A 140878-nucleotide genomic window follows, 5' to 3' on the forward strand; every position below is an offset into this window, starting at 1 on the left:
AATGTTGTTAACTTTATTCAAAAAGCTTTAAATAATTACCTAGTATTTGCCTGGCATTACAGAGATGATAAAGATGAAAAAACTTGGGTCCTCTCCTTGTAAACTTGTAGGAAAGTCAAAACAAACCTGTCATAGAAAACTTTAATTTATTTAACAAGCATATTGAATATCTTCAAAGTACCAGGCATTGTGCTTGATCAGAAATACAATGAAGAGTAAAGTATGTCAGCGAGGAACTGAATCTGGTAGAAGATACAGATATGCAAATATGTGGCTATTATAGATAAAAGTAAGATTAATAGATAAAAGTAAGCATTATGGGAATGTTTAAGAGGGTGATTAGAGAAATCATTTTGTAGGAAGTGATGTCTGAGTGGTATTGAAAGGGAAAGAGGGTAAGAAAGGGCATTCTAAGTAGAGGTGATCAACATGGACAGAGATGGTGGAGATAAGGTAGAGGGTTCTGTGTGTAAGGAACTGTAGATAGTTCAATATGGCTGGAGCAAAGGATATTATTAGCAAAAGAGCTAGGAGAATAAGGCTGGATTGCTAGGTAGGGACCAGTACATGAAGGATCCGTGTATGTCAGCTAAGGAATTTGAATTTAATATTCTGTCTGAAGATTCTGGGCAAATCAGATTGCATTTTAGAGAGATGGCTCTGGTGGTAGTTTGGAGAATTGAAGGGAGGAAGACTGGGGACATCTGTTGCAGTAATATTCATGAGCAACAATGAGTACCTGAAATAAGGCAGTGGAATGGAGGGAAGAATAAACTTTGAGAGCCACCAAGAGATAACATTGTCAGAATGATGAATAAGTGTGAGATTTAAGAGAGGAAGACTAGCCAAAGATGACACCTGAGTTTCTGTTTTGGGTAGTTGAGCGTATGGTAACCATTTATTGTAATTAGGAGTTCAGGAGGAATTGTTTTTCGTTTTTATTGTGGTTTTAAGGAAGGGGAGTTAAAACTAACAGAGGAGTTAGAGATAACGCATTCAGTTTTAGATACTTATATTCAGGTACCCATGGGACATCCAAAGTGGTCAACCACTTGGATAAATGAGTGTAAAACTCAGAAAAGTCTGGTTGGAGAGGATGACTTGAGTCATTAGTATCTGAAAAGTAGTTGGAATCATGGGTCACTGAAGGAGACAAAGCAGAGGATTGAGAACATGGAATCCAGAGGAGCCCCAGCATTTAAGGAATTAGTCAAGATGAGGAGAAAGTGGAACCTTGGAGGCCAAAGGTAGAGAGTTTCCGAGGAAGAAGTCATCAGTGTCTCTTGTGTTAGAGTTAAAAATCAGAGTTGAAATTGTCTGATGGATTTAGCAATAAGGAGTTGAACTGGTAACCTTGGTGAGAACTGAGTCAAGTGGAATGGTAGCATATAAACCAGATTATAGTGGGTTAAGGGTGAAAGTAGAGACAGTTAATGCTATGTACTTTGTAAGGTGTTTGAAGAAAAAGATGAGGACAACTAGAGAAGATGGTTGAGGAGGGAGTATTTTAAAATTGAAAATAAATGCCACGAGAGATGTGAATAAATTGCAAATACTAGCATGAAAAGAAAATTTAGTCCCAGTTGGAAGGTTAGGGGGTGCTGTGATTCCTGGAAGAGTTTTTTGTAATGCTGGACTTCAAATGATGTGTAGGGTGGATTTCTGTGAGGTGATTTCAGGAGAGGTTGAGGGAGGATATATATTCTAGATAAAGGAAACAGGGACCACAGAGGGCTGAAGGTGGAAGAATGCTGATAGACTTATTTGGGGAACAGCAAGTAGTCCAATTTAGCCGAATCCTCAGGTTTGTAAACAAAGTGGTGAGGGGAAAATGAGAATTGAGTTTGGTAATGGAGGAACTGAATTTGGTGCTGTGGAGTTTGATTCTAGGCCTTAAAGTACTGGGAGCTACTAGTGCTTTTTGATAGATGTAGTTATCCAATCTGAGAAGCTGTGCTTTAGAAAAGCAGTGTGGATGAGGGATTGGAGGAGGGGAAAGAACTCTTTTGTCCTTGAGTAGCCTCTATAGCTATCTTAGCTGAGAAACTGGAGCAAAATCACTCCCATTGTGCTGATGAATTGCTGCTGGGGGTGGGGAGTGGGGGTTCCCCTCCTTTGTGTTAGTTCAAACAGCCGCTTCCTAGCACCCCCTTTTCCTCACAGTTAAAGAGAACTCGGGGTTTCATTGCTCTTTATTGCTCTTTGCTGCATGGAATAAACTGTCCTTATTCTCTCTAGATACTTAAAGAAGCAATTGTTTACTATGAATATAAATTCAGTGGAATGTGGTGGTGAGACTATATTTGAAGACAATCTTTTAGTTTTCAGGTGAAATACTGTCTCACTAAGAAGGGCTGCTGCCATAATATGCAGTAGTCAGCAAGTGCTGAAAGTACTGCAGAATGAAAAACAGGCAAGGATTTACACTAACGAAGTCAATTCTGTTGTCTAAGCATTTCCTTGGACTCTATCCTGTATCTTAAAGTAAAAAGCTGCTTGTAGTTTAGTATGTTCTGTTAAATTTTGAATGTTGAAGAGTTTTAATTCTAAGTTCCTGGCATGAGATACACAGGTAATAATGGCCCTGTTATTTTACTTGTAAAATACAACATAGTTGGTTATATTCTTAAAAAGTGTGGATTAACAGAAATTGTTATATGTTTAACAAAAGAGTATATATTTAAATAAGTGGCTAATTTGGTGGCCAAATTAAGGTAAGGTACACAGGAAAGCTATTTTTAATGCATTATTGAGTGAAATTTTCCAAGCTACTTCCTTTAGTAAAATGGCTTGCTTTTCTTATGTACTTCAAGATGAAATTGTTTTAACTAATTTATTCTTTTTTTTTTTTTTTTTTTTTTTAAGATTTTATTTATTTATTTGACAGACATAGAGACAGCCAGCGAGAGAGGGAACACAAGCAGGGGGAGTGGGAGAGGAAGAAGCAGGCTCACAGCAGAGGAGCCTGATGTGGGGCTCGATCCCATAACACTACGATCACGCCCTGAGCCGAAGGCAGACGCTTAACCGCTGTGCCACCCAGGCGCCCCTAACTAATTTATTCTGTTAACTTCATTTTCATTTCAATATCCCTTCATTTGAAATTATTTTATAACCCTCCTTTCTCTCTTCAAGTTTTGTCTTCTCTTTCCTTTTCCTACCTACGCTGTGCTTTTTACTTATTCCACTTATTCCCCTAAGTTTTTTCAGTGAAACCTAATCTTTTAAAATTGGATAGACTGCTTCAGCAAGTCTAAAATAAGTAGATGATATAAAACTGATTTGACTCTAGAGTACATTAGGCCAATATACTCTTTAATTTTCCTTCCCAAATAGACTTTGCTTATGCTAATATGGTTAATTTATGTTTCCAGTACAGTTTTGCAATTGGAGTAGTTAACTTCTCCTGATAGGCTGTGAGAAGAGAATCTTGGATTCAGAATGTTTAAGGATTTATGGAGAATGAGCTACTTCGGACTAATGGGAGTTGACTGTAGGGTAGTGGTTTCTAGGCTGTTCCTCTGCCCAGCAGCATTAGAACCAATCAGTAATTTATTAGAAATGCAAATTACAACCCTAGCCCAAACCTACTTAATTAAAAGCTGGGAGTGGGGCCCAGCAGGCGTTTAAAAAGTCCTTCAGGTGATTCCTATGCATGGGGGGGTTTTAGAACCATTACTGTAGGATATTATAATAAAAGAGATCTCTTTTTTGATTTCTAGCGCATTGGTGTTTAAACAGTAATTGACTTAGGACTTTTTTTGCTCAATTGGTGTGGCAGAGAAAATAAATGCTTTTTATATTCTCAAGTGCAGATTTTGTACTCAGAGTGATGGGTACTCATTAAGTAAGTAATTATAGCATATAGGAACTTTTATCTTTAAATGTGATTTTCTTTCAGGAGGCAAAACCTTCAACTGAGGACTTGGGGGATAAGAAAGAAGGAGAATACATTAAACTCAAAGTCATTGGACAGGTGAGTTTCATTGTTTTTCTCCTTAACTCTCTAAAGTGTGAGTAATTTCTGGCACTGGAAAAATGATTTAAATAAGGCAAATTATTTAAAAATGGCATTTGGGGGGCATCTGGGTGGCTTAGCCAGTTAAGCGTCTGACTTCAGCTCTGGTCAGGATCTTGGGGTCTTGGGATCAGGCCAGCGTTGGGCTCTCCCTCAGTGGGGAGTCTGCTTGTCCCTCTTCCTCTGCACACCCCCCCATGCACACGCACTCTCTTTCTCTCTCTCAAATAAATAAATAAGATCTTTAAAATCAAATAAAAATGGCATTTTCATTGACTATATGTGCATCTGTTGTTGGAGGTAGAAGAGGCTGATACTGTTTTATTGATCTGCTGGGCAGATTTAGATTATCTTAATTTCTCCAAGTAAAAACTTTTTTTTTTTTTTTTTGGTTAGCATCTTCAGTGGCAAATACAGTAAACACTATTGAGTGATAAAACTAGGGCCGGGGCGCCTGGGTGGCTCAGTCGTTAAGCGTCTGCCTTTGGCTCAGGGCGTGATCCCGGTCTTATGGGATCAAGCCCCACATCAGGCTCCTCCGCCATGAGCCTGCTTCTTCCTCTCCCACTCCCCCTGCTTGTGCTCCCTCTCTCGCTGGCTGTCTCTCTCTCTGTCAAATAAATAAAAACTCTTAAAAAAAAATTAAAAAAAAAAAAGACTAGTCAGTTGTTTAAGTTGGGTCTAAACTCTAAAAAAAAAAACAAAAACAAAAAACTAGGGCCAACCTTAAACCAAAGGGCTCTCAGCCCTTTTCCTCACCCCTTTCTCTTTCCTGGTGCCTCTTTTCCTCAGACTGTATCTTTATTGACCTTTTTTGAGATATACTGATAATAAGGTTAGTTGAAAATTGTTGGAGGAATGAATCTTCATATAGTAGTCCCTTCTTATCTGTGGGCATATGTTCCAAGACCCCCACTGGATACTTGAAACTGTGGTTAGTACCAAATCCCTATATATATACTGTGTTTTTTTCCTATACATATGTGTCTCTGGTAAAGTTTAATTTGTAAATTAGGCTCAGTAATACATTAGCAATAATAGCTAATAATAAAATAGAACAATTATAATTGTATACTGTAATAGAAGTCATGTGAATGTGATCTCTCTCTCTCAGAATGCCTTACTGTACTGTACTCATCCTTGTGATAATGAGAGATGATAAAATGCATACGTGATAAGGGGAAGTAAGTGAAGTAGGCATTGTGATGTAGCATTAGGCTACTACTGACCTACTATGTTTGTATTCTTTGTTCATATCCTTTTCCCATTTTCTGTGATTATCTTATTTTGAAAATTCTATTTATTATTATTTTTTTATTATTAACATATAATGTATTATTTGTTTCATGGGTACAGGTCTGTTATTCGTCAGTCTTACACAATACACAGAGCTCACACCACAACACATACCCTCCCGTATTTATTTATTTTTTAAGATTTTTTTTTTTTTTTTAGAGATTTTATTTATCTATTTTGACAGAGAGAGAGAGCACAGCAGGGGGAGCAGCAGAGGGAGAGGAAGAAGCAGGCTCTCTGCTGAGCAGGGAGCTCTGTGCAGGGCTCAGTCCCAGGACCCTGGGATCGTGACCTGAGCTGAAGGCAGACCCTTAACCGACTGAGCCACCCAGGCACCCCTATGATTTTATTTATTTATTTGAGAGAGAGAGAGCACGCCTGTGCATGCACACAGAGGGGGAGGGAGAGGGAGACGCAGGCTGAGTAGGGAGCCCCATGTGAGGCTTAGTCCTAGGACTCCAGGGTCATGACCTGAGCCAAAGGCAGATGCTTAACCGACTAAGATACCCAGGTGCCCTTATTTTGAAAAATTTAAATTAATGTCCAATTCACATATCATAAAAATCACCATTTTGTTTATTAAAGAGTTCATTTATTTGTTTTTTTTTAAAGATTTCATTATTAAGAGAGAGATCGTGGCAGGGTGGGGGGAACAGAGGGAGAGGGACAAACAGAATCTGCACTGACACTGATGCAGAGCTCGATCCCAGGACCCTGAGATCATCACCTGAGCTGAAATCAAGAGTGGGACGCTCTACCGACTGAGCCAGCCAGGCACCCCAAAAATCACCATTTTAAAGTGTATGATTCAGTGACTTTTGTATGTTCATAAGAATATGCTATGCAACCATTACCACTGTTTAGTTCCAGAACATTTTCGTCGTCCCAAAAAGACATGGTATACTCATTAGCAGTACTCCCTATCCTCCTCTCCCCCACCAGCCTCTAGCAACCATTAATTTGGTTTCTGTGTTTGTGGATTTGCTTATTCTGGACATTTCATATATATGAATCATGATATATGGCCTTTTGTGTCTGGTTTCTTTAATTTAGCATATTTTCAGAATTCATCCAAGTTGCAGCATGAATCAGTATTTTATTTTTTTTATGGCTGAATAATATTTCATTGTATGGATATACCATAGTTATCCATTTATCAGTTAATGGACATTTGGGTCGTTTCCTCAGTTTGGTTATTATGAATAATGTTGCTCTGAACATTCACATATAAGTTCTTGTGTGGACATATGTGTTCGATTCTCTTAGGTATGGTGTGAAATTGTTGGATCTAATTGTTGGATCTCTAGGTGTGGAATCGTTGGATCTAATATAGTAGACTTTAACTTTTTGAGGAACTACAAGATGGTCTTAAGTAGTGGCTTTACAGTTTTGCATTCCCAGCAGTAGTGTGTGAAGATTTAGTTTCTCTGTGTTCTGGTCAATAGCTGTTATCTTTTTTTATTATAGTCATCCTGGTGTGTGTGAGGCGGTATCTCATTGTGCTTATGTATGTATGTATGTAATCTCTACACCCAACATGGGACTTGAACTCATGACCCTGAGATCAAGAGTCACACGCTATTCCAAAAAAGATGTCAAACATCTTTTTATGTTCTTACTGGACATTTGTACAACTTCTTTGAAGAAATGTCTATTCAAATCTTTTGTCCATTTTTGAATTGGATTATTCTTTTTATTTTATTTATTTATTTATTTATTTATTTATTTATTTTATAGATTTTATTTATTTTTTTGACAGAGAGAAACAGCAAGAGGGGGAACACAAGCAAGGGAGTGAGAGAGGGAGAAGCAGGCTTCCTGCCGAGCAGGGAGCCGGATGCGGGGCTCAATCCCAGGACCCTGGGATCATGACCTGAGCCAAAGGCAGACGCTTAACGGCTGAGCCACCCAGGCGCCCTAATTCTTTTTATTTTTCAGTTATAATAATTCTTTATATATTAGAACCTTGTAGATGGTTTGCAAATATTTTCCCCCATCTTTGGGTTGTCTTCACTTTCTTGGGTATCCTTTGCAGCACACAGTTTTTAATTTTGATGAATTTATTGTTTCTTTTCTTGCTGTGATTTTGGGGTCATATGTAAGAAAGTGTTTCCTAATCCCAGGTCACAAAGATTTATACCTATAGATTTTTCTAAATTTTTTTATGGTTTTAGTTTTCACATTAAGTTTATTTTTTTATTTTTTTTGTTTTTTTAAAGATTTTATTTATTTATTTGACAGAGAGACAGCCAGTGAGAGAGGGAACACAAGCAGAGGGAGTGGGAGAGGAAGAAGCAGGCTCATGGCGGAGGAGCCTGATGTGGGGCTTGATCCCATAACGCCGGGATCACGCCCTGAGCCGAAGGCAGATGCTTAACCGCTGTGCCACCCAGGCGCCCCTCACATTAAGTTTTTGATGATTTTGAGTACTTTTTGTGTGGGTTTGAGGTAACTTTTCTTTTACATGTGGCTATCCATTTGTCCTAGACTATTGGTTGAAAGTCTGTCCTTTTCCATTGAGTTGGTTGGCATCCTTGTAAAAATCAGTTGACTGTAGATATAGGTGGCTTTATTTCTGGGCTGTCAGTTCTATTCTATTGATCTATATGTCCTGTGCTGTGAGTTACCTTTTTCAGAATTACGGATTTGTAGGAATTCTTTATATTTTTCTTTTTCTTTCTTTCTTTTCTTTTTTTTTTTAAGATTTTATTTTATGAGAGAGCACAAGCAGAGGGAGAGGGAGAGGGAGAAGCAGGCTCCCCACTGAGCAGGGAGCGGGGGCGGGGGCGGGGGGCCGGCTCAGTCCCAGGATCCCAGGATCATAACCCAAACCAAAGGCAGACACTTAACCACCTGAGCCACCCAGGTGCCCCTTGATTTTTCTTGTCTATCTGTTGTGAATATTTTCTTTAGTGTCTCTTAACTGTGGGGTGACATTTTCAATTATCAGTGTCCTTTTTTGCTGTGTCTTCTAGGCTAAAATCTTGGTTTAGAATACAGATTTCCCATTGTCTAGGTTAGGGAAAAAATTCTTAGAGAAAATAGTAAAAAAAATTTTTTTAATGCTAGTTCCTTAATTCATCTGGAAATGATTTTAGTGTATGGCGTGTAGTATGCTATAGAAATTTTGTCTGTGAAATTATCCATAGGAAGACGATTTGTTTTTCTTTATAGTCACAAACAAGAATTGTAAGCATGCAACCTCCACTAATATGCACTTGTGAATGTGATATGTAATCAAAAGGATTGGCTTTGAAATTTTACCAGTATTCTTTTCTGATGGTTGCCTGATTGTTTGACAGTCTGGGTAGAAGAAAAGAATCTGTGGTCCCATAAATCAGTTTGGCTCACTCAGGTTTTTATTCATTTTACTCATGTGAAAGAAACTAGACTCTGTGGGGTTACTTTTTTGCAGATAGGAGTTTCTTATCTGTTATTTTATGGTATATGCCTCTCTTGTAGGTTTGACCACCTTCAGCAATACTTCACTTGTGGGGGGTACTTTTGTTTGAGTTGCTTTTGGGTGTTCATGATAGTTCAACTTTATTTTGAAAATAGAATAGATATGCAGTTATGGAGGAATGCATTCTTTGACATACATGCTTTTATTTTTACTGCTAATTTTAACATCCAAGACAGATTGTTTTATTAAATTTTGAAATGGACATAAAGTAACTTTGAGGATGATTAGAGTGTTTGGATAAACCTTGGTAGGAATGTTAAAAAATATTTTGGTGGGGAGGCATAAGAGACAGGGTTTATGTTTCTATTTGTAGTATATGTGTAATTAGATAATTTGTTTCAAGCAAAGCAAATAGTTTACACAAAGGGATAATTATTTTTCTTTTATCTCCTTAGGATAGCAGTGAGATTCACTTCAAAGTGAAAATGACAACACATCTCAAGAAACTCAAAGAATCATACTGTCAAAGACAGGTTTGTATGTTATGGTATAAAATGCAGTGCTTTATATGTCATTAATTTTTCTTGTAAGGAAGGTTATGAAAAGAAAAATGATCTTTTATTATTTTCACCATTAGCAGATCAAGGAGAATACTCCTTATACCTTGTCTAATTGCCTTTTTCCCATTGTGGCCCCTTTCAAAATTTGAATTCATAAGGTATGCAGAAGTGTTTTGAAAAGTAACTCAGAGTTGTAAAGATAGCTATATGAATGTTTCTGTCTTAATGGCTTACCAAAGTATAGAACAGTAAAGGCAAGTAATTTTTGGTGATCACTGTGAAGTTTCCTCGTTTTTAATCATGACTGGTTAGCCATATGTTAAATTTAAGTACTAGTATTGTTAGTTTATTATCTTTATATATAGTACTATAGATTACTGCTAATTGCATCCTGTATTTTCAACATCAAAGAATTTTCTTTTTTTAAAAAAATAAGGAAGGCTTGTTAATGTATTAATACAAATCCTCAGATTCTGGCCTTCAAGAGCTCGATTTATTATTAGATCAATAACTAATACCTTTAACCTACCTGGATTCAAATTCAGTCTCTACCACTGTCTAACTGTGGGATCTTAGACAAGTTATGTGCCTTGTTTCTCCATTAGTAGAATAGGAACATTACAGTACCTACCTCATGCAGATGACCTACATAAAGTCTAAACATGATGCTTAAAAATGCTCAACAAATGTTAATCATTATTAATAAAATAGAAAATGGAATTAGTATATATAGGAGACAGTCAAGATTTTAATAATTGGATCATATTACATAATATTAATAATTGAATCATATACATAATATTAACTTAGGTAATACAGATTTTATTTTTAGAAGTTTGCTTTTTATAGTTTAAATATGTAACCGACATAAAAAATCACTTCTGCCAGAAGGAAAGAGATCACTTAGGTGTTAGGATAAGTAAAACAAACATTTCTGTCTCTGTTTTTGATGTTAGTTGTTAAACTCAGTAAAATCTGATTAATTGGGGCTCAGTTCACATTTTAATAATATTGCTGGGCGCTAAAATGGAGATGTTCACAGGGAAGGAACATATATTAAGTGCACTCTGCTAGATATTTAGAGGCATTGTCATTTAATCCTCACAACAACTAGTCTTTTCACCCCATCTATAGATGATAGAGTTGATTGTTGAGGAAAAACAATGCAAACTTCCCTATGCTGAGGTGAATAAATAAACTTTGATCCGAGATTGAAGGTGCTAGGTTTGGGGAGACAATTAAAAATACCAATTTAGAATCATTTCCAACTTTCTTATTTATAGTTCAGAGTATACATTCTTTAGAAAAAGAGTTTATACTTAGTTCACAGAGGCTTGATAATCTTTTTCTTATATTTACTGATACACAAGAAATAGGAAACTTAATTTATCTGAAATATGTAACACCCAAGAGAGAGACAGAAAAGTATATAAAATAAATATTTACTGAATCATTCTTATATTTTGATGTTTTAGACCTGTTTCTATAGAAACTTTTTTGACCCCAACACAAGATATTTTTTAAAAGATCCTATAATTAAAATCAAAGAATATTTTGCTTTTGTCAGTCATGCTTATTGTATTATTTTATAGAAGCCTAGAATTTAAAATCAAATGAAGGGTAAGTTTGCATGGTCTCATATATTTATGTATTAATACTTACTGGAAGATAGTTTAATTTTCCTAATACTTTTGGACTAAATGATTTTTGATTCATACTTATTAGTGAAGCAGTTTCTTTTTAAATGAGTCATTTTTTCCTTTTTAGCTATTTTTGTTGAGTAACTTATGAGAAAAACATTTTAATGCCTTTTTTGATACTTAACAGTGTTACCTATGTCATCACAGGTTACTGTAGCTCACCTGGCTAGTTGCTGTGCTTTACCAAATTTCTGTGATTTAATCAGTTTAAAACTAATTTTGCTTGTGTGGTTGGAAACTAGTGAGGGTGCACATCCAATTTCTGATTTTATCTTTTATTTTAGCTTGCAGATTTTAGAGGAAACTGGGTAGAATAGTGGTTAAGAGCATAAGCTTGGGAACAGATTGGGCCTTAAATTGCTATCTAGCTTAAATGCCCTCTCCATGCCTTAGATTCCTTAGCTGTGAAATGAAAATAAGGTGATAATTCCTACCTTCCAGGGTTGTTGTGGTGAACAGTATGATTAATGTGAAACACTTGGTATAGGGAGGGCCTACCAAATAGGTTGTACTCACTATGGTAATTAGGATAGATATGTCTAACTTTATGTTCCATGTCTGTTGAAGCTATCGTGTTTGCTTTTTGTGCTCAAAGTTCCTACTATCTGTTTTAAGATTTGTGTGTATATGTTTTTTTGTTTTGTTTTGTTTTGTTTTTATCTTTTTAGGGAGTTCCAATGAATTCACTCAGGTTTCTCTTTGAAGGTCAGAGAATTGCTGATAATCACACTCCAAAAGAAGTGAGTATAATTTCTTCTCTGAGTGAAGAAAAATGTTAAATCCTGCATTGCATGATTTGGTTCACTGGTATTAGACTACCCTTTTCTTGAATATTCTCTGACTTAAGTGGTATATTGTTTGTCATAGAGAAAAATAGTCTTTTTGGTTGAATGTCTATATATTGCCTTAAAAAGTGCCAATAAAAAGAGAGGTGGCGGGGCTCCTGGCTGGCTTAGTTGGTGGAGCATGCAACTGTTCATCTCAGGGTTGTGCATTTGAGCCCCACGTTGGGTGTAGAGATTACTTAAAAATAAAAATTTTTTTTTAAAGATTTTATTTATTTGTCCAAGAGAGAGAGCGAGAACACGCAAAGCAGGGGGAGCGGCAGGCAGAGCGAGAGGGAGAAGCAGGCTCCCACTGAGCAGGAAGCCCAATGCGGGACTTGATCCCAGGACCCTGGGATCATGATCTGAGCGGAAGGCAGACACTTAACCGACTGTGCCACCCAGGCATCCCTAAAAATAAAATCTTTGAAAAGGAAAAGAAAAGAAAAGAAAAGAGGTGGAAACTGGGAATTGAGTACTGCAATTGTCATAAGGCACATATATTTTTTTTTAAAGAGGAACAAGTATTCCTCAAATTTGGCAGATTTGTGGTGCACTTTCATGGTGATGGTGACCTTTTATGGTTCAGTTTTGACGTTTGACCCATTTTGAGAATGTAATATAGAAGTTTAGTGTATATTAATATATTTGGCTCTGTCATCTTGTTTTATGTTTTTTAATGGTTCTGTGCCTCTAATTGTTTCATTGTATGGACTCTTTGTTTATATATCCCCCCTCCCTTGAGAGGTATCTGAAAGTAATAAAGTGTGGGGGAGAGAGTGTATGTGTGCGTGCTTTTATATTTATACAGATATTCCCCTCCAAATACAAAATAACATATCTGATATTTCTGATAGTGGGAACGATGTATTTTTATTAATTTTTTATTTTGAAAAGATTTCAGACTTAGAGTTTTTATAAGACTAGTATAATATTCTCCCGTATAACCTTTTCATTAGATTTACCAGTTATTAATATTATGATGCATTTGCTTTATCACTTTCTCTCTATATACATACTATTGGTGGGTCATTTGAGCTTAATTTGCAGATACAATGACCTTTTACCCCTAAATATTTTTGTTATCTCCTAAGTGCCACAGTTAAATGATCAAATATAGGAGTTTTGACATTGCTATAGTATTCTTATCAAATACGCAGTCGATATAGTCAGATTTTGGGGTGCCTGGGTGGCTCAGTCATTAAGCGTCTGCCTTCGGCTCAGGTCATGATCCTGGGGTCCTGGAATCTAGCCCCACACCGGGCTCCCTGGTCAGTGGGAAGCCTGCTTCTCCCTCTCCCACTCCCTCTGCTTGTGTTCCCTCTCTCGCTGTGCCTCTTTCTGTCAAATAAATAAAATCTTTAAAAAAAAAAAAAAAAGAAAAGAAAAAGAAATAGTCAGATTTTGCCATTTATCCCAGTAAGGTCCTTTATAGCTTTTTAAAAAAAACTTGACCTAGGACCCCATCTAGGATTAGTGTCTTCTAGCTAGTTGTTATCCCTCTTTAGCTTCCTTCTATGTGAACAGTTACTCAGTCTTCATTTTAAATCACATTGACATTTTTAAAGAGCTCAGGCTATGTTTCAGAATGTCCTTCAGTTTGGGTTTGTCTCATGTTTCCTCGTGATTAGGTTTAGTTTTGCATTTTTGGTAAGAGTAGCACAGAGTGCAGCTGTGTATTCCTAAGTGCACACACCAGGAGGGACATGATGTCTATTTGTCCTGTTACGGGTAACATTAACTTTGGTCAATTTTAGTTAAGGTGGTAACTGCCAGATTTATTTGTTGTCAAGTTATTTTCCTTTTTAATTAATAAGTAATTTGTGGGGAGATGCTTTGAAACTGTATGACTGTTCTTTAGAGATTGGCCAGTGGAGGCCCCTTCAAGTTGGTGTCTGTGTTTTTTTTTTTGACACGTCTCCATCTCTTTTCAAGTTTTCATTTTGAAATAATTTTCATCTTACAGAAAACTTATAAGAATAGTACTAAAAATTGTACTTTCACCTAGTTTGGCCTGTTTTTAACGTTTTGCTGCCTTTACTTAGTTATTTCCTGCTGCCCATATGTATGTGTGTTTATTACTGGAACCACTTGGGAGTAGATTGCCTACACCAGTGCCATTTACTACTTAAATGTTTCAGTGTGTATTTCTTAACAACAAGTATATTGTTTTACATAACCACGGTACTCTTAAATTCAGGACACTTAACACTGTTAGAATACTTTACAACCTAATTTTATCATTTGTCCCAATTATGTCTCCTATAACAAATTTTCCCCTCCATCACATGATCCAGTTCAGTATCAAGATATTTTATTTAGGTGTCTCTGTAATCATCTTTAATTTGGAACGGTTCCTCAGCCTTTCTTTGTCTTTCATTACGTTTACATTATTAAAGGATACAAACCAGTTATTTTCTACAAAGTCCCTCAATTTGGGCTGGTCTGTTTCCTCATGATTAGATTCAGGTTTTACATTTTGGGCTGGAATACCACATAAATGGTGGTGTGTCTTTCTTAGGGTGTAATATCTGGAATACATGATGTCAGTCCTTTATTATCAGTAAACAGTGATAATATTTATTTTTATCACTCAGTTTAACTGTTTTCTTTTTTTACAGTGTAGTTGTTATTTTTCCTGTTGTAGTTTCTGGGGACCTACTTGGAAACTATGTGATTACCTCTTTGTCATTAAACTTTTCCCTGGTTTAGTATCCACCTGCTTTCTTGAGAACTTTTTTTTTCTTTTTAAGATTTCATTTTTTAAGTTATCTCTACACCTAATGTAGGGCTTGAGCTCAGAATCCTGAGATTGAGTCTCATGCTCCACTGACTGAGACAGCTAGGTGCCCCTGGAGTACTTTCTTAATGTCTGGCACAATAAGATGTTTCAAACTCATCTTGTATTTTCCCTTTCCTAATTTGATATAATCTCTACAATATAGTAGATACTGACCACATTTTAGTGACACATTCCTCCCTGTCATTAAAATTATCTTTTCAGAAGCATAGTGGGGCAGAGGGAGACTTTAGGTATTTAGGGAGTAACCTCCTTGTACTGTTTGTTCATTCATCTCTACAAAGGTATTTCTTGAAGCTGATTGCCTCACATTTTCCATAGTTGGAGGATATGCACTGCCTTCCTGACTTAAAGGTTTCTTGTAATGTTTGGCATTTTATTCCTTGCAGTATTTACCAGGCTATAATATGTGCAATTAAAATTAAGTTTTGGGGTACCTGGCTGTCTCATCAGTGAAACATGTGACTCTTAATCTTGGAGTTGTGAGTTTGAGCCTCACATTGGGTGTAGATATTACTTAAAATCTTTAAATAAATAAAGTTTTGGGGCGCCTGGGTGGCGCAGTCGTTGAGCGTCTGCCTTTGGCTCAGGGCGTGATCCCAGCGTTATGGGATTGAGTCCCACGTCAGGCTCCTCCTCTGGGAGCCTGCTTCCTCTCCCACTCCCCCTGCTTGTGTTCCCTCTCTCGCTCGCTGTCTCTCTCTGTCAAATAAATAAATAAAATCTTAAAAATAAATAAATAAATAAATAAATAAATAAAGTTTTAATAGCATCTTTAATAATTATTTTAATATTCATATATATACCACAACCAAATCTCCATAACACTAGAACCAGCCTGATCACTTAAAAAGTCCTAAATCCATGTCTTTTATTTATTTATTTTTAAAGATTTATTTATTAGCATGAACATGGGGGCCGAGGGGCAAAAGGGGAGGGAAAGAGAGAGAGAATTTCAAACAGATTCCACCTGAGCGCGGAGCCCGATGCGGGGCTCTATCTTGCAACCCTAAGATCATGACCAGAGTAGAAACCAAGCATTGGATGCTCAACCCACTGTGCCACCTGGGCACCCTGTGTCTGCTTTATTTTTAAATTTCTTAATTTTTTTCACATTTTGTAATTCACCAAAAATGTCATCTGTAACTTTTCTCATTAAAGATTACTGATATTAGACTTTCCTTTCATTTTTCATTTGCATTTGTGATCCACTGTAATTTAGTGGAATATGCTAGTTTTTGTTTTCAGTCTGCCTGTTGCAGTGCTTCTGAACCCTAACTGCACACCAGAATCAACAGATTGATGTTCCTTTACCCTCACTGAGGGTAATACCTGGGTTTCTGTGTGACACCATGCCCGCTTATGTACTATTTACTCTTTTAAATAAAGAATACTCATAGTTAAAAATAAAAGTAATAAAAACCAAACTACCAAAGTATATAAAATGGAAAGTAAATATACTCTGAATATCTCTGCATTCCCATTTCTCAGAGGCAGCCATTGTAAATAATGTCTTTAAGAAAAAATTCCAGAATATTTCAGTGCATATAGAGCACATTAAAAAAAAAAAAAAACCACCACACAATTAATTGCCTCTAAAAGGTATTTTGAAGGACCCCTTTTTCTATTTAAGAATTGAGAAGGGCTAGGCTGACCATGACAAATCTAGCTTATAAAACTGAAATTATTGAATGTATAGATAATGTTTCTACATTCAGAGTGGTCACTGTCAAAATAATAGTTATATGCCAGGAAGAATTATAGATGACAAAGCAAACCAATTCGAAATGAATCCTTAGGCAGTAGTTTTCTAACTAAAATCACATATATTTCAGAGTAAGATCAGGTTTTTTGAAATAAAGAGATTCTATCAAGTAATCATATCTAGATGTAAAATGGTTTAGAAAATATGTCATCAAACTATTGCTTCTTTGAAGTATTAAAAAAAAACCACACGGGGCGCCTGAGTAGCGCAGTCGTTAAGCGTCTGCCTTCGGCTCAGGGCGTGATCCCGGCGTTCTGGGATCGAGTCCCACATCGGGCTCCTCTGCTGGGAGCCTGCTTCTTCCTCTCCCACTCCCCCTGCTTGTGTTCCCTCTCTCGCTGGCTGTCTCTCTCTGTCAACTAAATAAATAAAATCTTAAAACACACACACACACACACACACACACACACACACACACTTTAGGGGCACCTGGGTGGCTCAGTGGGTTAATCATCTGACTCTTAATTTCAGCTCAGGTCATGATCTTAGGGTGGTGAGATTGAGCCCTACATCAGGCTCTGCGCTGAGCCTGCTTAAGATTCTCTGTCTTCTTCTCCCTCTACACCCCCACCCCCTGGCTCATGCACACTCTCTCTCTAAGAAGTAAGTAAAAAACACACTTTATGTGCTGAGTAAACTGGGAGGTGAAATTGCACAGCAGTGTCAAATGAATTCACAGAATCAGGAGGAAAGACATACCTCTATCTATGTTCTTTAGATTAAAGGAAACCTGGATTCTTAACCTTAGAACAGGGTAACTATGGATCACTTTTGTATCTTTTTGTACTTTAAAACAATGGCCACATAATTGCAGTCAATTAAAAAATAGTGCTTTTATATTCTAACATTTTTTTTAATCCTCTTACAGCTGGGAATGGAGGAAGAAGATGTGATTGAAGTTTATCAGGAACAAACAGGGGGTCATTCAACGATTTAGATATTCTTTTTATTTTTTTTTCTTTACCCTCAATCCTTTTTTATTTTTAAAAATAGTTCTTTTGTAATGTGGTGTTCAAAACGGAATTGAAAACTGGCACCCCATCTCTTTAAAACATCTGGTAATTTGAATTCTAGTGCCCATTATTCATTATCACTTGTTTTCATTGTGCTGATTTTTGGTGATCAAACCTCAGCCCCCTTCATATTGCCCTCTCCTTTTTAAAAATTACATGTGTGTACAGAGAGGCCACCTTTTCCAGGACTGTGCATTTTCAGGCTTATGATAAATAAGATCGACCAATGCGAGTGTTCATGATGACTTTCCAATTGGCCCTGAAGTTCTAGCATGTGATTGCTTCACTCCTGGACTATGACTTTCAGTGGGAGATGGAAGTTTTTCAGAGAACTGAACTGTGGAAAAATGACCTTTCCTTAACTTGAAGCTACTTTTAAAATTTGAGGGTCTGGACCAAAAGAAGAGAAATACCAGGCTGGAGTTGAGATGACAGAGTTGGTGAGAGTAATGACTAACTCCAAAGATGGCTTCACTGAAGAGAAAGCATTTTAAGATAAAAGAGAAGTCTTGTCAGAAGATCCCAGAAAAGTTCTAATTTTCATTAGCAGTTAATAAAGTTATTCATGCAGAAGTGTATTCAACAGAACACTGCTCTTTTTGATTTTATTTGTACTTTTTGGCCTGGGATATGGGTTTTAAATGGACATTGTCTGTACCAGCTTCATTAAAATAAACAAAATATTTGTAAAAACCGTACTAATGTTTATTTTATTTTTAATTGTATAGAAAGAAAAAAAATGCCTATAACAAAGTTTTCTTGCATAATACTGGAAATTATTGTTTGTACATGGTACAAATAAATTTTTCAGTACTGTATAGTGATGATCACGACTTTGAAGCACTGAAAGCTACTGAAGTGCCTTTGAATTAAGGATTTAATTAAGGCCACGCTACGTTCTTAAATACTCGTGTTCTGTTTTGTTTTGTTTTTTTTTTAAACTGGATATTCCTGTATGGTTTGTATCTATGATATAGTTACCCAATCATGTTGAATAAATGGGCATGCCAAAAATTCTTAATTGATTTATATCAATAATTTTAACTTTTTCCTTTAACAATTTACAAAATGGTCTCTGCTTAGTTGAGGTTTGGTATACTTTGTTTATATTTTCCTTTTATTTCTTTATATCTTAAATATTTAAACCTTGTGTAAAATTAAAGTACCAAATTAGTTCCTATTAGAGGGCTTAACCTTTTAACTCTAACAAATCACAGAATTTAGTATATGTATGTATACACATAATCCAATTTCATGTTATTCCAGGTAGAATGTTATCGGAGTACTTTAGAAGAGCAAATAAAACCTATCTCTAATTTTATAAACCGTTATAGCTTAAATACCCTACTCAAGTCACCTGTTGAAAAATAATTGGCTTGCCTTATAAATTCCTATGTCTGACCTTAACTGAAAAATTATTTGTATTGTACATGTATAGTTTAGGTAAATTAGAGCCTTTAGACTGTCACCTGGCTTTTATTAAATAGCAACTAGCAATGGGGTCCATTTCTGGAAAATCCTAATTGTGTATTTCTGTCAGGCCTGAGTAACAAACTTGACAGGCTATTTGAGCTATTCAAAATGCGTGAGTATGTAGTTTGGTATCTTAATTTTGTTTGCATCTCGTCTGAAAGTTCTTAGCATTTAGATGGTGGAGCTTAGCTACTGGGGAGATCATCTTATTTTTTAGTTTATTGAATTCTTCTAAATACATTGCATTCTGCTATGGTTAACTTACTAAAATGTGCTTATCTGGTGTAGTAGTGCTGGTAAAATAGACTTTCACAGCAACGATTTTATAGGACATCAGATTTGGAAAGGGACCTTGAATAACATTTAGTGTAGCCGCTCCACTTGGTGCTTGACTGCGATATCCTAAACTTGTAAAAGGAGGGAGAAAATAAAGTCGGTAATGGTAATTTCCCCCACAAGGATGTTTTCCTTGAGTGCTCTTTCTTCTGTATTATTTGACATGCTCCTTTCTCATCTGCTTAAGCATTACTGAATGACTTGAATGAATGAATGAATGTGCAACTAGGACGGACAATTTGGAGAAAAAGTTTGTGACATACTTAAAATCACGATGACTGATATCCAGTATTTTGGCCATTTTATTTCTGTTTCACATAAAGCAAGGAGTTGAAAATAAGCATCAGATCTAAGCAAGTCCAATAACAGCAATACAGAATCAAAATTAAGCTTGACTTGTGGATTGTAGGAGTACAGTTCCTGTAGAGAGCAAAAACTTCACAAGCATTGGTGAGAAATCTGAGGGAATCATCTGCAAATACTAAGTTTTTCAGGTGTCGACAGTGAAGTATAGAGTACGGCCAAAGGAAATTTGTGGGAAAATTCATGTTCAGATACTGCTTGCTTTAACATCCTTTTATATATCTTGCTTGTAAAGATCTTTCATCCCTTTTAGTGATCATTCTAGGATAGATACTTACTAGATACTTGTTGATATTTATTTATAAAAAATATTTTACTTATTTACTTGACAGAGAGCGCTCAAGCGGGCAGAGCAGCAGGCAGAGGGAGAGGGAGAAGCAGGTTCCCCGCTGAGCAGAGAGCCCAACTTGGGGCTCGATCCCAGGACCTCAGGATGGGGACCCGAGCCGAAGGCAGACGCCCAACCAACTGAGCCACCCGGGTGCCTCAGATACTTGTTGATATTTAAAAAGATGTTAAAGAAAAATTATCTAATCAAGACTATACCTTAATAGTGTCAGTATGATTTTAAAAAGGGGAAGTTATGGGGGGCGCCTCGGTGGCGCAGTGGGTTGAGTGCCAGACTCTTGGTTTCGGCTCAGGTCTCAATCTCAGTTGTGAGATCAAGCCCTACATTGGGCTCTGCTCAGTGCGGAGTCTGCTTGAGACTTCCTCTCCCTCTGCTCCTCCCCACCATGCACTTCCTCGCCTGCTGTCTCTAAATAAATGAATAAGTTTTTTAAAAATGGGGAAATTATGTGAGTGGTTGGATCTTAAAGGCACAAGAACAAACCCTCAAGATTTGTTAATTACCAGGGGCCTAGAACAGTGCTGTCCAGTGGGACTTACTGTGAAGATGGAAATGTTTTGCCTCTGCATTGTCTTAATAAGATAGCCAGTAGCTACATGTGGCTATTGAGCACTTGAAATGTGGCTAGTGTGACTGGAGAATTGAACGTTTTAACTTATATTTAAATGGTTACATGTGGCTACTTATTGGCCGGTGCAGCTCTAGAATCTATTTTGAGGAAGTGAGAATACCCTCAACAAAACGGCTCATTTTGCTCAAATGAACATTTATCAAGTGATCATCTTGTTTTAAACGGATATGACATCTTAGATTCTTAGGGTGAAATGGATGTGGTTTTGCCTTATAAAGAGATAAAGTTCTCAATATATGAACCAACTCCTTAGCTTATTCAGAATTACTTGCATTATGGAATTTCCATTTATCTACCACTCTTTCAGACAGTGTGAAATGAAATACTTAGACCATCTTAAGATGGTGTTAGTCTTACTAACTGAAATTCAACTGAATTTACTGAAATTCAAACAAATGAAATTATTGGCCAGTTTTAGTCACCAAAGCTTCTGGATTTATGTGGTTCTAGAGAACATAAAGGATTTAGGTGAGTGAAAAGTTTAAGTGTGTGTGGTAGGCATCTCCAAAGGCAAGAGAGAAACAAAAGATAAAATGAACTTGTGGGACTTCATCAAGATAAAAAGCTGCACAGCCAAGGAAACAGTCAAAAAAACTAAGAGGCAGCCCACGGAATGGGAGAATATATTTGCAAATGATGCTACTGATAAAAGACTGGTATCCAAGATCTACAAAGAACTTCTCAAACTCAATATGTGAGAAACAAATCACAAAATGGGCAGAAGATATGAACAGACACTTTTCCAATGATGACATACAAATGGCTAACAGACACATGAAAAAATGTTCAAAATCATTAGCCGTCAGGGAAATTCAAAACCACACTAAGATACCACCTTACGCCAGTCAGAATGGCAAAAATTGACAAGGCAAGAAACAATTGCTGGAGAGGATGTGGAGAAAGGGGATCCCTCCTACATTGCTGGTGGGAATGCAAGTTGGTACAGCCACTCTGGAAAACAGTGTGGAGGTCCCTTAAAAAGTTAAAAATTGAGCTACCCTATGACCCAGCCATTGCACTACTGGGTGTTTACCCCAAAGATACAGACATAGTGAAGAGAAGGGCCAATATGCACCCTAATGTTCATAGCAGCATTGTCCACAATAGCTAAATCGTGGAAAGAACCAAGATGTCCTTCAACAGATGACTGGATTAAGAAGTTGTGGTCCATATATACAATGGAATATTACTCAGCTATCAGAAAGAACGAGTTCTCAACATTTGCTGCAACATGGACGGCACTAGAGGAGATAATGCTAAGTGAAATAAGTCAAGCAGAGAAAATTATATGATTTCTCTCATCTATGGAACATAAGAACTAGGAAGATCGGTAGGGGAAGAAAGGGATAAAGAAAGGGGGGGTAATCAGAAGGGGGAATGAAGCATGAGAGACTATGGACTATGAGAAACAAACTGAGGGCCTCAGAGGGGAGGGGTGGGGGAATGGGATAGGCTGGTGATGGGTAGTAAGGAGGGCACGTATTGCATGGTGCACTGGGTGTTATACGCAACTAATGAATCATCGAACTTTACATCAGAAACCAGGGTTGTACTGTATGGTGACTAACATAATATAATAAAAAATCATAAAAAAAAAAAGTGTGTGTGGTAGGGAGGAGTGGTGGGAATAGAGGTCCTAGAGTGAAGTGAGGTGTGAGTTGAGGTGAACCAGATGAAATGAGACATCATTATAGAAGTTTCTCTTTTTCTGTCACCACCTCCCAACTTTTCAGTTTTCTTCTACCCTTAAGGTCTGGGTATTTGTAGGAACTGGAAGTAAGAGTAGACCCACGATCTGGAAATGTTCTGTGTCCACTGCAGGGCACTGGCTTCCTTATAGAGTTCTTGATGGAAATTAAGATGTTTCTCCACAGCAGCTTTTTGCCTAAGGAGACAACCCACCCAGAATCTCAATATGATTAAGCATCTTAGAAATTGCCCTTATAAGCTAGTAGAAGAACTTTGGATTTGAGCAATCATTAGTTAAACTTGGGGCGACTGATCTTGCATTTTAGTGGAAGATCATACTCTATTCGTTTAGTAACTTGTAACTAATGGGTAACATGAGTTTTGGAGTTTCATGAGCCTTCTACTGGAAAAGTAAAAGGAAAGGCAAAGCTAGCAGTTCTTAAACTCGTATTGCTGGAAAGGACTCCCTTGTTTTAGAGATGAGGAAACAGGTCAGAGAAAGAAATTCAAAGTACCTGGGCCAATGTCACACAGTGAAGATGAAATAAAGCCAGTTGGCATTAAGTTCTAACCCTTGGCGCAGTGAGGCTCTACGTCTTACACACCGCTTTAGTTACTTGGTTTTCTGCTTTCAGCTACTTGGACTAGCTTTACAAAACTGTTCAGCTTGCTTTTGGTCTCAATACTTACAAACCCAGTCCTGTCGCTATGATACATGGAATACATAATTTTGAATTTGAATCAAGACTTCTCTAATGATCTGTTTTTTAATTCACATAACAGCTGGGGGGAAAAACAATAGTCGAGTAAAGTCCAGGAGTGGAACATACCAAGGTTAGGTGAAAAACCTTGAAATAGAATTGTTCTGGCTGCCTTCTCTTTCTTGTCCCCTAAAGAGTACTTATTAGCTTAGATTCACCTTAAGTTGTAGAACATACATGTCAGGGGGGGTAAACTGCCTATAGTCAAGATTGGACTCACACGGTTTTCTGTGTTGTGCCTTTATACCCTTGAATTTTGATGGTTCTATAGAGGGATGTCTATTTGTTGCTTTCACTGAGGAGTGGAAATTCATGAGAAAGCAACTGTAGAGGGCCTAGCTTTTAGAGAGTCCACTGAAACCACACTGCTCAAGAAATTCCATTATCAGAAAGATGAAACGAACATTACTATTGTAAAAGAATAGAGGGGGTAGGTATTCTTTATGCCTTAGTTCACCTACCTCTTACTGCCTTTTTTTTATTCTTCCAACATGCCAGTTTCTTTCCTTCCTTTGAACCTTTGCACTCACTGTTTACCTGCTGGAATATTTTTCTCCCAGATGTTTATGTGGCTAATTCCTTGTCATTCAGGTTTCACCTTCTAGAGCACTTTCTCTAAGACGTTTTGCCCTGGCCGACCCATCTAAACTAAGCATCCTGCAATCCTATCACATGTTTAAAACTTTTTCTGTCTAGCATCTATTGCCAGCTAAAAAAAACCTGTTTATTTGTCTCCCTACCCCCAGCCCTAGAATGTAAATGCTAAGGGAGAAGAGACATCTGTTCTGCTTACTCCCAAATTCCCAGTGTCCAGAAGAGTGTTCGGCATGTAAGAGGTAACTAAAAAATGCTGAGAAGGGCAGTGGTTCAGAATCAAGCAGTCTTAGATGTGGTCCTGGCACGGCCCCTAACTCACTCTTCAGCCTTGAGTCCTCTTTGGGACTCAATTTTCTCATCTGTAAAACAGAGGGCTGAGAGAGATGAAATCTAAACTCCCTTCCAGGTTCAATACAAATTCTGTAAGCCCTGAAGAAATTCTGTGACATCGACAGCAAAGGAATCTCTGTTTTTTAATTCTTCCAAACTACGCTCTGGAAAGTGGGAGAACTTCACTTGTCCTAAGGCAGTGTGAGTTTGGTACTAGCGCCAGGGACTCAAGCCCTTGAAACAACCCCCCTGGGGCAACTGTTCCCAAATATTCCCTACCTGGCTTCTTCCTGTGCTTGTGTCATGGCTTCCTCCAGAGCCAGCCTTGCTGCCTCCTCTTCCCTTTGCCTTCTCGCCTCCGCTTCCAGCCGAGCCTTCTCTTCGGCTTCTTGTTTCCTCCGCTGGTACTCTAGCCGTTCTTCTTCAGCCATTTCCAGCAGGCGCTTTTCTTCCTCTGCTAACTGCATTTCCAATTCCTTCTGCCTTTGCTTCTCAGCCTCTGCAGAATAGAAAAGGCGGGTAGGCTCAGGAGGGGTCTCATTACTGGAGAAAGTTCTCCAATCCAACTCCCAAGTCTGATTCCCAGAGACTCCGCATGGGATACTGTGCAGCTTACCTGCCAGCAGGCTGCCAGCTCCTCTGTGGGGATCATGTTGGGGTCAATTTACAAATTTAATAAGAGTCCTTTATCAAGCACCTACTATGTGCAATGCACTGTGCAATTAGTACAAAACCTTAGTGGAGAATTTTCCAGAGCCTGGGGTGCCCATGGGTGGTATGCATGTAGTTGGGGAGAGGCATCCCATCAGGGTCTGGAGAAATTTTGTGCTTACTCAGCTGAACTGAGCAGCCTACAGAGTGGCATCTGCTGACATCTGCTGAGCCTCAAAAGTGAAAGGCTGCCCTGAAGCTATCCAGACCTTTGTTTCCGTCTGCCCGGAAGAGAAGCAAGGAGCAGGGCTCTGTCTCCACTGTAGGCAGCTCCGGAGCAACGCTAAAAGGGCAACGGGAGGGCAGGATCCCAGATCAGGAGGTGACTGAATTGGGAGTGGGGCCCAAGAGTCATTTCCACAAGTGAGTCTTATTTTGATCTTCTCTCTAAACTCACTGTAGTCACACATATTAATCATTTGGGGGAAAAAAAGAGCTTATACATTTAGAGTGCTTCACACACCAAGGCTTAGGATAGGAATAACTCTGGGGAGATTCAAATGAACACCCACAGTGGGATAAAAATACTTCTGCCCCAGATAGGAGATGCAGATTGCTCCAGAAGCTCTCCTCACCAGCCCTCTCGGCTTCCTCCTGCTGCTTTTTTCTCTGCAGTTCTCGAAGTTTCCTCCGGAACTCCTCCTGCTGCTGCCGGACTCTCTCCTGGGCCACTTGCAACCGAAGCTGCTGCTTCCTCTCCTCTTCCTCCTGCCGCTGCCGTTCCTCCTCGAGTCTCTGTTTCCTCAGGCTGAGAAAAACCCCACAGGATGGTCGGGGAAGTGGCAGCAAACACTGGGGCATCCTGTGAGACGAGCTAACAGGCAGTGCCCCCACTGGAGGCTTTGCAGCTACAGGCCACAGGGGGCATCCCACTCAGAGGGCGCTTGGGTGTCCAAGGGAAGGCTGAGCAAAGAGCAGATGCAAGAACACAACTGGCCTGGAGCTAGAAGCCTCAAGTTTCACCACACAGCTCTGTGCTCTGGGGCGGGGACATCAAGTTCCCAGAGCTTCAATTTCCATTCTTACAAGATGAATTTTAAAACTCTGTTCTCACAGGGTTGTGGTAAAGATTAAATGAATTGAGTCAAGGCCTATGAAAGAATCGAGAACAATGCGGACAGGCCTAGGGGCTCAACAAACGTTTGCTGGGCTGCATCACAAAGCCCTTCCAAGAAGATCCCATGAACCTCTATCTGGAGGAACCCTCACGGTCAGGACGCTACACCTTATCTTTGGACAGAGGACAGAGAAACACGAGATGTGCTGTTTTACTACCAGGCATGAGCCTCAGAACAAACTCTGTCCCTAGTGGAGGTCAACCCTGGCCTTTTCCTGCTGCCTCCCGACTTGGTCACAGCCTCGGGCTGCTCTACCCACCGTTTCTCCTCCTCGCGGCTTCGCTGCTCCAGTTCCAGCTCCTCCTTCATCTTCTCCGCCCTCTCCAGCTGCTCCTCCAGGAGCCGCCTCTGCTCCTCCTGCTCCCGTCTCTTCCTCTCCACCTCCACACGTCTCATCTCAGCCCTCTCTGCTCGCAGCCTGTCCCGGGAAGCTCCCTCTCGCTCCCTCTTGGCGTGGAGGGCCTAAGGAACCAGAATGTTGTTAGTGAAGGGCAGAGCCTGTCTCAGGGGTGAGCCCTCCTCCACGGCCCTGTGTCGCCTCTCATCAGAGTCGGGGTCATTGAGTGGCTTCCACACTGACGGCAGCCTCTGGCTCGGGCTCTGGGGTCTGACTGGCCTGGGTCCAAGTCTCTTACTTGCTTCAGGATTTGGAGGTTACAACTTAATTTCCCTGATATTGTCTTCCTCTTGGGGCCGTCACTGGGATTAATTGAAATAGTGAAAGAGCCAAAGTAATGTCTGGTACATATACCGTATGTCTGGAGTTTTCAGCCCTAGCTGCACTTTACAATCCTGTAAGGAGCTTTTAAAAATTACTTGAGGCCAAGGCCCCACCCGGACCAATTACAGAAGAATAGCTAGGTGGGAGGCCTTGGTCATTTCAAAAAGCTTCTCAGGGGATCCTAGGGAAGCCAGGGCTGGGAAGTACAGGTTCTAGAAAAAGGCTATCTTACCAGGGGTGGTCTTAGATAGAAATGTGTTAGACTCACATTTCATCCCATGCAAACCCACTTTTTCAACGAAAGGTTCTCTCAGCTTCTGTGAAGGATGTTTTGGCTTTCTTTTTCTCCCTAACAGCCCCTCCACTGTCAGAAATATGCCCACGAGGGAAACTGAATGCAGTTCTTCCATTGGAGCTCTGTGTGTCCAACTTGGGGTGAAACTTCCTGGCTTTTTAGCCTTCGCGGAACAGCACGGTACTATGCGTTGACAACACATCTAAGAAATTCTGATTCTCTAGCAGGCTCAGGAAAGTTCTGCCCACAGGTTAAAATTTTCATCTGCGGTGTAGAGCAGAATTCCATACTCTAGGCAGCTGGGAAGATTGGGAACCAGAAAGGAAAAATCTTTCTGAAATCTTTTTTGGTAGACCATGAACAATAAAATAAAGAAAAACATAATAATTTAAAACTGACAAGAATCCTAATTTTAGAGTTAAAGGATCTGGATGTAAGTCTTGGCTCTACTGCTTGATGGTTATGTAACTTCTGGCAACTGGGACACGAAGCTCCAAGCCTCAGTTTCTAGGTCTGTGAAATGGGGATAATCACATCTGGCTGTACCAGTCACAAATGTGCCTGTAAAGACTAAGTGAGATTCAGCAGAGTTGTACCATATGTGCATGTAATTTGCGTGGGGTTAACCATAGCAGTTTAGCTGTGAGTATAATTGTAGTGTTTAAAGATATTCTTTTTTCTCCCCTACAACAAAACCTATAAATGCAGTTCAGGACCTTCATCCCAGTGGAAAAAAATTGTGATTTATTCCAACAGCAGAGGGAAAATTGGTTGTGTTGGTCTGAGAGATGTATCTGTATGGGTTTTTTTTTTTTTTTTTTTTTTTTTGATTCATTGCAGCAATTTTCAAGGGTAATTTTCCTTACACTCATTCAATTTTTCTCTTAAATACTTGTCGTTAGAATCAAGGTTCTTGGGACAAAATTACTTTTACATGCCGCAGCATCTTGTACAGATAGATATGTGTGTATAAGCTGCCTGTGGCCCAGTTGTGGGCCACAGAAAAACAGATTTTAGGAAAGGAGGAATTTCCATAGCCTTTTCAAGGCAAACAAAACATGAGCTCCCAGCCAAGTCAAGGATAGGTACTTGGCTCTGATGGCGGAAATCCCCCTTTCCTTGACACTGTTAGTTTGGGAGCCTCACAGAATGCATCATTTCAGAGGGGCTTTGCCACTCTGTGTCTTTGATCAGCTCTGGCTTCTTACAGGGTCAGAGGGTATGAGAGCAGAACAAGTAAAACCATGATGTGGTAGCACTGTTTCAGTAACTGCAATAAGATTCAGGGCAGTTTTTCCCACCTCTGCAATTGCAGCAGTGAGAACAGAAATCTCTCTGGCCAAGGTGAGAATACTGGACCTTACTTTGGAAGGGTCCTCATAACTTCTTTCTTCTTTAGATTCCATGTTTCCAGTGATGGGTATAGTCTGGGCGGGTGATGACCTTCTATCTGTGGACACTTGGCTCTCCTGAGCACCATACTTGTGGGAAAGCCAAGAGTCCTCTACAAGAGATTCTGCAGGAGAGAAACCTCTATCTGAAGTGTCTTCTGTTTTCTTAGAGTTAATGACATCAGACCCACTGAGCTCTGCTATTTCCAGATCCCTTTCCTTCTGTGTCCTTTTCCTTTTGGCTCTCGGTTTTCTTTCTTTGGGAATTAGCTCTGATTTCTTTTCAATCTTTGATTCCTTTGACTTTCCTGGAGAAGAACAATGGGAGACAGAGTTGTAGCTAAGTAAACGTGATCTCTACATCCTTTTCAGTAGCTTTGAAACCTCAGTGGGCAAAGGAATCACCCGGGGTGTAGATTCCTGAGCTCCACTCCTAGAATCTGATTCTGTAGGAATCGGCATTTTAATGACCACTCCAAGTGTTTCGAGAAGGGTCGTCCACAGACCACCCTTTGAGAAACTGCCTTATCCTATTTGGATCAACTGTAATTCAATAGTTTTGCACTAAAAAAGTTCTGTTTCACCCTGACCTATGGTAGAAGCAAGACTCTCCAGAGGGGAAAACTACAGACACAGATGGAAAGTCAAGCCTCAAGAGTCTGGCTTGAGTTTGCGGCTTTGTAACCTGGCAAAGTTTGAGCCTTCCATACTTTAAGAACTCTTCCTCAATTCACCTCTAGGGACCACAAATATTTCCTTTCCCCAGTCCTGCCAGTGCAACCCAAGTCATGGGATACAACAATGTAAGGTCAGCAAGACTTTAAAAAGCAAATCTTAAAAATAGATTTGGCCCAGGAGACGATCCAATGTCATACTTTCTGACGGCCTTTGATTTGTCTGGAGGGTCTTCTAAATCATGTAGCCAGGAAAGAATGGGTGTTAAGTTTTAAGCTAAAGAAACCTTCAGAAGCATGGGATTCTAAATTCCTCGGAAGGTGCAGTACAGGGAACCAAGAAGAAAAACGGCAGCTGGGGTAGTCATTCAGAGCTTGTTTCATCCTTCCTCTTCCCAAATGCTTGCACTACCCAATTCTCAAATTATGGTACAGTTCCTAGTTCTTAGAGGCCATGGTAAGAATATGTGCTTGGAACCAAATGGCATGGTCAGACCCTGGGTCCACCATTCCCTGTTCAATCTGTTTGGTCTTATGCAAGCCACCCTATCTGTCTCAAGCCTCAACCACTATACAATATAATAATAATGCTTACTTTATGGAGATGTTTTGGGGATTTTATGATGTCATATATGCAGGACTCTTAATTCAGTGGGTATTCAGTAAATAGGTGCTGTTATTATTATTTCCCCTCTTGATCACAGGTGTCTAGGCAACCCTGGGTTCCTCTCTCCTCTATGTCCTAAGATACTGACATGAAGTAGGCTGCAACAGCGTCTTAGCCAGAGATAGTCAAAAAGATTCCAAACAGGGGTGCCTGGGTGGCTCAGCTGTTAAGCATCTGCGTTTAGCTCAGGGCTCCCTGCTCGGCGGGAAGCCTGCTTCTCCCTCTCACACTCCTCTTGCTTGTGTTCCCTCTCTCGCTGTCTCTCTCTGTCAAATAAATAAATAAAATCTTAAGAAAAAAAAAAAAAAGACTCCAAACAGGTTGTTTGTTCCATTGGATTCATGCTGATTCTCTGTGACACCTCCCAGTCCCCATTAGGTGTCTTTTCCTGGGTCGTTTGTCAGGAGCACACTCCCTTACCAACAGCGGCCTCTGCTTCCCTGTGGACCTTTTCTTCTCTCCTCCCCTTGGATGCCTTGGACTTATCTGTCTTGGTTCTTTTCTTTCTCTTGGCTTTGCCAATCAACTCTATCTCCTAAAGGTGAAAAATTAAGGAAAAGGACCATGTGTAGGAAACAAGAAAAAAAAAAACATCAAAGGAAGATTATGTTGAACAAAACAGAATGGCTTAGAATGGAATTTGTAGGGGTTTCACATGAAGCAGAAGAGGGAGTCTTAGAATGGAGCTGGTGCGGAGATCCTCAGGTTCAGCCTTTCCTTTAAAACTGCTAGGTCTAATGCCGTAGGAGGAAAGAGGAACAGAATACACTTGATGAGTGTCCCCTTTTCTGATGCTAAATCATGATCAACAGAGTTGGATCAAAGTGAAGCGATTTTCAACCTTGATAGATCGCTATTGCTACAATTAATGTTTAGTTTAAATCAAAGCCAGCTTTATTCACTGTTGCATCATTTGCTAACTTTCCAGAAGTTTCTCAAGCAGATGACCACAACCATGTCAGTCTTCACCTTTCCCCATGGGCTGGGACAACAATGGAGACTCCTCTGAAGGGAGGATGGCAGAGTGGGGCCATGGCTCCCACTCAGTACCTGCAATATTTTGACATAATAAGAAATATATATATGGTCTTCATCCCTGGTCTCTGGCACAGAACTCCTAAAACCATTGTAATATCTGGAGCATTAATGTGAAAAAAGTGGCTTTTGGTTTTCATTAACACAACCCCTTTCAACCGCACCAGAGATTGTGTTAATGAGGTGATTTTAGAAAGCACCTAAGGAGGGGTGCTGGTTACCAGGGGAGCCAACCATGTGATCAGAGGGTTGGAACTTTCAGCCCAACACCCCCAACCTCAGAGGAGGGAGAAAAGGCTAGAAGTTGAGTTAATAATCATTTGCCAGTGCTTTAATCAATGCTTTTATCCATCAATGCCTATGTAATGAAGCCTCCATAAAAACCTGAACCAAAAGAGTCTGGACTGCTTCTGGATTGGTGAACACAACAACATGCTGGGAGGGTGGCATACCCTCAACTCCATGCAGACAGAAGCGCCCGCATTTGGGACCTTTCTGGACCTTGCCCTACGTATCTCTTCATCTGACTGTACACTTGTACCCTTTAACATATCTTTTGTAAGGGGTGCCTTGCTCGCTCAGTTGGTGGAATGTGCAACTCTTGATCTTGGGGTTGTAAGTTCGAAGCCCACGTTGGGTGTAGAGATTACTTAACAATAAAATCTTTGAGGCGCCTGGGTGGCTCAGTCAGTTAAGCATCTGTCTTTGGCTTGGGTCATTGTCTCGGGGGTCCTGGGATTGAGTCCCGCACTGCATTGGGCTCCCTGCTCAGCGGGCAGTCTGCTTCTCCCTCTCCCTCTGCCTCTTACCCCTGCTATGGTCTCTCTCACTCTTTCTCTCTCAAATAAATAAATAAAATCTTAAAAAAACACGAAAACCAAAAAACAATAAAATCTTTAAAAACATCCTTTGTAATAAATCAGTTATAGTGAGGAAATAACTTTCTGAGATTTGTGAGCCATTCTAGCAAATTATCAAAGCTGAGGAAGGGGTTGTGGGAACGCTCTATTTATAGGGGACAACCTGGGACTTGTGACTGGTGTACTGAGCCCTGAACCTGTGGGGTCTGTGCTAACTCCAGGCTGTGTCAGAATTGAACTACAGGACACCCAGTTGGTGTCCTTTGAGCTGGAGATTGATTGATGTGGGAAAAGACTCCACACATCTGGCATCAGAAGTGGTGTGTAGGAAAACTGAAGTTTCCTTTTAGTACCTTTGTAGGAATTAGAAATGGGCAGTCCATCCTTCAGAGGGATGCCCCGCACTGAGGGTGGGGGTGGGCAGGGCATGGTGAGTGAACCACAGACTGGATTTCAGCTCTCACTTGCCCCTTTGCAGTCCCCTTGTATATAGAGCAGACAACCTACACAACTGCACATGGCAGTCTGACGGGAGCAAGCTTTTGGACCAAGCTCCCAGATGGTTACACTTACACTGATGTTGGCTAGAGCCTGCTGGGTGAACAGTCTTGGTTCAGTCCTCCCTTCTGTCGCTCTTGGAAGAAGAGATACATCTATAGGACCCAATCTCTCTGGGGACTCGTGTCTTGGGAGTCTCCTGTGCAGAAGGCGTACATCATAATCTCTGCCCCTTTTTAGAAAGAGCAAAACAACAGGATCAAATTAAATAAAAAACTCTGGTGGACAAGGAAGAGGAAAAGTGAACAAACATTGAGCCCCCGATTCTGCGGTGCTATGATGGGCATTTTACACACTTGGTCAACCCTCTTTTTCTCAACACACTCCTGAATAAGGGAGAATAGAAAGTTGAGTCTTCCCTTTTGGGGCTCTTTCCAGCTAAATCCTCAATTTAGAGAGCAGAAGGAATCGTTTGCCTCTCTGGGGTTGCATATTTATGCCTTCAGTTGAATGACATAAGGTTATCTAACTGAAATTCTTCTATCAAAGGCTTAGCTGAAAAATAAATGACCTTTAAGAAAGACTGTTTTAGGAACATGAACTATCTATCCATTCTTTTATGCCCTTTGAATTCTATTCTTGATCAAATCTAGTCACCAAAAGGTCATGTGCTGTGTTTGTGTGACCCCTTGTAGAATTGCTGTCACTGGCTATCTGCCTTGAGGATAACGGACTTATGTTCTCTGGGTAAAAGGGTCCCTAAGAAACAGCCATGAGGGTGTCAGTAACAGCAGCAGCTACTGTGTGCCAGGCCTGGTTCTGGGCATTTTATTTTTTAGTTAAATCGGTATTATATTCACTGTGCTGTGCTAGTACAGGGCCTTACTATAGAAACTTGAGAAATATTTGTTGAATGAGGTAAATGGAATTTCCTGTAAATATGAGTCTTTAAATCATTCAATGTCACTCTATAAAAACCCACAGAAGACTTACCCTTTAGAATTTAATGCTAGGAAAACATTTATTTCCCCCGAGGAACAGGTACACTGCAAATGAGAACCACAAGCCTGATTGTGTTGCTCCTTTTTTTTTGTTTGTTTGTTTTTTTGCGTTCACACTCAGGAATCTCTATTCAAATCTGAAAGTCTGACTTTAGTCACAAAGACTATAATGACTTTTGTGGAATGTTGCTGTTCCTTTTTCTTTTCCTCTGGCTTAACATTTTTTTTTCTTTTTGGTTTCTCACCTTTTTCTTGGTGATGGGGTTGTTGTAAGTCATTTAATCCACTGTGGACAAAGCTGAAGTGTAACAGTCAAAAAGTGGAACTTTTCAGATAGCTGCCTCTGTACCAGACAGTGCCTCTCTCCCTTCGTTCCTAGGGAGCACAAAACCTCTTAGACCCAGGAGGGAATCCTTAGACCATGAGGCAGGTGAGAGCAGGTTCTCAAGTCACTGATGCTCACGGGAGGTCACAAGAGGCTATAGTTCCAGCTGCCACCGCCACATGGGCTTGTCAAGTGACTGGGGCTACTGGCCGAGCCTTGGTCAATGAGCCTGTAGCAAGCACATAGTGAGCAGATGGGAAGCACTTACTACATGTTAGCAATTTGTGTTAGTATTGTTATTATTTATTTTACCCAGAGCTGAGTGAATGCTGAGAGGAGAGCCCAAGGTTGAATCGACAGACTTTACCTTTGTAGGCATGTCTGTAGATCTCAGCTATATAGACAAATGGGGAAAGCTGTTTCCACACTGTTAAACATCATTCTTCACCTACCCAGCCAAAGAATATGGCTGAAGTTGGAAACATATCACAATATAATCCTCCCCAAGAATCTGTGTCTTAGACATAATTCCAGCTGTTAGAGTATACAGTTAGCCTGAGAATCTTCATGCTTAGAAAAGACAGAAATTAAATGAATTAGGGGTGCCTGGGTGGCACAGCGGTTAAGCGTCTGCCTTCGGCTCAGGGCGTGATCCCGGCGTTGTGGGATCGAGCCCCACATCAGGCTCTTCCGCTATGAGCCTGCTTCTTCCTCTCCCACTCCCCCTGCTTGTGTTCCCTCTCTCACTGGCTGTCTCTATCTCTGTCAAATAAATAAATAAAATCTTTAAAAAAAAAAAAGAAATTAAATGAACTAAAAACAAAGAAAATGGGGGGCACTTGGCTAGCTCAGTCAGTAGAGAATTTAATTCTTGATCCCGGGATCGTGAGTTCAAGGCCCAGGCTGGGTGTGGAGATGACTTTAAACAAACAAACAAACAAACAAACAAACAAAGATGAAATAAAAGTGGAGCAGCCCATGTCATTACAACTTCAAACACTTACATCTTTTGGACACTATCTGACTCAGGGGTTTGGATGTGGTCAGCCAGGGAAGCGCTAAGAGGGTCAACGGTCATACTCCTCAGCTCCTGGTCTGTAAAGACAAAGAGCATCCTTAACAGCAAAGGGCAATAGATAACAGACAACAATCCCAGACATGGGGAGACACGTACTTGGTTAGTAGTCAAAGACATGCAAATTAGCACAATGAAGTTTGTTATACCTAGAAAATTTGCAAATGCTGCACAAACCAGTGCCAGCACATAGCAAGTGACATTAAAATTAGTAGACTCTTTGGGAAAGTGATAGGACGGTATGTACCAAGAACCAGAAAAATGTTCTAGTCTTTGTTCAGGAATCTGACTCCTCGGTATTTATCATGAGGCAATAATTCAAAAGAACAAAGTTCTTTTTTTTATACAGAGTTGTTATAACTTTGTTATTAATAATGAAAAATTAGAAACAGCTCAACAATGGGAGATTGGGGAAACAATTCATGATGCATTAATTTGACATTTAAAATTATGGTTAAAAAGATAATAAGCAATATGGAAAATATGATATAAAGAAGTAAAAATGTAAACTACAGAGCAGTGTGTTAGAACTCTATAAAATACAAGTGTAAATAAATAAGGGCTTTAAGAGAAAACAGAATAAGAAAATAATGTTAGATTAGGAGGTGTATGTGTGTTTAGATTTCTTCTTAAAACCCCAGTGTGGTTATAACATTGAAAATGAAATTGATTAGAAAAAACCCAAACAGGGATGCATGGGTGGCTCAGTGGGGAGTCTGTGTGTGTGTCTCTCTCTCTCTCTCTGCCCCTCCCCATACTTGTGCACTCTCACTCTCTGTCTCAAATAAACAAACAAACAAACAAAAAACAATCCAAGAAAAAGTAGAAGGGAAGTTGACTGCATCAAAATCTTTACAGGAAAAATAAATAGTATTTTTTAACACTTTAAAAAACTGACCTAATGGTAAAATTTAAATAAGTATAATTTATCATATGCCAATTATCCCTCAATAAAGAAAAAATATTAATACAAATAAAGTACCTAAAACAGTGTTGGCACTTGGTAAAAATAAACAAGAACCAAAAAAATCTCACCCATGATCACTCTACTCACATACAATTAATGCAAGTATTTTGGTGTATGTACTTTCATGCATATATAATATATACTCATTTTAATAGAATTAAAAATAATGTATATACAATTTTAATTTACTTTTGTTATTAGAGTTTCCCTTATAATTAAATATTCCTAAAAATGATTTTAATAACAGTATAGCATTTCATTGTACAAATGTACCATAACTGACTTTACCAAACACGTAACTTTTAAAATTCAGGTTGTTTCAAATTTTTTATAATTATTAAGAACTTTGCATAACATATCCTTGAAAGGAATGTTTTTGATTATTAAAAGACATACTCTTTGTTCATATCTGTGATTATTAAAGGATATACAATCTTTAAGTCACAGTGTTTACTGCCAAATTGTTCCCCAGAAAATTTGTACCAATTTATACTGAGAAAATGGCCATTTACTTCCTTCATTGATCACATGCTTATTAGGTTATTTACTACATGCTGGGAATTGTGTTAGGTGCTGGGAATACAGTGAGGAGTAGGACGGAAACACCTAGTCTCAGGGAGCTTAAATCTTATTGGGGAAGTTGGATATTAACACAAAATAAAACAAAAACCAAAAAACAAAAAACTTTTTAAAAGGAAGACTGTAATATTCAGTCCCTCTTTCTCTTTGAGCAGTAGGTTCTTCTGTGAATTAATTTATCTGTCCTCAATTTTGTTTACTTGTAGGTATTATAACTTTAAAGAAAGATTGGAAAGGAAAAATTCACGTGTCATCCTACCAACACCATCCCCTTAATACTACGGTTAGTCCGTTTTTCAGCATTCGAAGTTGTCTGTGACGCCTCCACTCCTTCCGAGCCCAGAGCGTCTTTGTCACTTGGTTTTTTTCTGCCATTCCCAAACTTTAAGGGTGACACATCACTTTTGTCTCACACATCAACCTCCCGATCTAGCAGTGGGGACGAAATTGTTTATGTATGGGATTGTTGGGGAAACTGGGAAGGGTGATTGTGGTGGTACCTTGGAATTTATTTTGTCTAGGATTATATATAATATTAACAGGGAGCTGGAGCTAATTTGAGTATCTTCACGATAAGGGGAACACTGGGGTGGTGGGGGATTTCATTCCCTAGCAAGCCTGGTTCAGTAAACGCTGTCTCACTGAAGACATTCACAGCTCCTCAAAGCGCTTTTGAACTTTGGGACAGGGCACGACAGGACCAGCAGAGGGCGCATTTGTATTGCCCAAAACCCGAGGTTCCACGTTGGTGTAATTTCACCACATTGATTACAGCTGAAGCCCTGTCAGGTCTGGTAGGTGGACCCTAGAAAAGAGTTTTTCCCCCCTACTCTAGAATAATAACCTGATATTTAGGAAGTACTGGAATAAACTAAGGCAGTACTTTGTTTTTTGTTTTTTGTTTTTTTTTTTTATTAATAATGATTTTTTATTATATTATGTTAGTCACCATACAGTACATCCCCGGTTTTCGATGTAAGGCTCGATGATTCATTAGTTGTGTATAACACCCAGTGCACCATGCAATATGTGCCCTCCTTACTACCCATCACCGGTCTATCCCATTCCCCCACCCCCCTCCCCTCTGTAGCCCTCAGTTTGTTTCTCATAGTCCATAGTCTCTCATGTTTCATTCCCCCTTCTGATTACCCCCCCTTAGGGTTAAGAAATTTCTAAATCTGGGAAGAGATCTGGATTTCTAAGTTCATAAAGCGAATAGGTAAACCACACCCAAAATTTTAATCCAAAATAATCCTTTCCAAGATGCATTATAACCAAATTATCTAAATCAAAGACAAAGAATTTTAAAAGCAGCAAGAGAAAAATAATTCCTCACATATAAAGGAACCCCTATGAGTCAATGAGCAGATTTCTCAGCAGAAACCTTGCAGGCCAGAAAAGAGTGGGATGATACTTTCATTCCCACCAACAATGTAGGAGGGATCCCCTTTCTCCACATCCTCTCCAACAATTGTTGTTTCTTGCCTTGTCTATTTTTGCCATTCTAACTGGCGTAAGGTGGTATCTCAGTGTGGTTTTGATTTGAATTTCCTTGATGGCTAATGATTTTGAACATTTTTTCATGTGTCTGTTAGCCATTTGTATGTCTTCATTGGAAAAGTGTCTGTTCATATCTTCTGCCCATTTTTTGATTTGTTTATTTGTTTCTCGTGTATTGAGTTTGAGAAGTTCTTTGTAGATCTTGGATACCAGTCCTTTATCTGTAGTGTCATTTGCAAATATCTTCTCCCATTCCGTGGGCTGCCTCTTAGTTTTTCTGACTGTTTCCTTGGATTGGATGAAACTTTTAATCTTGATGAAGTCCCATAAATTCATTTTATCTTTTGTTTTTCTTGCCTTTGGGGATGTGTCATGAAAAAGGTTGCTTTGGCCGATGTCGTAGAGGTTGCTGCCTATGTTCTCCTCTAGAATTTTGATGGATTTAAGGCAGTACTTTGATAGCATACAACTTCGAACTGCTTTAAAAAAAAATCTGTAAAATATTTCAAGAATGCAGAGTATAGAAAATAATACTGTATAATGAGCGCCCGTGTATATACCGCCCAGCTTTGTGAAATCTTAACATCGTGCCATATCTGATTCACATGTTTTTCTAAAGAAATAAAACATTTCAGATACAGGCCAAGACTTCATTGTATCACACACAATCCCATTTCTCTTACTCTCTATCCAGTAGTAACCATTCTCTTAAATTTGGTGTTTGTCAATTGGACACACTACCCCAAAATATGGCACCTTTGCATATTAAATATTTCAAGCTGAAGGAATTTGAAGAATGGCAGGTGAAGGAAGGATTCTCTGACCACCGCACCCTTCTTCCCTGAAGCAGGTTATAAGACCCTCATTGGGGCCCCTGGGTGGCTCAGTTGGTGGAACATGCAACTCTTGATCTCGGGGTTGTGAGTCTGAGCCCCATGTTAGGTGTAGAGATTATTTAAAAATAAAAAAAAATATTTAAAACAAATAGACTTAACCATTTCTTTGGGTCCTCACTTTTTTTTTTTTTAAAGATTCTATTTATTTATTTGAGAGACAGAGTGAGTGAGAGAGAGAGCACAGGAGCAGGGGCAGAGGGAGAGGAAGAAGCAGGCTCCCTTGCTGAGCAGGGAACCCAACGCGGGGCTTGATCCCAGGATCCTGGGATCATGACCTGAGGTGAAGGCAGATGCTTAACCGACTGAGGCACCCAGGCAACCTGGATTCCCATTTTCTTATGAAGGCTCCTGTGTCACATAAAATTTATGTTGAATATATTTGTGTGCTTTCCTCCTCTTAAATTTCTCTATGTCAGTTTAATTTTTATGTACAGCCAGGGACCCTAGGAGGGTCAAGGAAAAGTTTTTCTTCTCCTACATTGTCCTCAGGCATATGCTTATATCTTTGCCACATATAAATGCACTTATAAACAACATATAATACTATTTTACACATTAAATCCTTATATCAATAGTATCATTTATATAACTTTTGGAACTTATTTATTTTGCTTAACATTTTGTTTTGTGATTAAATCATGATAATACACGTAGTTTCCATTCATTTATTTTAAGCTACCAACCCTGTTCCACTGTATAAACATACCACAATTTATTTATCCATTTTGATGGCTGTTTCTGATTATTCCCATTTTTTTGTGATTACAAACAATGCTTCAATGAACCTTCTTGAGTAAGTCACCTTTCATACATGCAAGAGTTTCTCTGAGGTATATATGGGAATAAAATTGTTGAGTTGCAAGGTATATGCATCTTCAATTTATTGGATATTTCCAAATTGCTCTGAATTTCTAAAACTCCATATCCTCATCAATAGTGGGTCGTTTGCAGACTTTTAAATTTTGGTTAATCTGAAATATATATGAAATGATATTTTTGACTTTTTTTACATGGCCATTTACATAGGCTTCCTCTTCTGTTAATTGCCTGTTCATATCTATTAGCCATTTTTTATTTGGGTGGATTTTCTTTTCCTTCTCTATTTATAGCAGTTCTTGCTGCATTTTGGATATTAATACTTTGTTGGTTTTATGCACTGCAGATATTGTCTTCTAGTCTATGATTTATCCTTTTTTTTAAATAAAGATTTTATTTATTTATTTATTTAGGTGATCTCTACACCCAACATGGGGCTCAAACTTATAACCCCGAGATCAAGAGTTGCATGCTCTACTGACTGAGCCAGCCAGGCACCCCTGTGATTTGCCTTTTTTTTTTTTTTTTAAAGATTTTATTTACTCGACAGAGATAGAGACAGCCAGCGAGAGAGGGAACACAAGCAGGGGGAGTGGGAGAGGAAGAAGCAGGCCCACAGCGGAAGAGCCTGATGTGGGGCTCGATCCCATAATGCCGGGATCACACCCTGAGCCGAAGGCAGACGCTCAACCACTGTGCCACCCAGGCGCCCCTGTGATTTGCCTTTTAAGTTTGTTTTTGCTGCCTTGTCAAAAACTTTAAATTTTAATATAGCCAGAGAAATTGTCAATAAGGAAATTGTCAATAATTTCCTTTATTTATGTTTTGAATCATGGGTAGGAAATTTTTTCCTTTCTCAAATTCATAAAGATTTTCTTCTATATTTTCTTCTAAAAAAGTTTCAAATTTTTGCTTTTTCAGGGGTGCCTGGCTGGCTCAGTTAGAAGAACATGAGGCTCTTGATCTTGGCGTTGTGAGTTTGAGCCCCACACTGGGTATAGAGATTACTTAAAAATAAAATCTTAAAAAAATTTTTTTTTTTTTTGCTTTTTTAAAAACTACACCCGATATTTTGTGAGGTAAAGATTTAAAAATTGGATAACCTGTTATCTCAAAATTATATACTGAAAAATAGCTCATTCTTTATACTTTTGCCATATATTGTTTCCATATATGTGTGCATTTATTTCTGGATTCTTTATTCTCTTCTGTCTGTCTCTAAGCCAATACCATATGGCTTTAAGTGATTTCTGATATTTAATATTTTGGATATTTTAGTTTTTGGCCTCTCTGTTTTTCTTCAAAATTTTATTGATTATTTTAGGCCCCTTTATGAATTTTGGAATCAACTTACCATGTTCTACCAAAAACCCAACTGGGGATTTAATAAAACCCTACTTGCATTGAATTTGCAGATTAATTTAGGGAGAATTGTCACCTTCCTATTTGTGAACATTATATACAGCATTATATAGAATGTTATATTTATTTTGGCCTATTTTCATTTAATTTAACAAAATTTTGTAATTTTTTCAAGAAAGTCTCACATATCTTTTTTACATTTATTTGTAGGATATCTATACATATATCTATACATATAATGTTATATTTAAAAATTACATTTATCCTGCCTTCCTATATAAACTGTACCAGTGGCTAACCAGTGGAAGAGGAAAAGTTGTTTCGTTTCCTTTGGTAAGAGTTTTCCAAGTAATAAGTGGAGAAAGAACAATAGAATTTCAGTAACACGACTTTGCAGCCTCTGTGAAGAGATGGATCGGTAGCTGCTGGCCTCGTGAAGAGAACAAGGAGACGTTAAGTTTCCTGATGGAAGAAGACAATGCCTTCCAGGAAACTGTCTTGCCGAAAGGAAAAAACCAAACCTGAATCTGGTCAGATCTCTAGATCAGAGTACGAATTTACGGGGAATATAGAAGACAAACACATAAAACTACACCGTGGGGAAGCAAGAGCAAAATCTAGATTGTGGGAAACTGCATAAGACAAGGGACTCAATTTCCTAAAAATAAACTAAAAGAGGGTAAAAAAAAAAGAAATGGAGGGGAGCCTATAAATTAAAGGAGACGTGAAGGCCATACCAACCAATTGCAAACAAACACACTCTAAAACAATTATAGTAATTATGAGACAATTATGGCACTGAAAAAATGGAATATTCAATTATATTAAGAAATAGTTTTAATTTTTAGGTGCAACGGTTGTATTATGGTTATGTCAAAAGTGTCTTTCCTTGTCTTTTAAACATATATACTTAAGTGTGTATAGGTAAAATTATATAAGCCTGGAAAATTTTTTTCAAAATAATATGGGAGGGAGGAAGTGGGGATGTGGGTGAGCAGTATTGGCCAGGAGATGGGCACGTGGGATTCTTGTGCTGTTCTGTTCGTCTTTGTGGAAGTTTGGGATTTCCCATAATAACAATGATCTTAAAATTGCATTATAAATTGTACTTTATGTTTTGACACACTGTTGTTTCTCCACAGTTGATTTTTATGTATTGAACTGTATTTAGTAATCTTGCTGAATTTTTGTCTTTTAATTACTTGTCTGTAGAGGCCCTCAGATTTTCCATATAAGTAATTATTTGGGAATAATGACAGTGCCATTTCCTCCTTTCTGTCCACTTTTCCTTTCTTTAGGTTTCCCTACTGTGCTACTACAATGTTGAAATGGAAGCAATGATAGAGGGCATCCTTATCCTAGTTCTTTCTCTCAAGAGAATGTTCTTAAAGTTCTATCATTAAAGTGCGATGTTTACTGCAGGCTTTTGGTAGACATTCTTTATTAAAATCAGAAAGTCTTCCTTTGCCTCCAGTTTGATAATTTTAAATCATGAATGGGTGAATGTCATAAATTTATTTTTCCTTTTGTATCTATTGAGATGACCCTAAGGTTTTTGTCCTTTAATCTCTTGATGTGAATTACATAAACAGACGTTCCATGTTAGACCATCTTTGGGATGGGATAAACCGAATTCAGTTACGGTATGTACACATACCCCCCCCCCCATATATCATAAAATATTATATATTTAAATATAAGCTTAAGGACTTGACTGATTAATGTGTTATTTAGGAGTTTTGCATCTTTGATCATAAGTGAGATTGGTCTATAAATTTCCTTTCTTATGTTGTTCTTGTCTGTAGTTGCAACCGCTTTTTGGTTTTGATGAATTTTGGTCTCGAGTTAGAAATAGGCTTTACTTCCTGGAAGGTGAAGAGAATTTTCAGGATCAAGGGGCAACAGCTGTGTTCTGGGATTCTGGGGACTTCCCTGGGGTTTCCATTCTGGGTTAAGTGGAATGAGCCAGAAACATTCTTAAGGATGGACCACTTCCCACCATGAAGGAGGACTTTGAAATACCTTCTAGAAGCAAAAAATAAAACAGTGACAGAGTGTGTAGGTCATCCAGGCTGCTAAGAACGAGCAGATTTTTCGGAACCCAGTACTGGGGTTCCAGATCACAGAGCCTCACAGTATACAGTGACTGTGTAGCCCTCATAGGGAGCAAATCAGGGAGCTGGGGGGCCCCACTGACATCAAGAGGCAGTCCTTTGCAGGGGTACCACTTTCCAGGCTGTAGATTCTGGGGTGCCGTCTCAACTCCTGGGCACACACTTCCGATCTATTTTTTCCATAGCTTTAAGAGGAATTTTTGCAACACTGGCTACTCCTTACTCCTTTGCACAGGCTGGGAAGTCATTCTATTTGCTCCTTCTAGAGCTGTTTATTCCTGGAGTCAGGAACTGCCCCCTGAAGAACCTCCCCTGTCGCTAGGTGGGCCAGTGGGAATTGTGCTCCTACAAGGCGGCAGTGGGCCCAACATGGATGTTTTCTTTCCTGTCCTCAGGGTGAGGAAATGTCGAGCCAGCTCTGACCATGTAGAGAAGGGTAACCACGAAAGGAGATGGCAGAGAGAAGAACCCGGGGACACAGTTGTCCTACCCTCTGCTTGCCAACTTGGACTTTTCTGTGAGAAAGAAATACATTTTCCATCTTATTTGAAGTCACTTTATCTTGGTCTTTGTTAGAATGGTTGTATCAATACCCTAAATACCACACATTCATCTCTTGAATAAAACAATAATGCTCTGAGCCTTTTTTCCCTGGTAGAATAGAAATGGCTCACTGGTTTCTAAGGGTTTCTAAGACCTGCCTTTTGTCTTTTCCCCCTGCCTTTTGTCTTCCCCCCCCATTGTTTTAGGCTACTCATTAGGGACCCTCTGCACCTCCTGCAGGGCTCCCCAAACCTCCCACCTCTCCTAAGAATATCTGAAGTTCTGCCACATTCTAAGGGGTTATGTCACTATTGCTCCATAGCCTTTCACAGAATGCAGAGGCTGGTAAAACCGCTTTGTTCAGACTGGGTCTGCTGCCCACGCTTGGCCTTAAGTAAAAGGACTTACACAGAGGACTCACTCAATCAGTCCCCCAAGATCAAGCCCCCCTGTCGCTGAGACTGATCTAGAAAGTAATCATCAAGTTATCAACTTAGAACCAGCCTCTCCTGACAAGGTGCAACTTATGGCTACTAAATTAAGGTTTTTAAGAAATAGACTAATAGCCTTTAGTGAGCACTTATTGTGCGCCAGGTACTCATGTACATTACACGTATTAACTCCTTTATCTCTCAGTCACCTCATGAGATAAGGAATATTAGTACCTCCATTTTACAGATGAAAAAAAGATGCCCAGAGAAGTTTAGTAGCATACTCAAGGGCATGCAGTTAATAAGTGCGGAAACCAGGACCTGAACCCAGAGAATGAGACTTGCGGTCAGTGCTCTTGATCACTGTAAGGCTGCCTAGTCAGTACCCTCTACTCCTTCCACCCTCATTATTTTCAAAAGTACAGATGATATAAATCAAATCGCTGATAAATTTAGAGAAATAAATTCTAGAAACAAGGTTAAGGGCAGTGATTCTCAAAGTGTGGTCTCTGTGCCACCACCATTAGCATTACCATCAAACTTACTAAAATTGCAAATTCTATGACCTCAAACCAGATATAATCAGGAACTCTGGGGACAGGGCCCCCAAATCTATTTTAACCAGCCTCTCAGGTGGTTCTGATGCACACTGAAGTTTGAGAACCACTGGCCTAGGAAATAAACAAGAATTGAATTTTTATTCTTTCTTTGGGCCATGAGGGTGGGGAAAAGACGTGGAAAGGAAACTTTTGTATTTAACATGAGCAATTTTGCAAACCCTTTGTCTGGTGAAAACTTGCATGCCGTAATCTCACCAAGTCTAAGACTCAAGGTATTCCCAGGGGAGATGGCACTGGCTCACTGCTCATAATTTAAACATGAAGATCACTACTAAGTTTAGTGTAGAAAAAAAAAAAAATCCAGGCAATTAGATGTAAGACCAATGAGGGGAAGAGCGATCCTTAAATAGTTAAAAAAAAAAAAAAAATTCCTTGGCATGCCGTCTTGTTTTCCTTCAAAGATTTGAAATCCTTTTTAAACATTAGCATTTATCATTCAGGACAGGCAAATGCCTTCTTTAATTTTCTGCACTGATATTTCACTGCATTAAAGACTGTTGGGATAACCTTTATGGAACTCAGCCGGAGCCCGTCCCTCTGTCATGAGACAGGAAATCTGTTTCAACTGACTTGGTCATTACTTAGATTTGACCATGTTCTGCACTGCCTAAAACCTCCACTGTACTTGGCCAAGATCTTGGCGCCTCGTCAGTGTTCACATTCTGCATATGTGAGTTATGATATGAAAGGTCTGAAGACTGGAGCATGCTTCCTTGGTGACTGTCACTCAGCTTTGAAAATGGAGGAGGTAGGAGACTTATTTTAGCAAAAATTCTGCTTAAAAGCTTGACCAAACCCTGAAATTGGACTACCATAGGATTTTATTGTCTGATATGCAGAAGCAATGAAATCTTAAAAAAAAAAATTTTTTTTTAAGAGTGAGCACGTGAGCAGGGGTGGGGGGACAGAGGGGAAAGGAGAGAGAGAGACTCTCAAGCAGGCTCCACACCCAGCGCAGAGCCCTACGTGGGGCTCAATCCCATGACCCTGAGATCATGACCCATGCCAAAATTAAGAGTCCTATGCTCAAATGACTGAGCCACCCAGGTGCCCCAGCAATGAAATCTTTTAAAATGAGTATAAAAATTATTTTTGTTTAGAATGTCAACTGAAAGAAAAAGTAAAATATGTAAACAGAAAAATATCAAGTTTAGGGTGAAATCCCAAATCCATGACTTTGCACGTTTAACTCTAGTGAGCTCTCACAGTCTCCCTTGCCTCATGGGTTCTAGAGGAGATAAAAAGAGTCATGGTGTTATTTCACAGGTTGATAAACTGTGAGCATGAGAGGGTAGACATTTAATCATTGATATCCAAGTCAAGATTCATATTCATATTCATGAAAGAGCTACTGTATATGAATTACTTCATTTATTTCTCATTCCACGTTATGAGGGGAATACTGTTTTTAGCCTCAGTTAAGGACACTGAGGCACAGAGGGGTTAAGGCAGAGGTAGTCCAACTGCAGACAGAGCCCATGTTCTCCACTCAGCTGCTCAGAGCTGCCATTGCTAGCCCATATAGAGCACTTTATGTGAACCAAGCAAGGCACCCCGGTAGAAAGGCCGAGTAAGAAAAGGAGCCCCCACTGCGTGGAGAGCCCCAATCCTGAGGTGCATGGTTTTGGGAGCAGAGCACAGACCCCTATTTGCTCCCTCTACTGGATGTCTTTGTACAGCAAACAACAAACAATTCTTTCCGGCTGGCACTGTGCCCGCCCCTTGCAAACACAAGAGTCTCTCCCATATCAGTGTCCATTCTTGCAAGATGCAATGAGGATAAAGAACAGTCCTGCTACTTGGGTCTACCCAACCGCAGCAACACACAGACGCACAGGTGTCTCTGGGGGAGAGATTAGAGTCTAGCTCAGGGTGTGGGAATATGAACTATGCCAAAAAGCGCAGTTCTGGGTCTGATATATCCTAGAATCATCATTATTAAATGCAAGATCATTTTTGGAGGAAGCCACACTTGAATAGCTCTGGCCACCCAGGGTGGTGGGCAGCAAGGTTTGGGTCTCTAAAGACACTGGTCGCCCCTCTGTTGGAATATTAACCCTCTAGGCAGGGAACCTCAGCTCCTGCACCTGCATATCCGAGCCCATGTGAAAGCAAGAGGAACAGAGAAGTGGAAATGCTTGTGTAGCCTTTTCGTGATGCCCCAGGGTCTCCACTCCCTTCCATCAACCTGCGGCCTCTGGCAGGAAAGAAATCTTTCAGTAAGTCCAAGAATATAAAAGCATGCTATCATCAGTTGGTTCGTGATGCACTAAAAACCATCAGCATCTGAACTCAGCACTTTGGCATGTTTTCTGACTTCCGGCCCTGAGAGGAAATGGAAGAGTTATTCTGCATTAACATCTTTCAACCAGTGCAAACCTCATCAGACAATTATTGTGATAAGATTTAAAAACCAACCCAGCTGTCTCTACCTTGGGTGTCTTGATGATTTTCTGTGATGGGTCCTCCTGGTTCTTCATGATCGTCCAGTTCATCTCCATTTTCCTATGAAGTTAATACATAATAAAAAAAATACATAAGACAAAATAAAGGCAAACACTACTGTGGTTCGTGCCCTTTGGTAAAAGGAAACCTAGTTTTCTTAGTTGTTTCTTCTCCTTCTTTGTCAGCTTATTTTAACTTTCAGTGTCCAAGAAGTCTAGAAGCAGTGTGAAGAACTCTAAAAAGCCAGGTGGGGTTAGCTGCAGTGTTGAGCACTGATGGGGTCTCAATTGTACTTCTCTTGTGGGGGGCTGGCCCATTGATGTGTGCAGTGACTGCTCCATGCCTGGCATTAACTGGGGGTGGGGAGATGAATGCCACACGCAAAGGCCAACTCACAAAGGAGCAAGTTACCTCCAGGGACTTGATGGCTGACTGGGGTGATGAGAGTAGACACTGAAAGAATGGGAAGGGTGGGATGAATCAGAATCCCAAGGACTTGAAGGTAGATTAAGGGCTTCTGTCTTTATCTTGAGAACAAATGGAAGGTACTGAGGATTTAAGGCAGGGAAGCAAAAGGGTCAGATTAGCCTTTTGTCGAGTTTGCAGATGACCTCAGATTGGGTTTCTTACCACATCTAACCCCTCTTCCTTCTTTCTCCCAGTCATACAAACTGCTTGCCATCCACCATCTAGGAATCTCTATAACAGTGGTTCTCAACACCGCTGCACAGTTAGAATTATTTGTGGAGCTTTAAAAAGTATGATTCCCAGTCCTGACCCCCAAACCATAAAATCAGACTTTCTGGAACTAGGGCATTTTCAAGGCTTCTCTTGATTCCAATATGTAGCCAGGGCTGATGGTCACTGTTCTCCTCCAGGGCATTATCAGAAGAGCAGCTTGTTGGTAGCCAGGGTGATGTGGCAGGTAGATCAATGACTTAAGTAAAGCCTCGTGTGTCTGATGAAGTCAGCTCTTGGCCTTTGTCACCTGGATCTCTGCTGAATCTACAGCTTCATGTCAGCTACAGAGAAGGAACTGGATATGGAGAGCCCTGGAAGTCTCCCCTAGGACCAAAGTTCCTCAATATTTAGTGGCAATCAGTTCTTCCACTTTGTTATCAAATACCCAAACTGCTTTGGGAAGAGACAATTAATTATCTGCTAATTTGTTTGACGTTCTCTTCTTACTCTATGGCTTTTTACCCTGTGTGTTTCTCACTTGTTAGATTTAAGTTTGTAGCTAATGAGATAATCTGCCGTAAAAGAGCTAGAGCTGGGGCACCTGCCTAGCTCAGTTGGAAGAGCATGTGACTCTTGATTTCAGGGTTGTGAGTTCGAGCTGTACGTTGGGTGTAGAGATTGCTTTAATTAATTTAAATAAAAAAAATAAAATATATCTTTAAAAAAAGAGCTACAACTGTTAAATAGTCTTCTTTCTTTCTTTTTCTGCTTTTCAAGTTTTTATTTTTTTTAAGTTTTTTTTTTTTTTTTTTTTTATTAATCTCTAAACCCAATGTGGGCCTCAAACTCACGACTCTGGGATCAAGAGTCACACCATCCTCTTCCAAATGAGTCAGCCAGGTACCCCCTAGTTTTTATTTTAACTCCAGTTTATTAACGTACAGCATTAGTTTTAGGTGTACGAAAAAATAGGGAACCCTTCATGAATTTGTTTGTCATCCTTGTTCAGGGACCATGCTAATCTTCTCGTATCACTCCAATTTTAGCATATGTGCTGCCGATGCGAGCACAGTAATTTTCTTTCTTTTGCATTTCTCATTTTGGAGACAAAACAGATCTGGCCTTGGTGCAGTAAAAAAAAATCATCCCTAAATAAATGGAAAGGTCTTCTGAAAAATTACAACAGGAAAACCCACCTTGGTCACCCGTAAACTGCTAAGTTTTAAGAGTAGAAAAGAGATGAACTGAAAGACAAATTCCTGTTTTCAGTCCTTTTAATATAATGGGAAAATGGATTAAAAGGGAGAAACAAGCTGCTCCTTTGGAAGAATTTTAAAGGCAAGAAAGATAAACCTTCAGTCTTAACAACATGTAGCTATGAGGCTTCGGGGCAAGAAATATTCTCATTTCGCAGATGGGGAGATGGAGGGAGTCAGGGACATTGAAAGAACTTTCTGGCAGGTCCCTGTTAGAAAAAGAAGTAGTCTGAATTTGAAATTCTGTCTGTTGCTTAGAAAACTATTAAAAAAAACCCTATCATGTTTTAGATATATGAACACATGTGAGAAATGACTTATACCTAAGGTCATTCACTGCAACAGATTTGAAACAACCTAAAAGTGCTACCAATCGAGGGCTAGTCAAATAAGTTATGGTAATTCACACAATGGAATATTACGCAAGTGTGAAAAGCATCTCTTTATGAATTAACATAGAAAGAACTCCAAGATCTATTAAGTAAAAATACGTAAGACTCTGAACACTGTGTATGATATTAAAGTGTGTATAAAATATGTGTCTGTGTATTCCTGTATGTGTACTGGCTTAGGTATGTGTACTACAGGTCAGGAAGGACACACAGGAAGCTAGTAACAGTGGAACCCAGGGGGAGGGGAGCAGAACAGCTGAGAGACATACCCTTTTATACTTAAATTTCAAAGACCATCTGAATATATTTCAAATTCAAAATTGGAATTAAAAAACTGAAACTACTAACATAACAGTGTATGTCAACTATACATCAATTTAAAAAAAACCCTAAACCAGGGGCCCCCTGGGGGCTCAGTTGGTTAAGTGTCTGCCTTCAGCTCAGGTCATGATCTCAGGGTTCTGGGATTGAGCCCTGCATTGGGCTCCCTGCTCAGCGGGGAGCCTGCTTCTCCCTCTCCTTCTCCCTCTGTGGTCTCTCCCCCTCTCAAATAAATAAATAAAATCTTTTAAAAAATTAAAAACCTAAACCAAATAAAATGCAATTTGTCATTTTTAGTATGAATTTTGAAATGCAATGACTAAACCGCGTGATTGAAGCATGTAATGACACTTGATGAGTGAGTGAAACAAACCGAAGGACTGAAAATTTGATCCCAGCTTGGTTATTTCAGCCAAGTCATTTGCTTGTCATCTGTTCGTTCAGCCCAGGAACACTGATGGAGTGTTGTGTGCCAGGTTGTGTGTTCGGCATTGGGAGCACAAAGCTGAAGGATCTATTTGTAAGCCGCTCACTGACTTGTGGAGAAACAACATAAAACCTCAGCATTGCAGTGCTGTGATACACGTTGTGACAGATTACGACAGGTTTCTGCAGGACCTCACAGGAGGTGAAGCTAAATTGGTCTGGGGAAGGCTTGGTTACCAGGGGACATGGTGCTGAGTCTTGCAGAGAAGGGGAGGTAGGGTAGTTCCGGGCAGAGGAAGCGGCCTGGGCTGGTCAGGGGGTAGTGTGGTGTGGCTGCCGTGCGTGGACAGTGTGAATTAGATATGGGCCAGATCTTGCAGGTTGCAGTATGGAGTTTTAAAAAAATGGATTTGTTCTCTTTTTCTATTTATAAAAGAAATACATCTTGGATACCAGGATTTAACCAGAAGGCCAATGAGGACATGGTAAGGAATTTCAAGCAAACCAGTGAGAGGACTGAGCTGTATTTAGAAAAAGCGCTGGCAGCAGTGTGGTATTATAGGGCTGGGGGTGGGTGGGGATATTAACAAACACTTTGTAAATACAAACTGCAGCACTGAAACCAGACATGAGATGCAGTTGCCTGAGTGGCTGGGGTGCGGGTCCTGCCGTCAGACTGCCTGGGGCCCTGACTCCTACACTTCATGCCTTACAGAGCATGTGACTTACTCAAACCCTGAGCCTCAGTTTCTTCAAAGGACAGGGGCTGGGCCAGGTGGCCTGCAGTTCTCATCTCTTCTCAGAGAATCTTCCACTAGTCTTGCCCACTACCCTCATGCACAGTGCCCCATCTGAGCACGGTACTTCTAGGCCCATGGCAGGCTTTCATGAGGAGCTGCCTGGAGAATGGAGCAGCGTGGGATGCAGGGGTCAGGGAGGGGTGAGGCTCCAGTGGGCCAGCAGCCAACTACATGACCTATCTCTGCACCTCACTCTCTCCATCTGTGAAATGGGAGTAATAATATTGTACAGGCTTCTTCTTAAAAAGCTTATTTAGGAAAATACATTTGGAAATTCTGTGTAACATGCCACAATTCATGCATCTAAATGTCTAATTTCAACAGCTTCTTAATAACAGAAGAAAATCAGTATCTAGGGGCACCTGGGTGGCTCACTCGGTTAAGTGTCTGCCTTCAGCTTGGGTTGTGATCCCAGGGTCCTAAAATCAAGCCCCGTATCAGGATCCTGCTCATTGAGGAGTCTGCTTCTCCCTCTCCTTCTGCTTCTGCCTCTCCCCCTTCCCCTACCCACTGCTCGCACTCTCTCTCGCTCTAAATAAATAAATAAAATCTTAAAAAAAAAAAAGAGAAAATCAGTGTCTTATTTAAGAGTTTCAACTTCCAGGTAGTACAACTTTTCTTGTATATTATAAATATCTTGCACGTTTTCTTTAGTAAAGAAAACTGATTTATGAAAATCATAAGGCATCTTGTATTACTAAGATTAAAATATATTATTAAATCTCTGCTCCTCTCCTAGGTTCTGAGGCCAAAACAAAGATGTACAATTAAATCCTTCTCAGAAACAGAGTAGACTGACTTTGTCAAGATCAGGTATTGTGGGTGTTGTGGCTTTGAATCCTAGCGCCCTCTGCTGGCAGCCATGTCACCAATCATAGGCTCATTCCACCAGCCCTGCTTCTTCATCCGTACAGCGGGGATGGGCACACTCACCAGGAAGGGGGTGGGAAAATTAAGTTCTAATATGGGCCTGGTCCTAAGCAGGAATCAATGAATGTTTGTTCCTTTCTCCTTTGTGAGTTGAATCTTTTGTAAATGTGAACATTCTTTCAAGATTATTTCATGTAATTCTTGCCTCACTGTTGAGAAGCAGGTATGGAGGTCCCAGTATTACTATTTTCATTTTACTAAAGAGGAAGCACAGTCCCAGAGGTGTTACAAGGTCACTCTTTAGGGGTTTTCAGTGAGGCTTTATGGCAGATGGTTGAAAACATGGGCTCTGGAGCTGGGCTGTCTTTATCTTATTTCTGTCATTTCTTACCAATGGTAGGACATTTGGGGAGTTACTTAACCTCTCAATGCCTTAGCTCTCTCATCTCTAAAATGGGCTAATGTTATCTATTTCTTCGGTTCGTTTTGTGAATTAAAGGAGTTCTTGCACGTAAAATTTAGAACAGTCTGGCGCAGAGTAAGCGCTCAGTAACGTCAGCAATTATGATTATTTGCATCTTTTTCCATTCCCCTTTTCTGCCTCAATATTTTTATCTCCAACTCTCGAACCCTGAAATGTGCAATGCTTCCTACATGCACCAGGAAAAAAAGAATGAAATGCCCTGTGGATAGGCAGGAAATGCACAAATGACATGTGTAGAATGAGCTGGTTTCTATAAAGCTTCAGATGCTGAGGACAGGACTTTCTCTGTTTGAATTCACCATTCTTTTCTACACAAGCCCTGAGATTAAGTCCTTTTCTACAATACTTAAGGATTTCCTAAGAATCTAGGAGCTACCATATCAAGAAGGGGAAGGTTTACCTACGGAGAGCTTTTAACATTGAACATTCTCAAGAAAGGGTGTGATCTTTTGGGTAAGGACAGTCTGGGAGTCTGAAAGCCTAGTGTGTGCTCTGTGAGCCCCTGCAGAAGCAGGCTGAGTTATAGTTTCTGTGAGTCTTACAACGGGTGGACTGGAAAGTGGGCCTTAGGGGTGACAATGCCTTCCCCTCTGTAACACGGTGCCAACATTGCTGAACAGAAAGTGTAATTCAAATCATTGTGGACACTAAATACACAAAAAATAATTGTAAAATTCTACAATCTGAAATCTGTAGTTCCTAGAAGCTCCATAAATATATTTATCTCATTTCCATAGTAATTATCACCTTTGGACATACTATACATGTTGCCTAGGGCAGAACAAGGATCCTGTTCTCTTTTGTTTGCTGATATATTCCAAATGCCCAGAAAGGGCCAGACACATAGTAGGTAGCAGATGCTCACTATGGATTGAATGAGTAGTGATGATGTTGATGATATCCCATCCCGGGAAGTACTAACCATAATTCTTTAGGCCCTAAGGGGAGAACTAAACTGATGCTAAGAAAAAAAGAATGGTTTCATTAGTATAAGTATTTGGGACTGAATGGTCTTCCTCCAAAATTAATATATCGAAGTCCACCACCAGTACCTCAGAATGCGATTGTACTTGGAGATATGGTCTTTAAAAATTTAAATTGAGGTGGGCTCATCATTGGTGGGGGCTCTAATCCAATATGACTGGTGTCTTATAAGAAGAGGTGATTAGGACACAGACACACACAGAGGGAAGACCATGTGAAGACACAGAGAGAAGACGGCTATCTACAAGCCAAGGAGAAAGGCCTCAGAAGAAACCAACCCTGCCAATACCTAGATCTCAGACTTCTGGCTTCCAGAATTGTGAGAAAATAAATTTCAGTTAAGCCACCCAGTCTGTGGTACTTTGTTCGGTGGCCCTAGCAAACTCATATAATGCATAATGAATTAAAGTAATTAGTTTGAATATGTAGCAATTTTTTTTTTTCTTGTCCAGAATCATTCTCTCTTACTGTGGTTATAAGGACCCTCTTTGGGGTGCCTGGATGGCTCAGTTGTTAAGCGTCTGCCTTCGGCTCAGGGCGTGATCCCGGGAGTTCTGGGATCGAGCCCCGTATCAGGCTCCTCTGCTGGAGCCTGCTTCTTCCTCTCCCATTCCCCCTGCTTGTGTTCCCCCTCTCAATGGCTCTCTCTCTCTGTCAAATAAATAAATAAAATTAAAAAAAAAAAAAAAAAAAGGACCCTCTTTTTCCTTTTTGAGACACTCCTCCCCTCCCCACCTTTAATCCCTGTGACTTCAGGCTGGGCCATTAGTGTATTCCAATTTCCTGGCCACAGTGATTTATTTGGGTGTGGGTATGTGACCCAAGTTGGGCCAATGAGATTTAGTTCCAGAATGATCCAGGAAAGAAAAGTCAGTGATCATCTCATTACATGGGGAAAGAGCTTATCCCAGAGGAAACAGAGGAACGCAGAGCCAGCCATTGAGTGAGATAGACTGGGGACAGATACATGACTCTTCATTGAAGCCCCACACAGCAGAGCTGGGATTGGAGTAGCCCAGAGAAGATGTAACCTGAGAACTCTGTATTAGCTGAGGTTAGGAGGGTGACCCTCATGACCTCCCAAGTCTCTGACAGTTTACAGCATCAGATAGTGCCACCATCCTGAACCCTGCATGTATTTGGTTTCTTCTCCACTGTTTCTGTCTTTCCTAGTCACTTCTTATCAAGGGCCTGGGATGTTGGTCTCTAGGATTGTACAAAGGATCGGAGATCCTTCAATGCCAAGCCTTACTTGTTTCCTGATTAGTTTCTTTTACTCCCTGATCATTTATTTCCAGTTCATTCAGTTCTTAGGGGGCAAAGAATGGGTAAGAAGAGGACCCTAGGCCAAAGGCTGTTGGATAAAAAGGGGACCAATTTACGGGGCCTTCAGTGAGCACCTCGCCTGTGCCAGGCGCTGTGTTAGATGCTGGGGCAGGAGACAGTATTGCAATGGTGGACAAATGACATCCACACCGTTGGAACTCGCAGTACCCGTAACTGGTATGAAGCTGAGTTTAGGAGAATAATGAACTCTTAGAGAACAGAAAATAAGGTCAGACATTCAAAGAGGATATGCAGCTGACTTGTAAATAGTTACCAAGAATCAATCTTCTCCTCCAGTCAGAATACCAGCTCTACTCAGTTATGGTGATAAAAAAGTAACAATTATTTTAGCTACTGTCAAGATAAAATGAATTATATTTGCTTGTTTTATGAGGTAGTTCAAGGTTATCCTTTCTCCTCTCTTTTCTCTGTCCCCCACCACCCAAACCAGATATCCAACCGATCTGTCCCGATGGCTGGCTGTGATTACCGTCCTAATTTGTTCTGCCTTCATCTGCTACAAACTGCCTATGTTCTGTCCCTTCTGATAAAGCAGGAACTCTGAGGGACTTCTGAAGCTGTTTTTGTACCATGCAGAAATGTATTAACTGGAATGCCTGTGTATGTGTCTATAAAACCCCTCGTCTTCTCAGTGTGAGATCACCTTCAGGAACGGCGTCATGTCGATGTGCAGCTTGCGCGTGTAAAATTCTTTTCTGTTTGAACATATCAGCCCTTTATTTATACAACTTTGAGGCTCTCCTGTCTTCTGAGCTGCTGCCTCCAAGGACTGCTGGGCTCCCTGTGAAGAGAAGCAGAAAGCTCAACTTTCATAGGAATGATATACAGTGCGACAAGAGCTAGTCTAAATCCCCAAATATTTATAGAAAGTAATTTTTCATCGTTGGAACACTAGTCATAACACCTATTTTTACCATCGAAGACACAGGGGGCCCAGATGTATAGAGGATAATCCAAGACTGGTTATTAATTCATAGCTGGGGTCAGTATAATGGGAAAGGGGATAAAAGGACCTTCCTGTGTCTCGCGGTTGTAATCATTTTATTTAATTCTCACAACAACCCTGTTCTTGTTATTCCCATTTCACAGATGAGGAACCAGAGGCTCTGGGAGTTACTTAACGTAACTTGCTCAAAGCCATACAGCTGGTAAATGGCAGAGCTGAAATCACCATCTGCCCCAGACTCCTTTTTTAATGAGATCTTTTCAATACTTCTATGGCTTCCACAAATGGTTTTCTTTTTTTTTTTTTAAGATTTTATTTATTTATGTGACAGAGAGACAGCCAGCAAGAGAGGGAACACAAGAAGGGGGAGTGGGAGAGGAAGAAGCAGGCTCCCAGTGGAGGAGCCTGATGTGGGGCTCGATCCCAGAACGCCAGGATCATGCCCTGAGCCGAAGGCAGACGCTTAACGACTGCGCTACCCAGGCGCCCCCACAAATGGTTTTCAAATCTACCTTGCAGATAAAGTTATAGCAAGATTCCAGTTTATTTGCAAGCTTAGAATGTGTTTGATGTGTTAGGAGGAGTGATTTGAATGAATCTAGCAAGAGGGAAGGAAGAATGGGAGGCCCTGTGGCCTCTTCAGTCTCTTGGGCCATGCTCTCTCCTGTTACCACAACAGGCAAATGATGTCATGAGTCAGAGCACAATGAAGTTTGATCTGAAGTTGCTTTCTAGCCCATGCTCCATACTGTAAGCTGGGCGATCTTTCCAAGATGCAAAGGGGACCATACCAGTCCTCTCCTCTGCTTAAAATATTAAAAGGCCCTTGCTCTCAGCATGAAGGCCAACTCACTTAAAAGACCCTTCTTGCTTGGCTCTGGACCATCTCTCCTGCCTCATTCTGTCATTCAACAAATATTTATTGAGTGCCTTTTCTATGCCCAGTAGCGCAGATACGACAGTGCAAGAAGCAGACAGAAGTCTCCACCCTAGTGAAAACGGCACATACATTCCATTGGGAGGGAAGAGATAACAAGCTAGTGCAACATAAGTTATGTCTGCCAGTGATTTACGATATGAAGAAAAATAAAGCAGAGAGGGGAGTAAGGAGTAGTTGAGGAGAGCAGTCGAAGCTGCAATTTTAAGCAGGGTACTCGGGGAAGGCTCCACAAGAAAATGATGTTTGAGGGGCGCCTGGGTGGCTCAGTCAGTTAAGCATTTGCCTTTGGCTCGGGCTGTGATCCCGGGGTCCTGGGATTGAGCTCCACATCCAGCTCTCTGCTCGGTGGGGAACCTGCCTCTCCCTCTCCCTCTGCCTGCCCCTTTGCTTACTATAAAATAAAATCTTAAAAAAAGGGGGGGGGTGTTTGAGCAAAGCTCTGAAGAAGGCCAGGGCAGGTTCTGTGGGGTTTTCTGCAGGCACAATTTCCCTCCCTGTGGGAATAGCAAGTGTGAAGAGCTACCGCCAACACTGACCTTTCTGTTCCTGAAGCAATGCCCTTCCCTTTCCTGGCAACACACACCTCCCTTCAAATTCTTCCTTATTCTTCAGGTCTGGGCCTTTCATGAGATCCCACAGCACTGACACTTCCCCCATTGCCCACAAGGGTGCTCATGCTGTGCAGCCAATTCGCCCCCCACTAGACTATAAGCTCCATGAGGGCAGGAACCATGACTGTGCTGTTCCCAGGTAGCAGCAGTGCCTGGTACAGGGTCTGGAAACAAACACGCACTTGATAGTATTTGCTGAACAGAAGAGTAACAATCACATTGGGGCAAGCTATGTGTTATGGCCCAAATCAGTTGCAACGCGGAAGGCTGGTGAAGACGTCTCTACAGGAAGTATGTGCTGACCTCCAAGGCCTGTCCTCTGCATAGCCCTGGCTCCTCATTTCCAAAGAGCAAAGTTATTTGTTATTTTTCAGGGCTGATTTGCTGGGGTCACTAGTATGCCATGAGATCACCGTGGGTGTGGATTTGATCATTTCCATATTTTCTAGGAGACTAAATCTCAGATGTCTGTCTCTCTGGGCCATTATAAACTCCCCCTCCTATAACATTTATATTAAAGTATTAATGATGAATTAACAGTTGGGTCCCCACAAACAGCCATCATTTTGATGAACACCTCCACCCATTTCCTTTGTTTTGAAATGTGGCTAGAGATAAAGACTTTTCTGGACAAATACATATCCAATTTTTTGTCATCTCAGTCATATATCTGATTAGCTCCTCAGAGTGAGACAGCCTCTCCCAGTTTCTAGATCAAATGAAAACATTTGGTCCAAGCTAGAATCAGACAAAAAGTTGAAGCTTTCTAGCTTCTAAAATCATGCATGAATCACTGGGTGCAATAACAGAAATCAGACAATAATGATTTGAGGGAAATTTCTCCATTATCTTCAAGGGAAGATTTTGTGTTAGCCCAGAGGACAAAAGCATAGTCACAGCCAGTTCCAATGGCTAGAATTACTTTAACTCCTTATGTGAGGCTCAGATTGAAGAGTGGTAAGTTGAGAGGCTTTGAGAAAAGTCTCTCCAAATCATCTGACCTGTAAATCTTTTCTGTTTTTCTTAAGTGGTCTCCATGCCCAGCGTGGAGCCCAACATGGGGCTTGAACTCACGACCTTGAGATCAAGACCTGGGCTGAGATCAAAAGTCTGACACTTAACTGACTGAGCCACCCAGGTGCCCCCAAGCCTGTAAATCTTTTGATAAAACAATTCTTTTGACTATATGGCTCATCTCCTTAACTTTAGGGGCCATGAATTCTAGCTTGATGGAATGTCTTCTGTGAAGGCTCTATAGTCACTGGAATGTGAAGAACTATTTTTGCTTATTACATTCAAGTGTTCTAACAAATAAATGATAGTGAAAGGGGCTTGGGAGATGGGAGGAAAGAACAGATTAAATATATAAAGAGGATTCTGGGAGGTGGTGAGGAGAAATAAGTCAGAAAGTTAAAACCAGGCAGGAAAGCCATGCGTTGGGATGGGTTTGCATTTATTCATTAAGCTGATATTTATTCGGTGATATTGTATGTGTCAGACAAGCAAACATGTACATAACCAGGATGATTTTAGATAGTGATCAGTCTATGAAGACGATGGAATGGGATAGGATGGAGGTTGATGCAGAAGGGTGGGACTTGCCTTTGGGTGATGAGAGAAGACCTTTCCAAGATGACTGGAGCAGAGAGCTGGGTGACAAGAAGGAGTCAACCTTGGAAGCCTCTCTCTATCTTTAGCCATCAGGGTAGCCTGTATCTGATTATTCTGAGGTAAAACCAGGCAGGGGTTCTCTGAAAAGCAAAGTGGAATTCCTGATTCCTAGGCCTGTTCTGACTGGCCCTCTGGGTTCCATCCCTGATCCTGCAAGGCACCTTCTGTTTTCTGGGTGGGAGAGCCATCATAATTGACACTTGCAACTCTTGGGCTATTTTGAGAGCAAAGAGAGCAGAATAAATAGTAAACAGGAGCCAAGGTATCTGAAGATGCAAAAGGGGGAAGAAAGCACAAGGATAGACAGAAGGGAAGGAAAATGGGGGAATTAGTAGAAAGCAGAGATGCCTGAAGCTTTTTCGTTTCTTCTTCTGTGCAGGCTTCAGTGGGAATGATTACAAAACTGGTGGAAGGGTGAAATGTTTAGCAGAAAATCAAAACCCACCTATACTGTATTGTAACCAATATTTTCATGTTCTGCTAAAAACACCTGGAAGCCTTTCTCTTCAGTAAATGAAACAATAAAGATTAATGAGTTAATTTGGTAAAGCTGATTTGAATTGCACAGAAGGTGTTGCGTAAGCACTTGGCATTTAAAAAGTTATCTGACATTTAAAAGGAGATGGCTGTTAATGAATTCAAGAGCTAATCTTATACTCTGACAGAGAGAGCCATGGAAAATCCAGGATTATTATCTTGCTGTAAGCATGATGTGATTTAGTTGAAAGCCAGAACAAAAGAGAGCTATGGGCTGTAATACAAATACCCATATGCACACATATATAATGTAGAAAAACTTAGGATGTCCATTACATAAACACCATTTCCTTTCTTACTCCTATAATATCTGAGCCACAAACTTAAAGAAAAGCCCTTCTCTCAGGCAATTTTTCCTCCTCCTTTCAGCTTGTGTATTTTGAAGCATCACCACCATGGGTTGGCTCTACAGTCACTGGAACGTCTTACCTGAGAAAGAAAAGCAGATTCTAAACTCAGTCAGCTAGATCTCCACCCATGGGTCCCACAGAGCCACCAAAGATACAGATCTGTCCTGCAGGCATCTCTCAGACCCTCCTCTTTACTTCTCCCACTCCTTTCTAATTGGGGTTCCCCATCTCTGTAGCTGTGGCTTAATGGCTCCAAGAAGAGCTATTGTCCCTCATTAAGGAGCCTGCAACACTCTCGCTGTCTAACTGCCTCCCACGCAGCTCACAACTTCATTCTGCCTGAGAGAAAGCTGCCAAGAGTCTCTGGGAACCTGTGGGCAAGCTGAGCTGGAGGAAGAAAACAGAAGGAAGGAGGGCCTTTGTAGCCAAGATCTGAAATGTGCTGGGGCACACACCCCATCATTATCTTAATGCATGGAGAGCAGGGTCGGGAGGCTTTTGCTGAAACCCTTATGTGGTCTATCAAGTTGTCACATCAAACCTCTATGCACGCAGGGCATTTGTCCCCTCCTGTGAGCAAACAAAAGGGAAAGAGCCAGTCTCTCCTTTGGACCACCAGGCCCCCCCTCCTTGGCTGAGAGTCGATCCCTCCACTTTCCTGGGGGTTGGGGGGACTCTGAATCCCAGCGGGGATGGACAGATCTGAGAGATTTAGTCACGGGGGGTGGGGAGGGGTGAGGAGGGCTAGGATTCTGAGCTTCCCCCTCACCATGCTCCCTGCTGGGTGGGTGGGGACCAAATCCTGGATAGGGCCGTTCCTGCCAGGGAGCCATGGGCTGAAGGGTCTGGCCAGTTCCCCAGCACTTGGTCTTCTCAGGCCCTGTTATTTCTTGCCTGTGGAACTAAAAGTGGGCAGTGGGAATGGGGACATAGTGGGAGCTGAGAGGGGAATAGAGCCCTGAGGAGTTCCCTATGACTGGGCTGCTTGGGAAGGGATCTGAGTGGGCCAGGGGCTTTGTATACACTATCAACTCGGGGGGGGGGGGGATCCGGCCTGTGTAAGGTCAGTGACCCCAACCAGTCCTAAGTCCCCCTTTGAGAACTTGTCTCTGTCTAGGTTCCCTTGGCCTGGAGGAGCAGAAGACCTCTAGTCTTTAGGAAGCCAGACAGAACACCAGGATCTAATTCAATAACCTGGTCTGCCTGCAAGGCCTCTTTCTGAGGAGAAAGGACCCCAAACCATGGTGTAGTTCCACTTATCACAAGTGTGCTCAGGGGTCCATGTGCCTGTCACCTGGGTTCATCCTGTTCAACTTGGCCCCTGCCTTCCTGGCCCACTTTTTGTGTTCTTTTGTTTTTGTTTTGTTTTGTTTTTTTAAAGATTTTATTTATTTGACAGAGATGGAGACAGCCAGCGAGAGAGGGGACACAAGCAGGGGGAGTGGGAGAGGAAGAAGCAGGCTCATAGCGGAAGAGCCTGATGTGGGACTCGATCCCAGATCACCGGGATCGCGCCCTGAGCCGAAGGCAGATGCTTAACCGCTGTGCCACCCAGGCGCCCCCACTTTTTGTGTTCTAAAGGCAATTTGGTGCTGGTGAGATGGGCTGAGGGCATGGTTTTGGGAAGGGCTCTGAAAGAAGGCATGGCAGACAGACAGTTTGGTTGGAAGCCAGAAGAGCCTTCTCATTTCCCCTCCAGGCACAAATTTCGGTCTCCATCTACTTTTTTATGCCGCAACTCTACAAAAGGAGATTTTACATCCTCCTGTGTGTTTAGCAAATTAGCCCCAATAGCTAGCAAACATAGATTAGGAAGAGAAACACTGCAATCTCCAGTCTTAGCTTTTGTGAGAGAGACTCATTTAGGGACTTTTGCCATGTCATTAAGCTTTTTGTGCCTCAGTTTCCCTACTATACAATGGGGCCAACCAACTGCAGTGTTCCCCTCAGGGAGCATTTGAATAATGAAACTCAGGACACTAATTCTACTATCTGGAAGTAAATCTTATCCATGAGTTCTAATTGATATTGTCTTCAGTTTAATTAAGTGCTTTGTTGACACAACAGAATCATTGTTTATCTGGTTTATCAGGAGCTGGAGGAGAGAAATTTTAAGCCAAAATAGTGATCTCTTTTGCCCCAGGGGAGGTAGAAACTAGCTTTTTCTGTGAGGGGGTGTCTGGCTGTTTTCAGGATGGAACTTTGCCTGTGTTTGAGAGATGACGCATTCTATTTTAGACCGGGAGATGAGAGGTGGTGGGGTGCAGGGTGGGAAATCTGAACAAGTCCCTACCTCCTTCTAACCCAACACTTTAAGCCAAAACTGTGTGACTTCCTTGTTATCGCTGGGTCTGGTGTGACTTCTCCTATCTGACAGCCAACTGAGAGACAGGGAATCTCAACTTGCAAACTGATTCCACTGTAAAAGGTCATTTAAAATCAGTCAATTTTCACTAGAAAAAGAAATGATACCCATGTTGCTTTGATTCCCACACTGGCCCATAAAAGTTTATCTAACCCATAATTTAGCTGGACTAAAAAAGCTGAACTAGCCGTGGTAGTGCTGGGACAGCAGAGGGCTGGAAGGAGAGAAACAAAGATCTCCTTTCCCTTTCTTTCCCCGCCCCCTTCCTTTCCTTTGGGCCTTCCTGTCCTCTGACCTCTAAGTTTTCTTGGGCAGTCCTGTGCTGGATGGAAGGGAGGGGCACTGCATCTGGTAGGAGGAGGTAGTCAGTGCTCCTGACTCCAAAATTCTCTGCCTCCCCCGTGTCCCAGGCCTTCAACTGTGCTTCCTTAGGTGCAGGACAGAAAACAATTAAAAAAAAAAAAAATTCACAATGAGATATGAGAAGCCCAAAGGAATCTCTAATAGGTAGAAATGTAAGCAGTGAAACAAAATCCAGACAGCATGGAGGGTATTTGGTTGGGGGGACAGTTGGGCTTGGGAGTTGGGGGTGGGTAGAGTGGGGGATGGGGATAATGGTAGGTAGACTGGCTCACAATCCTTTAAATTATTCCTACTTTTCAAGCTTCTCCTTTCCCACATCTGACTGTTTCGATTGTATACAAGCTCCAGGTTCTGTTTTGTAATGGCTTTCAAGCAGAGAGCAGGGGAATAGAATACTTTACTATTGTAATTTATTAGGATGGCTTAGTGACAAACATTGTGCTAATCCCTTTCCATATGTTGTTTCATCTAATTCTTGTCATGACCCCCATGAGGGACATGTTATTATCCTTCACAGTTGAGGACACTGGGCCTCAGAGAGGGTAAATAAACTGCCTGAAATCACACAACCAATTGGGAAGAAGCCGGGATCTAATGCAACTTCGTGGGATTCCCAAACCAGCAGACCTCTTTGCAAGTGCAGGTCACAGGCTGAATGGGAGTCTGTCGTGACATCTGTTTCCTCATCTGTAAAATGGGGATAATAACTGTACCTACTTCATAGAGATACTGTAAGGATTAAGGGAGATAATCAATGCTGTACATAGTAAACCTCAAAAACACCGGCTGTTATTGTTATTTAAAAAGACCCTCTCAAGACAATGGGGAGATAATTGTTGATACTTATAATAAAATGGAGGTTCATTATACTATTCTTTCTACTTTTACGTGTGTTTGAAATTTTCCATAAAAAAAAGAAAAAAAGAAAAAGAGATCAACTAGGCACCTATCATATGTCTGGTTGGAACTAGCAGCAGATAGATCAATAAATACAGACTTCCTAGAATAAATGATAGAGTGAAAATTCAAAAAATAAAAGCCTTCGTTTTGTAATTGAAAACAAACCCCTCTCAGTAAATTATTCTTAAATTGTCAATGGAGTTTGGGGCTGACAAAGTAATCCTGTGGGTGAGGTTGAACCAGAAGTTAAGTTTGCTTAGATCTTCAAAAAACCTTTGAATCAAGCTCCTTGACCAAAATTATTTACAAAGCCAGGAGGAAGAAAGGGGAAAGGGGAGGAGAGGGGAAGAGGAGAGAGAGGGGACCCGCATGGAACCTGGCGAAATTCTGTGCCATGCCTTTGGAAATGAAAAACAAAAGTGGGGAGTAAAGCCTACTTATCTGGAAGGGGAGATGCAGACAGTTAATTCTCTTAGGAATCAGTAATAGGCCCAATCTTACTTATCAGCCTCAAAAAGATCAAGAAGGATGCCTAGTGACATCTCTGATCTGCACATGACCCAGAGAGTGAAATATCAAATTGTGCCAACCAACAGTAGGAAGTATCTGGAGATTGTGTGAGTTGTTAGAAAAATGTCAGCTGAACTTCCATAACATTATTACTGGAAATAAAACAAATGCAATCCTCCAAATCCTATTTGGAGGATTACAGCTTTTCTATGCAGAACATGGTCCTTAATGTCAACTTAAGATTAATTTGTCAATTTTTTTTCCAGTAGCTACCATGTGCCAAGAACTGTGCTAAATACAAGGATACAAAGGTGAATAAGGCAAAATGGGGGTGGGGGGTGGGTGGAGTCTGTCTTTAAAGATTAATAGCTTGTTCTTTCAGATAACTGCCAAAAAATTAAACAGAAGGCAGGGTATGCCTCAGCAGGACACTGAAACAAAAGGTTACCTTTGTACCCTTTTGTACAAAAACTTAGTGTGTCTACAGGTGGGTTTTTGTGTGTATGTCATTGTTGGGTTTTTTTTTTTGTCCTGCAAGAGGAAGGCTGAAAGGGGATATGAACACCATCTGTGAAACCACCAAGGAAACAGATGGGGTAAACATAGGTTTATTCAACCTAAATCCTGGTGTGCTAGAATTACAGGCTACTCTTTGAAATCCCAAAGAGGTAAATTTAGGACACCTAAGATCAAATATGAATTCATACTCTTAAAAACTCATGAAACCTGAACCTAAGAGATAATATAGGTTGAAATAGAAGTGGCTTTGTGAAATGGGAAAAAGGGACATAATTCCAGTTTAACAGGATTTTTAGAACACCACCAAAGTTCTAATCCCCACAAAGGAACAAAACAAAACCCAGGATAAAGCATGTGAGAAAGGATGTTTGCTTTCCTTAACAAAGGGAGAAAATTGACAATAACTGGTGAGATAGTTTCTTTCTTATTTTAAACAAAGAGATGCAGTGATTCTTGGGAAATCTAATTAAGATTTGAGCATGTACTTTGAAACTCTTTACTGACAATTTCTCTGCCCTGACAGCTCTATAAACCAGTGGGCTAAGGACCCTTCTTGGTCCAGGCTTACATGGATGGATCTGGGTGCACAAGAGTTTCATAATTTGAGATCCAAACTTTTCAGAAAAACAGGCAAATTCATTGTCCCTCAAAGTCTAGGGTCAGAGGGATAAAATGCTGAAAAGAGGTTGAGATCTTTCAAAGGAGAATTCTGGTGGCCCTATCGCAACAATTTAATAAAAACTTAATAATTTTAACTAACAGCGGTTAAAAAACAATGACACTATAGTGTTGACCCTTGTTTAGCTTGCTGTATACTTGTTTACTGTGATTCCTAGATCATTTTAAGCCAGACTTGAATAAAACCAGTTCTCCACTTGATTCATTTTCCCTTCTTACAGGGAGAATTTTGGAAAAAGAAAAAAAAAAAAAAAGAAAGAAAGAAAGAAAGAAAGAAAGAAAGAAAGAAAGAAAAGCAGTGAAAAACAAGAAGACAAACTAAAACCAAAACCTCAAGTCAACACAGCCCTAATTTCAAATCAGCATGACTGCACTGTTTTGCATGCATAATTTGCAGGTCTTTTCCTCATAGATACATTTATTATGTTTTTACATGGCTGCAGTTCTAGTTAACATCACTTTGATTTCCATTTTTAAAATGTAATTGGTAGTTCTCAACTGGGAGTGATTTTTTCCCCTCAGGGGACATTTGGCAAGGTCTGGAGACTTTTGTGTGTGTGTGTGTGTGTGTGTCACAACTGGGGGGCTGTGCTACTGTCATCTACTGGGTAAAGGCTAGGGACGCCGCTCAACATCCTGCAGCACACGGAGAGCTCCCCACGACAAAGACTATCTGGCACAAAATGTTGATGGTGTGGAGGCTGAGAAACTATGGGCATTAAATCACAGTTTCTAGTAGGAACAAGCATCATTTTTTAATGAATGAATTAACCCTCTCACTGAGAGGGATATGTCATAATTAAGGTGATCATTTCTCTGATGTTGGACTATTAGGCTGTTTCCAATTTTTCCTTATTATAGATAATGCCGCAGTGGACATCTTCGCTCACTTTTTTCAGCTGAATTATTTTCTTACAATAAATTCCTAGGAGTCAGAAATACTGAACAAATGAGTAGCAATATTTTTTCATGCTTCACAAGTTATATTGTCATTTTGCTTTACAACTGGATTAAACCAAATTACAACCTACCAGAAGTGTATATAACTGTACCAGTTTCACCAAAACACGGCAGTACTGGGTGTTACCATTAAAAAAAAAAAGTGAGAGGAGGTATACATCTCAAATATAAAATGATGCCTTCAGTTTGCCTCAATCTGCATTCAAATTGCCCCTCAGGATAAATATTTTTCCATCCTTGTTTTCTATTGCTATTATTTTTTATATAAATTGTTTGTCTTTTACTTATTTTTCCTAACTCGTTCTCACTGTTTTTCCTTTAAAATTGTATGTACTCTTTATCGAGCATAGATAGCAATGCTGTCATAGTTAACCCTATTTTTTTAAAACTTTTTTTTTTTAACTTTTGCTTTTTCTGCTCCCACATCATAGATATGTTAACGTTTCCTGCTGGAATTTTCATTTACAATTTTAATACTCTTTTTAGGTGCTGGTCACCTCACCCAACCTGCAGCCTCTGCACGGAGAGGCCCTGGGGAAGAGGAGAAGCTTCTCTAGCGATTGATGTCAGCCACCGAGGTTAAGAGCAGTCCTTGGTCGCTGACGGTACGCGGGAACTAATTTCTCTTAATCAAATGAAAGGCCCGAGGAGGACCCACAAGGCAGAAAGGAAACTATCTGTGAAGGAGAATACCAAATTCTGTGAGGAGTTTGAAGGACCTGCATTAAAAAAAGGGCATCCTACCTTTAGGACTTCAGAACTGGCAAAGCTCCATATGCAGCTATTAATATGCAAAAAATGCCTTCATAAATACTTGATTCTGTTCACAGTGGGGAGGCAGTTCATTTGAAAGAGGAAATGGGAGCTTGTCTCCTTTTTCTTTTTTCACTGCTCTTTTCATCTGCACATTTTGCCCTTGTAGTTTCTTCCCCCTCTTTCGGCGACTTAACCCCCTCCTTCAACTCCCAGGAAGTTGTCGAAGTCGTGGCTACTCCCATTTCTATTTGCGGATTTGCCTCGAGGCCCTGATCCTCGGCCAGGTGTAGAGGGGGCGCCTCAGGAGCCAGTCGCCGGGTTTGGCACCGGCGTTGGGGTTGGGGGGGAGAGGCTGGAGCTGGGTCCTTCCGGCTCTCTTCCGCCGCGCCGGCCGCCGGCGAGGAGACGCGCCGCCGCCGTTTCAAATCCAGCCGCTAGGGGGCACCCGGAGGCAGTCTCCGGCTCCCGGGGGCCCGATCCTCGAGCCCGGTCACGTCTGGCTTTCTCTCTCTCCCCCGTCAGAAATTGTTTTCCAAGTCCACGTCTGTAACTTCTCGTGAAAGCACGGTGACGCCCAAATATTCCACCTTTGGGGTGTGTGTGTGTTTTGTTTTTTGTCTTTCCTGGCAGCTAGCGCAATGATAAAAAGTAAAAGTTGTTTATGTGACCGAACTCCTAATATGGTCATACACCCCCGTGAGGGGAGGGAGAGGGTGGGTTAATGAGGAATTAATGGAAAGGAAAGAAAAGTAGAAAGTGCTGATGCTGATAAACATAAATTTTGTGTGCTACCCTAGCCTGCTTCAGAGTGGGAAGGCAACCCTGCAAGGAATCCGCGGGATTTGCCAGCGGCCCATCAAGGTACGTAACTGAAATCTGCTGGGCAGAAATTTGTTTCTAAATCCTTTCCAGATGCTTTATAGTAAACATGAAATTAGTCATTTACATGGAGTAGGTTGAGGAAGTAGTTAAAATTGAAGTCAGTGATTAATCTAATAAAGGGCCATTGGCCTCAAGAAGTAAGGGGTGGGGGCGGCATGGGAGCCATCTCCCCTTCCTTAGCCCTACCCCCATTTTCTCTGTGTTTAGGGCCTGGTGGGGCTCCCTAGCCGTTTCCTCAAATGGCTTTCCTTTGAGGGGCTACTTCTAAAGGGAGTAAGAGTTCTGTGACTTGAACAAACCCACCGGTTCTGTGGGGAGCAACGGCCCTGCTTTCACGACGGAGGCACATGGAGCTCTCAGAGTTAGCTGGTTGGCTGCAGCTTCACAGGGGAAACCCAGGATTAGAGTTTAAGACCCTCGGTCTGTGTTCCTCTTTCTGACTGCAAGGTTAATAATTCAGTCTAGGGCTTAATCTGACGTGACTGAGCCACTCTTCTATTGCAGGTGATACTAGGTCTCCTGAAATACAGCTGCGGGAGCTGTGTGAATTTGGAGTGTGTTTAGGGTATGTGAGGCATCCTCAAGGCCTTTGGAATTGTGAACTTCTCAAAATATAGCATAGTTATATTTTCCTTAGTCACAGACTCTCTTAAAAAAGAAAACCTCCTAGATCCCTTATAAAGGCTGTCTTCAAAGCAGGCATGTAAAAAAAAAAAAAAAGAAAAGAAAGAAAGAAAGAAATGCAAACGTTGGTTCAGTGGTTCCTCAGAAGCGGGAAGGGTCAGCTCAGCTGTGTTTTACCTCAGCGGAGGCCTGACCCAGGCCTGGGGTTCTACCAGTGAGAGTTCAGGTCCTTCTTCAGAACCCAGCTAGGCACACACATGAAAACAAAACTATTTTTATTATTATTGTTTTTTAATGAATGTGAGGGAAGAGGAGAAAGCCAGGCTGTGGCAGGAAGTCGGAAATAAGGGAGAAATAGAGATCATGCCCCCCTCTCCCTGCCCAGGCTGCAGCACAGCAGGGAGAGACCTGAGAGTGCCCTGGAGCTGTGCTGCTTGTGCCTCGGGTTCTCTGAGACCCTGGGCACAGTTCTAGGAATTCCCCCTGAGTTGTCTCTCTAGAATGAGTTTGAAGACAGTCCCAGCCTCAAAGCTTCAAATGAAGGAACAAACTTACAAATATTTGTGAATGTACATCCTTGAAATACAAATAGATATTTCTGACCCATCCAAAGGAAGTATTTTTCTCCTTTCTTCACAGTATCCTTACATTTTTTTTCTTTTGATTGCTGCTTTTTTTCTCCCCATTAGGGATGAGAAATGGACGGAAAAAAATGGGCCCTTTAGCACAAAGTCTTAGTGCTTAACTGCCTTGATGGATGATATCTTTCTGTGTTTCCTTGTTGCCTTTTTGACTTTGCAGAAGTCAGAGAAAGGCCACTTCAACTCATTCAGGCACATAAGAGCCACACAGAATAGTCCAAGTTGAGTTAAGACATTCCAAGGAACCTGTGTGATTTTATAATCCACTTGTCTCATTTTATTGAGGCAGATGAGGCCCAGAGAGGTGAAGAATCTCACCCAGCGTCACACAGCAAGCCGGTACAAGAACCCAAAAGTCCTGCCTCCCAGTCTCATGCTCATTCAGAGTCAATACTGTACCTGCTTCTCTGGCTTTTGGGTCAAAGGTGAGGTTTCATTAAGATTCATGAGAAGATAGGTTCTGGATTCAGTGTTTGCTATGGTGAAAATCAGAGAAAAGGATCAAAGTTGTCAGATCTAGATCTCATTAATTTTTATATATACTATATACATACACACCTATGGCTTTCGTATTTACTCACCAAACAACACCTGTACCCTCTAGAAGCACCGTCTACATAGCATGTTAAATATATTGTTGAGAACTTATACTCAGATTTCTATTTTTCTTATTTTGGTTGCTCTTTCAAAGAACAAAAGGAAATTCTTTGTGCTACTAAAATTCAGATAAAGCTGAAATTAAAAAGGAAATATTGATGGAGAAAAATCTGCTGATACTGTTGAATATAAATTTTGTATGATCGTACTTCACAGAAGTAGGAATATGCTTCTGCAACCTTCCAGATAGAGAGATCAGAGATTTCCCTTTTCCCTTATAATGTGGAAGGGCAACAGGAGAAGTGGAAACATAAGGCAAACAAAGGCGAAGGCCGAGGTAGGTTGGCGAGAGGGGACTAAGGGAAACCAAGAGCTTGCCACAAAGCAGCTGCCACGCAGACACTGATGTGGTGTTAATCTGCATGATTTTCCTCCATGGTCACAGGATCACTGCTCTCCACAGGTGTGGAAGCTGAGGCTTGAAAGGTAAACTAACCGACCTGAGGTGGTACAACTAGTGAGGTTTTCAGGAACGATTTTGAGCCCAAGACTCAAACCCCGTGCTGCAAAAGGATAGGATTTATTTTGTTTTTCTTTTTATCCCCAAGAAAGTGAATTTAATGTTTATGAAGGAATGTTTATTTGAGGAACAGATTTAGCTAAGCACATGGCTCCACTGACAAGGGTTTTAGTCAGTCTCTAGTGTGGGTTGAGTATCCAACAAAAAGTTATTTCTATGCTTGCTACTTTTAAGAGCCCATGGCATCTTTGTCTCTTTGACCCGAAGCTTCTACTCATTCCTTGTGGGCTGACCTTTCCTTTTCTGTTGTTTCTCAGCTGTCCTGTTCTTCTTGTTTGAAAATGGCTTTAGGACAGATTCAAAACATTTCTTTTTTAAAACATCTGGGGAAACTGAGGCCCAGAGTGGTTTCATAAGTTTGGCTTAAGGCTTCCTTGAAATAGTGTGAGACCAGAACCTGAACCCAAATCTTAGTATCTAATACTTTTCCCTCTACATTGCACTCCCTCCGTTAGTCTCACTTGAGCTTGCCACATCACAGCTGCTTGGCCATGATCCATCCTCTGGACAAATCTAGCCCAGCAGAATTGTGTTGAGATGAGGTTCACTTCACTGTGGCTTGGAAGGAACTTTGGGTCTCTTAGAAATGAAACTTATAAATTCTAATACATAAAGAAAGTTCTTGCAACACCAGGAGAATGAATCAGTCAGCCAGAGTTCAAGAAATGTAAACACAGTTTTAGATAGGAGACTAAAAAAATCGCTCAGGACTTCTCCATCTCTTGGGTCAAGACCTTGGTAATTTACTGAGGTCCATGCTGTCAAGGAGGAGACACAATTCAAACTACATTCCTGGGAGATAAAGCAACGGGGGTGGTAAGGCTTCCTCTCCGAACAATGTGGCAGGATCTACCCTTGTTATTAAGCTGAAGAAACTGACTAACCCATCACCCAGTGCAGGCAACTGGCTGTGAACACAGGCCTGGCTCTTTCTCATCATTCTGAGCTAGTGTGTACATTCACAGGCTACAGACTGCGCAACTTCCAGGCCTGCTTGAAACTGGGAGCTTAGAGTCTTTCTGTGATGAACATTTCTGCCACTAAAGAGATAAACAGAAAACGCATTCTTTCTCTGGCTGCCCACCATCAGGCCAGAGCCGATTTGCAAATGCTAGCATTAATCTAACCACAGGCTTTTAGCAAGGAGATAGCATTCCCACTAGATAATCAAGCTGTTTCAGAGATGACCCTTACGAGATGGGGTCTCATCCCAAACTCTTCCGCCTTCTTCAAATCATGGGATCCTTCATAAAACACTCAAAAGCAGGAAAGAGCATCTGATTCTAGCATGGAATAGGTTGCCTTAAAATTTCCTTCTATTTAAACCTATGTTGACAATGTTCATTATTTTGATAAAAATGATTGTTTCAGAATACTTATTTCCCTTGGTATGGAATGCTCTAGTGGGCCTCATCTGATATAAGAATAGAGACCAAACCAAAAAGTCATCTTATCAGGCAGGCTGGGCCACCTGGATCTTTCATGGTTGTATGTCAGGGCTTGGGAAAGAACATCAGACCCATAGGCTCCAAAGTGACCAAACATTCTGTGGTTACTAGGGCAGTAGCTTTTGGAGGTGCTAGCAGGAGCCTCTTTAAATGTTTAAGGCCTTTTCCCACGTATGTCATTTCTGAGACATGATTACTCTTTAATCCCTAGTATGCACTCATGACACTTCCCCCATAATTTGCAGTGGGTCCTCATTGGAGAGGGGCCATATCCACTGCCAAACAGATCTCAGAAAGCACTCTTGCCTTCTCACAGTTTTTCAAATGGACCTACTGACCGTAGCAGAAGCCAATGGGAGGAGTCCTAAAAGTCAGCCTTTGTACCTTCATGGTTTTGTATTTGTGGTCAAAAATGGAAAATGCAAAGGCAAATTCCAGATTAATTTAAAAAAATCTTCCCAGTATAAACTAAACCATAAAAGGAAGATAATTCTGGTCCCTTTACATAGCCCTGCTGACCTTTTCTTAAGAATGATATCTAAAAATACTTTATTTTATATGATATGACTCAAGATGCCTATGACCTAGGGAGTGTTTGACGTGTTATAATAAATTTTGATCTGTTTGTTTAATGCAGGAAACCAAGACCCAAGATGGCCTTTTGGTATTGTCATTATCAAATTCTTGGGATAAGATATAAGACCTTGTTTATGCTACACATTTTTACTTTAAATCTTGGATGAAGAGGAGGGTGAGATGGGCATATTAAACAGTTACTCAAGACCTGAGAAAATCTCCAAGCTAAAGATATACCCCAGGGAGCTCTATTAGAGGAGCCAAATAGACTCCTGTAGAAGATAGAAGTTGGTCTGAATTTAAATATGGAAATGCCTACTAAATACAAAGGCAATATTTTTCTTCCAAGTTAGAATAACAGTTCTTTTACTTACTTATGTCTTCTTAGACCAAGTCTAGCTCAGTCTCAAGGGTTTGGCCTTGGCTTTGGGAACACCAACTTCTCTTAAAAGTTCATAAATTATTTTTTATGGAGAGGTCCAAAGGTACATGGCAGTTTACCAAACCCAAATTGGAAGGCAAGCTAGATGATGGAATTTAAATTCAAGTTGTGTGGCAACAAAATATCAACCAAATGAGAAACCCTCCAGTCAAAGATACATCATAGGATTAATAAGGACACCTGTGGTGGAAGACTGTGAGGAAGAAAGGAATTAATAAGAAAGGCTGAAGGTGGAGCTACAAAGCAGCCAACCGATTCAATTCATGTGGTGATCTTAATTCTACAGAAGATACTGTTCTTGGTCACTCACTCTCAAATAAGTATAGACATCTGGTCTCCTAGCCTTCAGGCTTACCCCCTTCAATCCATTTTTCACATAGTTGGAAGAGTCATTTCTCTAAAATAAAAATCTGGTTACATCCATTCCTGCATCAATAGGACCTCGCAATCTTTGGGATAAATTTCTTAGTTGCTACAATGGTTTTTCATGATCTGGCTCCTGACCACTCCACTTGCTAACTGCATTTCTCCCCACTCCCTTCTCTACCTGTGTCTGGTTGCCAGTCATTAAAAGCCACTTACATTTCTCCTGTGTCACCGTGTTCTCAAACCTTAATGTAGTCCCTTTCCCTGGAGCATCCTTTCCTCTTCTCCACTTGGCTAGTTCCTACATATATCCTTAGAAAGTCAGCTTAAGTGTTCTCTCATTCCAAAAGCCTTCTCAAGCTCTAGGCTGAGTTAGTCTGCACTCATTCATAGCTGTCACCATACTCCATTACTGTGGACAACACTAAGGCATGGACTTTGTCTTTCCACTGTATTCATGTGCCTACCACAGTATATGGCATTAGTTGATGCTCAGTTAGTGTTTGTTGAATGAGTAAATGAATAAGCAATCCTATGTGGTTTGTAAAACAGACTCATTAATTCTTTCTACTGGGCATGTTCCAATGCTTGTGTCTTCATTATTTTTCAAATAAGGAATTGTGGAGAATTAAGACAACAGTAAATGAAAATCCATAGGCCACAGGAAGATGTGTGAAAGAAGCAAGGGAGAAGCTAGGAGGAAAAAAAAAAATCCTAAAGAAAAGCCTCATGCTTCTTTATGGCACAAATGTCAGAGGGGTGATGAAACAGAAAAGAGTATTTATGGATTACTAGTTAATGTAAGTTATAATTTTTGATCATTCTGACAGAAGAAAAAAATAATATTCTAAACTTTATTATAGGCTGAGAAATAACTGATAATACACTCACACACTCATACACACATACACATCTTAAAATCCGTACCAGCCTTAAAATGGATTGTGCTAAGCACGACTTCACTCCTGGAACAAGGCCCTGATCCCTTGTTCATATTATAACTAAGTGAACAGCAGATTCTAGCTACTTAAAAGGGACACATTCTGAGAATTTCAAGAATCCTTAGATTTGTGAATATCTCTAGGGTATATCATATCCCCAGTAAAAAGAGGGGTAGTTCTTCAAGCTCCTAATGAGTCTATAAAGGGTTAGGGTGATTTATTTATTTTTTTGACAGAGAATCCTCAAAATGTTAGACCACATCACTTTCTCTTACTTTTATCACCAGTCCCAGTAGCTGGCCTTCTATTTAGGTCCATTAAACAATATTTGTATAGAAAGAATCAGTGTTCTTCTTTTTGAAAAATAACTTCACAAGAGTAATTGCATGTGTTATAATAAATATAGATCACAACGTGCAATGTGAGTGCTCAGAGGTGGGCTATGTGCACTCACTAGCTTAGTGATAATCTTCTGTTTTCCAGCCTCATAATGTCTTTGATTTGACTTCATGCCTCTGTAAGATGACATATGGTATGTATCCCTGATTTGTGAAGTCATTTGCAAATAGGTGAAACTGACCTGCAAGTCCACAAATACCCAAAGTCTACCATTTATATAATTCTTTGGAATCCTATCATTTTTTCCCCTGAAAATATTCATTAAAACCAAATGACCAAAAAGAAAACAAAAAGTTGTGAAAGATCTATAGGTGATTCCAACTAATAGATGTCTTAAATTGCTCTTTGAACTCAATGCCAGGGAGTATCAAGTATTTTCAGAGTAGTGTTAAATCCATTTTCTTAAAAACAAATGGGAATGTTAAGCACAATGAGATGTAAGAATTTTTTGTTAAGGTCATTGAGCAAATAAAAGGAACAAATATGTTTCCTACATCTAAGCTTAAAAGAGGTGCCCTAAGCTTATATGGGCAGTCCCATTGGAATGGGGAATTGTTATTTAATAGGTATAGCATTTCAGTTTTGCAAGAAAAGAGTTCAGGAGATTGGTTGCACGACAATGTGAATCTACTTAACAGTATTGATGGTACACTTAAAAATAGTTAAGTTGCAAATTTTATGTTATATATATTTTACCACAATTTTTAAAAATGACAAGATTAGGAGGAGATGGGGAATTGTACTCTGGCAGAGGCAACAGTATGTTCAAAAGCTTGGAAATAAGAAAGAGATTTGCATTCGCCTAAGGTCTTCAGTTACTAGGAGTACAGATAAGAATAAAAGTTTCTTTCCTTTTCCTTTTCAGCTTGCCCTTGGGCAATTCTAAAAGTTTGTCTTTGGCACTCTACCATTTCCCTTTCTGTACTTTTCTTCTTCTTCCTTCTCCATATAGCTAAAGTCCTTCTGTTCATCCAAGCCCTCCAGGGCAATCCACCAGTCAGGCATGTTTCAATTCTTGCAATTCTCTTTACCCTCAAATTACCCACCTCTCTTTCTACCCCTGTCAGAATTTTTAGTCCCTCAGAGCAGCTGTTCTCAGCTAGGTTGCAAGAGGACAGCCATCTGGTCATGTAATTTTTTTTTTTTTTTTTTTTTTTACTAAAGTGTGAATGACTATTAGCTTGTCAGAAGTATCAACCTTTTAAGAGAATACTTTTGAATTCAAAGTGAATCTATTAATAAGGTTTTAGAATGAAGTGAAATTACAACATTTTTGGCCATATTAGGAAGAATGTTTTTGGTCTGGAGAGCTACCCTATAAATGACCTATTTTCCTAGAAAATCTGTCTCAAGAGTTTAGCTTCTCCCAAACTGTTCCTACTTTTTTTCGGCTCCTTTCCTTCTCCCCATGTCTATAAAAGTTACAAATCATTTTCAGTGTTACCCAGAAAGGGTTTCTGATGCCAAGTAAGGGGAATTGCAGGGAGAAAAGGGTATGCAACAGAAGCCATTTATTTGTGTAGGTCATAAAGTCAGGAACTTCCTAAAGTCTCCGTTTTGTCAGATGACAATATGCCTGTTTAGATTGACCTCACTGCTAACTATGTATTGTGGTAAAAATGAAGGGCTCTGGGGTTCAAATCACAACTTCTCCATTTAGCTGTGTAGCCTTGGGCAAGTCACTTAACCTCTCTGAGCCACATTGTATTAGATGAAAAATGAGGATAATGATAGAATTTATCACATATCATTGCTGTGAGGATGAAGTGAAATAATGAATGTAAAGCACTCAGCACAATGTTTGGCATATCAAAGATAGATAACAGTGGTAGCTATCATCTCCATCATCATTACCATCCCTCACTAGCAGGCTCCTATTAAGAGCTGCTCTGGCCCAGTTCCAACCACCAAGTGAGAATCAACAGAACGGACACTGAAACTTCCCACCATGGTCAGGATGTCCATCCAAGGAGAATGGCAGGAGGGGTGATGCAGAATGCCAGGCTCTCAAGTACTTCTCTGCTTACAGATTTTGAGATTGGCAAGCGTATGATTGTGCCTTTTCTCCTTCTGGTTTTGTAGTCTCTGGCAAAAACAATTCCCTCCCCTGAGCTCTGGCTCCAGCACTCCATCTGGGGCATTGCTTCCTGTCACGATAGCGGGTCCCTCATTCAGGATTCATTGCTGCCTGCCCCAAAACAAGCAGTGAGGAAGACCACACACATTTCTCTATTAATCAAAGGCTATTTTTAGGAGAGAGAGAAGGTCTCTACATAATCATCCTTTCCCCCGGGCCTGAGGCAGAAGCAGCAGTGGTGGGTAGGTAGGGGATGAGCCGCAAAGTCAACCTACGCTCCTAGTTTTTGCTTCTTTCTACATGGGGGAATGAAGTATGAAAGGAAGAGTGGAAGATGTAGAACTGGCCTTAGTCCTCCGTTTAGAATACATGCCTGTGAGGCTTTTCCAGAGAGTTTCCTCATTTGTGGTTGTGCAGGCGGAGCTGGGCACTAGGAGCTGTGTCCACCTCATTATGCTGAAAACTGTGCAGCATATGACCTGCAGAAGCCACAGGACATCCCTGCAGATTTTCCTTCCCGGGCTAGTGAAGCACAAGCACTTGGTCCAGCTTCTCTTCTCCCGGGGTATTTACACTCAGAGCACAGCACACAGGACTGTCCATGAGTAACTCACGAGGATACCACATCTCTCAGACTCTCCAAGAAGTGAATCCTCTTTCCTCCTTAGTGCTCTATTTGGGGAGAGATTTTGTGTTTCTGGAGGTCCCTGTATGAAATAATGTGTATGCAAATCATGATATAAAGGAGAAGTAGAGGTGACTTTTTTAGAGGAAAAGCTTACCATTTAGGGGATGTTGAATACTAGACCGCTCCTTTTCATGGCTGGTATTTGAATTGACAGATTCATAGGCTGAAAAACAATAAGGGTTTTACCTGTGAGTGTGAAGAAGTCTTGAAAAAAGCTATTTTTCTTATCTCAAGACAAGGGAAAACCAAGTGGAGGCTTTGATGCTGAAGCCTCATAATAAATTGAATGGTTTTTAAAAAAATTCGTTGATGCTATCACAGAGAGAAGATTGATCTGGGATTTTAAAAGCACTGAAGAAAATAATACTTTTATTTAAGATGTTTAAGGGTGAAATCCTGTAGGGACTGTGATGCTGAAATTCTGAGAGGAGAACTTTGACAGAGCAAGAGCATGAAACAGTTAATGCCTGACACATGCTGTGAGGAGATGCCCAGATTTGAACAGCAGATGTGCTGTGGGGCCCCAGTGCATGCAGCAATGGGGGGATGACAGACAAGTGTGAGGAGTCCCAGCCTGCAGCTGTAGCGCAAATATGAGGGTTGGACCAGGGGAGACAGGAGGGAGTCTAGCCCATCTGATTCCTGCCAAGAAGACAGACAGGCTTCTGCACAGCCCCGATTTTTTTTTTTTTCAATCTCTTAAAGTTACCTTGGGTGAGAATTATTCTCCTGGCTGTCCTTGTCAGTCAAAATAAAAACTAGTTAAAACAATGCTGTTTTAATGAATGAGGAGAATTTACATCATGGGCCAGAGAAAGACAATGAAGCGGAGGTGATAATAGATAGCAAAGAGGTCAGCTGAGTAGATCTAAGATGGAAGAACACTTTTTAATGGGAAATTTGGGGTGTGTGTTGGGGGGGGTGAGGTGGGTGTGTTAGATATTGAGGAGATAGAAGGGAAAAGTCAGGGGGAATCACAGAAAATTCAACCTGGAAAAGGTTTTGAAATCTTCTAACTGCCCTCTCCTCCATACATACATGTATGGATGTATTTGTGCTTCCTTGTCTCATTACGGATAATAAATATACTAGAGAGGTTGCCGAAAAAGAATGTTTGTTTTTATTGATTTGCTAAACTGTGGTGGGCTTGGAAGAGCCTGTTCCTTGGTGTTTTTCTACCTCAGAGTGCACACAGAGCCGCATGCACAACATAACTGAGGCTGAGCAGGGCAACTTGGGATTCTAAGAACCAACACTGGAGAGAGGAAAAGCCATAATTAGTGTTAATTGTTGACCCTACGGTTCAAGAATAGATGCTCTGGAGAATGGGAAATGAGAACAAACATTAATTATTGAGTAAGGACCTTGGAGACAGACACTCAGGATTAAAAGGAGAGAGATAAATTGCATAATGAATGTTAATTTTCCCTTAAAGAATTGAGTGGTTGGTGGTTGGAAAGGAAAAAGAGGCTAAAACAATCATGAAAGAGAAACCTCAATGTGTGTCAGGATAAGAGGGTACAGGAGGGTACACACACTTGCCATCACTGCTTACCGCCTTGCCCTTTGCCTTACAGCTCCCAAGAAATTTGCTCTCAGGGTTTTCCTTAGGACTCTTACTGTTTACCACAGTTGTCTGTTAGGAAGCTCCACCACTTCCCCAAGGACACAGAAGCCACACAACAGGAACACCGCACACTGACACGCTGAGAGGTGTGCGATACTGGAATTCATTTCTTATGCGTGTTAGTGGGAGTTTGACTTAAAATGAGGGAGGTGGCTGAAACTGAATGCCTCTCAGGGGAAGGCTGTGGCCCTGTGTCTGCTGCTGTGGGGGTGACAGGATCCAGTGCCTTAACTGTTGCTTTTTCTTAAATATAAGACATCACACACACACACACACACGCGCGCGCGCGCGCGCACACATAGCCCCCAAAGAAACCCTCTTCACTGAGAGTGAAAACAGAAAAAAGTAATTTGAGTGGAAAATTGGAGATGAGAATTGTAGCCAGTTTTGAAAAGAGACTCCATTATCAGGCTTGTCACTGGCTGCTGGGATTCAGAGAGCTAGTCGCATCCTCACAGTGAGGCAGCATCTCCTACATCTGCACACGGCCTTCTGTTCAGGCCCTCATCAGCTGTTGCCTGGATGGCTCTGCAGTTGCCTGGATGCTCAGCCTTTTCTCTTGCCTGTTCCTTCATGCTGGCACACGCGCTGGGTTACATGACATCCCTCCTCAAACATCTGTGATTCCTTGTTGCCTAGAAAGCAGCATCTCAGCTTTTTCCTGGAACACAAGGCCTTCTCTGGTCTGGCCCTGGCCTGACTTGCAGCCCCATTTCCTCCTGGGAAGCCCCTCACAGTCCATTCACATGGACTGCTCATCATCTCCCACACATATTCTATTTTTCTGTCTCTCTTTGTTTTGGTGCATGCTGGTCCCTCAGTTGGTCATGTCTTTCTCTCTTCTCTGTTTATCCACTAGTTTCTTAAAGGTCAGTGCAAATGGGATTTCTCTGCAAAAATCCTTCCCAGTCTCCTAGGTTAGAATTAATGGCTTCTTCCTTGAACACCCTTGAATCGTGTTGGTTAGGCCTGTAATGCAGCACTCCTTCCATTCTGCTTTGTGGTGGAGTCAATTGCTTGTGAGTCTGTCCTCACCTGGTCTGTGAGGCCCTGCAGGGCAGTAGCCACAGGTGCTGAGCCTCGGAAGTGGGATGAGAAGAGCACAGGCTCTGGGATAGGTGGGGCTGGGAATGAATAAGCTCGCTGCTTATGAAGTAAAATCAACATGCACAAGGGAGTTAGGCTCCTGTGTTTCAGTTTCTTCACCTATGATATGTGAATGAAAATACTCACTTCATGGGATTATTGGGCTGATGGAACGAGATGACCTAGGTGGCACAGTGCCTGAGAGTGTTCGCTCTCAGTATCAACATCCTTCTCTGTCCCTTGCGTATTGTAGGTGTTCAGTACATTTTACTGAAGGAGTCAAGCACACACGTAACGGGTCTTCTCTTTTAGGTGCAATAATATTTTATATCAGAATTTTATTTAATACTTTACAAGATGTACTGTAAGTATAATCTGTATTTTTTTTAAAGATTTATTTATTTATTTGAGAGAGAGAGAGAATGTGCATGTATGGGGTGGGGAGGGACAGAGGGAGAGAGTCTTCAGGCAGACTCCCCTCTGAGCGCAGAGCCACATGGCGCTCCATCTTGTGACCCTGAGATCAGGACCTGAGCCAAAACCAAGTGTCGGAAGCTCAACCCACTGAGCCACCCAGGCTCCCCAAGTATAATCTGGTTTGACTGTTTTTTCTTTTTAAAGATTTTATTTGTCAGGGAGAGAGAGAGAGAGAGCACAAGCAGGGGGAGCGGCAGGCAGAGGGAGAAGCAGGTTCCCTGCTGAGCAGGGAGCCTGCTGCGGGGCTCCATCCCAGGACCCTGGGATCACGAACTGAGCTGAAGGCAGATGCTTAATTGGCTGAGCCACCCAGGCATCCCGAATCTGGTTTGATTGTTATAAAGTGTAAACTAGGATGAGAGATATTATTATATTTGCATTATTTCAGTTAAGGAACATGACAACTGCTATACAAAAAGTTTCCGAAAGGTAAACACTTATTTCTCTTTTGAGTAAGAGTTGAGAGGTAGGTGGGCAGACCAGGGGGGCATTGCTCTGTGAAGTTGTCTGAACACTGATGTTTCCTATATCTTATGGCTCCATTATCCCATAGAATATTGCTCTCTTCCACATGGTTGAAGCTATTTCACCACCTCAGCCAAGTTCAAGTGGAAAGAGGACCTCCTTTGGTAGAGAGGAAGGGCAGCAGTGTCCTTTTAAGAAAATGACCTGAAAGTTGCAACATTACTTCTATTCACATTTCATTAGCCACAACTTAGTCACATGGCCATGTTTGGTTGCAAAGAGAGACTGGGAAACATAATTTCTGGCCAGCAGCTATATATTCAACTAAACTTAGGTGCTACTAATAAAAGGAATAATGAAAGAATGGATGTTGGGGAACAATTAGAGTCTCTGCTACTCACAGTTTCAATCCTTATTTATGGGCTGTGTTCCAGAAGTGCACACGCTATTTTCTGGGATATTTAGAAGTAGATAAAGGGGATCTACCCGTAGGAATTTCAAATCTTGGAGAGGAAAGAAGAAAAAAAAGTAAAAAAAATAAAGGAAGTAAAGGAGTGCCTGGTGAAAGGCCCAAACAGTAAGAATTAGTAGAACCTAAGAAATAGCCATCAGTGTGGGCTGAGGTGTTACAATGAAGGTAGGAATTCAGTTAGTCCTTGAAGCCTGGAAACTTGGACAAGACTAGAGGCAAGTATGATTTAGTGGGAAGAACTTTGACCTAAGTTGAGGCAGAAAAATCTGGATTTGAGCCTTAGATTTGCCACATTGAAGCTGTGTGACTTTGAGCAAATCACCATACTTCTCTGGGCCTCAGTGTCCTTACCTACAAAATGAGAGACTTTTCAAACTGTGATCTCATAGCTCCAGTGGCTCTGTGTAGGCCCCCTACCCAGGAGTCATCTTAGGAGGGGAAGAATTAGTTGGAGTGTGGTGAAGTTGGGGGGAGACAGACCAAGCCCACTTCAACCAGACAACTCTGCTGTTATTCCTTTTTTCTACTAGTGTCCTCAGCAAGTCTATTTGGTAAGCACTTCTGCTTAAACGATGATGAAGGCAATGCCTGCATTCCCGCTCGAACCTAAGGCTCTCTGAAATGGAACAAACGTAAGGGAGGTAGAATTCATAGTTTCCCAGACCTTGTAAAAAATGTAAGTGCCATCATATGCAAAAAATAAAGAGGAACTAAATATTCTTCAACACTTCATACTGATTTTTTTCTTAAAAATCAAAGAATTGCTAGCAGATTCAGAGAGAACTATTATTTTTGACATTTTTCTTCTTTGGGAGGCATAAAGCGGTGATGACACATTTTCAGCCAAATGTGAGGTAGGGGAGTCTTTGTGCTTATAGGAATCATGAGAGGTTTTTGTCAAAGGAAAGGAGGCTCCCTAATGTTTTTTAGTGGCTCTCTGCTGGTGGCTATCTGAACACCTTCCGGTATGGGCTGCTGGGGCTTTGCTGGCCTCACTGTAGTGAGGGAAAGAACCCTACTTCTCTATGAAGTCCGGGAACAAGAACAGCTATCACAGCCTGCCCTGTGGTGTATGTGACAGACCCAAATTAGCCCCATGCTGAGCTTCATGGGAATCTCCCATAATTTCTGTAAGGAGAGCATGTTGGTCAGGGCTTAGTGGAGAACGGAAACCACCAGCTATTTCAAAAAGGAACGGAGTTACTCTACAGAACCTGGTGCTTATAAAGTTTCTGGAGCATCCACCTCTTGACACACTCAGTCTTCATGAGCTCGCTTGCCAGTGTTAGCAGCCCAGAGCCTCTGCCTAGCTTCTGCCCTCTGTTGTCTCGTGCAAGTGCGGCTCTTTGGCAGAACCCAAATTTGTATGCAGCCTCCTAATGGCAAAGGTTATCTGGAAAGTGTTTTTAGCCTTCTAGACTCTGCAATACAGGAAGTATCCAGTCACGTTTTCCTTTCTTTCAATTGACCCAAGATCCCTAAAACTGTCAACATGATTTCTTATGGGTTATTAACAAACACTGATTGGGCAAAAGGGCCTTTGGGCACACTGGCTTCTTCTTACCTTCCTCTGCTTCTCACTCAGAGATGGATGGATTGTGGACCCTATGAATCAGAAGTGATGTTTGGAAAATGAATGTAAGAACAGTCATGAGTTATTGAATGGCTGAAATCCTGGTTCAGGATTCAGACAGCAGAGCTGCCCCACCAAGAGTCTCCTTGGGAAAAGGGCACATTTAGTAACACACAGCATTAGAGCTGGAAGATACCATAGAAACATCAGTTTAGCATTTTCCAAGGTACGTTCCAAAAAAGATTTAGATCCACATGATGCTTTGCTGAAAACAATAAAGAACTAAGTGGTCAATAAGTTTGGGCAATGAGGCATAGCCTCATCTGAAAGAGCAGGAATTCACATTAGCGTATTAGAGTCCTTGTGAAATCCTGCAGTAAGGGATCTGCTTGGCTTTGGCCGACTGGTTTCAACACCTGTTTGACCTCAGAACCTTTTGGTTTTTTATGTAATGCCTGTTAACCTTGTGAAGAACTGGAGTTCTATGGGACATATGCTGGGAGGATTGGATCTAATTCCAACTCCTCTTTCCCCGTATGAGGAAGCTGAAGTCCACAGCAGTGAAATTACTTGCCCGTGATCACAGAAATCACAGGTGGCAGAGCTGAGAATAACCTCAAGATTTTGGACATTTAGGCTGGAGTTCTTTCTTTTTATCCTTCACACTATTTTGTCTAAAGGACTTTTCCTCCTTTAAATCTCCAAATATCTTCTTTAAGGCAACTGTTGCTAAGAGAAAGACTACTCATGGAAAATCATATTCTTTTACCCATGGTTGCTGCCACCAGCATTATCACAGATGTCAAATGGGGAAAACAAAGAGAAAGTGAATGATTTAGTATATGTTTGCCTCCAAATAATCAGTGTTTTGAAACCACCTGGGATATTCTTAGACCCTTCATCTTTCTGTTTACCAAATTGCGGAGCTCCAGGAAGTGACACGAAGGATATGATCTATTACCGAAACTAATTACCCCCAAATCTAGTGACCTTAGAACAATAAACCTTTATTATATCTCACACAGTTTCTGTGGGAATCTGGGAGTGGCTTTAGTGTGTGATTCTGCTGCAGAGTTTCTCGTGAAGTGCAGTCACAATGGCAGGCAGGACGCAGTCATCTGAAGATTTCACTGGGGCTGGAGCATCTCCTCTTGAGATGGCTCACCCATAAACCTGGAGAGTTAATTCTAGCTGCTGGCAGGAGGTGTTACTTCCTTGCCATATGGACCTCTCCACAAGGCTGCTTGAGTGGCCTCATGACAGACATAGTGGTTGGCTTTCCCCAGAGTGAGTAATCCGAGAGAGAGAGAGAGAGAGAGAGAGAGAGAGCGAGCAAGGATGAAGCCACAGTGCCTTTTATGAGCCAGGCTCCAAAGCCACACGCAATCACTTCTGTCGTACTCTACATTTATTAGAAGTGAGCCACTATGTATAGTCAAGGGAAGGAGTATTAGGTTCTCCCTTTTGGAGGAACAAGTGTCAAAGAATTTGTGGACATATTTTAAAATCACCATACCAAGAAGAAGTTGTAAGAAGAAGGATGCTAATTAAATGACCAAAACATAAGGAATATATGTGGGATAAAAATCCATTTAGGACAAGAACAAGTGCTAACTGGAAACTCTGAAAGAGATCAAGAATTTAAATTTGTGTGAGACCTGAAGTCCCAACCTGGATCACTGGAACAGACATCCATGAACTTCTTGCAATAAAACACCTTTTTTAAGATTTATTTATTTATTTGAGAGAGAGAGAGTGAGAGAGCACATGCATGTGCCAGGGGAGGGGCAGAGGGAGAGAGACAATCCTGAAGGAGAGTCCCCACTGGGCACAGAGCCCCATGGGACTCCATCCCAGGATCCCAAGATCATGACCTGAGCCAAAATCAAGAGTCAGACACTCAACTGACTGAGCCACCTAGGCACCTGCAATAAGACACTTCAGAATAAAAAAACTTCTGAAAGAAAACTTCTCTTTTGGCCACTGTGACTGGAAAGATAGGTGAAGGGTATGACTCAAGGATAAGCAATGCAAAGGGAATATCCATGCTTTGACTTATACCCTTCCAAGTGAAATTTTCCTTTAAGCCTTTGAATTTTCTAAGTGTTGCAATATCCCAACATGACCAAGAGGGTCAAATTCCAGCTCTAGCCTTCGCATCTTTTTTTTTTTCCTTCTGAAGGTTTATATTCATTTCTCTAGGCTCTCTGAAAGTAAGATATCATGATCTAATTGCCTAAGAATTTATTTCCAAATAGATGTTGACAGAGTCTGAAAGTCTCAGAAAGATCAGACAGATCATATTGTCTCCTTTACTCAAGACTTTTTTAAATTAAAAAAATACCCATTTATGATCCCCAGAGAACTTTCATTTTTGGCACCTGGGGTATTCAGTCAATCGACAAGTATTTCTTCGACATATGATAAAGATAAGAGGCTCTCTAGGGCTCATGTAATATTTGGGAACTAAACAGAAAACAGATGCGGATAGGGGCGCCTGGGTAGCGCAGTGGTTAAGCATCTGCCTTCGGCTCAGGGCGTGATCCCAGCGTTCTGGGTTCGAGCCCCACATCAGGCTCCTCCGCTAGGAGCCTGCTTCTTCCTCTCCCACTCCCCCTGCTGTGTTCCCTCTCTCGCTGGCTGTCTCTCTCTGTCAAATAAATAAATAAATTCTTTAAAAAAAAAAAAAAAGAAAAAAAAAAAAAGAAAACAGATGCGGATAAAAACAATGATCACAAAAGTGGGATTGAGAGAGAGGAATGGGCTGAGGCAGCTGTATGAGAGGAGGTGGATTTATTAAGGAAACTGTCCCAGAAAAGATGAGTCCTTGCCTAGAGCTTAAAACCATTCTCAATATTTGTGGGCAACTGGGCAAGGGCTGGGAGGTAAGAGAAGGAAGACTGAGCGTTTGGGCCATTGGAGGGAAGAGAAAAGAGTGGGCCCGAGTGTGATGGGAGACAAGACTGAAAGGGTAGGGTGGGGAGATCGAGATGGATCTGAATACACTGAGCTACAAAGAGTTTGGTGTAATTGGAGCAAATCCTTTGCAAGAGTTGGGCATTTTTTTTCAGTATACTGCTTCTCGAAACGAAACAAAATGAGAGAAAATCACAACAAACCTTTCCCATTCATAGATACTCTTTGAAGGCTAGATATGGCCTATAGACCCCTGTGGGAGATACGGTTTCAGGTTCTGCCTTGACTTCCAGGGCACATTCCAGTCACCATCAAGACCGAAGATCCACCAATTGTATGTGGAGGAAAGGCTGGGGAGAGGCCAGTGACTGACTGACTGACTGATTGACTGACTGGTTGACTGATGGATTCACTTCTTCAACAAGCTTACAATGAATGCCTTGAGGTTTGAGAGTAAATACATTGTTCATGGGAGTAGCACAAGATTGCAGGCAAGTCTCCATTTATTCATCAGAAGTGTCATTTCTCTTTTTCTCCCTTTACTGTGGAAATTGTTGAAAGATTTTTTTTCATTGAAAATCGATTGTGATCCTGCTACGTATGTGTCAGGGACTGTGTTAGGTGCTGCGAACACCAAAATGACTGAAACATCCTATTGACAATGTGACAACCAACTTAAAGCCTGGATATTTCCTTTTTCTGCTTCTGACTGTTGCTTTGCCAGAAGGGGGGCTATTTCTCCTGGAACAGAGTAGACAAATGTGCAGCAGGTGAACAGAATCATATGTGCTCTCCAGTTGTTAGCCCAACAGGGTCACACTGACAGTGGTCTCCACTGGTCCAAATCCTGCTTCCACCAAGTCAGAACCAAGTTATTTTTATATTTATATCATGAGATAACCAAGTGGTGGCAGAAGTTCTTTAACACTGAATTTGGAACCTAATGCATTCTAGTTTCTGGAAACCCATGTAGTAGGCAGCTACTTCCATAGGAATAGACACAACACGTGAACTGTAGCAATCATCAAGAGGCTTCCCTGCTGCCGGTGGTGGAAGAGTTGATCCTCTCATTTTGGATGGGTTGAGGAACCTTGGACATTGGGAGGGACTGACCCAAAGTCATCTGACACGTAGATGGATGCAGAGGACAAGCCAGGGCTACTCAAATCTCCTAGCTTTGAATCCGTGCTCTTTTTATTAAGCCAGTGGTGACATAACCCACCGAATGAATACAGATTTTAATCTCCCTCATCAAGAGGCCTGCTGGGCATACGTCTCACGCATGCACATCATGATGGTTCCTGGGTGGTTGATACTCATCACCCTCTGACTTCACTTTTTTTTTTTTTCCTTTGCAAAATGGCTATTGCTCAGAGCCAGCATCTCTTCTCCAAAAAAGTAATGTGCCAGAAGGGTTTTTGGAAACTGCCTTGATATCTGTCAGAAGCCAGATGATTCGCAGCAGTGAACCGATGCATATAACAAGGATACCTGATTGGATTACCAATTAGCCATCTCCATCTCTGGAGGGTGGTTGGAAACAAGAGAAAAGGCAGTGTTTAGTTTGGGCAATTACCAAAAGGGCTTATCGTTCTCATCAAGGCATCAACATGGCACATCAGACCTCCTCCAAGCCATTCCACAGGAACTTCTCTCTCCAGATGCTCCAGCAAGAGCAAACTTGTCGTGCAAACATTGGGTTATTGTGTCTGAGCTACAGAAGCACCTCTGTGTCAGTGAGAGGGGAGAAACTGGCTGACTTGCATCTGTTTTTAATGATGTCTCTGCTGCTGGGAGGTTTTGGAAGCTACAGGTAAAATATTCCCATATAAAAGTGAGGTTGGCCTGGGATGTATCATCTTACCTTTACCTGAAAGAGGCTCCTTGGTTTCGGTAGGCCCAAGGAGGGACAGGCAGATGTTTTCTCCGTCTGGACCTGGCAAGAAGTGTCCCAGTATGGGGTCTCTGGAGTCTTGAAAATAAGCACAAGCATGGCTAGTGTTAGCACCAGGGCAGGGGAGGCTCACCAAATCCCCAGCGGGTAGACGCCAGTGTACTCAGGTGCTTGCCAGAGGGCAAGGGTCAGCCCTACTCCTGGGGTTCAGCAGAGCGGGGTCATCGTGTAAGCCCTGCCTTCTGGACATCAGTGTGAGATGAACAGGGTGGGGCCGCAACTAGCCTATGTCATGCCTTTGTGAGAGTCTCGCAAAGAGGCCCTTCTGGATTCAAGCAGCCCTACTTAGGCAAGGCTAGGCTGGTGAGGAGCCCCTTCTTCTAGGGGTGTGTAGCCCAGCCCCTGGGAACAAGGCTTGGTGATTCCAGCCTCTGCTTCCTCTTTCCATTACGTGTCTCTATGCAGCGCTCTGAAGTATAGCCATACCCTATGAATCAGTGCTGGGACTGCTTCATGACTCCAGGGTCCTTAAGCCAATGAGGAGAAGGGAGCTGTATTTCCCTCTTTTGCTTAGAAGATTTGAAGGTGTTTTTATAATTCTATCTTCCCGGTCACCGAGGCGAAGGGGTCAGGAGTAGAGCTGGCCACCATCCATAGTGGAGGATTTTAAGGACACAAACACACGCATATATAGAGGCATGACATGCACACACAAAAACTCACGCATATTTATAGAGAGGTGTGCACACGCATATATATGCAAAGCAAGCACACACATACACGTATGCACAACCACATGTGCATGAACAAGGACACACACACATCGACACATGCACACTTGTTCTCAGGTATATGTACATGCATAATCACACACACACATATATACACACAAGCACTCACATAGGCATATAAGCATACACATACCCTGATACACACATGTGTTCTCATACACACATTCATTTACATACACTTACCCAAAACACTTGAGGCTTTAGGCTGCACTCTTATCATAGTCATGGCCCCGGCGTTCATTCTAATCAGATTCTCCCTTTATAAAAGTGTCTGAGTATGGGTGTGTGTGTGCCCGTGTTTGCTGTGATTTGTCCTGGGCTATGCAACCTCCTAGGAACACCCTTGTTACTGACATGACAATACCTAAAGTTTGGTTCATTTGTATCAAATTTAATAGAGGATCCCTGCCATGCAAATATAAAAGGGAGGGGGTTGTAAGAGAAAGATTCTGTGCCAAAGTAGTTTATAAATGAAAATGACGTCTTTGGAGAAAGAGAGAGAGAGCTGGGGGGAGAGAAGTGTTTGATTTTGACCATTTTAGTGACAGAGAAGCTACAAACTCATAATGGAGTTACTGATCTATGTATTTAATTTATGCTTACAAAGCTTCCACTGTAGATGCTTGGGGGAGAGGGGGAGGGGGGTAGAGACTTAAAGAGTGAGGCATCTTGTCCCTGAGTGAGCATGAGATGAAAATGAAAGATGCCATACCTGCTGTCTTTGTGATTCTCTGTCCCCACGTGCCTTTCAGAGTGTGAGTTTCTCACAGCCCGGAGTGTGATTCTGCTGTTAACAGAGATACTTTCCTCACGGTATCTGGCACCCAAACACACACCAGTCTCCTTCATCTGGTGTTCAACCAGAGAAGCAGCCCCGTGCTCTCAGGGAGGTAGAACAGCTGGCTGGCCTGCACTTTCTAGAAAATGGTTTTGTCAGTGTCCAGCATGGCACCTCCCTAAGGGACTTTCAGGGGCTAATTTGGACTCTAAGCAATTTTTGCTTTATGAGCTGCCTTTAGATCACAGCCCCCATGGAAGCAACTACTGCACTGTCTCTGCATTATTGCTCTGGTATAGGTGTCTTAGTCTCCCCCTAGGCTGGCAGCTCATGAGGGTAAGAGCTTTCAGTGGGCCTAAGTCACAGAGGGGGTGGATTTGCTTTGCCTCGCCCTTCAAGAGAAATCCAGAGTCCTTCTCTCTCCGTGGACGGGCCTCAGGTTCTGCCCTGGGCTGGAGGGGGGCTTCTGTCTGGGGACTCTTCCTCTTGTCAGGGTCATGTCACCAGGCTCCCTTGCCCCGGGGAGGGTGTTGAGTATGCCTGGTAAATCCAGTAGCGTGTCTCCCTGATGAGCACAGGGAGCTGTGTCATCACATGCTGCTGCCAGGAGTGAGAAGAGTGCGGAACGGCTTGGCGGTGCATGTTGGTGCAGCAAACCTTTAAAACATGTACTGACTCTTTTAGGAATATGCGTGGTGAACATTAATCCCAGACATTGTTGGAAACACTGCTGATTTCCGTCTTTTCAATGGGGTGGCTTTCAGATAGCTTACGTCACAGCTGCTTTGTGGCCCTGGCAGATGATTAAAATGATCCCAGAGCCAGAGACAAGCTGCAGGGGGTGGGGTGGGGGGAAGAGCTGGGTACCCCAGGAGTGATTACCTTGTCCTTCTGCTGGGAGTGCCCCCTCGGCCCTTCTCACATCCAGGAGGCCTATAGAGCTGCTGCAGCTTGATGTCCTGGGGCTGTCCAGGCCCCTCTGGCTCTCTGGACTTCTTCCTTTAGTCAGGGACAGTGGTGGGGTCACATTCTGGGGTGGGGCATCATCATCTTCCAGAGCAAAAGGAGAAAAAAGACAAGTGAGAGAACTTCTGAATCAGCAAGAAGGAGAAAGAACCTCTTTTTTTGGACTTGGTTGATGGCTCCTTGTGCTTAGGCTGGTTTTTTTTCTGCTCATTCTTTAGTTTGTTCCTCTTTTCTAGCCCCGTTAAGGAGTGGAGGCCAAGTGACTCCCTCCAACCACCCATGGAGGCCGAGGTGGCTAGAACAGTGGTCCTTCAGTGGGGGAGTTTCCAAGAACTGGGAGGACTTGAGTAGTGGTGGTTGTTGTCATCTTGTTGCTGGGCTCCTGAGAGAGAAAACAGGCTAGAGAGGCTATGGGATCCTTCTAGCCCCCAGAACAAAGGCTCAAACTAGAAAGACTCCAGCTTTAAGCTCATGAGATTGTTGTCTCCAGATCCAACCACAAAGCAATTTTTCTCAGCAGAACCAATGATCACATGGCTCCTCAAGGTCGTAAAGTACAAAGTAGCACCTTCCAGATGTTAGTTAGAGGGTAATAGGATTGATGATAATGCTCCACAAAGCACATCCTGTCCTCCACTTCTGTTCTCTTTCTCCAGTTCTTTTCAAAATCAGTAGGGACTACTCTAGGAAGGGTGAAACCCAGTAATCTAAGTGATTGAGACCTTGTCTTAATCTCGGAGAGAGTGGTCTTTATTTCATATTCAACACACTGTTGCTGTTGTGTTTAAAAACTGGCTTCACACACAGTTTCAAAGTATCACAGGCCACTTATTTATTACAAAGGGAAAAGGTATCTTTACAATGGAGAAATCTAGTAGACACCACCTTTAACTATATAATGAATTTTAACATCCCCTATAATGAAAACAAATGGACTAAATATGAAGGGATATTTCATATCTCTTGATGTGATATGCTGAGAAAGACATATCATGACCTACATACTATTCTTGCCAAAAATGTTGGATCTGAATCTAATCACAAGGAAACAGACAAATCAAAATTGAGCGTAATGCTGAAAAGCAAGTAGCCTATCCTCTTCAAAAATGTTGATGTTATGAGAAACAAGATTCTAAAGACATGGCACAAATATGATACATGATCCTGAGTAGAATCCTGGATTGACTGGGGGGAAAAAACTACAAGGAACATTATTGGTATAATTATAAAAATTTGAATATGGACTATATATTAAAAAATAAATTTTCTTGAGTGTGGTAATTGCATTGTGGTTATGAGGGAGACAAATCATTGCTCTTAGGAGATATGTGATGATAGGGGAAGAAATATACAAAGTCTGCAATTTAATCTCAATGGTTCAGCAATAAAATATGTATGGCGTATGTGCGCATATAAAATCTGGCTTTATTTTTATGATATTAGAAGTGAGATAATCCAGGGCTAAGCAAGTAAATGGGTACATGCAACCTCTGGCAATGGGACAGTCCTGCTTTGTAGCTTTAAACACCCTTGCCCCAGGAATTTTTTTTTTTTTTAAAGATTTATTTATTGGGGCACCTGGGTCGCTCAGTCTGTTAAGCATCTGCCTTCAGCTCAGGTCATGATCCCAGGGTTCTGGGATCCAGTCCTGCATCCGGCTCCCTGCTCAGCGAGGAGTCTGCTTCTCCCTCTACCTGCTCGTGATATCTCTCTCTCTCTCTCTCTCTCTCTCATGCTCTCTCTCTTAAGTAAATAAAATCTTAAAAAAAAAATATAAAGATTTATTTATTTATTTTAGGTGAAGGGGAAGGAGAGGGGATATGGGAGAGGAAGAGGACGTGTCAAGCAGACTCCACGCTTGGTAGGGCACCTGACGTGAGGCTGTATCTCAGGACTCTGAGATCAGGACCTGAGCTGAAACCAAGAGTCATATGCTTAACTGACTGTGCCACCCAGGTGCCCTGCCCCAGGAATCTTTGTAAGAAAGATTGCCATGCAAATCTTGCCTCTTTAGACTCTTCTTTATGCACTAGGCTGGGTCACATACTGAACTAACTCACACCAAAGTATGAGGGACTTCTTAGACCAGCTCCCCTTGGTAGAGTGGCCGAGGATGCACAAGCTCTAGACCCCTGGTGGACATGGCAGCTCCCAACGGGTGGAGAGCGGTGGGAAGTGAGCGGTACCACAGATGAAATTCAGTGCTGTTGCCATTGATCCCAGTGGCTCAGACCGTGCACTGGACGTTGTGACACACAGATGGAAAGCTGCTTTCCTACCTGTTTGCACATAGAGTGACCCTTGCCCATATTTGGATTTTTTTTTTTTTAAAGGGAACTTCAGAGTGTTTAGGATGATTAACTCTCACTTAAGAGAAAGAGTAAACAAGCTCCTGCCCCAAGAGTCAAAGGAAGCTCTCAAAACTGAAACAACTCAAGAACATCCTGACCTAGGCTCATTGTTTTGTTTATTCTGGAAGACAGTGTAGTGTAGTGGATGGGAGGACAGATTCTGGCACCAGAAGGCCTGAGCTCTAGTCACAGCTGGGCCACTTGTTGTTGTGTGACCTCAAGCATATTACTTATCTGTCAGGGCTTCAGTTTTTTAGTTTGTTTGTTTTGTTTTGTTTTTAAGAGTTTATCTATTTATCTGAGAGAGAAAGAGAGAGCACAAGCAGGGGGAAGAGGGAGAAGCAGACTCCCCACTGAGCAGGGAGCCCGACGTGGGGTCGATGCCAGGACCCTGAAACCATGACCTGATCTGAAGGCAGATGCTTAACTGACTGAGCCACCCAGGCGCCCTAGGGCTTCAGTTGTCTGATCTGTGAAATGAGGGTAGGGTTGTGAGGAGTAAGTGAGATAAACTGAAGATGCTGCCTGGCACAGAAGAAGAACTCCATAAATATGAGTGCTCATCCTTCTACCTCTGATCACCACTAGTCAGAGATCACTTAGCTTTTGTCCTATAGTCATTTTGCGCTTTGGAAAGGAGGTTCAGTTTTCTGAAAATGAGGGGCTTTCAAAATATGACCTGCTATCTCCAACCTATCAACACATAAAAAATACACTTAGATACACTCATGTGTATAGTTTCAAATGTCCATACGATGTTTTGAAAAACTGGAGTGAAGTCTTTTATTGATATTATGGCTTTTAATGAATAAATACGTATTCCTAAATTGATTAGAAATGAAATTGCATCAGTTAAAAACAGAGGATAAACTATAAAGTATGCAGAAATGTTTAGTGCGTTTGGTGCTCTTTTAGATCTACGAGAAACGATCAGTAGGGGATGATTCAGTGAGTAAGTTGCATAAGCTAGACACTAAACTGGTTTCATTATAGCACTTTGGTTAAGGCAGCTGCTGCCTGAATTAAGTCATCTTCAAGTGGCAGGGGAGGAATTAGCCCCCGGCCAGCCCCCTCTTTCATGGCTGAGGATTCTTGTGTGTCCTGCCTTGCTTCCCTTTGGGGTGAGAGTCCTGTGGGGTGCTGGAGGGAAAGAATAGCTACCTTGACGTGAGAGCGTGTCCCTGCCTGTGTCCATTGGGAGACGCACGGTTAACTCCCTTGTGTTTTCTAGGGATGCATGCTTCAGGAGAGGTTTCCATAAAGGCCTGGCCTTTTCTTCTGTTTCTGGTCCTGACTCAGGGTGTGGAGCACCTAGGAGACAAGGAGAAAGCCAAGTTTTATAGATGTCTGGTTTTTCCAGCTGTCCCTTTTTTTGGAGGCCCATCTCTCCCCGTTCACATATGTGGTTTGGGTGGAGCTGTGTCTATTCCTGACTCTGGGGGTAGGCATGCAACTGAAGCCTAGCTAATGAGCACTCCTCACTGAGCTGTGGTGATTGGGTCCAGCTTGGGCATACAACCCACGCCTGGCCAATGAGAGGCAATTCTGGTACTTTGGCAAGAGCTTTTAAGGGGTATATCCTTTCTAGTCTGGTTAACAGGTAGGAGGTTAGCATGAAATTGCAGGAAGCCATATTTACTACCATATGGTGACATACAAATATGCCCAGAAGACACCGTCTTCTAGATTTTACTCTTTTTCTTCCTTTAAAAAATATTCTCTCAGAGGATAACCCTGGGGAGGGTCGACTATGATTTAGGAGAGGGTTACATTAGGGAAACCCCCATCCCAGTCCTTACCGGCCTGTCTGTGTTCCATCAGGAACACCCAAACATAGGGGACCTAGACCTACCTCTCCGGCGTGGTTTTTCTTTTGGGGGGTGTTGGGTGTGGAACTGAATCTCCACTGGGAAGATGAAGAGCTCTCCGGGAGGTTCACTGGCTTTTAATGGATTCCTCAGGGGGTCCAGGACTCTGGGCTGTTCTTCTGAGAGAGGGGGCAATTTCAAAGCCTTTGGCACCTGGAGAAAATTTTAAAACAACACAAAACCCGACATGGCAGGCATTTAAAAACTGCTGCTTGCAAAGGACAGATGACACTGTATCTTCTTGTAAATCTGGTGCCAGGTGCTGCTGGGTGTGATGTAGCTTCAGTACCCGTGGCTGAGAAGTAGAGCCAACCAACCCAGCAGCTAGCTGTGTGATCAAAGCGGTGCCGCTTTGCTTTTTGGGAACCCGGCAATGCCCCTCCCTTAATCCAGCCTCTCACTCCCCTGAGAAGTATAAACGTGATAAATTCACCAGCCTTCAAGACAAACTCTAGTCTTTCTTTGTCTTGCAGCTGGGGAAGTGAAGCCAGGTTGGACTAATACAGCTGAGATTTCTGTGTACGGAGAGGGAGGAACCTCTGCATATGTTGCTAAGGGAAAAAAGCAAGGTACAGAACCTTCACTGTGCAACCTTTTAGATTTGAAAGGGCAGAAAGCAGGGATGTGCATTTGTGCTTGCTTACTTTATGTAAACTCTCTAAGCCTCAATTTCTTTTTCCGTAAAATGGAAGTAATCATAATCCCTACCTCATAAGGTTGCTGTGAGTATTAAATGAGCTAATTACACGTAGTTACTATTGTGTTTGGAATTAGAATTTTTTCCGTATCTCTTTGAGAGTAGACTCTTATCTCATTAGGTTTAATGCCCAATCTCACCACTTGCAGGATATCTAGGCATCCCTGAATTTCTGCGATAAGAACAGAGCTAAAAATGAATCACCATGTGATAGAATGAGCAACAACTTTAGCCCAGTTTTTTTGTGTCCAAAAAACCCCAGTACCTGTGTGTGCGTGTGTGTGTGTGTGTGTGTGTCCAGAGAGAAAGAGACAGAGAATGAGACATTGGGGTAGTACTTAGAGCCTCCTCTTTGTGGTTATTCAAAAGTTGCTGAGGGGCACGTGGGTGGCACAGTCTTGGTTTTAGCTCAGGTCGTTATCTCAGGGTCTTGGGATCGAGTCTCATGTCAGCCTCCATGCTCAGCTCAGAGTCTGCTTGGGTTTCTCTCTCCATCTCCCTCTGCCCTTCCCCACCTTTCTCACAAATAAATAAATAAATAAATATTTAAAAAACAAAAGTTGTTGAAAACTTCTCCTTTTAGTTTGCAGCTTTTTTTTTTTTTAAGATTTTATTTATTTATGTGACAGAGAGCCAGCCAGCAAGAGAGGGAACACAGGCAGGGGGAGTGAGAGAGGAAGAAGCAGGCTCCCAGCGGAAGAGCCCGATGTGGGACTCGATCCCAGAACGCCAGAATCACACCCTGAGCCGAGGGCAGATGCTTAACAACTGCGCTACCCAGGCACCCCTAGTTCGCAGCTTTTAACATATGAACTTGGCTCTGTGAAATGTCTATGTGTGCTGGGTCTCAAGGAATTCAATTTCATGGAAGGAAAAATAAAAATGTTTCACATTTTTTTTAGTGTTCAAAGAGAAAAAATATCAGAAACACACGTAAGCTCCTCCATGTTTAGAGTTGAATGAGGAAGGAAATTCAACCAACTATAAGCAGGGTGATATTTATGATTTCAAGACATTAAGAAAATGATTAATCAAATGCATGCACATAGGATCTTTATGTTCCTGGAGACCTTCACTGCCCAGGTGCCAGCTGCCCACAGCTGCCCTTTTCTGAATACTGACCTTATGCATGTTGTTTGACAAGGTTTGCATTGAGAAATCTATGTGGAAACCCAAATGATTTGCGTGAAGTATGCTGACAAACCAATCCTTAATTTCTTTATTCTAATTAAAACTTTATAGAATTTTAATATACAGGAAAATATTGCCTTCCTCTGCTAACCCATATACATGGTTGAAGGAAAGGACTCCTGTCCTCTGAGCCTGGTTTGGTTCTGGGCTGACCTGGGGTATGGGATCGAGGATTTTCCTTAGGCCTGCAGTGACTCTGGCAGATCAGGCCTACTGTTAACTCCTGGTCCAAAGGGACCTGGGAAGACAGAGGCCCTTCTGGTGTGGATGGGAAGGTTTTGATCAAGTTAGACATAGGAAATCTGAGAGAATCCTGAACAGGCTGAAAATAACCTCCCTTGTTGGCACAAGGAGCCCCTGGAGCACCCATGGCTCCTCCAGCGCCACTTCAGAGGATATGAATCCCCACAATGAACTAACATTGCTATCGTTCCCAACCCAAGACTACATACTTTCACAGGAATGCATCATCTCCTGTCATCCGTCCCTCAGCCTGTGAAGTGGGCATTACTGCCTGTGTGCACAGATGACGGCAGTGCAGCTCAGAGGGGTGAGTGCCTGCTTGAGTTCATGCAGCGGCCACAGGGCAGAGCATTCCAGAGCCCCTGCTTTGCTCCTGCTCAGCACAGGTACCTTCAAACCACCGGAAGACCCACATAGAGTTGCAAAGCAGGATGAGGCCAGAGACAGCTAGAAACATTCCTGAGGGGAAAAGGTGTACTTGACTTTTGAAAAGGTTGTTAAAACTGCCAAATTTACTGTACATTTTCAAAGGTGACAGAGCCTCAATGAAAAAAAACCATTGCTGGATTAAGATCACCAGCATTTTGGGTTTGAAGTGGGTCAATTGCTTGCAAGCTCAAATTCCGTCCTTATATATTTACAGATAGCCCCCCGCCCCTTAATAGCACAAAGGTCTCTGTTGTTACCAGAGTGCAGTAATATTGTATGCTTTAAGGTAGAACTGGGGGGCAGTTGTAACTCCTTGTACTTTACAATTGTCAACATTTAGTAAATTATAACAGTTTTATTTCAGCTCCACATGGTGAGCTCGATAGTGAGTAAGGCCAGTTCTCTGTTTGAGACACCCCTTTGAGCTGTCTCGTTCCCAGATTGAGATTAATCTTCTAAGGGCAAGCACGCGATGCGGACACACACACATACACACAACCTTTTTCTTCTTCACTTCCCCAGCTGTGTTTTTCTCAGAGCCAGTAGCAGGTGCTATAGGAGGGAAAAGACACCTTTCATCAGGAGGTTCCTCTAGCAAGTGGCTGCTTCTGCCCTTGTGGAGTTTTATATTCCCTTGTCTGTCTGTAGAAACAGGATGGGAATGAGAATTTATTAGTTGCAGGTATGAGGATGGACAGTTGACCTTCAACTTTTATCACTTTTGGATTAACAGGAATAGAGGCAAGAACAGGCACAGAGATGGCCATGGCTTTAGCCGAGGCAGGTTCAGGGTGTCCTAATCTCATTACTTGGGTTGGATTCTTGCTGGCAAGTCAGGTGGTGGAGAGAATGATAGTGATAATAGTAACAGCTAACACATATGCTAAATATAGGAAAAGAGTTATACAAAGTATTTTACATCCAGTAATTCACCTTATCACCATAATAGTCTTATGAAAGTATTATTGTTATCCCCATTCTACAGGTGAGGAAACAGCCTCGGTAAGACCGAATAACTTGGTCAAGATCACAACTAGAAAGTGGGAGTAATTTACACCAGGCAGTCTGATTCAGTATGTATGTGCTTGAGTACTAGGCAAAAAGGAGTCTGTTGGTCTTGTTGCCACCTTCCACTGGACTTTGGCTGTTATTTTCTAAGATGAGAGGCCCAAGGAAGTGACACTCGATGTGCCTCAGTGTTCTCAAATGAACTCTGCATGATGAGGGTTACCCAGATTAACAAGCAAGACATTTGGCTTCTTACCGCTAAGATCAGCCTTTCTATTGGGGAAGACCCCTCCATAGAATGTAATGTGGGATTTGTCACTCAGGAGCCAAGAATGATCGATGTGAGCATGCCCAAAGGCCCTTCGGGAGGTTTGCTGTATGTTTTCATTGTGGCTCTCCTTTGAAGTGTGTATACGATGGTGATTCTCTATTGATGTGTCCTGGGAAATGACAGATACTCATTCCTGTAAACAGCGTTTCTAGAGAAACAGAGCAGGTCAGTCAAATCTTGTGGCTAGACTCTTATTGCAGGAAGAAATCTTTTGCGGCTTAGGAAGAAAAACAAGGTTGTAATTGTATGATCTCTAATGCTATTTGTCATAATAAAACATCGTATTATTATGAGAGCAAGAATGATCTTTAACCATGCCTGACAAATAGTTCTTTCTTTTTGTTTTTCTTATAGAGCTTTCCTGCAAAAAAATTTAAAAATCGAAATGAAGCTCTATATTCTTGTCTTTATGCTTTGTAAAATGTCTCTCCCTCTCCCTTTTCCCCTGTAGCACGTCTCTTCTCCCCCTTTCCAGCTCACAGGGGCATGTGACCTTCTTGTCAGTCAAATGAGCTTAAAAATAGGATCATGCATTGTCTATGTCTCTCTGAACCGCTGTCATCTTGTACACACATACACACACACACACACACACACACACACACAGACACTCACACACACACAGGACTTAGAGTTTAGAAAGCATGTTTATATTCTAATGCATTTAATCCTCATAGTAGCCTAGTGAGTATGTATGAGAACGGCTCTATTTTACAAAGGAGGTAATTCAGGCTCAAAGTCAGTTAAGTTTCTTTATCAGGTTCACCACGACTTGTCAGATGCAGGACCCAAATCAAGCCTTTTCCAATTCTAAGGCCAAGACCTCTTTTCTCTAGAGAAGACTACAGCTGCCTAGATGGGGTGAAGAGTACAGGGGACTCTGTGGTTAAGTAAGTTTGGAAAACCATGGTTTAAACTTAAACCAGCTACTTCACCTATCGAACTTCCCCAAATGGTCCATGTTCCAACATGCCCTGTGACCCTCTGGGAGGAGAACATGCTATGCAGCATTTCTCAAATGTATTTGGCCACAAAATTCTTTTCTTCATTGAGCAGCTGGGAGTATTCCACATGTGACACTTTGGGACACAGTGGTCAATAGGCTCGAAGTACTCTTCCCTTCTCTGGAGGAGCCCCAAGAAATGGTGAAGGAGGGCGTATCCCCTCTGAGGTCAAGAAGAACAATGACAGAGGGGAACCCTTATAAATGGTACCTCTGCCTGGGTTCTAGGTTCCTGCCATGGCTGCTTCCCGAGTTGTGGCAAGTGAATCCCCTGACTGCTGTCGTTCTTGGCCACGGAGCCCTCGTCCACGCGTCCACTAGCCCCAGCTTCCCCTTCAGCCAGGTCCTGCTGACCTGCAAAGGTGAACAGTGGGTCAGCCTTGTAAACCCAGAGATGGGCATGGTGTTATTAGCTGCTTCCAAGCTGCCTCCCTTCTTGCTCTTCTGAGCAAAAGTGTTGACCAAGGCCCTTGTTCCTCTTCCCTCCTTATTTCTGTATTTCTGCTAGTGCCTTTGCGGAAGTGGCAGCCAGCTCTATAGAACAGAACTGCACTAGGAATCAGGACACTCAAGACTGAGTCTTCATTTCTTGAACTCCGTTTCCTCATCTGTAAAATGGGGCTACTGATTCCTTGCCCTAGCTTCCTCACAGAGTTGTCTGGAGCTCCTACAAAATAATGAATGTGATGGCCCTTTGCAAACTGAGGGACTGGAGGGTGTGATGATGGTGGGCGGACCTGAAGCTCTGATCTGTTGTCATTGAGATGCTCAGTCTGAAGCACTTGATTTCCTGGGCTGTCTGCTGGTTGTTTACTTGTGGGACAAGCTCTGCTGAATGCACCGTGATGGACGGCTGCTTAGCTCTCTGAACTTACAAAGGATCTGAGTCAACAGATGACTCCAGCATAGTTAACAAATCTTTCATCGATGGGGTAAAGGGTCCTGCAGCTATTTTCATCACTTACTCAAGGTAGATTTATTGCTGAAATGATCTGGCAAACCTGCCTTATTTGGAGCTGCTTGAGCAACACCTCCACTCTCGGCATGCTGCTCTATGGAACAATATGGGGCTGTCTTTCAACCAGGGGCTCTGGAAGCTTTTCAGGGGCCCTGTATATGTTGGAACTCCAGACTTCTGGAGGCTTCCAGCCAGCCTCACCTTCTGTCTCTCCTCCCCAGCCCTTGTCATTCCCTGCGTAATTCCCTTCCTTGGTGTCATTGGGTCAAAAGCCAAATGCCCACTTGTGAGGCTACCCTTCCCTCCAGTTCTCCTTCCTTTGCCCATTGGCTCCTGACATTTTTGGGTCTGAGCCAAAGCCAAGAATGTGGGTAGAACAGAGGCAGACTCAGGCTCGGGTTCAGAGGGGTCTGCTCAGGTTTTAGCGGCCCAGGGAAACCTGATGAGCCCTGGGGACCCCTCAATCTGAGGAAGCTCAGGGCCACAATAGGCCTGCCCCAAGAGGACCTCAACGCCATAAAGGGTGTGGCACTAACGACCTTTTTGTATATTCTGGAATGATCTTTTGGGGCCAAGCCAGATTTCAGGTCCATCTTTCCTGGTCAGATTCACCTGGAACCAAATGCATTTCTGAGGGTAGAGGAAGTGAAACTCTGGCCAAGTGGCCACTCACTCGGTGGACAGTCTTACACGGTAGACTGTCTGAGTTGGGGCAGGGAGCACTGTGGGTGGGGGATATAGAGAAGCATTCTTCCCTTTGGCTGTATCCCAGGTGATATTGAGTATATGACTCAATCTATGCAAGGGAAACCAAGATTTTTCTCAGTAAACATCATCTCTGGCTCATTTGCTTATGCTTAATAGAAACAGGTGTGCAAGCAAGGTACTGGAAGGTTCAGTTGTTGAAAGGAGACCATAAAACTTGATCTCTCTGTCTCAAAATATGGATTCAGATTAGCCAAATAATGTGACTTGGAGTAGCAATTTAGAGGTCTTAGAGAGCTTTTTTACCTCTGTCCTCTTCTGTGATTTTCTTTTTACAACAACCCAGAGAGGGTGGCATGCAGATACCATTACTTCCATTTTACAGATTAGCAAACTAAGGATGCAGGGAGCATAAGTGACATGACCAGCATCACATTGTTGGGAAAATCTTATATTTGCAGCTGGGACTTTTCCTAGTTTTCTGAATTAAGTGTCTGGAAAAAAGAGGGAAGCCAAGAGCAGATGAAGTTAAAACCAATAAAACCATCAGTCAGGGTTCAAGTTACAGCCTCTGAGCTGTTTTTATTTCTTTGCAAATTGATTTTTGATCCTTCTGATCATGAACAAGAGGGCATTGCAGTTAGTTAGTAATTATGCTTAAATAACAAGGTAGGAGGGTTTATATCTAACATTTACTGAGTACTTACTATGTGCCAGATACTACTTTATCCCATTTAATTCCAGCATCCAACCCTGTGAGGCAAAAGTGGGCATGGTCATCTCCATTTTATAAATGAGGAAACTGAAGCCCAGAGAGGTCACATGGCTTGGGATCTGGTGCTAATGGCCACAGGTTTAGTTACAATTCTATATGGCCTCTCTGTTTTCTTCCTGATTTTTACAGCTCCTTGGCATATGGCATTAATTAAGGAAATCACTTGATCCCTTTGGTGCACAAGCTTGATCTGCACCCAAAATGAAAGTACTGCAGTCTCCTGTCTAGTATTTATAGACCCTAGGGCATCAAAATCTAAGGATATTAACTGGAGACAGTAGGATTTTTGAAAAGATAGGGCATAAGGCAATGTCAAAATGGGGTGCCACCTGGAAGGACAGAAGGTCCCAACACAGGAGCATTACCTGGGCAAATTCACCCATTCCCAGGACATGGATGGCCCAGAAACTCGATCTATTTAGTGTCCCAGAATCAACTGGTTTCAGGGATGTTAACCCACATTAGCTAAGTGTAGAGAGACTCTATAAGCCAGGGTATTAATTTACAAAATGAAATACAGTTGCTTGACCATCATATTTCCTGTATATGAATTCTGTGCAACAGGTTGTGACCAAAACTCCCTGGTTCCAGAGTCAAGACTTATGGGAGGTATATGGCAGGAATGTTTAATGAGAATCTGCCACATTCGTCTCCATTCTTTGGATAGATCAAATATTCTACTTATCCTGACCAGATCCTTTTCCAAGGACAAGACTTGGTTAAGCACTATCATTATTTCTGGAAATTTCCTTTTTCATTTCAGAAAAATTAACTTTATGTTTGGCTTTTGTTCTTCCTTCTCTTTTCTCAAAAACCCTGGCACTAGCCAATGTCTTACTCTTTGTCCATTAGTGCTACTCAGTCATCTTTTCCTATCTCCCTTAGCAAAAGCAATTTTGGGCTCTTTTATTGCTTCAAGTTCCCAAGAATAACTTTGATAAGTAAAACCCCCATAGTACGGGACAGCTTACAGACAATTCAGTAATCTTCTGTACAATAATGAGGCAAGTCTTATTATGTTCATTACAGAGATGAGAAAACAGAAGCTCAAAGAGGTTAAGTGACTTGCTCAAGATCTTACATCTAGTAAGAGAGAGGAAAGGCATTGCTCCAAAGCCTGTATTTTTTCTTATGATATTGCCACGAAACCATAGAATTAAAGAATGTTAGAGTAGAACAGGCCTAAGAAATCATCTAAAATCTAGAGTCTAGACCTGTACTGTTTAATAGAGTAGCCAATAGCCACGTGTAGTTGTTTACACGTAAATTAATTATAAGTAAGTAAAACTCTAAAACTCATTTTCATAGTCGCACTTCCTACATTTCAAGCACTCAATAGCCACATATGGCTAATGGCTACTAATTGGACAGCACATATGATAAAATAATCCATCATTGCAGAAAGTATGGTTGGATAGTGCTGGTCTAGACTCTAAAGGCAATGAAACCCAGAATCCCTAGACCTCATTTTAGGGAGCTCCATTTTAAAGTGTTAAAAATCCAAATATTTGAGATCTGGTCATAAAATCAACATGTACCTTGTTCAAAAGATTTTCCTTGTTGAATCCAAAATGGAGGGAAGACAGGCAGGAGATGGTATTTTGGTGGTACACCTGAAAGATCCTGTTGTGGCCTGAGATTCTTTGGTACATTAAGTTGACTGTCCTGGAGCAGCACAGAATCCTTGATATACCCTGAAGAATAGGTCAGGAGTTATTAGTAGAAATAATGGTTGCCAGTCCAGAAGTCTTGGAGATGACTACAAGGTTCCCCACTTACACTAGTCTTGGCTTTGGACACTGGCCGTTAAAGAAGACAATTAGAGGATGGGAGGGATTAAAAATGAGCTAGAACTCATAGAGTGTTCTCTGTTCAGTGTCTTGGGTACTTCTGGTCTTGTGCCACCTGTGTGCTTCTTCCACTTCACCATTTCCAAGAACTGGGTCTCCCTGGTGGAAGAAGCATGGCTGCTTCTTTGCGGTTGGGTAAAAGGCTCCTCCTGCTTCAAGAGGAGAATCCAAAGGTTTCTCCTGAATGTATCCTACTTGCTTCTGTAGGCCTCATGATTCTCAATTCAGTCATTCTACAAGCATTTATTGGGAGCTTACCATGGCCAGACACGGGCCCTTTTTAGAGGCACTAATAGTCTGTTGGAGAGATGAAGCTCTCCTGTGCTCAACTGTGTGGCCCCAAATGTCAATGTGATATAAGGTCAAAAAATAGGGAGCTCAATATTGGCTGGAGTTGTCAGAGAAGCATTTGTAGAAAATGTGGGCCTGAATTGTCTGAAGGAGTTATCATAGGGGTAGAAAGATGGGACCAAAGAACATACTAGCATCACAAAGGTAGTGAGCTCTGAGATGTGAGCTCACTGGCAGAGGCCATTGGGCCAGTGATCTCATACCACAGTATTGCTATTGTTCCTCCAGCCTGACGGTCTTACCTTCAAGAGGTGCTTTGGCGATGAATTATGGCAAGGGACCCAAGAATGCACATACACATGAATCTTTCCTTAAACTACACGTTGTAGCCATGTGATTTCCATAGAGGGGGTCTGAGACATTTTTTGATGTTAAGTGGGGTTCTTGTCCTTGAAGATGTTGGGCCTAGGCTATGGGGCAGTGGTCTGCTGTGTCCTCTGCTCCATCTAATGATAAATATATCTTTGGTTAAGAGGCTCTTTCTCACAAGTGTTAAATAAATGGAACTGCCTGTAATGCCGGTCTTGCCGTGAAGGTAAAACCAATAGCTGGACAAACCCACATCTCATTTTCCTTCAAGTCATCACTTACTGGGGAGAGAGCTGTTTTCTCTCCTTTCCCGAGGTAAACCTATAAAGCAAGAAGCAAGTCAGTCTTCCTTTGGTCCTGTCTGTGCTGAAGAAATGGCAAACACCCAATGGGTGCTGGCAAATCCTACTTCTCACTCCTCTCATCCCCAACAGGTTTGCCAAATAAAATATAGGATGTCCAGTTAAAATTGAATTTCAGATAAACAATGAATACTTTTTTAGCAAAAATATGTACCAAATAGTGCAAGTTTAACTCTTTGTGTGTGTGTGTGTCTGTGTGTTTGTGTATGTCTGTGTGGGTCTCTGTGTGTGTGCACTAAATCTGGCAACTTGAATCCCCAATAGTTTCCATTTTTAAGCCTTTACAGAGTACATTTGGGGTCTCTGTTTAGCATAAGGGTGTCTATCTCCTCAGTGGATGGTGCTGGAGAGCTGCCATCTTTAAGAGGAGGAGGCCTAACATTCCTACTTCCTGGAGGATCTGAGATCACCTCAAAAGGGCAACTAGGGAGTGTTGGGGTGAATGTGGAGCTGGGGATATAGGGAGGATTTGCCTTCTGGTTCCAGCTCTGCTTTTGGCTGAATGACTTTGGACAAATTACTTCGCCACTTCCCCCGTCCCCCATCCTCCTTTTCCTTATCTTCAAAAAGAGAGGGATTGATCTGGAGGATCTGAAGTCTCTCGGTGGGGAAGGTTGGGAAGAAAGTTCTGCTTGGGATGTGGAGTGTGAAGGTCCTGAGAGGAGCTAGAGGGAAGGCAAGACTTCAGGCTGTAGGTTCCTCTGCAAATGTGGGGGAGGACAAAGAGCAAAAGGTCTGATAGAGGCTCTCAGCTCCCAAGCTTGAGCACCTTTGCCTTAACACAAAATTGGAACTAAAATTCTAGTGTTTCAGGACTTGATGAAAAACACACTCTCACATCAGAATTCAAGGCAGGGCATCTCAGCGTGTATGTCCTCCCATTGCCCCACTGACCTGCACAGTGGAGCCTGTACATGGTGTCAGGGGGCCATGTCCGCAAGAGGCCTCGGAGGTATCTCTTGGCTGAATACCCAGGCTGCATCTGCCGTTGGCCCTGGCTCTCTGGTTGGCTTCGGAAGTGAAGGTATGGTTGCCAGGCTCTGTCCTGTTCCCTCTGTGGAGACACCAGTCAGGAAACAGCACGGCTGCTGAGTCCTGAGCCTCCCAGTGATACACGCTGGTTAGCATAATTCTCATCAGTAATCTGGGAGACTGCTGGAAGGTGCCTACAGGCACCTGAAACAGATGCCTCAGCCAACAGACATAAACCTAGAACCCACAGAGCAAAGCTCTGAAAGGCCCCTGCAGATTTGCAGTTGGAAGGAGAAGGAGAAATGAGAAATTCCAGACCCCATCTTTGAGACAAAGCATCAGAAAAGAATAAGAGCCTCAAAGAAAACACATTCCTTAGTTCAGCCTGTGGAAATCATTTGAGTACCTGAAAAAGTGGTGCTGTAGGGCAATGGGAAAGTCAGCTCAACAAGTCGGCAGCAGCGGTCAATGTTTGCAATGTGAATAATGGGACAGACAGACTATGTTCATGTTAATGGGAAGCCTGGCATTTTGAAAATATCTGGCTCTGCTGCATTTCATTTCAGCCCAGAGAATTTTCTGGGAACCTACCCGCTAAAGTCAGCTCCACTATGCAAGACATCATGGGGAACAAATGTGAATAAGAACATCTTACACTTAGGTGAGGATGTATATTCTACAAAGAACTTTCACCTCATTATAATCCTTTAATGTGGGCGAGTTAATACTATAATTACTCAGGTGATGCAGAACTCTCTAAGGATGATCAGTTAAGAACAAGAATAGCAAACATGAGGACATGTGCTGACATCTATCTTCCTCCCCCTTGTCCATGGTGGACATAACCAATCAATCATGGAATTCTTGACTGATGAACAGATTGGGATTTCAGAGTCCTTCTCTTAAAAAAATTTTTAAAAAGATTTATTTATTTATTTGAGAGAGTGCATGGGGGGGGGCGGGGAAGGGCAGAGGGCAAGGAAAAGAGAGAATCCCAAGTAGACTTGGCGCTGAGTGTAGAGCCTGACAGTGGACTTAATGCCGTGACCCTGAAATCACGACCTGAGCTGAAGCCAAAAGTCGGACGCTAAACCAACTGAACCACCCAGAGGCTCCATTCTCTCACAGATTTTTAAAAAATTGAGGCATAATTTATATATAATAACATGCATAGAGCTAAAATGTTTAGTAAAATCTGACAATTGTATACACCTTTGTAACCACCACACAAAACAAAATATAGCCCAGAAAGTTCCCTCATGCTACTTCCTGGTCAATTTCTCCCCACCCACCAGGTAGTCACCGTTGTCAGGTGAGGTCAGTAAGCCACTGGCCTGAGTTATTTTGCCATATCCTGTCAGAATTTACCGAAGAAGAATGGTTAAATTTTAAAAAGTAAAGAAAAAAAAATATGATGGAAATATAGAACCTGCTTGATGTGGAGAGGAAGGCCTTAGATTTAGGGTTCTTGCTCTGCTGGGCAAATCTGTGGTTTGCTCCCGTGCTGATGTATTCAGGAGATCAAAATGCCACAGAAGGACAGCCTACAGCTGTAGCTGAGGATTCAAAACCACCAGAGACTCTTCTTCAGCTAAAAAGAGGGCTGGGAAGCCAAAATCCATAGGACAAAAGAATACCTCTGCTGAGGAGAGAGAAACAGGTACCCAGAATAGACATTCATTCATTCATTCATTCATTCATTCATTCATTCATTCATACAGTGCATCAAACCATATGCCAGGCACTAGAGGAAAGGGGACAGATAAGCAGATTGATAACTAACAAATAACCTGAGTAACAGAAAAGAAAGCACGGCTAATTATTCAATTGGCTGTACTCTTTAGGAATTTGTAAATTAAATGAATGTTTAGAATCCAAATAGGGCATCAACTGGTCTTTGATGTCTGGACATTTTGTGTGGCAGATACTTCAAATGCAGAAAGATCCCAAATAATTCAGTCCCACATAAATCTGGAGGCTTTTTACAGGCGCTAAGAAGGAATTATAGGGAGGGTAGTGGAAGCAAAGTGACTCAAGTTATCTCTCATTCCATTTTTTCATTTGGTCATGCAGTAATCTTTACTGAGCATCTTCTATGTGCCAGGCACTGTGGTAAGCCATGGAATATGAAGCCATTAGATCCAAGGCCTTTTCTGGGTGAATTGGAACTTCATTTCCTCCCTGTAAATCTTGGCTTCAAATGACTTCTCTCTGAATGCAACGAGACCAAGCCTCCCCTGAGATGCTGTAGTCCCTACCCAGATGGCACAATGCATTGTTTGATCTGGACAAGAGCCCCTGATTGTTTCCCATTCGTGGGTATTTTTGAAATATCATCTTGGTTCTGGAGTTTTACTGGGCAACTTGCTAAATGGTGCAGGAAGTTGCCGAGAAGAGTTAGGAAATCCTTTGTCCTGGAACTTGGGGTATCTAGACACATTTTTGCCTATAGTTTGAAAGCTGATTTTGGTCTGTGTATTAATTTCCTATTGCTGCTTTTTTTTTAAAAGATATTTTATTTATTTATTTGAGAGAGAGAAAGCACACAGAGGGAGAGGGAGAAGCAGACTCCCCACTGAGCAGGGAGCCCGCTTCTCCCTCTGCCTAAAGCTTCCCCTGCTTATGTTCTCTCTGACAAATATATAAACAAAATCTTTTTAAAAAATAAAGATTTATTTATTTATGTATTTGAGAGAGAGGGAGAGAGAGAGAGCTTACGCTTGTGAGCAGGGGGAGGGGTAGAGGGAGAGGGAAGGGGAAGCAGACTTCCCACTGAGCACAGAGCCTGAGGTGGGCCTCAATTCCACAACCTTGAGATGATGACCTGAATTAAAACCAAGAGTTGGAACCTCAGCCAAGTGAGTCACCCAGGCGCCCTGATAATCTCTTTCTTTTAAGGCCATCTGATTAGCAACCTTAATTCCATCTGCAACCTTTATTTTCCTTTGCCATTTAACCTAATTTATTCATATGTTCCAAGGATTAGGACATAGACATCTTCGGGAGTCATGATTCTGCCTGCCACAGTTTCTCAAGTTTTTTCTAGTTTTCTGGCTTTTCTTAGTAGTTTCTCAAATCATTCCTGTGAAGTTGGTTGATAAATTTCACATCTGGATAAACTGGTGGATAAACTGGTGCTGAGACAGAGGCCCAAGGCCCGCTTAGCTTTACCAAGAAGACCAGGCAGGGGGACAGCTGGGTGGTTCAGTCGGTTAAGCGTCTGGGTTTGGCTCAGGTCATAATCCCAGGGTGCTGGGATTGAGCCTCGCATCGGGCTCCCTGCTCAGTGGGGAGCCTGCTTCTCCCTCTCCTCCCCACCTGTGCTCTCTGTCACTCTGTCTCTGTCTCTCAAATAAATAATTAAAATCTTAAAAAAAAAAAAAGACCAGGAAGGACTTCACTCATTTCCGAGGTGTAGAATAATATGTTAAGTAGAAAAAAGCGAGATACAAGAGAGAATGTAAAGTACAATTACAGTCTCATAAAAGTATATTTTGTAAATGTATAATCATGGTGGAAAGACTGGAAGAAAATATATTAAAATTCTAGTAACAGTGGTAATAGGGTGTTGGGCATAAGGTTACAGTTCATTTTTTTTTCCCTTTTTTAAAAATAAAGTTAAAAATCCAGTAATATGGTCAGATTATATTAATACATGGAAAACATGTTAAAAATTAACATTTTATTGTACCCACCCTCCTCTCAATTCCTTCTCCAACATTATCCTGGACCTCTAATTGCCAGAAGTTACTATAAAACCTAAAAGGAGACAGAAGGAGCTGGGAAGGGAGTTTCTGGAACAGGGAAATGAGCAACAGCAGGGGGCTGGCTGTGATGGTTTCAGGCTTCTCAGGCCTGCCTTGGCTTTGCCAGTCAACTCCAGCTTTCGGTTTCTTCTGAAATGAGTAAATAGTGTGCACAGAGTGGCCTGTTGTCCACACTCCATCAGAGTGCTTCCTTTAATAAGAGACTTTCTGACCAGCCATGTTCCCAGTGCCCGCCAGGCCTCCGTATGCAGAGGAGCCGAATGGAACCCCAGTAACTGTCCCCACCCCTGCACTGGCTGTCATATCCACCCTGCCCCAATGCTAGCCAGTGAGGGTTTTCAAAGGATGGAAGGAGCCGCTGCAGGCTGTGCTCCTGTTCAGCAGATATGGGGTGGCAGGGTGCCAGAGTCCCCAGGAAGGCAAGAAAAGCCTGGACAGCCAGCTGCCATCTCACCACAGACAGTGGCCAGCCTTTGTGTGCAAGAGTCGACAGGGGTAAAGAGGGAAGTCCAGAAATCCCAGGACTCCAGACAAAACCCTGCACAATTTGACCCTACCCACTTCTCCAGGTACATTTCCAGCTAAGAGTCCTACCTGTCTAATTGCCCTGACTTTCTCTAGCTAGCTCTCCCCTCTAGGCCTTCACTTATCTGTGACAGGAAGGTTTCTCCCCACTTATTTATATCACAAGACTCAACTCAAATTCTACCTCCTCTAAGATGTAGCCACTCTAATCTGGTCCTTGCACGCTCCTACTGGGTAGAGGTTATGGCCTCTTCCTGTCACACTCTGGCAACTAATATGTTCATCCAACAACTCTGTGTTGAGCATCTGACATAGGTCAGACACTATTCTAGGCACTGACAAGTTAATAACCACTCAAGATGTTAGCTCAGTTGAATCAAAATCCCCAAAATGTCTGTACTTCCCTGCCGAACACCTGTGTCTTGAACTGCCTACTTCAGTCAGAAGTCCGTCTCTGAGGAGGAATACAGCTGGTGCCTCCTGTTTGTCAGTCAGGCTTGCTGGAGTCAGTGTGCTCTGGCAAAGGCCAAATTTCACAGGGAGGCTGACCACCCATTGTTGTTGCACCTGTGCAGGTGACTGGAGCCAGCCTTGGAGATACCAGGGAAGTGCCACTGGGGTAGAAGTGGGGTGTAATGGGAATGGAGAGATGTGCAACCACTTGCAGCTGTTCCTACAAAGACTTCTCCACCCCAGCCTGACTTCAATCAGCTCTGTGTAAACCCTACAACTCTCAGCCAGCCGTTTTCTTTGCAGGTTTAATTTCTGTGATTCTGTGCAATTGATACTTTCTCTCTCCCATGTATCTTTGGTGACTATATGTTCCTGGATATCACGCCATTAAGGAGAGAATCGGGGCTCCTGGGTGGTGCAGTCAGTTAAGCATCCAACTTGTGGTTTCCGCTCAGGTCATGATCTCAGGGTTGTGGGATTGGCCCCACATTGGGAGATGCTCAGGGCAGAGTCTCCTTGAGATTCTCTCTCCCGCTCCTTCCGCCCCTCCCACTCATGCTCTCTCTCTCTCTCAAATAAATAATGAATCTTAAAAAAAAAAGAATCAGAAAGTGATCTGAATTTTCCCATAGTCACAGTATTATAACAGGGCTTGATTCCTGACCAAACCATTTAGCATCAAAGATTTGACCAGCCATATGTCATAAAAGCAAAGGTATAACAACTAGAATTGATAACAGCAAAAATTAAGCTTCAGTTCTTGTAAGAGTTCAGTCTGCCTGGGTTTGAAACCTTGCTCCATCATTTACTAGCTGTATGACTTTGGGGAAATTACTTGACCCATCTGTGCCTCAGTTAAAAAACTGTCAAATGAGGATGATAAAAGTACACATCCTACATGCAAAAAAAATGAAGCTGGACCATTCCCTTACACCATACACAAAAACTAATTCAAATTGGATCAGAGACCTAAGTATAAGAGCTAAAATTATAAAACTCTTAAGAAGAAAACGTGAGAGAAAAATCTTCATGACATTGGATTTGGAAGTAATTTAATGGATATTTGATACCAAAAAAGCAGGCAACAAAATAAAAAATGGATAAGTTGGACTTCATTAAAATTTAAAACTTGTGCATCAAAGAACACTATCAACAGAGTGAAAAGGCAAACCATGGAATGGGAGAAATTATTTGCAAATCATGTATCTGATAAAGGATTAATATCTAGAATATATAAAGAACTCCTGCAACTCAAAAACAAATAAAACAACCTGATTTTAAGAATGGACAAAGGACTTGAGTAGACAATTCTCCACAAAAGGTATACAAATGGCCAATAAGGACATGAAAAGTAAGCTCAATGCTTACTTATCATTAAGGAAATGCAAATCAAAACCATGATGAAATACCACTTCACACCCATCAAGATGGCTATAATTAAAAAACACGCACAAAAACCAGAAGATAACAAGTGTTGGTGAGGATGTGGAGAAATTGGGACCCTTGTGCATTGCTGGTGGAACTGCAAAATGATGCAGCTGCTGCTATGGAAAACAATATGGTAGTTCCTCAAAAAATGAAAACTAAAATTACCCTATGACCCAGCAATTCCACTTCTGAGGATGTACTCTAGAGAACTGAAAGCAGGGACGTGAACAGATAGATTTTTTTTTTTAAGATTTTATTTTTAAGTAATCTACACCAAGCTGAGCCAGCCAGGTGGCCCGAACAGATAGGTATTTGTACACCCACGTGTATAGCAACCTTATTCACAATAGCCAAAACATCAACACAGTCTAAATGTCTATTGACTGATGAATGGATAAACAAAACTTGGTCTATACATAGAGGACTATTATTCAGCTTAAAAGAAAAAGAAATTCTGATACACGCTACAACATGAATGAATGTTGAGGACATTATGCTAAGTGAAATAAGCCAGTCACAAAATACTCAAATGATAACTACTATATAATTCCACTCAGATGAAGTACTTAGAGTAGTCAAATTCATAGAGACAAAAAGTAGAATGATTGTTTCCAGTGGCTGGTGGGGAGAGGGAAATAGGAAGTTATTGTTTAATGGGTACAGAGTTTTAGATAAAAAAAGTTTTGGAGGCCCCTGGCAGGCTCAGTTGGTGGAACATATGACTCTTCTATCAGGGTTATAAGTTCAAGTCCTATGTTGGGTGTAGATATTACTTAAAAATAAAATCTTAAAGGGGTGCCTGGGGGGCTCAGTTGATTAAATGTCTGACTCTAGATTTTGGCTCAGGTCATGATCTCAGGATCATGAGATTGAGCCCCACATCTGCGTCTGGCTCTACTCTCAGCAGGGAGTCTGCTGGAGATTCTCTCTCTCCCTCTCCCTTTGCCCCTCCCCCGGCTCATGCTCTCTCTCTCTCTCTCTCTCGAATAAATAAATGAAACTGTTAAAAAGAATAAATAAAATCTTTAAAAAGAGGGGCATCTGGTTGGCACAGTCGTTAAGTGTCTGCCTTCGGCTCAGGGCGTGATCCCGGCATTCTGGTATCGAGCCCCACATCGGGCTTCTTCGTTAGGAGCCTGCTTCTTCCTCTCCCACTCCCCCTGCTGTGTTCCCTCTCTTGCTGGCTGTCTCTGTCAAATAAATAAAATCTTAAAAAAAAAAAAAATCTTTAAAAAGAGTTCTGAAGATGGATAGTGGTAATCGTTGTACAACAATGTGAATGTACTTACTGCCATTGAACTGTATATTTAAAATTAATTTAAGTGGTAAGTTTTTTTTCTTCATTTTCTCTTCATTTAAAAACTTTTTTAAAAAAGATTTTATTTATTTATTTGACAGAGAGAGACAGCCAGTGAGAGAGGGAACACAAGCAGGGGGAGTGGGAGAGGAAGAAGCAGGCTTCCAGCGGAGGAGCTCGATGTGGGGCTCAATCCCAGAACCCTGAGCCGAAAGCAGACGCTTAACAACTGAGCCACCCAGGTGCACCTTAAGTGGTAAGTTTTATGTTACACACTTTATAAAGTTGTTACATATTATATATGTGTGTATTTTTTAAAATATATTTTTAAAGTTGTTATAAATTTTACAACACACCTTATAAAGTTGTTGTGAGGATTAAATGAGATAAGTATAAAGTGCTTATAATAGTGATGGATATAATAGTGTTACATAAGTGTTAGCCTTTATTATAAATATTCTCTACCTGTTGGTTATACAAGGGAACCAATGGATGAAGTACATAAAGCCTAGAAAAATAGACGTCTACTGGATCATATATTTGGCTAACTATTAACATATTACCTATAACCCAGAATGATTCTGATGAAAATTTGATTTGCTTTCTTAGAATTGTAAATGTTTCTAAGGGATGTTTTGGAAGACCCAGATCCCTTTTTTAAAAAATGCTGTTAAAAAAAATGCTGTTAAAGCAAGAGTGTTACTTCTTTTCTCTGGAGCATGTGGAATCTTCAAAATCAGTCCCACTAGGCGTTAGGACCAGGGCTTTGGAATCAGTTGTGTGGCTTATAATCCTAGCTCCACCTTTTAGATGTATAACTTTGGGCAAGTTAATTAACTTCAAGCCCCAATATTTCCTCCTACAAAATGAGGGGGGGGGGCGGGTAAAGCTAACACCCAGCTCATAAGCTTGGGCAAATTGAGTGAGGTTATATAGATAAAATGCCTGGCATACACTAAGCACTCAATAAGTGCTAGCTATTATTGACGATACCTTTGACCTCATTGTCATGGTTGAACCACGATTCACTCTTGATCTTTCCTACTTCCAGCTTTATTAAAGGCTCTAAGTACAACTGCTCAGGAGTTGCTCAAATGGGGGACAGCTGGCAGAAAGAGTACAGTCAAGTCACTCTGTCAACTTTTCACTGCTTTGGTGCCTACTTGACACTTTGTTGATAGCCATCAAAGCACCGAGCATTTCTTAGGAACACCATCAAATGAGTAGCAGGTTATTGCAAAGGAAACTTCTTCCTCCTGATCTTTGGCTCAAAAACCAATTTATTTTCTGCCTACTTTTCTGTATTTTTCTATTTTGTGTGATGAATAATTATGTTCAGGACAGCATAAACTTTATTCAAAAAGCATATTTCTCACAATATTACTTGATAAAATAATAGCCTGAAGGTGCCTTTATGGGTTGGACTTCGGCAGAAAACACCAAATAAAGAGTTAAGAACCTTGAGTCTTGAGTATTAAGCAGCGTAGAATGTATAGGGATATATTCAGTGGAACAAGGTTAATATTACCCTTAAATGTAGCCACATTTTTAAGGGAAATGGCAGGAGCAATACAACCTTGGTTGAAAACAACTATAGTAATCTAAAGCCTATTTATCCTTCAATGGGACAGAGAAATGGATGCTCTATGAATTGAATTTTTGAAACAAATTATTTTTAATATACTATTTAATCAATGTTCCATTGATTAAGCATTACTTAAAAATATCACCAGATTTACAAAATTCTAAAAATATAAGAACAAGAGGGGCACCTGGTTGGCTTAGTTGGTTAAGTGGCTGATTCTTGGTTTAGGCTCAGGTCATGATCTCAGGGTGCTGGGATTGAGCCCTGCATTGGGCTCTGTGCTTAGCAGGGAGTCTTCTTCTCCTCTCTCTTTTCCTCTGCCCCTCCCCCGACTTGCTAAATAAATAAATAACTTAAAAAAAAATTAAAAATACTAGGGCACCTGGCTTGCTCAATCGGTAGAGCATGCAACTCTTGATCTCCAGGTTGTGAGTTCAAGCCCCATTAAAAAAAAAAACAAACAAACCAAAAAACTCCATACTTTTTGTAACCAAATAAAAATAAGATATATTTTTTAAAAAGAAGAAATACTAAAACAATATGGAAATTATTTCATATTTCTGATGATTTGAGAAGTACTTGAAGATCCTGCCATGTTTCAAGAGAATCATTATGACTATCATTTAGTTACTACTCCAAATTGTGGTTGTTTAGGTTTTATAGCTATTTGATTTCTAAATATTATGGGAAGCTGAATGAATTAAAGCCCTCGAAAAATGGTTACTGCTTTGGAAATGTTTTAACCATATTTTCTTCTTTTTTAAAAAAGAAAAACAAGCAACATGTATCTAAAAGTGTGAGAATTCTGACATCTAATCTCTTGACTCAGCACTTATCTTTGCTCATTAGGAGTTGAGCCACTAAGAAAGCTAAAGACGAAGTGTATGTTGAGCTATAAAACTCAGACATACTGCTACATGCATGCCATTATATCCAAATATAGAACTGGAAATAGTGTGAGTTGGTTGGAAAATTTATGCACTTCCCTGTGATGGGCTCCCTGTGATGGGCTCTAGTATCCGAATGAGCTAGAATTTTACAGGTTTCCCGATTCACAGTTTAGCCAGTAGAGATCCTTCTGTAAGTAGCACAACTCTGTTAACTATCTCACCTTCCCTCCTGCCCCATTTTGGTTCTTTTACTTTGAGTGTGGTGTTTTTAACTCTTGAACTATGGACTATTTGGACAACAAAATACTGAGCCTGAGAAATAGATGGTGTGGTTATCAGTTATTGGTTATTTACAGTACTCTTTCTATTTCATTTTCCTTCCTGATTCCACCTGGATCCTTAGAGTCAACCTCACTCTCTCTGTCACTGTCTACTTCCTTCAAAGGGATAGATTTTTACTCTTTAAATATATTTTTATTTTTTCAATAGATTTTTACTTTAAAATATTTTTATTTTGTTTATTTTTTTAACAGGAGGAAATTTAATTTAATTACATATATACAGGGAATCATATAAACATGAGAGATTCCCTGCAAATTTTTACTTTATTTTTAAAATTCTGTGATTAAAAAAAATAGTTTGATTAAAAAGTATGTATAAATAAAAATATGACTTTTAATTCCACCACCCATGGTTAGATGTTGATATGTATCTTTCTGCTTGTATAACTAATTTTTAAAAATTGGGATTACATTAGAGAGGTGATGTTTTCTGTACTGCCTGGTCTCAAATTCTGGTGTGATTATCTACATGGCTGTATAATCTTGAGTGAATGACTCAAACTCTCTGTGCTTCAATTTCCTCACCTCTAAAATGAGATAATAGTAGTACACCCTCAGGACTGATAGGAAGCATGCATGAGTTATACACAGAGGGTACTTAAAGCAGTAGCAGGAACATAGTAAATACTCAAAAAATGTTAATGAACTTCAGTATTTTTATTAGATGAATATTACTTTGTAATCTGCCCTAAGAATATACTGTGGATACTTTCTCATGTTATTTGTGACTAATACATGACTTTATTGCCTGACCCCAAATCCATTCTGACTGTACCATAATTTTCTTAATCAATGTTTCATTGTTGGACATTTATTATTTTCAATGTTTTGTATAGTAATAAGTAACCTGTAGTGAACACTCTTCTGCATAAATCATTGGGCACATCTCTGATTATTTCCTAAGGCAAATTCCTAAAAGTAGAATGCTGAATCAGAGTATTAGCTCTTTATAGGCTTTTGCCAAAATGTCCTCTGGAAAAGTCATGTGAATGTGTGCTCCTAATGTCTGAGACAGCTCATTTCCCCATAGCCTTCTCAGCACCGGATATATGATGTAAAAAGCTTCTTGCCAGTCTGTAGTTTTCATAATCAGATGGTGGTCTGTAGTTTACAAAGCTCTCCTCTTCCGAGCTGTTCATTTTCTTTAATCTCAAATCCATTCAAATTGTTCCTCCTATTTCAACCTATAATGTCCTCTAATCTTAAATTTCTGCCCTGTAACTATTCTTTACTTTCTGATTTCTTCACACAATTTCCCTTCTGCCCACTCGGGGGTAGACAACAGTGTTCTGTTTTGTTACGGGTGTGTGTTATAAATCTGGTAGGTGGGTACCATAGGAGAACAGGAACTTCCCCTCTTTTCACTGAGCCCAAGTCTAACCCAAGATGAAGCTGTCCCCAAATAGACTCTTCTACTTTATAAAGTAAAAATATCCCTGCTGCCTGAAATAGTCAAGTGTCTGAAAGCTGTGGAAGGTATTCTTACTCTTGACAGTAAGTTAACCTACATAGCAGTGTCTAACCAGGAAAACAGAAATCACTCTTAAGTATTTAAACACAGCAAAAATTTAATTCAGGGAATTGGTTGTGCAGCTGATTAGAGAGCTCAGAAGCCAGAAAGACTGTGAGGCGATGCTGAGATCAGTAACATCAGAAAGCCAGCACCATCCCTGGCTCAAGGACAAAGGCAGGAGCAGGTGGGGTCAGCTGAAGGAACCTGGTGAAGAGCCACTGACCCTGTCTGTTGGGAGCTGGACCACAGAGGTGATGCAGCTGTTTCTTATCACCTACAGATAGAATGGAAGGGGATAAATACCTGGGCTTTTTTCTCTCCTCTCTCTCCAGTCTCCTTCCAATGTCTTCCACTGGCAAATTTGATTAGAAAGCCAGTTGACACAGATGTTTGTGGAATTATATATAGCCTGCGGTCAACCCCACTTTTGTGCTGAGCAAAATAAAGTAAAGGTGAGGAATGGATGTGAGGGCAAACAGGCCAAGGCCTGGCACAGTGACATCTGGGGGCCCTTCCAAGCCCACAGACAATAGGGCATAGTACAAAGTATGCGTGCCCTGGAGAGGTAGGCAATTCTGGGCTTGAATTCTGGCTCTGTCACTTTCTAGCTCTGAGACATTGGTCAGGTCACTTAACTCCTCTGAGCCTCAGTTTTCTCATTTATGAAAGAGGGCAAGAAAAACCATATGTCACTGGGTCCCTGTGAAGATTAAATAAAGTAATAGCTATAAAATATTAGTAAGCTTTCCACTATAATTGGTTTCCTTTCACCCAAGAATTTATGATTCTAAGACAAAGGAAAATGAGCATTTGGTTACATCATTAAACTTCTCTGTATTTTGGGGCCCCTGGGTGGCCCAGTTGGTTAAGGGTCTGCCTTCTGCTCAGGTCATGATCCCAGGGTCCTGGGATTGAGCCCTGCATTGGGCTCCCTGCTCATCGGGGAGTCTGCTTCTCCCTCTCCCTCTGCTGCTCTCTCTCTCTTTCTCTCTCTCTCTGTCAAATAAATAAATAAAATCTTAAAAAGAAAGAAAAAAAGCTTCCCTGTATTTTGAAAGAAAGAAAAGGAGCATAGGAATCTTTCCTTTTGGAAGCTCTGCCTAGGGTAGGGTAGGTGATAAGTTGCCCAATAATGATACTGGGAGATGATGTAAGAAACACCGAAAATGCCCTATGTGATCGATTTATTCATTCCACAAACATTTATGGGTACTCACTCTTTTCTAGAAATGATTTAGACATGGTCCCTGCCCTCATGGAGATGGTAACGGATGGACAAAGGGAGGCATTGCAATGCCTGATACTCTGGGAATGTTCCCAGAGGAGAAAGCAATGGGATATCTTTGCCTAGAGGAATGGGAGAAAGCTTCACTGAAGAAATGACATCTGAGTTGCATTTTGAAGGGTAAGCAGGAGCTTTGAAGGGTAAGCAGGAGCATTGAGGCAGATGCAAAAGCATAGAATCAGAAAAGGGCATGGAACATTTGGGGATCAGTGAGCTATTCACGTGGGTGGGGTCTTGAAGGGTTGACAGTTAAGGTAGTGGTAAGAACAACTGGCAGATGTGGCTAGCTTTGGAAGAGAGAGTCAGCTTGAAGGACCTGGCATAGGAAGCTAATGACTTTAGCCTGTGGGGAATGAGAAGCCAGTAGACTTTTAAACTAGGGGGTAATTGGGGTGCCTGAGTGGCTCAGTCGGTTAAACATCTGCCTTCAGCTCAGGTCATGATCTTGGGGTCCTAGGATTGAACCCCACATCAGGCTCCCTGCTAATCAGGGAGTCTGCTTCTCCCTCTGCTCCTCTATCCACCCCCCACCAGCTCTCTGCTCTCTCACATGCTGTCTCTCTCAAATAAATAAATAAAATCTTTAAAACAAAACAAAACTAGGGAGTAACCCAGCATCTATAACCTAGCATTGAATAAAGTGACACATCTTCCCAGACTCTCTCTTGGCCTCAGCCAAAGGGCTGATGCATGCAGTTACATCAATCAGGGGCCATGTGGACATCTCATAAGACATGAGAAAGTATGAATCAGAAAAATGAGCACAGGGGTTTTCCCTTAATATTAAATTCAGAATGGAAAAACTCATTAACTTCTGCAGATGCTGAAGGGCTCAAGGTAAATATTTAAAATGTTCTCCCTCTCCTTTCCACAAAGCCAAAAACATCAGAGGTGTGATGATGATGCTTGTGGCTATGAGACAGGATTTCAAGGATTCTGATGAAACGTCTGCTGGCCTGGATCTGTCTGAAGCTGAAAAGGACTTTGTGTTACTCTAACGGAAAGGAAAATACAAGATGATGGTATCATAGCCCCTGATGCTTTCAGAGTCCGTTCACATTATCTCATTTAAGCCCCATGACAGCTGTGTGAGGCACATACAGCCAAAAGTACAATCCCATTGGAGAGATGAGGAAATGGTCTTAGGGTTTCATTCCCTAGGGTCTGAGAAGTTATAGCCAAAGCTACAACTGGATTTCCAGACATGCAGGCGAGCGCCTTCCCCACACCCAGGACTGCTCTGCCTACCTGTCTCCTTCCGTACGCCAGGATGGCTTTTCTGAGGTCCTGAAGCGTGTGCAGCTCAAGATCCAGCCTCTTCCTGTGGCCTTTGGGGCGGTGGGGGCCTTTTCTCCTCTCTTCTGGTGGCCATGCTGATATGGCTAAACCTTCTGAGTAAAGGATCAGGGCCCCCTTCCTAGTACTGAATGTTTTAGGGAGAAAGAGGCTCCAGGTGTGCTGTTTGGCACTGCCTTCCTCCTGCGGTTTGCTGACCAGGACATAATCTTCTGGGGACTTCCAGTTCAAGTAATCCTGCAAGGGAAAGAAACCACCTTGATCCAAGGCCCCTTGATAGCAACAGCCCTATGCAAGGTGTTTGACATTTTTTTAGTGACTGACTTTCTGTGAATTGCTTCCATGTTGTCACAGGACACAACCATGCTTCTGAGCAACGGATTTCGTTCTCCACATCTCAGAATCAGTAGAACCTCAGGCAGGGTTCTGTTTCACCCCATACAACTTTCAGCAGAGCCATTCATGCCTGGAGGTTTCAATAGGCCAGTTACAATTTCCTGGTATGCAAGTAAGTAGTCACAAGTATCAAGGGCAGCAGATAACTTTGAAATTAGAACTGGACTAGCTGGCAGTTTAAATAGGGGAAAACCATTCATTCCAACCATCACTTCGCTGTACACAAGGAGACTTTCTATACATTCCAGATGCTATGTAACATTACCTAATTTGGCTATTTAGGACCCTATAAAGTAGTTGCATATCTTGTAAGTAAGTAAATGCCATTGGCCACAGAGGTCCTTTGAAACTTTATAGGTCTTTTAATATAGCAAAGGTCAAATATCACGACAAACTACCATGACAATGGAAATCTCTGTGTGATCCAAACATTTTCAAAGAACCCCACTGGGTTTCTTATTCCCGGCAGGATTCAGTGAAATAAAATTCCAGTACAAGGGAATTTTGCCACCTCTTTAAAATCTTCTCAAATGAGATTTTTTAAAAAATTATTTTTATTTTTTTGCCTATGTTAAGTATGAGTCCTCTGGGTTGAATTCCAGAAAGTTCAAGGAAGCCATTGAAATGGCATGAACATACATAGCATTTCAACCACAGAGCACAACTTCTAAAAACCAAAGAGCCATCAACTTGCCTAGAACCCAGGTGGAAATTCTGGTCTTGAACCAAACCATCTGAATTCTAAACAGTCTGGAATCTCCTTCAGTCTAAAGCAAATGAGGCTATAAGTCAGTGTGCAAGGGGAAGGAAGAGGGTCCCAGTGGCAATATCGATGTGCAACCAACCTTCCTTATTTTCTTGAGTTTTACCAAGGAGGAGGGAACGTCTACCAGTGATCCCCCCCCCAACCTCACTAACAAACCAAACCAAAACACATATGGCTCAGCCCCAAATGGAAATATAGAGCATTCTCCTCCCACCCCCAAAATATGCCTTTATTCAGCTGTAAGACTCACCTCTGGTTCAAAGTAGACTTCTAGCTTCTGTTTGTTCTGGACCAACTTCCCATGTCCCCTGCTCAGGAGAGAGAGCGTGAACATGATTCCCTTCTGACCACCCTTCTCAAGGGCAGTTCATCTTGGTTTTGAAGGCTGAAAACTGGTCACACCTCAAGATTTCCTGAGCTCAGCAGTGAGCCCAAGAAGACCACAAACACTGGGCCTTTTATTAAATACATTTTTCCTTCGTACAGCAGCTTCTTAATAACAACCAGCCACACAGTTTAGACAGTGTGTGTCTTTGTCAGGAGAAAAAATAAACCGCAAACCCAGACTCCTCAAGCTCTGGATTGTCTACTCTCTGGGCAAACTCTCTCTCTTCTTCGCCTGCGCCCTTGTTGTCCCTTGGTCCTGTTGCTCTGTTACCGGGCCGTGTGCATCTACAGATCTGGGCCACTGCACCATCCTTCTCATTGTGAGCGGAGCTTGTTTCCTGGTTGCTATGGCAGCACAGGGAAGTGAAGTCTCTTAAACCAGCCTAGGCAAGGCAGACACTGCTGAGGGCAGTGTTCACACACTGAGGGTGGGGAGAGAAGGTCAAATGGACGTTTGAGGGACCAGGCTCAGATTTCAAGTCTTGATCACAGGAGCAGGGGCGATGTTGGGGTATTTTTTCTGTTACAGTACTCATCTTGCTTTTAGAACGTGTCTTCCCCTTTCTCCTGATATGCTAGCCTTTCACTGTCAACTAACCATTAACAGACTCAGAGGAGTTGTCTAGGTCACCTAAAGCAACCTGTGACGTTTTCCTTGGCTAACCTCCAGCATCTCCTCAACTGGACATGAGGCCTTTTTATGGTAGTTACTGCTTTGCATGGGTGAGTGCAGATACTGGGAATCTCCAGATTCCTTTGCATATCTCACTTGGGCAACTCCCAATATCCAGAGGGGGATACTTGGGAGATGTGGGTAGGGGACGTTTTGGTTGTCATAATGACTGGGGACCACTGCTGGCATTTAGCAAGCAAGGACCTGGGATGCTAAATGTTCTGCAGTGTGCAGGACTGTCCTACATGATGCAGAATTTTCCCACTCCGCGTACCAGTAGCACCCACTTTGAGAAACGTGGCTATAGCCTGGGCTGCTTGGTTCTCCTTGATGCTGACATTATGAGGGCAGGATGGGGGGAAGAGAGTCAGGAAACCAAAGGACCCTTTTGCTGGTGATCTAGAACCCTACTTTGACCTGGAAAACCAACCTGCCCTGTCTCCTTCCGCAGAACCTCCGTGGCAGCCTTGTGAGAGTGCCCCCTGCTGACTTTCAGGAAGAAGTACAACAGGCTAGAGGCCAGGTTGCCTTTTAGATCTCCCTCCGTGATGGCGACTTTCCCAGGAGGCAGGCTCAAGTCTCAGGAGGAAGAAATACATGTCATGCTATATAATTAGATTGGGTTTATCATGGAAAATTAGGACACTGAATGCAGAGGTTCAAAACTGAATTGAGTCAAAACCACAGTGGGTACCATTTCAATACTCATTAGAATGGCTATTGCTAAAAAACAAAAAACAAAATACCAAGTGTTAGCGAGGGCAGGAAGAAATTAGGACTCTTGTGCACCGTTGGTGGGACTGTGAAATAGTTCAGCCACTGTGGAAAACAGTATGGCAGTTCCTCAAAAAATGAATACCATGTGATCCAACAATTCCACTTCTGGGAATATAATCCCAAAGAAATGAAAGCAGAGATTCAAATAGATATTTAAATATTTCATGTTTATAGCCAAAATGTGGAAACAAGTCAAGCATCCACTGACAGATGAATGAACAAAATGTGACATCTACATACAATGGAATATTATTCAGCCTTGAAAAGGAAGGAAATTCAGACTCATGGTACAATATGGAAGAAACCTGAAGACATTATGCTAAGTGAAATAAACCAGTCACAAAGGGGGAAATATTACATGATTCCAATTATATGAAGTATGTAAAGTAGTCAAATTCATAGAGACAGAAGGTAGAATAGAGTTTGCTGGGGCAAGTGGGAGGAGGGAATGGAAATTTAGTGTTTAATCTTCAGTTTGGGAAGATGAAAAAGTTCTGGAGATGGGTGATAGTGATAATTATACAACAACATGAATGTACTTAATGTCAACGAATGGTACTTTTAAAAATGACTGAAATGATAAATTTCATGTTATACATATTTTACCACAAGTAGAATCTTAAAAAAAGAAAAGAAAACAAAAAGTTGAATTCATCACTTTATAATCTGAAGTCCGATTGGTAAGCATTATTGTGGAGTGAGCTCCTCACAGCGGATGAGACAAAATCCTACAAAATGAGGGTTCCAAATGGTTTACAAGGCTCTTAAGCTACAGTTGTTCCTCTCTTCTCCTCTCTGCTCCTTTGATGTGCAAAAAGGACCCTCAACAAAATTTTACTGAGATAGATACATATTAATTATATGTTATTAATTATATAATATAACCTATATTAATATATATCACTATACATGGTCCCTGTCCTCAAGAAGCTCCCAGCAGACCCTATGACTCAGCAATTGCACTATTGGGTATTTGCCCCAAAGATACAAATGTAGTGATCCGAAGGGGCATGTGCACCCCAATGTGTATGGCAGCAATGTCCACAATAACCAAACTATGGAAAAAGTCCAAATGTCTGTTGACTGTTGACATGGATGAAGAAGATGTGGTGTGTATGTATGTGTATATATATATATATATATATAGAGAGAGAGAGAGAGAGAGAGAGAGAATGGAATATTATGCAGCCATCAAAAATTGAAATCTTGCCATGCAATGATGTGGATGGAACTAGAGGGTATTATGCTAAGGGAAGTAAGTCAATCAGAGAAAGACAATTATCATAAGATCTCACTGATATGTGGAATTTAAGAAAAAAGGCAGAGGATGATAGGGGAAGAAAGCAAAAAATGGAACAAGATGAAGAAACCAGAGAGGGAGACAAATCATAAGAGTCTCTTAATCATAAGAAACAAACTGAGGGAAACAACAACAACAACAACAACAAAACAAACAGGGTTGCTGGAGGGGAGGGAATGGGGGGATGGAGTGGCTGGGTGATGGACATTGGGGAAGGTTTATGTTGAGGTGAGTGCTATGTGTTGTGTAAGACTGATGAATCATAGACCTGTACCTCTAAAACAAATAATACATTATATGTTAATTAAAAAAAAAACCTGGGGTTCTGGGTGGCTCAGTTGTTTAGTGTCTGCCTTTGGCTTGGGTCGTGGTCCCAGGGTCCTGGGATCGAGCCCTGCATGGGGCTCCCTGCTCAGTGGGGAGCCTTCTTCTCCTTCTCTCCTGTCTGGTGCTCCCCCTACTTATGCACTCTTTCTCTGTCAAATAAATAAAATAAAATCTTAAAAAAAAAAAAAAACTAAAAAAGAAAAAAAAAAGCTCCCAGCAGGGTTGAGAAGACAGGCATATATGAACCAGTACCTGAGAGGTAATGTGACATATGATAATGGAGGTGGAGATAAGTAGGCACTCCAGAAGAGGTGGGTGGGTGTTGCGTGGTGGTGGGCCTTGTAGAAGGCTATGAAGGGGAGGGATATTAAAGGTGGGCTTTGATGGACAGCAGTGTATGGCAAGGAGGGAAGATGAAAGAGGATATTGCAGGAGGAACGGACAGGAAAGTTTGAGATCTCTGGAGATGGGGCAACATCTTTGGTGTAGCCAAAGCCACAGGTCCTGTGGACAGAGATGCAGCTGGAGAAATAGTCCAGCTGGCCAAGGCCATGAAGGCCACATGTGCCCAGCAAAGGCACTTTGGACTTTATTCTTCAGGTTTCTTTGTTCATTCTTTTTATAAGATGTGGGAGTGGGTAAGGGACAAAAAGAATAGATGTGAAGGGTTTTGAGGTAAAACCAGTAAAACATGGAAATTATTAGATTCAGAACTGGATTGCTTAGACATTTTTAGTAGTATCATTTCATTCATTTTGGGCATTAAAACACTGGTCATTTCCTAACCTTTGTGTTTTCATAGAACTTGAGACTTGAAAAGGACATTGATGGTCACTGTTTTTGTATTTGTTTTCCTCAGAATGGTTCACAGGTTCATAGTGAGATTTATTTTGAATTTCAAAGGAAGAAACAGCCCCAATCCATTACTGAAAATTAAATTACATGGAATAGATCATAAAACATAGTAGTTCCGAGTAATTTGTATGACATTCGTTCTACTTGTTCTGTAATAAAAGACTGTAGGGGCGCCTGGGTGGCACAGCGGTTGAGCGTCTGCCTTCGGCTCAGGGCGTGATCCTGGCGTTATGGGATCGAGCCCCACGTCAGGCTCCTCCACTATGAGCCTGCTTCTTCCTCTCCCACTCCCCTGCTTGTGTTCCCTCTCTCGCTGGCTGTCTCTATCTCTGTCGAATAAATAAAATCTTTAAAAAAAAAAAAAAGGACTGTAAATTACTACAGTTTTTGTAGTCTCAAACATTCCTTTATTTAGCCACTTCTATGCTGTGTTGTTTGCAGTGGGTAGTAAAGCATGGTTCTTTTTACAGTAGGCTTACATGGGTGAATTCTAGTAGAATTGATTTCTTTTTTTCCTTTTCTCTTTTTATTTATTTTTCCAGTTTCGTTGACAAATAATTGACATACTTCATTCAGGTAGGTTTTTTAAAGCAGAGGGTGATGGGATTCCATCTGGGTTTTAGAAAGATAACTCTGAGAACAGTTTAAAGGATGGATAGAATGAGGGACTTTTGGGACCTTGCAGCCCAGGCCAATCTTCTCTTGGATTTGAATGAATTAATCAAATCATCAGGAATAATCACCCGCTTAATTGGTCTTTGAGTGAGACATAGAGGGGGGAACTCCATACCAACTGTAATAAAATATAAATGTTGCTGTTTTGCAAATGCCATTGCTCAGGGAAGAGAGTAAGGAGCATAAGAAGGAAGTGACTGAGCGACTGAGACCCAAATAAGAGCTACTACTATCAGCCAAGGAATGACTCCAAGTTTTTCCAGTGGAAATTCTTCCTCCAAGCTCACCTTACTTGGAAATGTTAATTCACCCATACACGGTAAACTCCAGGAAGTGACCTCGCTGAGTCTAGGTTGAGTGAGCAAAATGTCCAGGTGCCCATCAAGCCCTCCCAACACTGTGGCAAATCTCCCAAGCCTCTTTGGGGTTGTGATCGGGGAGCAACCAGACCACAGCCCAAAGCAGGCCTCTCCTAAACTGTCGTGTTTACATCCATGCTGTTTAATATGGACAATGAACAGATGTACAGATCAATTAATAGACATTTAAAAGCATTTACCCGGTCCCCAGAGCAGTTTATGGAAAGTGTATTTAGAAAGCAATCAAGGTTATTGCTATTCTAAAGTGCTTGGGGATCCCAGATGAAAGGCCCTTGTAACTGGAAAGTATTTATAACTCAAGAAGAAACCCTCCACACCCATGTTATATAACACCAACACCATCTCCTGGCATGCCTGACCTGTCAGCCCATGCAGCATGTCTATTTAAATTACACTGTAAATTCTATAGGGTGGAGACCTTGTTTTTGTGGTTTGTAAAGCATCATGAATAACCATGGCACTCTGTAAATAAATAGAAACCACATGAAACAAAGAAAAGAGATGTTATTCAATGGCCATGTCCCCACTGCATCCAGGAATTTGTCCCTTGCTCCAAAGTGCTTAAGGTTAATGGATGACATTCTGGGGAAATGGCCTGTGGGGTAGTGTCAGGATCCTCATCCACCTTTAAAGGGCAGTATGGGGACACCTGGGTGGCACAGTCAGTTAAGCAGCTTACTCTTGATTTTGAGTTAGGTCATGAACTCAGGGTTGTGGGATTGAGCCCCACATTGGGCTCCCTACACATTGTGGAGCTTGCTTGAGATTCTCTCTCTCCCTCTGCCCCTCCCACCCCTGCTCATGCACGCACTCTCTCTCTCTAATAAAAAAAAGTTGAAAAAATATATAAAGGGCAGTATGATAGTGTTTTCCAGGAATTGTATTCACCTGCAGGGGCAGCCTACAAGAAGAGTCATTGGTGTTGCCCTTGTTACCCACAGAGGAAAGATCAGTACAGAGAGAGATTAAATGATTTGCACAAAGCCAAAGCAAACCAGAGGTGAAATGGAATCTTGTCCAGATTTGGTCCTCATACTAGCCTGTGGTTCATCCCATTTCTGCAACAGAGTAGAGCAAATTTTCCTGAGAAGCATCATGGTTAATATCCAGCAGTCAGGAAGCTGCCGTGACCAAGGTCACCACAACACCGTCTTCCTCCTCAGAGCTGGTGACTGGACACCAGATCTGTGTCTGGCCCTGTGAAGACCTCAAACACTCCTATCTCCCCAACCTTGCTTCTCCTCACTCTACCTTGCAAATCTAGTTGCAAGAGAGTCTAGGAAATCATATTTTCAGCTTTTCAATCTCTTGCTCTCGGGGGAAGGTAGAATGAAGGCTGATAGAGCCATCCACAGTTATCTATCATAAGTACCAAAGACAAGGTGTATGAGAAAGTCAAAACAGAGGATTTTTTAAAATATAGGCTGTGTAGATGACAATCAGCATGGCCTTGCATCATTAAGTCTCTTTCCATTTGCTTGTGTTTTATACTTCCAGCTAGACTGTAAGTCTTTGGAGGGTAGGAACTACGTCTTATGATTCTTAGTACTTCCCATAGCACCCTTGCATATAGTTAGAGCTGAATAAAAATTTGTTGCTTGCTTTTTCACATGCCCAGAAAGATTTGCAATGATCTTTGGGCCAGTAGGAAAGATATACAAAAGAAGATAATTAGTTCAAAGCCTATTTTAATAGGCTATCGTTTGCCTACAATACAAAGCTTAAAGCTATAGGTTAAAGACTGACCAATGGAAACTTGTTATTCAAAGGCCAAAAAGGCACCAAGATAATCAGTGTGGAAGATACGGCCCTCTAAACTTGTTGGAAGAAGTATAGACCTGCTGAGGGTAAGTTACTTGACTTGCTCAGAGGCTAGGGCTAATTTCTCATGTGGTGCAGGTCAGGTTTGAAAAAAGAAAATACAAAAGGCAATAAAGAATATTCTAGAATCATAGCAAGGGAGAAAGTCAGTGATGACTCCCTGCTTCCTTTCTGTCTTTATCTATAAATTATGACCCCATGGCCTGCCTAGTTCAGGAGGGAGGGGACTGAAGATCTATTTATTTTAGATCTTTCTGAAGGGTTTGCTTTGGGAGTCTAAAATACTTAGCTATGCTTTTGCTCCAGGCTTCATTTTATTAGTAGGAGTGCTCACGGTAATTGCAAGCTTTTAAATTTATGATGGGGGAGATAGTAAGGTTGGAGAAGAAATAAAAATCACACATTTTTGGATCTTTCATAACATGGGGAAAATCAATCACTGTTCTGGCTAGCGGCTCAGTCATTGGGAGCAAAAGTAACAAACCTTCATAGGCACCAACCTGTGGAGGGTGATGAGAGCAGAGGTGATTTCAGTTCTAAAGGGAGGATGTTGGAGCAGATGCCATTCATCAAAACTACATGGATCCTGATAATTTAGAACCATTGAACATTACAGTAAGAAGATAAAATATTTTATGAATGTCATTAATATGGTTGTAGGAACAGTTTTTCTTTTGATTTTCATTAAATATTTTTATGATGATGTTTAACAAATAGATGATTTTTATAAGGCACTGAATACAGTGTCTGGCATGTAGTATGTGCTCGATAAATAGAAAATATTGTTTAACAAAAAATTCCATTCTATAATTTAGACTACACCTGAATTCTCTCCCCACTTTGAGTGCACAGTAAGGAGGTTTTGCTGTACAAAGTGATGTTCTGAAAGCCTTTCCTCATGGTAGGGACTCTCATGTGGAGTCTAAGCCTCTGGGCTGCACAACCAGACACTGCTCTGTCACCTGGCTTCCAGGTCACTCTTGAAACTCCGTGATGAGAATAATTTTTATGCTTTCTAAGCTGTCTGCTAATAATTTTAGAGAAACATTAATTTGATGTCTAAAACATGTATTTTTTCAGGGACACATGTATTGTATAACCCAAGGTAGACACAAATTCTCTTCCCACCATTTGCCCACACTGGTAAGGTTTTGATGTACAAATGGATATGTCCCCACCCTCAGCCCCAGGGAGCTGGAACTGACAGTCTGAGGAAGAGGAAGGGGCATCAGGGAGGCTGGGTTCTGGGAGAACCTTCCTCTCAAGGTCCATGCATTGCTACCCTTCACCTTGTGAACCCAGGAGCCCCTAACCCAGGTGATCCCCCTGCCTGTGATTCAACTTTTATAGTTTCCTTTGGGAAAGTCAGGTCTTCCTGAGAACAGAGTCAAAATGCAAGTCCCTCTGTAGAGATTGAATTAATCACACTATGAAGGAATGGGACCCAGAGTGGACACCTGAAATTGGGATTGATGGGGACAGAATAAGGAAAAGAGGGACAGGAAGTGGGGCAAGACTGAGGACAGTGTCCCTTGGGAGGTAGGTTGGGAGGCCCATCCTCAGCAGCTTTGCCTGCTCCCCTGTTTTCCCGAGATCCACTCTGTGCCCACGCTCCTTCAGGCAACAATCTTAAAATGGGGCAGAGGCTGCCAACTTCTGGGTGGCCCCGGGAAACTCAGTAAGTATACATTTTAAGGTAGAGGGGAAGCATTTCCTTCTCATCTCACGGAGCAGACCCCCCTGAGGCAGCAGAGTCCCTTCCTCAGGGGCTGGAAGACCAGCTAAGACTCTATCACAAGTTGAATCACGTGTCATATATAACAAGTGAGGTCAGATATGAGCAGTACCTTCTGTAGAACTTCATGCTTCTTGCCAGCCCTCGGTCATGCCCAACTCTGATGCCAACCCACTCTAAAACAGGTGTCCAGGGGGAGTTGTTAGTCAAGCCGGGAGAACATCTTTGAAACAGTGCCTTCCAATGGGAGATACTGGGAGCAGGAGTGGATTTTAAGATTTTTATGATAATCCTTCTCCTGATTCACTGTCTAGACATGGTTAGGTGCACAAAGGGTTAACAGGCCTTGTAGGACTCGGCTGCCAAGTACACTTAATGCTCAGTCCAGCACTCCCGGTTTGTATTCTTGCGCTGCTGGAGTGGCCTGTTCATGGCATCTGGTTCCCAGGCAACAGCTTTCATTGGCTCAATCAAAGCCCTTTCTTCTTAAGAAAGCTCCTACTGAGACGCCCACCACCACCACTAATCACCGTCTTAACTCGGGGCTTAGGATGCAGCTGGTATGAAAAATAGCATTTGTGGATGGGAGAAGATAAAGCCACGACGGGGCGGAATACACCTGCCTTGTGTGATCCTTGCACTGGCTTTCTACAGGACAGTTGGAAATTACCTGCTTTTCCACAGGGACAGAGAGAAAGTTTCCCAGAGCTGAAGTTCTTTGTTCGGCAGAAATCCATGAACCTCTGTGATTCATGACTAGCTGTTTCCTGGGCTGATCTGTGATATAACTATGGGCTCTGTGCTCTGACAAGGGGCATTGCTGAGCTGAGGGAGTTCAGACAACGAAATCCATATTGTGGAAGGCTTGTCCCCAGTCAACCACAAGCTGGGGAAAGAAGTCTGCCTGCACTAGAACCCGGGGAGGTTGGCGGCTGCTGCCCCCGCCCCAAGATGTCTCAGCAGCTTCAGAATGGCAGGAAAAAGTAGCTGTTCATGCTGCATTTGGGGAAAAAAAAGTTGTTAGATTCTCTAATCAAGATGGGCATTCTCAGGGGAATTCTTTAGTCTTCTGAGAATTGCTTTGAGTGTTCTTGTTTTGTCTAGGGAATACATAAAGTGAAAGCAACAAAGTAGAGAGGAGAAGAAGGCAAGCTGTTCCCACTTTTCCTTTACCCCTCTCAATCCATTTAATTCATTGTATCTTTTTAAAAATTAAACTTTATCCCGTGCACTTATCCTAACTGAAATCTAAACACATAGCATCATTCAGGAACTAGAAGTGTTCAAAATTCAAGAATATTTGCAAAAGATGTTGACTTTTGGCCTGCCGGCCACCCCTAGTATTTGTGCTGCCCTCACTTTCTGGTTCTTCCAGAGAAAACAGTCATCTGGTCATGGAGCCGAGATGTAACAGGCCAGTTCACAATTCAGAGACAGTTAAGGTTTGCGGCTGCTCTGCCTGGGCAAGTGAAGGTCCTCTCCTGCCGCTGTGTGTGGATGAATGGCTCTCTGTCTGATGCCAGCCTGTCCACAGCTCAGCCGGGTGAGGGCTTTCAGTGGTGCTACCTCACATGTTGCTAAAGTATGTCAGGGAGGGCACTTGTCAAAAACAGCACACATTTGGGAGCTTTGTGGGGACCAGGGAAAATTCCTAACCTCTCAGGGCCTCAGTTTTCTCATCTGGAAAACGGGGATAATAGCACTCATCCTGGGAGGCTGTTGTAAGAACTAAGAGGAATGATGTGCCAGTGCCCCACCCCCCACAGATTCTGGTTAAATTATTTTGAAGTAGGGCCCTGGCACTGGTGTTTTTTAGGAACTCCCCAGGTAAGTCTAATGTTTGGCCAGCATTGAGAACCACAGATAAAGCACATGAAAGACACTCTATGGTTATTTATTTTTTTAGGCTGAGGAATTCCTTGAATATCAGGGATTCTTGGCGATGGAGATGAGGAGGAGGTTAATATTTATAGAAACAAAATTCTTATAATCATTCCTCAGATCCAAAAGTCACAACAGATTGAAACGGAGATGTATCCCAGTACCATAGAAGAATTCTCTCCCCTTTGAGCCCCTTCCAAAAAAAAAAATTAGGGAGCACTTTCTGTATGAATGTTTTGATGTAAGAATGTATAATTGGGATAAATAAAAAGTATAGTTCTGGGTTCAGGAGGCTCAAAGCCTAGCAAGGGAAAATAAGATGTGTCACAAGAAGGCTATATGTTCCTGGGCTTGGCATGATTAAATAGTAAAACCCTGATCTGCTTTTCTCCAGGAGACGCTTGATGTTATGACACAGGAAGTGTCAAGATACCCTGAGCTGAGGGACACATTTTCAGCTTGGATTCTAAACAGGAAGTGATTCTTATCCTTCCTCACAAAGGATAGCACACTCTGATTAAAGACCCAGAGAATAAAGACAATTTATGAAATAAAGTGTTAAACTTTATGAAATACCACACTGCCATTTTCATTACTTAGATGACGAACAGGCAGCAAGTGTTGTAGGGCATAGTTTAAGGAAGAAAATCTTTTGAATATCTCAATTGAAAGATGTTTGGTATTTAAAAGCTGTATATACCATAAATATGCAAACAAAGACAACTTTCTGTGATTAGTAACAGGGTGGAGAGGCTCAAAACAGTGTGGGACACTAGGTTTGGAGATTCTAGAACCTGCAAGCAGATTCCAAGCTGACCCCCAAATGGTTCTTTTGGCCATGCTATTGTGAGCTTTCACTAATTTCTTAGGGTGGAGAGAGAGGAGACTGGTGTTAGGATCGCTTGTATATTCTTTGGAGCTAATTCCATATAGGAACATAACAGAGGGATGGCAAACAGGTTTCCTGTTATGTACCAAATCCAGTCAGTTGGTAGTGGCTGCTTAGAACATTTGGTTGCAAATAATTCTGCGGAGTCGTGGCCTAGCATAAAAGAGTTTCATGGAAGGGGTGCCGGGGTGGCTCAGTCAGTTAAGCATCTGCCTTCAGCTTAGGTCATGATCTCAGGGTCCTGCGGTGGAGCCCCACGTAGGGCCTCCCTCTGCTGCTTCTCCCTCTGTCCCTCCCCCTGCTTGTGTGGGGCTCTCTCTCTCTCAAATAAATAATAAGATCTTAAAAAAAAGAAAAAAAGAATTTCATGGCTGGTAAGCCACGTGTCCCTTAGGTAAGGGAGGGGGAGTAAATTGCGATACATATACAGATCTTCCTCAAGTTACGATGGGGTTAAGTGCCGATAAACTCATTGTAAGTTGAGAACGCATTTACTATATCTAACCTACCTTAAACATGCTCAGAACACCTACATAAACCTACAGCTGGGCAAAATCATCTAACACAAATCCTGTTTTGTAAAGGGTTGAATATTTCATGCAATTTATTGCATACTGTAATGAAAGTAAAAGAATGGTTGTATGGGTTCAGAATAATTGTAGGTGTAGCAGTTGTTTACCCTCTTGATCCTGGTCTGACTGGCAGCTGTGGCTCGCTGCTGCTCCCCAGCACCATGAGAGAATAGCATACTGCATATCACTAGCCTGGGAAAGATCAAAATGAAAGATTTTAAGCACGGTTGCTACTGAATATGCATAGCTTTGGCATCATCATAAAGTTGAAAAATCTTAAGTTGAACTATCATAAATTGAACCAGCAAGTCGAGGACCATTGGTACTGAGCTTTGCCAACTCAATATTTAAACTATACAGAATTCTCATTACAGGATGTGGATTTAATCATTCTTAACAAATCATTCTGGCAACAACTTAAAGTCAAAAGTTGAAGAACTATTCCATTTATTATTATAGTAACCCTAGTTCCTCAAGTCTGAGATGCCATACATTTTTAGATACACTGATAATATAATAACAGGTTTTAAGGGGGAAAAAACACTACTATAAATATAACACTTATCTGTATATTCTTTTTCATTACCTCATTCAATCTTTGAGAATAAACCTCTTCTTTTCTTTTTTTTAAAGATTTTATTTTTAAGTAATCTCCCCACCTACGTGGGGCTTGAACTTACAACCCTGAGACCAAGAAGCATGTGTTTTACCAACTGAGCCAGCCAGGCTTCCCAAGAATAAACCTCTTTCAATTCAGCCTTTGGATTCTTCTGAATCGTTTGTGAATGTTGACAGTTGTGCATAGCATTACAGGGATCCTCTGCTTTTTATCACTTGGCCTTGTGATCTTGACCTTCTTAGCAAATGTAGGCTTAGGCAGTGTAATTGTTAGCCATACTGTAGAATCCCAGAGTTTCATTTGTATTTCCTGTTTGGTTAAATTCATAATTTGTTCTGCTCTTAATTAAATTAATCCTTTCTAGGAGGTAAACAGCTTCTCTTGAAAGTTATAAAGAAGGGTCTGAAAGATACTTGGTGCCTGAGAGTTACTTTGTGATAAAGGAGTTAATCACACCAGCCTCTCTTGACTTTAAAAGTTCTGCTATTTCTCCTGAGATATCTGTCAATTTTTATTGGATGTAATTACTATGCCCATTGTGTGGACTGGCAATCTTCTTCTAGTGTCCTCTGGAGTGCTTGGCCGTTGTTTTGCTAGAAAACATGAAAGTGTAGTCATGCCTTCAGCAATAAATATTTGCTTCTCTTATTGTAAATATGCAGTGCTAAGTTCTCCCATGGGCAGACAGTAACAGCTCTGTCTCAACTTACTCTCCTGCCAGCAGGTGGCAAATTTCTTTTAACATAAGTTCTAAGTGGCATCCCAATTTTAGAAATGTTAAGATGTGAACACATAAGAGTCTGACACTAGAGGGAATAAAGCAACTGCCTAAATGAGGTAAACTCTGAGGATTCAGGTCAAAATTCCAGCGCCCTGAGTAGGCAAATAAGGCAGTCAGCCTCCACCCCCACATCGGTCCCCTTATAGAATTGTGGCTTACAGGGGTGAGTTGTATCTGGGTGGGCTGCATATATCACTCACAATATAAAATAGAAAGTATTGCAAGAAAGTAACAGAAGATAGAAAGTATTGGGTCATGTGAGAGAAGGATGGAGCAAGTGCTGTGGGAATTGAGGGGGATAGAATACTTCTGCTTGTATAAATCAGGGCGGAGGAGCAGGTGGCATTCAAGTGGATGTGGAAGAAATAGGTGCTGAATGGGGCCCTGTGGAGAGAAGAGGCAGACTGTGGTGACCATGAAAAAGTACCTCTCAGATCTCCAACTGTGCGGAGTGTAATTGACCGAGGGCCCCAGTTGCCCACTCCGAAATCCATCACGGCATTGTAGCCAACCTTCCCACAGGCTGGTCCTAGCCCGTGACTGAGCATGACAGCAGGACTGTACAGGCAGGCTTGTTCTTGGGAGACCTTGCAGCTGGGGGGCTCCTCTGGTGGGTGACTTTGTCTCAAGGACTCCCAGGATGCCTTGCTGAATTTTTTTTTTTTTTTAAGTAGGCTTTATGCCCAACATGAGGCTTGAATTCATGATCCCTAGATCAGGAGTCCCATGCTTTATCAACGGAGCCAGCCAGTCTCCCCACCTTGCCAATCTTTTAAAGAATTTTTGAGAACTGCGCAGCAGTCTAAGATACTTCCATCCTCACTCTCCTCCTTTCCCCCTCTCCTTCACAAGGTCATACCTGTCCCCAGTCGGATAGTACTCCTGGATCCCTCCCCATTTTCCCTCACAGGTGTTTTTCCTAATAAATCTCTGGCACATCTAATCCTGTCTTGGTGTCTTCTTCTTGGAGGACTTGGACAGACACCCAGTCCTTGTGGAGGTGCCAGGTAGGTGTCCTCAATGTCTTCCAAATCCACTGTTTCATTTACTTTATTTCCCACCCCTTTCCCAATTACCACTATGTGTTAGAAGTTGGCAGTATCAGATATGCTCCAGGGTAAGAGACATTTTAGGCAGTAAGAAGTAGGAAAGTCCCATGGAGAAAAAGGAAGAAGACCTAGAAGACGATTAGAAAGACATCCTGAGAGGGGGGCCCGAGTGGCTCAGTTGGTTAAGCATCTGACTCTTGATTTTGGCTTAGGTCATGATCTCAGGGTCTGTGAGATCGAGGCCCACATTGGGCTCACAATAAGCAGGGAGTCTACTTGAGATTCTATCTCTGCCCATCCCATCCCCCCACCCCACTTGCATGCTCTCTCTCTCTCTCAAATAAATCTTTACTTTGTTTAAAGATTATTTATTTATTTATTTATTTATTTATTTATTTAAGAGAGAGAGTGAGCCAGAGAGCCCAAGTGGGGGGAATAGCAGAGGAAGAGGGAGAAGCAGACTCCCCACTGAGCAGGGAGCCTGATGCAGGGCTGGATCCCAGGACCCTGGGATCATGCCCTCAGGTGAAGGCAGACGCCCAACTGACTGAGAGCCCCTCAAATAAATAAGTCTTTAAAAAAACAAAAAACAAAGACATCCTGGGGCACCTGGGTGGCTCAGTCATTTAAACATCCGAACTCTTGATTTCAGCTTAGGTCATGATCTCAGAGTTGGGAGATGGAGACCAAGTCCGGATTCTCTCTCTGCTCCTCCCCCGCCCCTGCCCTCTACCCTTTAAAAAAAAAAAAAGTCCTAATTTTTTCTTATTATGCTAATTATTTCTTTAAACAATTTTTTTTTTTAACATAAAGGTCTGTTTTATTGGTTGGGACTCTTGCTTACAAAGGACAGAAATCCAATGCAAACTAGTTTAAACACAAAGGGTTAACTAGTATGATGGTGATGGTATTGAGCTGCATCTTGGGAATAAGCAGAATCAGGGACCCGCATAGTATTGGGATGCTGCTGCTGCCTTTCATTTCTGAAGCCCATAAGATGGCACTTAATGGCTCTTGGACTTTACATCCTACAGCCTGGAGACCCAAAGAGAGATGAACTTCTTCCTTTTCAACTCCAGTTCTAATTCCCTGGGAAAAGCTCCACTTGACCCAGCTTGGGTCAGATGCCTACCCTCGCAATGATCAACTGTGTTTGTTTAGGGGGTCAGCAAAAGGACCATGATTAGTGCTACACCCACATGGTGGGGTTCATGCTTACTGTGTTGCATGCTGGATGTTCTCCGAAGAAGGAAGGAGGGCTGCTGCTATGATCACGTAGACAGAGTTGGTTATCTGTTAGACCTTCAGAGTGAACCCAGGATTTGAAATCCTTGTTTACTATTTCAGGACCTCTCTCTTCTCTACCGAAACTCCCTATAAAGAAAACATCAATTTACTGGAGCTTAGAGTACCGAGGGACTTGAAAACGTGCTCTGCTTTCTAGTGGGTTATGGATTATTTTTATTTTGCACCTTATTAAATTCCTATGGAATGTACTCATTTTTAGCAGGCAGCTGGCAACACCGCTTTTGGGAATTTGGGAGCCCTGGGAGGGGAAAGATCTAGTACTCCCCTCTCCCCTTTCATCACAGCTCTTTTTGGGTTGACAATGTCAGAATGTTAATGCTGTCTCCAAATCCTGGCTGTTGGCCCCTGAAGTCACAGCCGTTGGCGCCCTTAGTGTTTTTTAGTGCTTTGGACATGGGGAAGGTAAGATTTCGGAAATGCCCCCCATTATCTTGATGGCCCAGCTCAAAACTGGGCTCCTTATCCGGCCCCCTGGCACAGTCATGATGACTGCCGCCTGGTGAGGCTGTCTTTGAAAGCTGGCGTTTTGTTGGGACGAATTCAAGCCCCAATGGCAGACTTGGGTTGCAATGGAAAGTAGATTCCAAAGCTGCCCCTGGAATGTGAACTTTTCCTGGAAACTTTCCATGCTGCCTCTTAGAGAACAGCAGGCATCAACGTATTCACACCAGGAGTCAATGAAAAAAAACCAAATTATTGCCATTCCAATAAACTATGATCTCTCTTTCTTTTCAAATAAACTTGTTAGGATGGCCTAAAAGCCAGGTCTAATTACACGATCAGATAGCATAAATCTGATTAGAAGCTTTTCGTCGACTTTAATTAATTTTCTCCTGCAATCAGAGCTATTTTTAGTAAATGTTAAATATGTATTTAAACAACTTTCATGTATACTTTTTCTAAAACCTACTGGGGTTCTCTTTCATTCATCCTTCCTCTTTTTTGATGAGGCATGAATGTTCCTAGGACACAGTATTCTGAGAGGAAAAGTAAGGAGACTACCACGCCTTCACAGCCTGTAATATGAATACATGTGTCCTGATACAAACACATAGATCATGTATCATAGATTGGGGGGGGGGAGTCATTTAAGGTGGTCCTGAGTAACTGTTAAATGTTGGATCCACTAGAGAGAAAAGGGACTTTTTCTCTCCATAACACAGGTAGAAAATATCCTTTTCTCTCCATAATACAGGTAGAAAATATCCTACCTGTGTTATATTATATTAGCAGTAGAAAATAACTACACTTTTCAAACTTGTCTGAAATAGGACCTTCCAAGGGCAACTGTTCTTACAAATTATCCTTCTCCTGCCCTCCACTCCCCCCATCCCACACACTAAACACAACTCCCTCTTCCCAAGGTGCATCTCGTCCATCCAGAAGTTGCGAGATCTGCAATCTAAATGATTTAAATACTGATCTTATAGGTAGTAGAATGTATGTCATTCACGTTCGCACAGCGCCTGGTACATAACAGGAAGGAGGGAGGGAGATGGAGAGGGAAGAAAGACAGAAGAGGAGAAGATTCTCATACTCTGTATGGGTAGGGTTCCACAATCTCTTTGCAAGTTCATCCTTATGGTTGATAAGTATGACTGGTGAAATTTGGTGAAATGTTATTTGACCGAATGCAGAGCACTGGTTAATGTCATCTGTCAGGTACCCTTAGTATGTATGCAGGAGTGGGTAATTGTGGGTGAACTCTTTTTCCTTTGTAGTGGGATTTCTTAAGGGTCTGAGTTAAGATTCTATGTCATCTTCATGTTGATGAAAATTACTGCTGTCGTTTTAGGTTTTTCTCAGTTCACTATGTCCTTGTCAATTCTGATGATGAAAAAAGCTCCCTTGAGATTTTTTTTTTTTTTTAATTTCCATAGAACTCAAGCAATTGCTTTTTTTTTTTTTCTTTTTGGGAGGCTAGAAAATGTTAGTCTGAAACATTTAAGCTTGCCTGCAATTGACTAATTGTAGAAGTTACTCTTTTCTTTTTGTTACTTTTAATAAGTTCTAAAACCAATGTCCTTGAAACCAACGATCATCATGTTTTCCTCTTTTTTTTCAAGAACAGCAGAAACAAAGGGAGAAGTTTTATGTAATCATTCCTAAGAGGTAATTAAAAAAAATCACAACCACCAAATATGAAATAAGACTTATTTTCTTGTTGATATATTTGAATAATTCACATTGAAGTTAACGTACACAGGAAAGGAAGAATTCCCTAAAGATTATTTCTTTAATATGTATGCACAAAGAGATTTGGGGCTGTTAGAAAAGGACGGAGCCTTTAATCAAATGTAGTCAAATGATCTGTTTGCACTGTTCAAGGAGAGGTGATAGGGTCCCCTTATCAGAGTCCCCTACACCAGACAGCAGGAGACCTCCCACACTCTGCCTTAGAGAAAGGACCCAATTTGGCCAAACAGTAGATAAAGAAGAGGATTCACCACTGTCTGGGCTGCTGCTGGCTGGGCCAAAGTTTGATAATGTCTAATAATATCTCATGTTTACATAGGAGCATCTTCCTGGGGGCAAAGTACTTTACCAGCATTATCTCATTAACCCGTCCTCCGACCCTAAAAACAACCATATTTAGTGGGGCTGGGTGAGACTAGAAGAAAGAAAGAACAAAAGAATTAAATGGCAAAGCTGACTTTGGAATTCGGGTCTCTACATTTCTAGGCCATGTTGCTCTCCTGTGGTCCATTATCACTCTCAGATGATCCATTGAAGCCCATTCCAAGTGATGGGAGCCTCATGATTTGGTGTGGCCTAATTTAAAAAGGAGAAACAGGGGCACCTGGGTGGCACAGTCAGTTGAGCATCAGACTCTTGGTTTTGGCTCACGTCTGATCTCAGGGTTGTGGAATGGAGTCCTGCCTCAGGCTGCACGCTCAGCAAGGAGTCTGCTTGAGGATTTCTCTCTGTCTCTACCCCCACACTCTCATGCTCTCTCTCTAAAATTAATAAAATAAAATCTTTTTTAAAAATAAATCTTAAAAAAAGATATTTTAAAAAGAAGAAACAATTCTGTTGCCTTTCTCTGTTTTCCATGTGTTCAAAGAATTGGTGAAAAATCCTAAATATTCTACCCGTATCTTCTAATTTAGGAGGTCTCAATCTTGGTTCAATGAGTTTGGGGAGGTAGGAGGAAATTGCAATCTTGAGCACATATGACTGTACTTGTGTTTTTCTGGGGACTGAGCCTATTGTTTCCATCAGATTTTCAAAAGGATCTATGATTCCTTCAGAAGAACCTCTGGGTTCTTAGTTTTGCTCTCTAGCTATAGTGAGGTATTGTAGCCAGTTTACAGAAAGACTAGTATTTGGAGTCCCAATTATACATTCAGCTCTAATCTAGTTACAGGGTCATGGGGCAATGGAAATAGATTTTGGCTGATAACCTACAAATCATACCTCTAAGAGTGCTAATACTTTCTTTGGATCCAAATAATTTTCTACATGTGATCCATTCATTTATTCTTTATTTGTCCAACAGACATTCACTGAGTGTACTTTTTCCTAGGGTTGCTGTAACAAATTACCACACACGAGGTGGCTTAGAACAACAGAAATGTATTCTCTCTCAGTTCTAGAGGCTAGAAGTCTGAAGTAAGATACCAGTAAGATCATGCTCTTTCTGCATTTTCTAGAGGAGAACATTTCCTTGCCTTCTCTAGCCTCTGGTGTTGCCAACAATCCTTGGAGTTCCTTGCTTTGTACACACATCACTCAAATTTCTGCTTCTGTCATCACATGGCATTCTCCTGGTGTGTCTTTCTACCCCTTTTTATAAGGACAACAATCATATTGGATTAAGAGCCCACCCTATTCTCATATGACTTCATTTCAACTTAATTAACTACATCTGCAATGGCCCTATTTCCAAATAAGTTCACATTCTGAGGTTCCAGGAAGGACATGAACTTCGGGAGGAGGGGGCACTACCAACCCAGTATACTGAGCATTGCTATGTACTAGATATTGTGCTGGGCACGAGAAGTTAAATATAAGACAAATCACTGCCGAGGTTCTCATAATACTTAATGTTCTTGCTTGGTTTTTTTTTTTTTTTTTTTTTTTTTAGTCCAGTAGTGTTCCTTCTTTTTGGGGTTCCCTTAGTTGTCCCAGGGTGATGTAGGAATGTCCCAGGGTGATGATGGAGGTATCTAGGGCTTCACCCTGATTTTCTTCTGAATCCACATTCCTGGCTATTTTTGCAGGGAGCAAGAGAGCTGGAGTGCATCCAACACAGAGCTTGATTAACTTTCTGTGGTCAAAATAGCTACAGATTCTTCTTTTCATCAAAAAATGAATTTGTGTGATACATGAGTATGTAGGGCAACTGTGAACAGATCATTACCAGAGTACTTTCCAAA

At 41.6% G+C, this 140878-nt stretch overlaps 2 protein-coding genes and 1 non-coding gene across 4 annotated transcripts in view; 1 reads left to right on the forward strand and 2 right to left on the reverse strand.

Moving 5' to 3' along the window:
• The window catches only part of SUMO1 (small ubiquitin like modifier 1), a 28184-nt gene extending 10107 nt beyond the window's left edge, over positions 1-18077 (forward strand). Inside the window, exons 2-5 of one of the 2 annotated variants that reach the window (XM_040641892.1) lie at positions 3902-3976; positions 9173-9250; positions 11646-11717; positions 17235-18077. In XM_040641892.1, the coding sequence (XP_040497826.1) occupies positions 3902-3976; positions 9173-9250; positions 11646-11717; positions 17235-17303 (294 nt within the window). In that variant the 3' untranslated portion in view covers positions 17304-18077. The remainder of the gene's footprint in view (positions 1-3901; positions 3977-9172; positions 9251-11645; positions 11718-17234) is intronic. The other variant, XM_040641893.1, reaches the window with a different exon arrangement.
• A 4200-nt stretch (positions 18078-22277) lies between these two features.
• Positions 22278-120809, reverse strand: KIAA2012 (KIAA2012 ortholog). The gene is made up of 24 exons (XM_040641895.1): positions 120721-120809; positions 119261-119545; positions 104851-105010; positions 102623-102778; positions 98858-99000; positions 97569-97752; positions 96804-96946; positions 93729-93897; positions 93038-93187; positions 89442-89609; positions 86961-87068; positions 76575-76643; positions 68766-68842; positions 54757-54894; positions 46540-46612; positions 34209-34299; positions 31954-32110; positions 30953-30955; positions 29906-30020; positions 28118-28452; positions 25997-26199; positions 25195-25367; positions 24188-24407; positions 22278-22416 (listed from the first exon to the last, which is right to left on the reverse strand). The coding sequence occupies exons 1-24, from the start codon at positions 120802-120804 to the stop codon at positions 22278-22280; spliced, it is 3543 nt and encodes a 1180-aa protein (XP_040497829.1). The 5' UTR covers positions 120805-120809.
• On the reverse strand, positions 48198-48303 carry LOC121100002. The gene has a single exon (XR_005831736.1). It is a non-coding gene; the product is annotated as a U6 spliceosomal RNA (small nuclear RNA).
• Positions 120810-140878: the final 20069 nt, after the last annotated feature.

Source organism: Ursus maritimus, unplaced genomic scaffold (genome assembly GCF_017311325.1).
Source record: "Ursus maritimus isolate PB19 unplaced genomic scaffold, ASM1731132v1 scaffold_1, whole genome shotgun sequence".
Lineage (NCBI taxonomy): Eukaryota > Metazoa > Chordata > Mammalia > Carnivora > Ursidae > Ursus > Ursus maritimus.

What these genes read in the sequence shown, in the direction of transcription:
- KIAA2012 (XM_040641895.1), bottom strand. Translation starts at nt 120,804, where the DNA reads ATGTTCACGCTCTCTCTCCTGAGCAGGGGACATGGGAAGTTGGTCCAG. An exon ending in AAGTCTACTTTGAACCAGAG is followed by an intron (nt 119,546 to 120,720) that starts GTGAGTCTTACA and finishes TTTCCCTTGCAG; the next exon opens with GATTACTTGAACTGGAAGTC. An exon ending in GTACAGGCTCCACTGTGCAG is followed by an intron (nt 102,779 to 104,850) that starts GTCAGTGGGGCA and finishes CCTATTCTTCAG; the next exon opens with GGTATATCAAGGATTCTGTG.